Source organism: Ictidomys tridecemlineatus, chromosome 5 (assembly GCF_052094955.1).
Source record: "Ictidomys tridecemlineatus isolate mIctTri1 chromosome 5, mIctTri1.hap1, whole genome shotgun sequence".
NCBI lineage: Eukaryota > Metazoa > Chordata > Mammalia > Rodentia > Sciuridae > Ictidomys > Ictidomys tridecemlineatus.
The window spans coordinates 99,069,435-99,210,750 of NC_135481.1; the positions used below are offsets into that span (position 1 = coordinate 99,069,435).

General features: G+C 50.4%; 3 protein-coding genes and 1 long non-coding RNA gene across 6 annotated transcripts; 3 read left to right on the forward strand and 1 right to left on the reverse strand.

Moving 5' to 3' along the window:
• Nucleotides 1-19,328: 19,328 nt before the first annotated feature.
• On the forward strand, nucleotides 19,329-36,813 carry Vash1 (vasohibin 1). Of its 2 annotated transcripts, XM_040275486.2 has the most exons (8): nucleotides 19,329-21,005; nucleotides 27,486-27,574; nucleotides 28,669-28,725; nucleotides 29,899-29,994; nucleotides 30,224-30,298; nucleotides 33,360-33,741; nucleotides 35,534-35,646; nucleotides 36,538-36,813. In XM_040275486.2, exons 1-8 carry the CDS (start codon nucleotides 20,694-20,696, stop codon nucleotides 36,608-36,610), a joined length of 1,197 nt encoding a protein of 398 aa, XP_040131420.1. In that variant the 5' UTR covers nucleotides 19,329-20,693; the 3' UTR covers nucleotides 36,611-36,813. The 2 variants fall into 2 exon arrangements, with proteins under 2 accessions (XP_040131420.1, XP_005321322.1); XM_005321265.4 differs by lacking the exon at nucleotides 29,899-29,994 and having other exon boundaries at nucleotides 19,331-21,005.
• A 6,759-nt stretch (nucleotides 36,814-43,572) lies between these two features.
• On the reverse strand, nucleotides 43,573-65,615 carry Angel1 (angel homolog 1). Its single transcript, XM_078050582.1, has 10 exons — nucleotides 65,462-65,615; nucleotides 61,558-62,130; nucleotides 60,532-60,758; nucleotides 60,037-60,106; nucleotides 58,998-59,431; nucleotides 56,529-56,652; nucleotides 56,120-56,230; nucleotides 47,306-47,375; nucleotides 46,624-46,787; nucleotides 43,573-45,684 (listed from the first exon to the last, which is right to left on the reverse strand). The coding sequence occupies exons 1-10, from the start codon at nucleotides 65,523-65,525 to the stop codon at nucleotides 45,524-45,526; spliced, it is 1,998 nt and encodes a 665-aa protein (XP_077906708.1). The 5' UTR covers nucleotides 65,526-65,615; the 3' UTR covers nucleotides 43,573-45,523.
• A 4,551-nt stretch (nucleotides 65,616-70,166) lies between these two features.
• Nucleotides 70,167-97,431, forward strand: Lrrc74a (leucine rich repeat containing 74A). Of its 2 annotated transcripts, XM_040275483.2 has the most exons (13): nucleotides 70,167-70,329; nucleotides 71,663-71,791; nucleotides 73,977-74,149; nucleotides 77,828-77,935; nucleotides 79,670-79,766; nucleotides 82,987-83,036; nucleotides 83,382-83,463; nucleotides 88,187-88,272; nucleotides 88,678-88,872; nucleotides 92,023-92,118; nucleotides 93,962-94,108; nucleotides 96,319-96,426; nucleotides 97,179-97,431. In XM_040275483.2, the coding sequence occupies exons 1-13, from the start codon at nucleotides 70,290-70,292 to the stop codon at nucleotides 97,263-97,265; spliced, it is 1,398 nt and encodes a 465-aa protein (XP_040131417.2). In that variant the 5' UTR covers nucleotides 70,167-70,289; the 3' UTR covers nucleotides 97,266-97,431. The 2 variants fall into 2 exon arrangements, with proteins under 2 accessions (XP_040131417.2, XP_077906709.1); XM_078050583.1 differs by lacking the exons at nucleotides 82,987-83,036; nucleotides 83,382-83,463.
• An 8,432-nt stretch (nucleotides 97,432-105,863) lies between these two features.
• LOC144377893 (uncharacterized) lies at nucleotides 105,864-110,626 on the forward strand. Its single transcript, XR_013439150.1, has 2 exons — nucleotides 105,864-106,023; nucleotides 106,980-110,626. It is a non-coding gene; the product is annotated as an uncharacterized LOC144377893 (long non-coding RNA).
• Nucleotides 110,627-141,316: the final 30,690 nt, after the last annotated feature.

Sequence of the window (141,316 nt, forward strand, 5' to 3'; positions counted from 1 at the left end):
TGATGCGATGTCTCGCCACAGGCCCACAAGCAATAGGAACAATTGATTTTGCACCAGAACCTCCCAAACTGGGAGCCAAAAGAAAGCTTTTCTCCTTATTAGGTGATTAGCTCAAGTATTTGTTCAAATGATGGGAAGTTTACAAACAAAAGGCATCTACTAGAAAACACCAAGACTGCCACAGATGGAGCATAAAGGGTATTCTGATGGGAACTCAGAAGAGAAGAACTGCAGAGGGAGCCCAAATCTTCCTAGAGATCGTCTACGTGGTCCTGAGCAGAATGTTGGGAGAAATGTGGGCGCTAAAGGCAATTCTGAGGAGACCTGAGGCAGATACAAGGAGCAAGGTACAGGAAACTAGAGGAAAAACCATCCTTGTTACAAAGTAGCAAAGCGCTTGGCTAAATTGTATCTGTGTTCCGATGCTTTGTGGAAGGCAGAACCCACAAGCCTCCAACTAGGATGGATATCTGGTGGAGGAAAATCTCTAAACAAAGTGTAGAAGTAGGGGTCCAGCTTCTCTGACTGCTTAGAGCAAAACTGCAAAGGAAATGAACCAAAGACAGGATTATAATAAAAAGGGGAACAGAACTTAAATATTTGGAAAATTCTCAGCCTGTAAATACAGAGTAAAAAAAAAAAAATGTTTGGGAAAAAAATACCAAGAGGTGTGGCCACACAACTATTCAATAAAGGGCTTCCTATGGATGGAATGAAGCCAGATGTGGCTATCAGGAGAACAAATGACCCTTAGGCATTTTAGAGACCGATCCTGCTCCTGCCTCATCCCAGGCCCAGAGTGCAAAGGTCTTGAGGGTAGAACGGTTCCCAGAGAGGAGGGTTCCAGGGCATCCTGGGACCTCAGCACTCACTGCCTGGGCCACATCAAGTTTCTGCTATGCATATTGGGTGCAGGGCTCCTTGGCCATCCCAACAGTGGCTCAAGTGTGCTCAGGTGTGGCCCAGGCAATTGCTCTGTGGGCACAAGCAATAAACCCAGTGGTGCCAACCGTAGCCTGCAGAACCTACTAACTATGGAGGCAGGGCTACCTCCACCTATTCCCAGGGGATACCCAGGAGAGCCCCAGGGCCCCTGTGGCTCAAAGCCCCATGAGACCAGTGCCCAGCAGGGTTCTGGGGTTGGGGCCACCACAGGGAGTCCCCACCAGGAAAATGCAGTAGTGGAGCTGCAAAGCTGAGGCTGCACCCAAGACTCCAGAGCTGTGGAGCCACAGAATTATACACCAGCCTGGAAGAGCCACAGCCCCTGACTCCATGGCCGCAGCCAGAAGGGCTGTGGGAATGGGCACCTCAGGACCTCAGGAACCCAGCACTCCCAAAACACACAGAAGGTGGCATCGCAGGGTAGCCAGCACCTCGCCAGGGAATTCTTACCTGCTCAGAGGGATAAGCCTCCAAAAGAACTTAAGGTCTGAAATAATTAGTAAAGAACAAAAGACAGAGTCAGAATTTCAGTTTTAAAGGATGGAGCACCTGATAGGTCCAGTCCACACAGGAGCTGGAGCTGACAATTAGAAAATGGCTCCCGTGGTTTATTTAAGGGGGAACACCAAAGGCAGGGGTAAGATTTCAGGGGTGGAGTCTTGCTTCCTGAGGTCTTGCAGTCCCCAGGCTGATTGGCATCTTGGCAGGTCACACCCATCTCAGAGGGGCTGCACAGCTGCAGCAGGTCACCCCATCTCCTGTGCTGTGTGGGACCTTTGGCAGAGCTGAACAGGGCTCACAGTGTGTCTGGGTGGTCAGCCAGAGGAAATGTCCACCGGAAGTACCCAGACACCAGATTCTCCTATTCATTAGGCTGCAATGCACGACATAGTCCACACACAGCCCACGGATGGCTCTCGACACCTAATGTTCAACAGTATGGGTTGAACTGAGAGCCTACTTGTACAATAAAAATTTTGAAGTCAGTAAAGAAGGTGATGTTGGTACGTGTAATGATGGGAGTTCCCTGGATCATAATCAGAAAACAGGTTACCAACAGTGGATCCTATAAATCCTCTATTCTTTACTCCTTGTATTTGATACAACAAATACAAATTTCTTTCATAATAGTATAATCCAGAGTGTTTGAAAATGAGACTGATTATTAAGAATATATATTATGAAGATTATAGATATAAAGAACCAATCAAACATAAAGTAAGAGATGAGCAAAAGGAAGTAAAGTTGTGGTAGGAGAAGGGGAGGGAGAGGGAGAACAGGAGGGAAAAGAGGGAGGGAAAGGAGGATCGTGAGCTGAACTTGAATTCCATACATGTATCCGTTTGTCAGATACAAATTTGTTCAATCTACAAAGTCAGTAGATTGAACCCAACTACCATGTATAACTACAAAGCTCTAATAAAAAAATTATATATGCTGAGGCTGGGGATGTGGCTCAGTGGTGGTGTGCTCATCCAGCATGACTGAGGCCCCGGGATCAATCTCCAGCACCATAAAACATAAATAAATATAATATATGCTGATAGAGGACAGCAGATACTTTTTTTAAAAAATCTACCAAATAGCTTCATACCAGCTATTGCAGAACATTGGTGTGGAGTGGGGGCTTCTCTAAGGACAGTCCACGGCTTCAAAGAACCACATGTTTACTTGAGGAACAGAGACACACACATGTATAATAGCTCCATCTATTTCTATGAGCTCTAGAATATTTGTTTTATATCCTGTGCACCCCAGTGAAAATGACATATATTGAAGTAAACATTGTCAATATTTGGCTCATATGAAACAAATTGTAATCAAAAATTATTGCATGACATTTGTTATATGCAGATGTAAGTGGGCATTGTCAAGTGCTTCTGAGAAATGCTTTTAGGTCTTCAAGTTTTGCCTAGGAATTGTCTTCCACTCTGATGAGACACTGTTTATACCACAGGCACTTCCCTGGTTATACCACAGGCACTCCCCTGGTTTGCACAGAGACTGTTGCATTGGGGTGCACATGTGCTGAGGTTGCCAACAAAAATCTGTGCATGACCCTTATTGCCTCTTTCCTCTCGCCCCCCAACATCTCAATTCTTTATATCCAGCAACTATTTATTGAAGGCCTTCTCTGTGTCATGCACTGTGCTAGGTTCCAGGAGGAAATAAATACAAACCATCTTCTTGGGTCCTCAAATAGTAAATGTAATGACGATTGCTTCAATGTTGTTCTAGGCTAAGAAAAGCAGGAATGCTACCTAGTTAGCTGGAAAATATTTGGAAGCTGGGAAAGAGGATCATTGTCCTTAGCTTCAGAAAGCTTACATCTCCTGTCAAAGAATCACACAACCAAAAATAGTTCCTCTAGGGCTGGGGTTGTGGCTCAGCAGTAGGATTCTCGACTAGCACGTGTAAGGCCCTGGGTTCAATCCTCAGCACCACATAAAAATAAATAAATAAAATAAAGGTATTGTGTCCAACTACAACTAAATAATAAATATTAAAAAACAGTTCCTCCAAGTGCTCTTTAACTTTTGAAATAATTTTTGGAATGCCATAGTAAAACTAAGTTCCTGTATACCCTTTACTCAGCACCCTCCATTAACAACATAATACCTCATCATAGCACAACGGTCAGAACCAAGAAATTATATGGATATGATACTATTCACAGTCCTGATTATACCACAACCCTTATTAACATTTAGCCATCGCTAAGTGCTCTCTCAGACACTAATTAGCAATTATAACGATCATAGGAAGTCAAAAGTACTATCACCCCCGTTCTGTAGATGCAGAAGCTGAGACTCAGGACCCCCAGTTAACTCACTAATGATTCAGCTTGCATTAACAGAGTGAGGACTGCAAATCCAGACAGCTCGGCTGTGACGATCTGCCCCTCCTCGCTGCACCACCTTGACTGTAAACACTAGCCAAGGTAGCCCGAGCATCTTTCTTGATCAAACCCAAAACACCTAACCATCTGGTTTAGTCAGCTTTTTCGCTGCTGCAACTGAAAGACTGGACCAGAACAACTATGAAGAAAAAAAGGTTTATCTGAGGACTCACAGTTTCAGAGGTCTTAGTCCATTGAAGGCTGACTCCATTCCTTGGGGCTTGAGCTGAACATCATGGTGGAAAGGTGTAGCACAGAGAAGCAGCTCAAATGGAAGGAGAAAGACTCCACTCCCGATACAAATATATACCCCAAAGCTGTGCCCCAGTGAACCACCTCCTCCAGCCACACCCCACCTGCTTCCAGTTACCACTCAGTCAGCCTCATCAGGGATTAATTCACTGATTAGGTTAAGGCTGCATCACAATCATTTCTCCTCCAAACCTTCTTGCATGGTCTCACATGTGAGCTTTTGAAGGGACACCACACCTAAACCATAACACCATCATCACCCCACAGTAAGCCGGGCGTGGCAGTGATGGTGCATACTTATAATCCCAGCGATTCGGGAGGCTGAGGCAGGAGGATCGCAAGTGCAAAGCCAGCCTCAGCAACTTACTGAGGTCCTAAGCAACTCAGCAAGACTCTGTCTCTAAATAAAATATTTTAAAAGGCTAGAAATGTGGTCCAGTGGTTAAGCACCCCTGGGTTCAATCCCTGGTACCAAATAATAAATAAATAAGTAATCCTACAATAAATGTCTAGAGAACTGTTAGAAGAAGCCGTGGGGGCCTTCTTTAAAGCCAAAACATTTGCTTCCATAATCAAAGCAGGTTTCAATGACAAAGGTTTCCCTAAGGAAGTGACTATTTCCATTCACTGTAGATGAAACAATGTTTTGGGGGCTAACAAAGGCTGAGCTTTCAAACATTTCCCTCCGGCTCAAAACAACTTCAGTTGAAATATTTTGACTCTGGAAAGGAAGTTTCTTTGTAAGAAACTGCAAGAAATACAGGTGCAGTTAAGGCTGACCAGAGACAAAGGCTACAGAGAGCACAAGGTCAGTCTACAGAGAGCACAAGGTCAGTCTCAAGATCATGGTTTTCAATGGCCTCCTTCCTGCTGAAGGAACTAAGAACAGGACAGCCCCAAATCTGCCCCCCTGGTGTAGTGACTGAGTTAAAGGCACCTGCAGAACTGCCAGCCGGGGCAGGAAGAGCCCCCTGAACTTGGTTCTGATTCATAAGAGCCCCTACACTGGAAGGACAGTACCATTCTTATCAAGAATGGAAAGTTACGACAGGAATCTCTCCACACCTTGTTAACACAATTCTTAGATGCTTTTACTTTCCCCCCCCCCATGTAATTTAATAACTCTTGGGCAACTTACTATTCTTGGTTCAAGTCAGTATAAAAAAATGTTCAACTCCAAGCACGTCTTTGGTCTTATTTCTCTGTGAAGTCTCCATGACACTTAAAATTTGCATTATATACATCTGAAGGCTTTTCTCCTGTCGATGTCTCTTGTCAATTTAATTATCAGGCTGAGCTGAAAAGCTGTAAGAGGGGAAAGGTAAATTTTTGCCTCCCCTACGCCATGCACCTCTAAGCCAAGTAAAATCTGCTACATAGGCACATTAACCTACTTCACATCGGAAAACATCAATGCCAAAGGAGAGAGAAATAGGGAAGAAAGAAACAAAGAAAGAAAGAAAAAAGAATAACAACAACAACAAAAAAACATCTTTCTGCTTCACCACGCAGCTGGGCATTTGTACTTGTTACCAAAATGCAGAAGTGACTTAACCACAGAACCCACGTCTCCCTTCTCCATGGTCAAGATGTAGCCCTACTGAGTGCATCCAGAAGCCAGCTCAGTGAGTACCATGAGGGCTTTCTTTTCTAAAGTATTAGCACCACTCTACACATTTTCATTCTATTTGCAGTTGAATCGCTGGAGAATTTTATTTGGTCTTGAACTCCTCTGTGTTCACCCCTCCTTTAAGTTTAAGCTGGTCCTGAGGCATTTGGAATGGATTACCTGGTGGATTTTGTAGAGCAGAAAGCCAATGAATGAGCTTCCAGCCAAGACTATTTGCTGCTAAAGCAAAAACTGAAGAAATGTAGCCCTGCAGGAAGAGGTAAGAGTAGCCAGAGGCAGAAGACACAGTCCCCCACACTGCTGAGGGGAGCTGTGCGGTTCTTTCTGTTCTGATGGAACATGTCTCCATGCTGGCACAGCCACAGGCTTCAAGTCCTCCCAAGAGTCCTGTGCCTCAAATGTGGCATAGAGGCAGCATTGACAGGAGCCCAAGGGGCACACACAAGCTGAGATATAGCATGGTGAAGTATCCCAGAGGGGGCCTTCAGCGCTTTGCATGACTTTGGACAGGTGGAGCAAGACCCAGCCACCCCCAGAACTGAACTCCTGCCACTTTGACAGGTGAGATCAACACAAGTTGACTTAAGGAGCACAAAGAAATGTAAGACAAGGCTCCAGGACATCCTCAGGTAACATCACAAGTGGCCCATGTTGCACTCATACCCTTCCACTGTGAAATGAAGCATAATCTATTTTAGCTAATCCCTGTGACTCAGGAGGCGGAGGCCAGTCTCAACCATTTAGTGAGTTCCTGAGCAAAGGGCCGAGGATGTGGCTTAGAGGCTAAGCACTCCTGAGTTCAATCCCCAGTATTACCAAAAAAAAAAAAAAAAAGCCAAGAGTACAATCTACTTTAGAGGAGAAAAATTTTATCTCTCTGCTCTTTTAGGATTTTTGACCAGGCCTGAGAAATAAATTGACATAACAAGAGGAAATTGAAAGATGAAAAGTATGCAAGTTTACATGGCACAGAACCCTCATAAGGAAATGAAAACTCAAAGACAACAGTTAACATTGAACACTTAGATACTAAATTGGACAAAGAGTAGCCAATTATGAAAATGTAAGGAGGCAAAGGGACTTGGGCTTGAGTAGTTAATTAGCTACAGAAGTAACTAGAAAGATAAGAGGAGTTGACCTAAATTTTCCTGGCTTGCATCTGCCATTCTTCAAGTGCCTTTAACTCAAAATAGTCCATATGATCCCAGCAGTTCAGGAGGCTGAGGCAGGAGGATGGTGAGTTCAAAGCCAGCCTCAGCAACTTAGTGAGGCTCAAAGCAACTCAACAAGACCCTGCCTCTAAACAAAATATATAAAAGGGCTGGATATGTGGCTTTGTGACTTTGATCCCCCATACCAAAAAAAAAAAAAAACTCAATATGACAGAACAGGATAATATTTGGGGGAGGTATGTTCATAACTTCTTCAATATCATGCTTCAAAATTATACATCTAGAAACTTATTAAAGGAAACAATCATAGGTGAATGCACAGGTTTTGTTTGTTTGCTTTGTTATTGTTGTTGATAGACTTTTTATTTCATTTATTTATATGCAGTGCTGATTATTGAACCCAGTGCCTCACGCATTTTAGGCAAGTGCTCTACCGCTGAGCCACAACCCCAGCTCCTGAATGTACTGTTTTTGAGGGCACAGTGTTCATCGGAGTGTCATTCATAACTGAAAAAAATCCTGGAAACACCAGAGAGGTTAGCAAAAGACATTACAATATATCCACTCACTTGAACAATACGCGGGCGTTAAGAATGATATTGTATATGTTGCTTTCAGAATCAAACCATTAGAAATGGTTATTTCTGCCAGAGTCGCAGTGTGGCTCTATGGGCTTTGGACACATTTGCCTTCATGTGTCTCTTCCTCCATAAAAGATGTGGGAAATTATATTTCATGACTGCATTAGTACAAGATGAAGATAGGCTGGGGATTTAACAGGGTGGAACAGCACTTGCCTAGCATGCAGGAGGCCCGGGGTTCCCATCCTCAGTCCTGGGGGGGAAGGTTCATTAATGTAATGATGAGTATAATCCAGACTAGAGTTGTTATTATATATTCATTATTATTATTATTATATTTATCTTTCTTCTAATTTTAAGAGAATTTAAAATTAAAACATTTGTGGGGCCCTAGGCACAGTGCTTTCTCTACCTGTTAGATATGGTGGCCTTGATTCTGAGTAGCTGAGGGATTTTTATTTCCTTTTTTTTTTTATCAGCATTTTCTAAATTTTCAGTGCTAAAGATTCATTTATTCTTTTATTATAATGAAAAACTATTTGAACAAAGAAACTGGTTAACATAAGTGAATGACCCATTTCATGTAACCACACAAAACCGGGAGCAAATGCCTCCTCTGAGGCCAGCACCCCTTCCCCCCCACTCCTCTGGGGACTTTAAACCGTCCCGCTGGACACAAACTGCCACTCTCAGTGCTGCTGGTCTAGCCCTCAAGGTGACTTCTTGCAAGATCAACCAACAAGACAAAACCTTTGGCTCACCAAAGACAATGGGTATGTCCCATTTGTCACACTCAAAGATGACACCAGGCATCCGCCTTGGCCTCATTTCTCCCCAGGGGGAGAAGGCTGGCCAGTTCAGCCACACTCTCCCTCCCAGCCTGACAAGCATTTGGAGAAGGAGGACAGGTTTTGGTAACTCTGGAGAGACACTAACCCACCCTTCTAGAATTTCGGACATGGCACCAACGCATCATGGGGATTCTTTGCCAAAATGTGAAGATAGGCAAGACTTAATAGATTCAATTTTACAAAATCCGCCTTTCCAATGATTTTGAATTTGTACATTCACTCATTTATGTGGATAATGGATGTTGATGGAGCCCCTACTCTCTGTGCCAGGCACCAACCTAGGAGTAAGAGACGGTGGTGTGCGAGACAGACAGCCCCCGTTCCCGTGTGACTGGAAGGAGAGATCCTGAATAAGGGCACAGAGCATTATGGAAGGGGGAGCAATGGGTTGTCTAAGAGCTTGGGACAGGGGGTTGTCCTGTCTAAGGCGTCAGGGACCCCAGCCTTCCTAAGGTGTGGAAGTTTAAACTGGAAGGTAAGTAGGAACTCTTCAGGCAGGAAAGGGGTCGGGGAAGAAAGAACTAGGCAGAGGAATGCAGGTTGCCTACGACCTTAAACTAGAGTCAGTCCCTGAAGGAGCTGAAGATGTCTAGAAGGTTTGAAAGGGTGACAGTTGGTAAGGCTGGAGAGGCCAGGAGGGGCCACAGGTAAAGGGCTATTGAAGTCCAATGGAGGGGTTGGGCCTGCCTTCCTAGTGTTACAGGCGAGAGGCCTGCTGCAAACTAAGGCCCCCTCTTCACCCAGATTCTTATGAATTCACGGCTGTTACTCTGGGCAACATGTCTGAATCAGACCCTCCCTTTTCACAGAACTACCACACCCCCAGTGACCTAACTGCCTTTCACTAAGCCCCACCTCTTAAAAGTTTCCTCCGCCTCCCAATAGCGTGGGTGGTGGCCAAGCCTTTAACACATGAGACTTTGGGAGACCTCCAGATCCAGATTATAACAGAGTGACTAGTTGCCACGTGGAAAATGGATGGCCTAAAACTTGAGGGGTGGCCTTTGGATTACTGATCATGTCTGCCATGAACATAGACGTGTAAGACAGTCTCCAGGCAGCTTAGACAACTGAAAGAGGGCACAGATGTGTACTGAGGCCCTGAAAGTCCCCCATACTCCACAATCCAGTAGTGCCCAGAACCATACACACAAGTAAAACTTAGAGCAGGTCTGGGAGGAATACCACATTGTCCTAGGACTACGGAGTTATAATAAATCTTGATTATTCTTGTGCATTTTGTGTTGTTACATGAAATGGGTCATTTACTTATGTTTACCAGTTTCTTCGTTCAAATAATTTTTTCATTTTAATAATTCTTCAAAATCGTGTTTGCTATCCTTGGCCCTTTGAATTTTCATGAATTTTAGAAATCAGCTTGTCAATTTCCACAAATGAAACATTCCCAGTATTTTCATAAAGATCTGCACTCCCTCTAAAGATTAATTTGGAGACAACTGACATCTTTGCAATCCAGAGTCTTCCAATCCATGAATGTGGTCTACCCCTAGACTGACCTAGATTTTAGTTTCTTTCAATGATAGAACATTTTCAACGAAGAGGTCTTACACACGTTATCAGATTTCTGCCTAGATACGTGATATTTTAAGCTATTTTAAAAGGCAAAGATTAAAGATATCAAACTGAATGAGATTATGTCTGGGGGAAAATACTTTGCAAATGAAAAACTTTGTACAAATTTGAGATGCTCCTTTTCACTGACACCACTGAACATGCTTTGGAAAGGTTTTCTACTTATTCTTCCTGCTTCCCAATGGGTATTGATTGAACAAAATGCTTAGGCCACACAAGGAGAACAGCCAAAGAAGTGACATCAGAGGCCAAGAAGAGAATTACTGGCCAGGAATAAAGCCCAAGAATTAAAGAAGGAATTCTCACTGATTCAGAGTTCTATTCAACAGTCACTAAATGGCCTGGGGGGTAGGGGAACCCCAAAGAGCTTATCATTCCATCAAAATCCAGGGGCTTGATGCTCCTGTCACAAGGTCTTATTCAATAGATGAGCTAAAAATTCTTCTGCACTTTGGCCAACTCTTGGTGGGAGCTGAGGTCCCCTCTGCCTCCTTCCTGCCTCCCCAAGAATCCTTAACTGTAGAACCCTTAATGGTGAGGCCAGGCTGCTTCCTGGGAACAGTGGCTGGTGAGGAGACATGCTGGCTGTCGCCTGAGCCTGAGCTGGTGACTCACACCCCTGTCTCTGAGCCCAGCCTCCCAGCACCTCCTCCTCCTGCTCGGCCCTGCTGCCATGGACACCACCCAGTTCTCATCGCTGTCCTTGTTTCCATCCGTCTAGAGAAGAAAATGGCCAAGAATGAAGTCTTGGGACGTGAACATGACTTATGAAACACAAGAAGGAGAGCGACTTCACTGCGATCCACTCTGACGTCACTCCGTTCCGGTCTTTGGGTCACTCACGAAATGATCAAAAGCACCAATGACATTGGGATGGGACCATCAACCTGTGTTTTAACAAGTCCTCCAGATGATTTAGGGGCTCTCTGCTGACTACTCAATTCCACAGGGTGTACATTTACAACTGACTCCTTTATAACCCTCTAAGGATAGAAGCTTAGTTGTAGAAAACTAATAGTAAAAAGAATATGTATTACTGCCCATAGATATGTGTGTCAGCTTTCTGGCAATATTATGAAACACCTGAGATATTCAACTTATAAAGACAAAAGTATATTTTGGCTCACAGTTTTAGAGGTTCCAGTCCATGATCAGTTGGTTCCATTGCCTTTGGGCTTGTGGTGAGATAGCACCTCATGCACATAGCAAAGCAAAAGAGTTTACCTCATGGTCAGGAAACAAGGGAGAGCAACAGGGGCTCTGGGGTCCCACAATCCCATTCAAGGACATGCCCCCTCCCATGACCTAAGGACCTCCCACTAGGCCACACCTCTTAAAGGTTCCACTACCTCCAATTGCATAACCCTGGAGACCAAGCCTTTAAAACACCGGCCTTTGGGGAAATTCAAGATCCAAACTGTAGCAATATGCAAATGAATTTTGTCCACCAGAGATACATACATTTTTTTTTTTAAATAACACTCTATCTTAGAGAATATTAGCCAGGCTGGGCATGGTGGTGCATGCCTGAAATCTGGCTCAGGAGGCTGAGACAGGAGGATCACAAATTCAAAACCAGGCTCAGCAAAAAGCAAGGCACTAAGCAACTCAGTGAGACCCTCTCTCTAAATAAAATACAAAATAGGGCTGGGGATGTGGCTCAGTGGTTGAATGCCCCTGAGTTCAATCCCCAGTACAAAAAAAAAAAAAAAAAAGGAATATTAGCCAGTTTTATGTCCATTAGCAAGTTCATTTCAGCATTGCTAATTCTATTTGTCTCTTTAAATTTTCCCCTTAAGTGGTTTTAATAACTTTCTGGCTCACTTATTAACTAAGGCATTAAACAAATGTGATCTTTAACACGAATTCATTTCATACTCGTATAAAGTTCTACATTTTTTGAAAATTATACTTCCACACAGTTATTTTCAAAGGGAACATGTTAGAAATGCAGAATTGCAGCCTCACCCAGGCTGCTGGATGGGAAACTCTGGGGAAGGGACCAGCCAGCGTGTTGTAAGGAGCCCCAGGTTCTCCTGATGCACACTCAAGTTGGAGAAGCCCTGCGATAGCGCACCCACCAAACACTTAGCAAGACACCTATCGTAGTCAGCTTTTCATGGCTAAGAGAAAAATACCTGAGAAGAGCAACTTAGAGGAGAAATAGTTTATTTTGGTACTGGGGATTGAATCCAGGGGTGCTCTACCACAGCTACATCCCAGCCTTTATTCATTCATTCATTCACTCATTTATTCTTTTTTGGAGGCAGGGTCTTGCTAAGTTGCTGAAGCTGACCTAACTTGATCCTTCTGCCTCAGCCTTCAAGCCCCTGGTATTACAGGCATCTGCCACGGTGTCTGGTTGGGAAAGTTGATTTTTGTCCACAGTTTCGGAGGCTCAGTCCACGGTGGGATGACTCCTTTTCCAGGCCCAAGGTGAGGTAGAACATCACGGTGGAAGGTCATGGCAGAGGACGCTGCTTTGCTCAAGGCACCCAGAAAGCAGAGGGAGGAGGGGTCCACAGGGAAGATGCTCCCTTCCAGGACACACCCTAGTGATCCACCTCCTCCAGCCACACCATCCCTGCGACAGCCACCACCCCGTCCGCCCATCCAAACTAGGACGGCTGATTAGGTCTCAGCCCTCACAGCCAGTCATTGCACCCTCAGACATTCCTGCACTAACAGGGGCTTTCAGGGACACCTCACATCCAAACCATAACAAGGCCACTGTACTCTTGGCTGAGTTGGATCCTTGGAGCCTGGCTGTCGTGTGCTTCCTGACACAGCCTATCTATCTGTGACAGACGGGAACAGACCAGTGGCCAGCCCTTCTCTCTCATCTCCAGGGGCCAGCTCGGCAGTGCTGTCAATCACTCCCTGTCTCTTCCCGCGGCAGTCAGGAGGGAACAAGGGTCCTTTGTGAGCCAGACAGAGCAAGAATGTGAAGATTTCCTCCAAGGGGTCATCTAGGGCCTGTTTGCACCTGCCACAAGAGCTAACCCCCGACACATACTCAAGCTTCATAATTAATTTTCCCTAAGAGGCCATGACCCAAGAGAAGGGATGGGGATAGAGCAAAGCATGATCTCAGGACCCAGCCCCGAATACTGTGTCTATTCTCTGCCTCCTGCAATAACAGAGAATTATTATTTCACTGCAGGCAGACGCACAATCACAAGCCAGCTGTGTACTAGCCTGGGGCACACATGTTGCCCATTCGTCCTGCAGCCTGACTGGGCATTCTGCCCATGCACGGGAAGCCCTCCCTGAGTGTCCAATGCCAAGCGCACCAGAAAATCGCCCCTTGCCAGGAGAGGACCCACCAGAAGCACTGTCTTCCCTTCCTTGGCACAGCTGATGGACAGCAAGGGCATCCTAGCCACCTCCCACCCTGCCACCCACCACCCACTCCTGCTGGGGCTGATGGCTGCCCATCAGTCCCCTGGGGACATGGGCCATAAATCCCAATGGGTAGCGCACTGGAGGAGGGGCATCTTGGGGAGGCAGCAGAGTACTGTGACCAAGGAAGGGGACTCAGCAAGCCTGGGGTGCAAATTCTGCCTCTGCCTCACTTGGCAGGCTGTGGACTTGGGCATGTGGCCCCCTCTCTGAACCTCCATTTTCTCCAGTAGAAGGGGATGACAAGAGCCCCTTCCTCTGGGTGCAGGGAAGAGTACGGTCTCACAGTGACAGTCCTTATCACAGAGCCACTCCACAGACAAATGCTGGGCAAGTGACTGTACTGATGGAGGTGGCTGTTCACAGTGAAGTGCATTTCCTACAAAGTCCCCTGGGAGGTAGTGGAAGACTCTGCAGAGCCTTCAGGGGCTCACCTGTGACCCTGCTGGAGAATACATCAGGAAGGGCAGCCTGGGCCAGAAAGGAGGGAGCCCTAAGTTCACCTGTGATCTCTGTGGAATTCTAAGCAAGTCCTGTCACCTCCCTGAGCCTGTTTCCCATCTGTGAAATAAGAGCTGGACGGGATCTTTAAGGTTCTTTCCTCTGATATTCTGTGCTCTTTGTGTCATGGTGGTGGGTGACTTTGCTGCCACGTAGACCTGATGAATGGCACCCAGATGAGGCCCCACTCATTCTAAGTGTGGCCCTTGCTGCTGCCCAAGGCCTGGATCTCCTATGACTAGGAAAGCCACTATGAGGTGGTCCCCAGAGAACAGCAGGGGCGAGACTGCTCTGTTAGAGTTCTTTGGAATGGACACAATGCCTTCTGCCCCTTCCCAGCCCCTGGAGGCCAAGCCAGGCTGCCCAGGAAGTGTCAGGAAGGGATTCAGATTGCAAAGATACACGGCGACAGAGACTCTCTGCCAGCCCAAGGAATCCAGGCCAAGAATAGATAATACATACACCAAGTAGGCACCATAACTGCGAGGGGTCTGAGAGCTAACTGCTCCAGGGACATCCATGCCCTTGGCTGCCTCCAAATCCCTTAGCCAAAAGCTTCCTGGCACAACCATCAACTAAAAGAACCCCACTCAAATCCCCTCACCTGCCTAATCCCCAATCCCCTGCCCTCCAGGTTGTGAGTACTCTCACTAAACACAGGTATCTACTGTCCAGATTCTATCAGCTCCAGGGCTTCCGGCAACACCAGAGGACTGCATCCCACCTGCACAGAACTTCCCTCCCTACATGGATCCAGAGAAGAAGGAAGCTGTCTGCCAAGTGCCCCAGACTCCCAGCACTGGGGCAGACGCAGGGTAGTTTGCAGAAAATAATATGCACTCTGGGGCTGGGATGCCAGTGTGCAAACTCGGATGAGTTCTCTTTAACATCTTTGAATCTCAGTTTGCTCATCTGTAAGTGGGTATCAGCAATACTGGCCTTGCAAGATTGTCCTGGGGGTTAAGCAAAGCAGCCGCGGTGCATTTCATATAATCCCAGCAATACAGAAGGCTAAGGCAGGAGGTTGGCAAGTTCCAGGCCAGCCTCAGCAATTTAGCAAGTCCCTGTCTCAAAATAAAAATAAAAAGGGCTGGGGATGGAAGTTCAATCCCCAGTACCATAAATAAATAAATACTCCAAATCTGAGATTCTTTTGGCAATTTTTTCAAAATGGATTAGCTTATGTTTGGATGAAAGAAGAGGAGTCTTGTTCTCCTCTAAGAATTTTGCATTCAATTCAGACAGAGGACAAATCTACAGAGAACTCTGATTTTTGTCTTAAGAACCCTGGAGGGAAATTCAGACTTGGGCTGACTCAGGTTTTCAGGTCTATCTGAAGCTAATCACTCCACTGGCCAGACCGGATTCCATTGGTTCGCAAGCCCAGCTACACATTAGCATCACCTGGGAGCCTCCCTGAATTCTGGGTACCAAGCTTCTCTCTTGACCAGTTTCATCAGAAACTCTGTGGGGTGGAGCCCAGGTATCAAGAGTTCCCTGGGCGATTCTAAGGAACCGAAGATATCTGAGGCCCCTCCCAGTTATCCCTGAGGTGTACAACCATGCATGATTCAACACAGGTGCTTAGCATATGCCTGCTGAACAAAGGGCTGAAGATTATGACTCACCTTCTTTTTTTGCTTTTTCCATGTTCATAATTAATGAGATAAAACAGCAAAAGGGAAAGGTGAATCTTAATAAGAATCGTTGAGTAGCACTGTCCAACAGAAATTTCTGTGACGATGGGAAGATGCTATAATCTGTATAGCTCACTGCAGAGGTCATGAGCCAAATATGGCTACTGAGCTGTGTTTTTTTATTTTTGGGGGGGGGGTTCTTTTTTGTTTTTTTTGCGGGGTGAGGGGTACTGGGGCTTGAACTCAGAGGCACTCAACCACTGACCCACATCCCCAGTCCTATTTTGTATTTTATTCAGAGACAGGGTCTCACTGAGTTGCTGAGCACCTCGCTGTTGCTGAGACTGGCTTTGAACTCGAGATCCTCCTGCCTCAGCCTCCTGAACCGCTGGTATTACAGGTGTGCACCACCAGGCCAGGCGGCTACTGAGTTCTTGAAATGTGTCTAGTGACTGGGGAACTCCATGTTTAATTTTATTTAAGGTTGAATTTAAATTTAAATAGCCACAAATGACTTCTGGCTACCATACTGGACTGTGAGCATATGGAGTGTGTGCCCTTTACCTACACAGCTTGGCCCATGCTCCCCACACCCCTCCTTTACTAACAGCCCTCTGCCTCCATTTCCAGAAATCATGGCCAGGCAGCTAAGGAAGTTGCTCCTGGTCCTCCAGCCAAAGAGAGAGCCCAAGACCCAAGCTAAGTCCACCAGACTGTCCTCTCCGGGAATTTGACTCTAGCTTCAGTGCCACAAGAATAGAAGATGAGTCAGAGCAGATTGATATCAGTATTGATGCCCTAAGACATTGTGTGTTCATTTCTAGAACATTAGTCCAGAGCATGGTGATCACAATAGTGATACAGGATATGAGCTAAGAATCATTATCATCATCTTCGTCATCATCAAAGTCCCTGGTACCCAGCAGTTCTGATACACCAGCTCCTGGAACTAGGAACGCAATTTGCCTAGCTTCTTTTTAGCTGTAAAATGAGAATCATGCTAACCCTAACTTCTTCCTGATTTTGTGAAGACAGCAAAAGAGATGACAGTCATAAATCCTTTGAGCCGAATAAGGAGTTACTCAAGTGTCTGTTATAGGTATTCCCAGGACATAAGGGTTAGGGAGTCAAGGGAGGGTTTGACAAAGGACCCAGGACCTGGGACCAGTTCACAAGCTGTGCAACATCCAGTAAGACACTTGTGACTGAATTGAGTTAGACACATCCATTTTCAGTTTCACAATTTCTAATTTATTTGCTGACCCCTTTGCCTAACACATATTCCCTCCTACTTCTATGCACAAATGTCAGAAAATTCTCTAGACTAACTATGACAGTCTTTTACCCAAATTATTTCTTCTTGCCCTGGCTTCCTAACTCACTGGGAAAGTGCCCTGGGTGCACACTCTCATTGATTTCTGTACTAACTCTCTGGCAGAAGACAAAGGCATCACTTCTACCTCCTAGTGAGCCAAAAGCAAAGATCATATCCTCCTGGCTTACTATTGTATCCTCAATGCCTGCTACATAGCCAGACACATAGAAGGTGCTCCAGATGTATTTACTGTTTGAATGTTTGAATGAATACCCCAAGTCGATGTATTATTTATTCTGAATATTTCAGATCTATTTCAAGAAATCCACAGTACTAATTATCTAATGCTGCATTAGATTACTTGCCCCAAAATCAGATACATTACCTTCAAAACTTACCAGCTTAAAACAGCAATGATGACTTATATCTCAATTTCAGACAGAGCATGATGAGGTTGGCCTCTCTCTGCTCCATATCTGGAACCTCAGTCACAGAACTCAAAGGCTGGAGCTGGGATCCACTGAAGTCTCAGTCTACCACCTACCTGGAGATTGATTCTGGTTGTGGGTTGAGAGTCCAGCGGGTACTGTCAGCTAGGATACTCAGGTGGCCTCTCCATGCAGGGGGGCTTCCGCACAACATGGTTGCTGGTGTCTTCCGAGAAAGGGAGGATGCTGACTCGGTGACCTAGCCTCCAGAGTCACATAGCATCCACAGAGCATCCCTCCCACCACATTCTACTCATTAGACTCCCTGTGTTCAGCCCACATTCAAGGAGAGGGGAGCCAGGCTCCCTCTTTTGAAAGAAGGATAAGAACTTATAAGCATGCTCTAAAACCACCACAAGCACTTGGCTAACACAAAAGGCACAGTATGGGGTGGAAACTGAGCCTCTGAAGAAGGAAGGCTTCCATTCAAATTCTAGCTCTGCCACTTGTTATCTGGGTGAGTTTGGGAAAATTACTCTCTAAGACTTAGTTTTCCTATTCGTACAGTAAGAAGGTGGCAGGCGCTCTTTAGTGACAGAGACATGCTTGAAGTCTTAACTTCTTGACCCTCTTAAGAGAATCCAGGCTTAACTAATTTTCTTGGAGTTATGGAACCTTTCCCATGATTGCATACCTTTGGTTTCTGAACTTGGAAGCATCAAGAGGAGTCCAGGGGACCCAGAATGTTCTGATATTGGGCAGAACTTTTAAGTAGCAGATGGGGAACCACTGAGGGTCTGAGGAGTCTCTTAGACTCCCTGTCATACCACCAGTGTGAAAATCTCCGCATATCAAGAAATGCAACAACTGTAGATCTAAGGAATACAACTCAGCCTGATGGAGCTTAATGTATTAGTCAGTTTCCAGTTACTATAACAAAATGGCTGAGGCAAGTAACATAAAAAGAAAAGGTTTATTTTGGCTCATCATTTTGGAGGTTCCAATCCAAAATGCGTAGTGAATAATTTTGGGCCTCTGGCTAGGGTGGCATACTATAAGTGCATGGCACAGTAGAACCTTTATGATCACCAGTCAGGAAGCAGAAAGAGAAAGAGAGAGGAAAAGAAAGTCTCAAAATCCCTTACACAAGGCCCCACCTCCCAAAGATTCCTCCCTCTCAGAATAACACCCTGTGGACCAAAACCTAACCCGTGAACCTTGGGAAGACATTCAACATCCAGTCTATAGCATTCAGGAATCTGCATTTCCCCCAGAAGGCTGTTATTCTTACTAAATACCAGTAGGGGGGAGGCTGTGGACTTTAGCAAAGTTCTTAGCTCGAGCTCAGAGAGTTACTTCTCGGTGGGATGGGGGAGGAGGTGGGTGCATTGTGCCTCCAAAGTCCAGGAGCCCAGCACAACAATCAGCTGTATTTTCACCGTTTTCTGAACCGACTGGCTCTCCCCGGCCAGGACTCCCACTTCTATGTCGTGGTCCCACAACCCTAGGGAGAAGCATCCATCCTGCCATGTCCGCGGGACATGGGCATCCAAAGTTCAGTCCAGGGAGACTGACTAGTCACGTCCCTGGGCGTCCCACTCCCCCCGGGGCAGGAACCAGGGGAAACAGGATGACTTTTCACCCTTTCATTTCCTCTACTAGATGTCCCCCTTTAAGGAGCGGACGCGCCAGGAGGGAATTGGTGATCACCTCTGCCAATATGTGGAAGCTGAGGCCTAGAGAGGAAGTGATCTATTGAATGTCCCTGAGCAAAACAAGCGCTGACCCCGGGTCTCCCAGACCAGTGCTCTCGCAGCCCCACGCTGAGGTCCCCGACGTGGTACCCACTTTAGGAAATTCCCGACCGCAGGAATTCCTTTGGCGCCAGGAATCGTCCTAGAGTTTGCGCTCTGTTCGGTCCATTGTAAACTTCCTCCGCAACACCGCACGGTCTTCGCTGCGCCCTAAAAGAAAGGTGAGAAGGGAGCGAACGCCCACCGCGTGGTTGAGAGAACTAGGAGCAGAGGGACGTCTGCGGGAGGGGAGGACCCGGCGGGAATGCGCTGGCCCTTTAAGGGGGGGACGGAGCGCATGCGCGGCGCGGCCGGAGTCGAGCCGGGTGGGCGGCGGGAGGGCAGGGGACCCGGCGGGCAGCAGCCGGGCCGCAGCCGGGCCTTGGCGCGGCGGGGTTGGCAGCGGCGACCCCGGCCTTGCCGAATCGCCATCTGCCCGTGGGCTCGGGGTCCGCAGGCTGCTCCCCGGGGGCCAGCGCCGCCGGCGCCCGCCCGGGCTTTGTCACTCGCCTCCAGCTACATCCGCCGGCCGCTGCTGCGCGAGCCCGAGGCTGGCCCTCCCCGCCCCGCGGTCCTTCTTCCATCCCGCAGCCGGGCAGCGGGAGCCCGAGCCGACAGCCACGGAGCATCCTTCGCCCGCCCCGGCCGCGCCACGTCCATGCTGCAGCCGGCCTGGGGCAGCGACCCCGCGGCCGGAGCCCGCCGCTCGGTGACCGCAGACTGGCCCCTGTGCGCCGCCCGAGCCGGTCCCTCTGAGCTCCGGGCCCTGGCGCGGGAACCGCGCCCCGCGATGGCTTGGCTGGCGCCGCGCCGCGCCAGGTGCCCGCCGTCCGCCCGCTGAGACGCGCCCGGCCGGGGACCGGCTGGGGACCGGCTGGGGACCGGCGGGGCCTCGAGCTCCGGGTCTTCGACACCCACCCGCGCGCGCCTTGCCCCCTCTGCGGGCTCGGCTCCCGCAGGCGAGGAGGCGGGGGCGCAGACAAAGCCCACTTTGTGCGGGGAGTTGGCCGCGGGCGTGGAATGTGCGCGTCGCCGCGCGCCCCCTCCCCGCGCCCCGCCAGCTGCAAGTCTCGGCTCCCGGACTTGTCGCGTCCGAGAAATCGCTGCCCCGCGTCGCCCTCCCGCCCGGGGGTCCCCACTCGGAGCTCACCAGGCTCCCAGTGGCCGCGGTCCCTCCACCCCCAGGGGCGCGCACAGGTGTGAGCGAGCGGGGCTTTGTAGAGGAATTTTTGTTCACTTCCAAACTGGAACCCGGACGCCCGGGCGGCGTGGGCACTGTGCCTTTGACCCTCCCTTTCCGCGGCCGCAGATCCGAGTTGTCTGGCCTCAGTTTCCCTCGACTGCCCCACCCCCGGCTGCCCGTCATTGTTCTCGCTGCCCAATAAGGGTGCTTTGTGAAGGCTGCGGGATTGGGGTGTAGTCTCTTTATCCCGGTTTTCAAACAAAACAAGGCCCTTAAGGCTGACCCAGGACAACCCACCCCTGGGCCCCCACTTCAGGTTGATGCACTGATTTTTTTTTTCTTACTGAGTAGTATTTCATTGTACAAGAGCCACGCCCTGGTTTCTTAAAGGCGCCCTACCCTCTGTTTGGCCATGTGTTATTTCTGCAGCTAGTGTGTGGGAGGCCTCTGGTGAACCACCTATTTTTCCCGCCTCCTGATACCCCCTCCCACCCGCACCGAGGATTTAGGAATGCCAGGAGGGAAGAAGGTGATTGGGGGTGGCAGCAGCGGTGCTGCCCCAACTGCTGCCGCCACTGTCGCCGTCCCCACTGGGGTCAGGCGTTTGGAGACCAGCGAAGGGGCCTCTGCCCAGAGAGATGATGAGCCAGAAGAGGAAGGGGAAGAGGACCTGCGAGATGGAGGCGTCCCTTTCTTCGTCAACCGGGGTGGGCTGCCTGTGGACGAAGCCACCTGGGAAAGGATGTGGAAGCATGTAGCCAAGATCCACCCTGATGGAGAGAAAGTGGCGCAGCGGATCCGTGGAGCAACGGACCTGCCCAAGGTGAGGCATGGGGCATGGGATGGGGGTGGAAGGGATGCGCACAGGATGAGCTAGGGCAGTGACCTGGGGCTGAGAGCAAAGCCACACTCTTCCTCTGATGGCTAGGGCAGCAACCACAGGTGTGGTAAGAGTTAAAAACTAGACAGGTCATACTTGTCCAGAACTTTCTCTCCGTTGCTTTTGGGATCATTCTAGGAGGGAGGTTGTCCTTCATCACTTTTGGGGCAGGATTTAGATAACTAACAAGCAAACTAATGTGGCTTGACATCTGTTTGGCTAATGACACTTGCTAAGCCAGAGAACTTGGAGCAGACAGATAATAAATGACTAAGGAAATACAGGACTTCATATGCTGAGGAACTATTTTCAGGTGTTACCTCACTGAATTCTCCAACAGCCTTGCCAAGTAAGTGCACTTTGGGTCCCCATTTTACAGATAAGGAAGATCAAAGCACAAGTAGCAAATCAAGTCAAGCCAGTAAGTGTCAGAGTGGGGACTGAGCGCCAGGGCTTTGGAATCCAGTGTCTCTGCTCTGTTGAGCACTAGGTTCAGGGAAATTAAAAATAAAGGAGGAAAAAATATGGAGAAGAGTAAAGTTAAGTAAATTTTGTGTTGGCTGGAACTCCTCTATAGCTGCAATACTTCACTTGTTTTGCCAAGGAAGGCAGAGGCAGTATCTCATTCATCTTTGTCCTCCCAAGGTCTCCTGTGTGCCTGGCACAGAACAGGCACTGATGTGTGTCTGCTGAATGAAAGGGTATTTGAGACTTTCTGCCCTGTACAGTGCTATATGGAAATTCATGCCTGATATATTTTTTAAACATTATCAGTAAGTCAAAGGAAGCAGTGTTCCCAGTACAGAACCCTTTGGGCAGAGTTCAACCCACCCCTGGGCCCCCACAATGCCTAATCCTGCCTTCTCAGGTGAGAAGGGTGGGGGCTAGGGAGAATGGGATTAGAGGGGCTCATGCATGGGGAAAAGTGGCCTGTTTTGTTTTTACCAAGTTATTGGTAGAGCCATTTAAAAATGCCTGGGAAGGGGTTGGGGTTGTAGCTCAGTGACTGAGGGCTTGCCTTGCATGCGTGAGGCACTAGGTTTGATCCTCAGCACCACAAAAAATAATAATAATAATAAATAAATACATGCCTGGGAAAACAAGTCAGAGATTGAGGGCTGAGCTATTGTCTAATGTTTCCAGGAGAGAAAAACTAGGTTGATTTTGAATGGCTGCATCATGATCCTCTGTACTGACTTATAATTTATTTAGTTAATGTGTGGTTGGACATTGTTTCCAGGATTTTATTCTTAAAATGAACACTGTGTTGAACATTCTAAAACAAATATGGGATCCATCTATGATTTTTTTTTTTTTGCCTTTGGGATAAATTTGAGCACTTTGCTACCATAAGTGAGGCCCTGGGTTTGATCCCCAGTACCACAAACACACACACACACACACACACACACACACATACACACACACACACATACACACACACACACACACACACATACACACACACACACACACACACACAGAGTCAAAGGGTATATACATTGGTTTGGATCACCTGCCTGTCTCTATGACCTCAAGAAGGTCCCTTTGACCTATTTAAGCCACAGTTTTCTCATCTGTAAAATGGGGTTGATTGTGGGGAAAAGTGAATGAGTCACCAGGTGTTCAAGCATTTGACAAACTGGAAAATACCAAACCAATACTGGTTGTGGGTGCTCATTACCTGTTCTCCCTTTCTTCACGAGGAGGGGAGTAGATGTCACTCAGAGCATCTGTGCCAGTGAAACCAGAGTGGCACACTTGTCCCACATGAGCAGGATGGTGCCGAGCAGGCAGCTCTCCTCGCCGTTCTCCTGTGTCTAAATAGGGAGGCAGGAGAGTGTGAAGGGCTTCCTGTAGGGCTGTCACCACTTCTAGGGACTAAAAAAACACCCGTGAGCTCACTGGGAACTGCTCAGGGATAGCATTTTGTCATCTTCAATTCTGATGTGCAGGAAAGGGATGGGTGAGGGAAAGAAGCTACCCGGGAGGAAGGAGTTGAGGTGGCCAGGACTGTGATGGGGTGGGAGGAATTTTATTAAAGATTTGGAAAAATTGGAAAGTTCTCCTCCTTGAGCGGTGGGAAAGGTGTCTCAGAGAAGTCGCCTGTGTCTGCAGGAAGTTCCTCCCCTACCTTGGCCCCGAGTCCAAGTGGGTGTCATACCGCGAGCCTCGGAGAGCACTGTCCCCAGAGCACACCTTCCCTAGCAGCTGTGATGTTGGAGCTGGCATGGGGCATTTCTACAAAGTCTCTGTGGTGGGTCCAGGAAGTGTTGTCACCACTGCACTGTGTTTTAAAAGCCCACCTGAGCCAAAAGTGAAAATGGGGAGATTCTCCCAGAACAAAACACAGGTTTGGCATCCCTTCAGAAAAAGAGACAAATGAGAAACAGAGGCTGCAGTCCCACCTGGCAGCAGGGGCTGGGGAGGGGTTCCCCTCCCCCAGCTTGCCACAGCCCCCTCCCCCTGCCATTGTTTCCAGGATTTTATTCTTAAAATGAACACTATGTTGAACATTCTAAAACAAATATGGGATCCATCTCTGATTTTTTTTTTTTCTGTTACCTGCCCAGCCCAGACAGGCAGCTGTGTCTGGGCCCCTGCCAGGTAGTGTGATTAAAGGAGCGCCTCTGGAGTGAGCCACCATGTTCAAATCTCGTTCTCCTGCATGTACTTACGGGAGGAAGGTGTGCAACCCCCTTGCACTCGGTTTCCTCAGTTGTGAAATGGGCTTGATGGGCAAGGCCCACTTCAGAGGATGTTGGTGGAAAAGACGGAGGGCCTCATTAGGGGAGCATCCGGCAGGTGCTCCAAAATGCACAGAGCGGGCATGCAGCACCCCAGACACACACACACACACACACACACACACACACACACACACACACACAAGGGCTTTGGAGAAAGAGCTTCTGCCAGGATGGTGTCAGTAGGGCCAAGAGCAGCAGTATCTAGAAGGATCCCAAAGCCAGCAATGGTTGATGCTCCTTGATGACAATCTCCCATCGCCATTTCAAGCTGTCACCACCTTTACAAGCTTGTTGGCCGGCCGCTTATGACACCCAGCTGCTGAAGGTCTAATCGTGACTCTGGCCATTGAGCACCTGCAGAGTGAGAATCTGGACATCTCAAGCCATGCCCGGATAGGAGTGCTGGTGGACAGGCACTGAGCCTTCGCTACATGCCAGGCCCTGTTCTAAGGTGTCCGTAGGCAGCAACTCATTTGCACTGCAGATGGGTTCTCTGAGGGTTCCTGTCTTAAAACGGGGCTTTGAGACACAGAAGTTGAGGAGCATCACTGAAGTCACGGAGCTGGGCTTCAGTGGCATGTCTAGTTCTGGAGTGGGCTCTGTCATCTCCTGCCACCTGCGCTCCCCTCCTTCCCGAGGCCGCCTCATTGTGCTGGGCTGAGGGGCTGCACCAGTGCTAGTGTCCTGTGGGACTCAGGCCTTCAGGGACTCCTGGGACCAGGGGCACCCTTGCCTGGGGTCATGGAGGAGGAGCTGCCAGGGAGATCTGGGTAACAGATCTCACCAGCCCGCCCTGTGCCCTTGACCCCACCCCTCAACAGGGAGGAAGTTTTGCTGCCTCCTGTTTCGGAGGTAGAGGTTGAAGGTCAAATCCAGGAGACCAGTCCCCAAGTGGCCTGCTCACCTGGAGGTGCAGAGTTCTAACCAGCGAGCGGACGGGTCTGTGTTTGTCGTGGACACTGAGGAAGAAGGTGGAGCGCACTGGGGCAGCATGAGTCACGGAGCTGGCCAGACGCTTCCTTCCTCCTTGGCCGGGGTGATGGGGACTCTGAGGCCCTGTTGGGAAGCCCAGTCTCTTGGACTCTCTTCCTTCTTACAAAGCTGCTAGTCCCTGGGCTCTTTCTCTAGATGGCATGCTCGTGTGGGCGCTGCCTGGCCTTGGCCCCAGCCTGGTTCTGCATGGTTCTTGGGCTGCAGCTCCCCCATGGGAGGTGCACTTACCGGATCCCCCCTTAACTCCTTGCCTCACGGGGGGGGGGGGTGCCACCTGAGGTCGGGTGCCACCTGGGGTTGGGTGCCTGAATGGATGTGCAGTGCTGTTGACGGGAAAGGGCTCAGTGATTCCTGGAATACCACTTCCTTCCCCGCTCTGCCCCCATATTCTTGACCCAGAGGAGGCCATGGGCACAGGGTGGTCAGGCAGGGAGAGGGGGAGCCCTCACCCCTGGACTTTTATCCTACTAATGACTGTAAGTGGTGGCACCAGTCTGAGGAGGAGAGTAACGTGCCAAGGGAAATAGCTTTCTCCAGGCTGGGTTGTCAGCTGCGTGGGCGTGTGTGGTTGCCAGGGACAGGACTGCCGGGGCAGGAGGGAGAGGACCCGGCAGGGGGAGGGGACGTTTGTGCAAGACTCTCTGGACCAGGGGCCCTTCCCCTCCTGCATCTGTGCCCTGTGGAGGGAGGAGGCATCTGGTAGACACTGTCCTATGTCCCCTGCCATCAGCAGGCTCCATATGTGAGTGTGCGGTGATAAGTAGAATGTCCCTTCCTCCCTGTCAGAAATGATAAGAAGAATGTCCCTTCCTCCCCAGCCACCAAAACCACAGCATTTAAAAGGCTGTGCCATGTGGGCTCCATATCTCCTCCTCTGGGAAGCCTGCCAAGGAGAGGGCGGAAAGAGCTGGGTCCTGCCCTCCCCCCACAGGGCTCCCCTCTATGCATGCCCCCCATATACCTCCCACTTACCCCCCACAGACCCCCACAGACCCCCCCACTGCAGCCCCAGCCCCGTGGGGCAAGAGCTCGGTGTAACCTCAGAGGACCAGGTGGTGGCCTGGGGGAAGAGATGGGGCAAGGGTGGGACCTCCCTGTGCGGGGCCTAAGGCCATCTCACAGCCCCCTGTGCTGGTAGCCAAAGGGAAGCCCAGAGGGGTGGCTTTGCCCCTGGAGGTCTGGCTCTACCCAAAGAATCTGTTGTGAGTCCTCAGAGGACCCTCACTGATGCACTCCTGGTCCCCTGACCTCTCTGACGGTGGCAGCCAAATGCCAGGACTCAGGCTCCCGGGGCTGAAGCGGGGTCCAGGCCTGCACGTGGCCTCCTTCCTGGAGGCTGCCTGGCTGAGGGAAGACCAGGGTCTGCTTCTGCTGCCTGACTCCCAGCGTCCCAGCATCTCATCCCCGTCCCGCCTGGCCGGGCTGATGCTGGGGAGTCAGAACCGTCTGGCTTCTTGGTGGGAGCTGGTGGGAAAGGAGACCCCAAGGGCCCTGGGCCTTTGTCAGACCCTTCCAAGCAGCCAGCTTCTGGTGAGTAGAGCCACAAGAAGACATGTCCTAAAATAAGTCCTCTTACCCTGCTGCCACTGAGGTGTCCCCAACAATCCAGGCTGGCACTTTGGAAACCCTGCTAAATGTGCCTGTGCTACCGGGGTGGGTGATGTCCACTGTAAGATATCTTCATCTCTCCCGAGACATCCCCCTGGGCGGAAGGACTCTGGGAAAGCCAGTTATAGGTTTTTGTTTGGTTTGTTTGTTTTTTGATACTAGGGATGGGACCCAGGGGAGCTTTTCAACTAAGCCACATCCCCAGCCCTTTTTATTTTTTGAGACAGAGTCTCACTAAGATGCTGAGGGCTTTGCTAAGTTGCTGAGGCTGACCTTGAACTTGGAGTCCTGCCTCAGCCACCCACATTGCTGGGATTTCAGGCGTACATTAGGACGCCCAGCACCATTTTTTTGTTACTCTAATGAAATACCTGTGGCAAGATACTTATGAGAAAAAAAAAAAAAAAACAGTCTTTTTAGCTCACAAAGTTCAAGATTGGTGACCCCAATGCCATTAGTTCAGCCTCTGGTGAGGGCCCAATGGCGGTGCATGGCATCACGGTTAGAGAGCAGGTGAGAGAAGGATGGTCACGTTGCGGAAGCCAGAGAAAGGGCGAGGGGCCGGGCATGCTCCTTTTATGACAACCCTGAGATCCGCTTCAGGGTCCACAAGAAGAAAATTGCCTTCTTTCCTTCTGAGGGCAGGCCTCTGGTGACATAATGACCTCCCACTAGGACCCACCTCTTGACATCCCCACACTGAGGATCAAGTCTCCCACACCTCTGGGGGACAAACCACACTCACTAGCACAGAGTGAACCCCACACCCGATGAGCTTAACTCCAATACTGACATTCTCCCTCAGCCTTGAAGGGAACGAATATGAGAAAATCAGAACAGTTGCTGAATCAACCTATGTTTTGCTAAAATTATTAAAGAAGCATAAAATTGGAAAGTCCATGCAAGCTCTGTACAGAAATGCTGTCAAGGCAGGAAGGGAGGAAGGTTTGCCAAGCAAGGAGGCTGCCTCTCCCCGGGGTCTGACTTCTCGGGGGGCGAATGCTGGTGTCTGCAGGGCCGGAAGCTCACGGTGGGCCTGCCCTTGTGACCAGAGCTCTTTCTGTATCTCCAGATCCCCGTACCGAGTGTGCCTACTTTCCAGCCCTCCACTCCCGTCCCCGAGCGCCTGGAAGCCGTGCAGCGCTACATCAGGGAGCTGCAGTATCCTCTCTGGTCTGGGTCCCCATGACCACCGTCTCGTTACTCCACCAGAAGCCAAGTGGGCTTGCCTGAGAGGAGGCTAGAGAGGGTCCACAGAGCCACCTCGTCCCCATCTTCCAGGCTCCATTCCTCCGGGCATCTCTGTGCTACCTGGAGCTGGGGGGACTTCGTCTGAAGACCTGCTCCAGCCCCTCCCTCACCAGCTTTCCTGCTGTCTGTGTGTGACAGGGAGAGAGAGGGAAGTGGCCCTCGAGACCAGCTGCAGGAAGTGGGTGGTCCCTGTCATCCATCCAGCCCTAGAGGAAACAGCAAGAAGGTTCCCTGGGGGTACTGGAGAAAGGGTTTTAAAAGTGTGGGGAACGGGGAGGAAAAGGGACTTTAAGCTCCAGGAGGTCACTTACACATCCTGGAATTTTCTCCTGGTTCTTCAAGTTGTCTTCCCTGGCAAGAGGCCCTTTATTGCCCTGCCTGTAAAGAGGTGGGTGCCTGAGTCCTGTTGGAGGGCCCCTTAACACCTTCCCCCTGCCCCAGAGCAGTGTCCTGGGTCCTCTCCCTCAGCCCTCCCGACTGCCGAGGAGGGGGAACTAGACATGGGTCCCGAATAGAGAAAGGCCCGCTGAGGACTGCAGTCAGGCCCCGTCCCTCTGCTCTCCAGTGGGAATATTGAGGTGCGGAGGGAGAGGCTGGCTTGGGAGCACCTAGCAGCTGGAGGCTGAGCTGGACCCCACCCTCCAGCCTCCTCTGTCTGCAAAATTCAGTGCTTCAGGAAGCCGTTCCCAGCTGTGGCTTCTGGCCACCAGCTGTCTGCTCAAAGTCCCCGTCTGAGAAAGGGAGGCCAGGAAAGAATGAGTGAAAGCTGAAGAGGATGGGGGGGGGGGGCGAGGAAAGAGAAGGGGCTGTGAGGGGGAAGGAGAGGCACCCACCCACCCTGTGCCCTTCTCTCCCCTGCAGGAGAATCAGGTCTGAGCACCCTCCAAGGTGCTTTGAGGAGGCCCCTTGCTGTGTCCTTACCCAGCCTACACTCCTGGGGGATGGGCAGGGGAAAGGGACACCTTTTCAGATGAACCCAGCCGGTCCTTAACCAGCTCCCACAGGTACAATCACACAGGGACACAGTTCTTTGAAATTAAGAAGAGCAGACCTCTGACAGGGTAAGAATGGGACACCCAGCCCCCTGCCCCAGGCTCACCGTGCCCCCTGCCCGGGCTGAATCCCTAGGAGCCCCTGTGGTTTGCCTTTGGATGGAAGTTTAGATATTCTTGGGGGAAAGCCAGCCATTGGGCTGGTACCTGGGGTACCTGGGTCCTGAGGGTGTCATGATGTCAACGTTCACCTGAGATGAACAGCCAGGGCTATCTTAGTGAAAAGGAGCCCACCCCCACGAGTCCATGCTGAGCACGGAACATGACAGGCAGCAGCCCCCACCTGCCTTGATGATAGAGGGTGGTCCCAGGTCCATGGGCCACCTGGGCTTTTTCCAGTGGAGCAAGAGACAGCCCTTCTCCTTGTCTCCCACAGCGGCCCCTGCTCTCTGCCCACCTGCCTCGCAGGCCCCTGGGCATCCACCCATCGTGTCCTTCTGGACTCTTTTCTGGCCATGTAACTGAAGGTCCAGTATCAGTGTCTGAGCGTTAGGGACCCCTCTAGAAGGAAGGTGGCATCTCTCACTCCTCGACACCTGGCACTCGCTCTGGGCTCTAGAGAACTTCTGCCAGGGAAGCCCCAAGGGAAGAGTGGGGAAGAGGATGGTGGCTGAGGCTGGGGACATGGCCCAGAGATGCCCATAGGCTTAAAATTCTTCAATCCAGGAGTTTATAATTTTTAAAACCCAGATAAATTTTGCATCTTGCTCTACACATCATTTATGTTTGCTTTCTTATGGAAAAAAAAAAAAAGATTAAAGAAAGCTTTAAATGCTTTATTTACTGAATGACCGGCTCTTGAGGCCCCAGGGGGAACATCCACCTCCCTAAGCCCCTGGCTTTGTTCTCTGGCTGCTGCCCACTGGGGGCCCCTCCAGCCCCTGTAGATAGAGGAATCCAGGCACTCTTGTGGAAGGCCAGTGGCCAGGCCGAATCCTGGGCCCCAGGACAGACTCTCTTAAAATGGCCTGAGTTCCAAGTTCAGGAGCAGGCCGCGGGGTGGGGGTGGGGGGCACCAGGCAGCCATCTGCCTGAGACCCCACGTCTGGGCTTTGGGGAGCAGTTGCATCCATTAGCCGGCTCTTCAAAGGCACCTGGGTTAAGTCAGGAATGCCCACTGTGCTCCGGCAGGGAAGAGGTCAGTGCCAAGGTCCCCACCTCCTCCCACCACTGTCATTGCAGAGGCCCCAGCACAGTGGCCGTCACTATGTCATTGCAGAGGCCCCAGCACAGCGGCCGTCAAGGTCCTGTCCTCCGTGCTGCTCCCCTCCCCCAGAGGTCTTTAAAGGACAAGTGGGAGAGAAAATGAAAAGAAGGAAGGAACTGAGGGAGAGGGCCTCTTTCCACCCCGTCGTCATCTGCAGCGGGGGGGGGGGGGGGGGCTGAGGGCAGCTTGAGGGGTGGGGTCTGTCCTTCTAGCCTTCTGGTAACCCAGCCCCCTCCTTCTGACATCCCCCTCACGGGAAGGGCCAGAGGCCTTGTCCTCCGCTGTCTCCCTTTCCCACAGGCTGATGGACCTGGCCAAGGAAATGACCAAAGAGGCCCTGCCAATCAAATGCCTGGAAGCCGTGATCCTGGGAATGTATCCTTCCCCTGCCCTGGGAGGCCTGCGAGGGGACCCGCCTGTCCCGGCCTCAGCTTCCTGTTCCAGAAGTGGGGAGAGGGAAGGAGGCCCAGGGCTCTCCCAGCTCCCCTGTGCAGCCAGGAACTTGACCCTCGGTGAGGAGCCTCCCCGAGCTGGAGGAGCCTCGGGACTCAGCCCCCTGTGCCTCAGTTGCTTCCTCTTCAGGTTTGCTGGCAGCTCTTTTTTGAGTTCATGGACCCAGTGATCTCTCTCTGAATTCTGAATAGGGCACAGTGTCTCCTATGGGCTGCTGTACCACTGCCAGGCAAGGTGGTGCATGTCTGTAATCCAATTATTCAGGAGGCTGAGGCAGGAGGATTGCAAGTTTAAGGCCAGCCTAGGCAACTTAGTGAGACCCTGTCTCAAAAACAGGAAGAGTTGGGAGCATATCTCAATGGTAGAGCACCCCTGGGTTCAATCCCCAGTACCATAAAATAACTGGAAGAAGCAGACAAGCTCCCAGGAGCAGCTGCCCTCCCCCAGGGCCCCCAGTCAGAGCAAGGGGAGGTGAGGCAGGTGTTTGTGGTCAGTTATTTTCCTAATTGGTCAGCACCTCAGCGCCATGATTTTTTTTTTTTTTGGTACTTTTATGGGGGATTGAACCCAGAGATGCTAAACCATTGAGTCATGTCCCCAGCCTATTTTTATTTTTTGTTTTAAGACAAGTTCTTACTCAGTTGGTTAGAGCCTCACTATGTTGCTGCTGAGGCTGGTTTGAACTTGCAATCCTCCTGCCTCAGCCTCCAGAGCCACACCTGGCTCCTACCTTTCTTTTTTTTTTTAATGAGTCATTTTATTAGAAAATATATTAAAACTTGTACAAATATAGAATGATATAATGAATTCCCATGTATCCATTTCTCAGCTTTACCATTTCAGAGACAATTGTGTTTCGTCTCTTCCCACCCCTCCCATATTCCCTACCAGCTTTTCTTTCCTGGCTTCGATTGACTCCAGTGAGGCTCTACCACCAAGATACACCTCCAGCTCTTTTTACTTTTTATTTTGAGACAGTGTCTCACTAAGTTGCTTAGGGCCTTGCTAAGTTGCTGAGACTGGCCATGAACTTGAGTCTCAGACTCCAAGCCACTGGAATTATAGGTGTGCACCACCACGTGCTGGGTCCCTGCCAGCCTTGAATCATTTTGCCTATGGATGATCCCTGGGGCAGATAGCCCACCAGCTCAGTGCTGCAGAGAGTGCAGATTGGAGGTAGCCGGAAGGGTCAGGGAAGGACACCTAATGAACAGGAAGTGCATCTGCAGGACTAGGTCTCAGGAGAAGTCAAAAGTGAGAAGGATGCTCCCTCAGGGCTGTAACCGAGGTGACACTCTCCCATGGACATACCTGCCTCAAGTTTACACAAAAAGGCTGTGGTGCCCCCTGCCCCATCCCCGCAGAGGTCCTAAGAGCTAGCTCCACTGTGGCAGTCATTTGTGATAGGAAGGATAGACCCATTTCCAGGAGCCCAGCCAGCATCACCTTGTCTAGGGCTCTTTGTGACTTTAATCATGAGACCACTCAGGAAAGTCAGGCTGCTGCCAGCACCTCCTTGAAGACCCCTCGTCCCCTCTCCTTCAGAAGCCATGCACTAAAGCAGAGGCTCCATCCCTGCAGAGCAACCCGGATGCTGGGCCAGCCAAGATCATGTGGTCCCAAGGCCTTTCAAAGGTCATTTGGTGGCTTGTGGGCACAAGGAAAATGGGAACAGTATCTAGTCTGGTGAAGGGCCCCTCCCCGTGTCCCCACAGCTCCTCAGTGCAGTGGGCTCTGCACTGTTAGCTCCTGGGTCTCCTTCCCATGCACTTTGCCGAGCAGGGCTGTGCCTTTCTCATATACTCTAAGTCCCTGGTCACTGGCAAGGCATTGGGCTCAGTCAGCACTGGTAGACTGAGTAGTGCTAGAGGAAGCACGGTGTAGTATCTGACGCCACAGGCTTAATCCTGGCTCTGCTACGTACTACGTGACCCCCAAGCAAGTTCCCTAACATCTCGGAGTCCTGGAGTCCTCTCTTGCAAATGGGGGTAGTGGTAGTGCCTGTGGCACAGTCTCTAGGATGAGTGAACGAGTCGTTCATCTAGGGCACTGAGTGCAGCCTCTGTAGGTGGCATCTGCCCCCCACTGGCTCACTCATCCGTTTCTACCCATGTATTCAAGAAGAGTGTTCCTGAGTAACTGTGATTGGCTGGACTCGGGGACAGGCCCTAGAGAAAGAGCAAAGAGCATGGCAGCCAAGGTCCCTGTCCCCGGGAAGTTTCCTCTCTGGTGGAGGAGACAGAAACAGTAAGCAAACCAAGAAATAAGTGGAAAATGGATGGTGGTGGGTGCCATGGAGGAAAATCGGGGAGTTGACTTGCTTGAGGCCTGCAGAGGAGCTGGCCAGGCGGGCAGGGCAGGAGACCCTGCAGGAGCAGGGTGAGGGGCTGAGGAGAGAGGCCCAGGTGCCTGGAGGGGGTGAGCAAGTGGGACCAGTGGGCTGAGAGGCTTCAGTGTGCCTCCGACCCACTGTGGCCACAAGTTGATTCTATTTGAGAGTCGAGGGACAGTGTCTGTGTAGGGGGAGGGGGCGAGGGTGAGAAAAGGAGAGGCCAGCAGAATGTTCTGCATCTGTGAAGAGACGTATGTGTGAAAGAAAATGGAGAGAAGGTGTCTGGGGGGACCAGCAACTGCGAAGTGCGTGTGATCGACAGGAGTGGGGTGGGGAGCCGGGGGCACCCTACAGCTTTGGAAAGATCTGCAGTTTGGAGTAGGGGACCCCTGTTAGCTGTTATTCTGGGAGCTCTGATTGACATGGCAGCCTCAGTGTTCCCATGGAGGTCAGTTCAGGAGGCCCCCGGTACACCAGCTTGAGGCTAGAGGACAGGGGTTTGGAGATGAACAAGCTGTGGTGTCTGCCTTCAGAAGCTGGTGGCCTAGGGGTCCCTGAGCCACATGCAGGTGGGTGGCGGCTGCCCCAGCCCTGCCCCTCGTGCTGGTCCCACTCTGCTGGCCCTTTCCTTAGCGGGTGGTGACTGGCCAGTTACCTCACCAACAGCATGCCCGCCCTGGAACGCTTCCCCATCAGCTTCAAGACCTACTTCTCAGGGAACTACTTCCGCCACATCGTGCTGGGGGTGAACTTCGGGGGCCGCTACGGGGCCCTGGGCATGAGCAGGCGGGAGGACCTGATGTACAAGCCGCCGGCCTTCCGCACGCTCAGCGAGCTCGTGCTGGACTACGAGGCCGCCTACGGCCGCTGCTGGCACGTGCTCAAGAAGGTGAAGCTGGGCCAGTGCGTGTCCCACGACCCGCACAGCGTGGAGCAGATCGAGTGGAAGCACTCGGTCCTGGACGTGGAGAAGCTGGGCCGCGATGACTTCCGCAAGGAGCTGGAGCGCCACGCCCGCGACATGAGGCTCAAGGTCAGCCTCTGCCCGCGGGAGGCCAGGCTCTCCCACGGCGGCTTCCCTCCCTGCTGTCACCCCGATGCCCCACTCCAGCAGAGGTGGTGGGAGGATGAGGGAGGGGATGGTGTGTCCTGGCTGCGGAATTGCAGTGGTCTTATTGCCCAGGTTGTCCCCTGGGAGGGCAGGCCAAGGACAGCTCAGGAAAGCGGAAGCAGGGATTGAGTTGGCATGGTGGTGGGTCTTTGACCCAAGAAGGGCAGAGGCACGGATTCCAGACCAGCTAGGGGGAAATCCTGACCTAAATGAGGGGAGTGGTGTGGGGGACACAAGAGCCTCCCCTCTCTGTGTGTCCCCACACTTGAGCCTCAGCACCCAGCATTCACCAAACACTAGAGGAGAGTCGAAGACAGGAAATCCGGCCCCAGGGAAGACGATAAGGTGGTGATTTCTTCCCCCTCTTTGCCACCTACCAGGGGATGTCTGGGGACTTTGGGGGTCTGTTAACCCAGAAGAACTGGGCTTGAGCTACTGAGGAGTTGGTCCCTTTCTGCAGATAGAATTTGGGGCTCTTTCTGGGTCCAGCTGGACTAGAGGGACTTCCCCTGGGGCCTGATAGGGTCCCCTCCTGGGCTCAGCCACTCTGGTTGCTCAACCCCAGCCGCACTGTGACTGCGCCCCTCCAGATGACCTGGAGCCTCCAGCTCGGCTACCAGCCTAGGCACTGGCTCATGGCCCGTCCTTGTGTCAGCCCTGGGGTCAGCAGCCATGGAGCTGCCTTGACAAGATGGGAAGCCCAGAGTCTTGTGGACAGGCGGGTGGCCGTGAGAGGCAGATCCGACTGGAGCTCAGCCTGCTGAGAGAGGGTCTGAGCTTGTCACAGGCAGCTGTGAGAGTCCAAGCAGGGGACTCTCAGCCAGCCCCTAGCCTAAGACCCTGTGGACTGACAGTGCCTTCCCCCAAGGCAGAGGTGGGCTGCAGGGACCCTGCACTAGAGAGGGGCTGCTGTCTTCTGCCCTAGGTGGGCACCCTGTTCTGGGTCCGCCTGCACCCTTGTTTTTGCTGCAGGGAATATTATTGTGTCTCCAAGGCTGCAGGTTGGACCTAGAGGTGAAACTAACAGTTACTTGGTCATTAGTCCTGAGACTCCCCACTCATTCAGCACGAAGGCCTCTCTGGTATTTTTCCCTCTCCGGCTCCCCACAGTAGAGAGAACTCAAGTCAAGTGGAGTGTGTTGCCTAAGGAATGATTCATCTCATTTATTTATTGTGGGACTGGGAACTGAACCCAGGGACACTCTACCACTGAGCTGTATTCCCAACCCCTTTTCTTTTTTATTTTGAGACAGCGTCTCCCTAAGTAGTCAAGGCTGGTCTAGAACCATAATCCTCCTGCCTCAGCCACTTGAGTTGCATGTGCCACCATGCCCTGATTTTTTTTTCTTAATCAGACAGAGTTACTCATCTGACTTGTGGCTTGTTCAAGGTAACTAGTGCCACTCTTGGCTTTGATAGGCTCCCAGGCAAAGCTCAAACACAGGCCACCTCTCCATTTGGCACATGGGCCTGGTGTGAGTCAAGGGGCCTCTTCTAGAAGACTTTTTATAATGATGTGACAGCCCAGCAGCTTCCCTTGCTCCCGTGCCACCTTCGGGATGCAGGGACTGGGCAGCTGGGCAGGGTAGAGGGTTGCCTGGGGCTTCCCGGGCCCTGCTGGGGCAGCTTCCAGGACTTGTGCCCTTCTCTCCGTGGGGCAGGTCGGCTCTCGGGCAGCCCTGAAGGATGCTTTTGTTTCTCCCTCCCTACCTAGATTGGCAAAGGGACCGGCCCACCCTCTCCCACCAAGGACCGGAAGAAGGATGTGTCCTCCCCGCAGCGGGCCCAGTCCAGCCCACACCGCAGGAACAGCCGCAGCGAGAGACGGTGAGGGATGACATTGCCTGGGGACGGGGCCAACACAGCCTTCCCCTTTCCTCTTCTCCTCTGGGTCCCTCTCCTTCACATCCTTCTGTCTTCTGTGTCCCACCCATGGGAAGTGACCTGGGATGGGTGTGTTTAGGTGTTGGCATCTCCCACAGCAGCGTGGTGCCATTTCCCCAAAGCAAACACCCCTCCGAAGGCCCCTGGCCGCCCTGTGCTGGACCAATGTGGTCCAGACAGAAAGGTCTACGGCAGGCAGCAGAATGGGGGGGTGTGAGGGTGGGTGGCCACGGGGCTCCTGCCAGGCAAAGAGTGCCCCTGTCGTCTCCTGCAGCTCTGTGTAACCAGGGTAAGTAGCTTTGAACACAGCTGTGCCCCCAAGACTCCCAAAAGTCTGTGGGTTCTGTCTGTGTCTAGATGGCAAAAAAAAAAAAAAAAATGCCATTAAGATACCAAGTCTCCCGCTCTGATTCCCTCCCCTAACATTCTGGCTCTTGCTTTAAATATAATTGTCATATAGGAGCCACCCCTCTGGCATGAGTTAAGGGATACCAAGCAGATCTTTGGCACCAAAATGTCCATCACCGTTGACTTTGACCTAGGAAGCTTTTGTAAAGAACAGATTCCCCTGGGGAGATTTATGCTCTGAGGTATTACCCACCAGCTGCTAACCTCCAGATTAGCTAACCTCCAGCAGAGAACAAGCGCCCTGTGAGATGGGAATCCCGTTCGGGAGGCTCTGGCTGGCCAAGGTTCCAGAAACACGTCTCCACTGTGTCCTCCCATTCCAGGGCCCCTAGGAGAATGGAGGAGAGAAGCCAGCAGGGCAGCTCCCTCCTCCTCCAGCTCCCGATTACCACTCACGGCCCGCTGCTCTGCTCTGCCTCCCTGCAGGCCCTCGGGTGACAAGAAGCCTTCAGAGCCCAAAGCCATGCCAGACCTCAATGGGTACCAGATCCGAGTCTGAGGCACAAGCAGCACCCCAGCCCCTGCTTCTGGAGACCATGATCCACCTGCTGGAACTGGCCTTGCTCCAGGGAAGGGGTTGTGGGGGCAGGCTGCAGGCTGCAGGCTGCAGGAAGGGTGCCTTGTGGCTCCGCCCCACTCTGCTGCCCCTGCCACTGAGCCAAGTCCCTAACTTTGGGCCAAGAAGACAGTATTTTATTTGGAGTCTTTGGCTCTACGACTGATGTTTAAGGTATTTAGGGGAAAAAGACAATGGCAAATGGATATGCTGGTGGCTGGAAGGGCAGCGCTCAGGGGCCTGAGAGCCGCGGGGCTGGGGGAGGATGGCTTGCTGCTTCCCCAGTGACTCTACTCCCAGTGGCTCTCTGGGATTTGGGTGCATCCTGTAGATGGGAAGTTTCTCAGCCCCACCAGCCTGTGTGGGTTGAGAGGATGAGGTGTTCTGCAGTTGGGACCGTCCTGACCCAGGGAAAGGGAAGCAGGGTAGACGCATCCTGAGAAAGGTCTGTGCAGCCCATAAATCAGGAGCTGGGCGCAGACCGCATCTGCTAAGAGCAGGAGCTGGTGGCCCAGAAGAGCCCTTGGCCCTTGTGGCCCCATAGGCAGCACCATGTGGGCCTGAGCTAAAGCTAGCAGGGGTTGGGCTGGAGGAGAACCAGAAGAGGGCCCTGGGCGGAGGAGAGCCCCCGGGCCAGCAGCGGGGTCCACGTGCGCAGCCCCGTCTCGCCTGTTACTGCAGCCTGGGGGTTCCCGGCAGAGGGTGTGGACTTTGTGGAGGGCCCAGAATGACCCTGGGGTCCGCATGGCTGTGGGACTGAGCAGACCTGGGTGCCAGTCCTGGCTGAGGTGGGCATGGGGTGGGACTTCAGGCCTGGGTCCTTCCCCTGGCTCTTCTGGGAGTGGCCTCTGCTGTGTCCCCTTTCTAAAACTTCAGCCCTTGCTGGGGAAATCAAGACCAGACCAGCAGAGCTGTGCCCCAGGCCCACATCCCCTCCGTGAGCAGCCCCTTTAGGCTTGTGGGTTAGAGGGACAAAGGGGCCTGCCACAGTTCGTGATCCCTCGGGGCACTAGTAGAGAAGAAGCCAAGCACCTGGAGTCGTGCACATTCTGCCCATCCTCCATGAGACCCCTGGCAGGGAAGAGAAAGCATGTGTAAAAGTTGGCAGAGCTTGGAGAAGGTTCTGGAAGTTCAAACAAGAAGGTGTAGGGCAAAGGGCAGTTGGACCATAAGAAGGGACAGAGCCCGAGACCTGGGGGTGTAAGTGAGGAAGGGATGTGGCAGGAAGTTTAGGATCAGACTGCCTTGGGGAGGGGTGAGTTCCCCAGCACAGAGGGCTTCTTGTCAGGAAGCTGGAGAGAGGATGAGGTTATAGAAGGGCAACGTGATGTGGAGATCGTTAAGGTTTTACTGAGAGGCTGTGTCGACCTGGGGCAGCCTTCAGTGAGGCTGCAGAGGAGCTGTGAGCCTGGGCAGGGGAGCAGCAGAACTGGGGTTGTAAACTCAAATGTCCACAGGGCCAGCAAGTGACAAATGGGAGGGCGGCATGGGGACCGTGGCACACTGCGGGCTGCTGCTGCTCAGCTCTCCTCACAGTGCAGGCCCTGTGGGGCCAGATTGTGTTTGAGACCAGAACCCTGAATCTGGATGAGAAATCTGATTTTTAAAGGTTGGCAAATCAGGTCAAGAAATTTAAATGCCAGTTTACACAAAAGAGTACGTTTGCCCCCTCTGCAGTCAAGAGCTTGTGCTGGCTAGGAGTCCATGGGATGCTTTGGAGTGGGAAGGTCCGGGTTTTCCAGAGGAGATTCCTCCAGAGTCGAGTCTCAGCAGCAGAGACACCCACCCCCCCACACACACTCCCACCAGGGAGCCACCCTGAGCTCATCCTTGCTGTCCCTGCAGACAGGCTGGAGACCTGGGTAGGTGGCACCCAGCCTGCCAGGAGAAGGGCTGGTGCCTGGAAACAGAGAGAAGGAGAGGAGGGCAGAGCCCTGCAGGGAAGGCCCCAGAGGCTGCCGCTCATCCACCCTGCAGCTCAGGGCCCATAGCCAGGCCCGACGCACCCTAGGAGGCCAGCCGGTCACTCCCAGTTGGGAGCCTCACCAGGTTCTTCTTAGGGTCAGTGGGCCCTAGGGAGGTGCCCAGTTTGCCCCCAGGCCACATCCCTGGCCAGACCAGTGAGATGGTCATGGTGATCCCTGGCTCACTGGCCCATCTCAGCTCTCAGGGAGTGGGGATTGTGGTCCCCATGTTCCTCCCTTCCCCAACACAGAGATGGCTCACCTCAGGAAAGGTGAGGCTGAAACAAGGTCCTTTCTGGGTCTGGTTGTGGCTGCTCATCAGCAGGGAAGAAGCCCCAGATGCTTCTGGGAACTTCCCAGAAATGACAGGGTATAGGGCGAAGAGATGCAAGAGGGAGCTGGGAGCCAGAGTCAGGTAGACAGAGGAAACTGCTCCTAGTTCCTAGGACACTCTGACCCACAGGCTCTCTCCTGGGGAAGCCTGGGGAGGAGGAAGCAGAGTGGAACCCTTACCCTGCTTGCTCTCTGCTGACCCCCATCTACAATTCCTGGCACTCACCCCTCCTGAGCTGAGACCTCAGGCCTGTGGAGACCACCGCAGGACACAGTGGTGCTTTTGAATTTATTTTTAACTGTTTCCCATGTAGCAACCCCTCCTCCCCCCGGGCTGTTTACACAGGCTGTGCTCTCTGGGGCTGGCCTGGCTGTGAGGTTTCTGGGGAGACAGAGAGGCAGGGACTTTGGGGCCTTAGTCACCTTCCATGGTGTCACCTCATCTCACTGCCTGTGAGGGACAGGGGCCTGGCTGATGTGACCCCAGCTCCTCTGCCCTGGTGCAAACTGCTGGCTAAGGAGGGGTCATGGTGAGGTCAGAGAAAGCTGCTTGGTGGAGGAGGCCTGGGGTGGGGGCGATTACAGGGCCTCCCAAAGCCTGGCTCCTGGTGCCAGGTGCCAGGGCGGGAACACCAGGAAGCTGGCTTCAGAGCCTTCCCATCCACCGACTGCCAATCCTCTCCCTCTGTGGCCTCACCACATTCTCATACCCCTTGCCCGCCACTCCAGCAGCCCGTGCTCACGTGGGCTTGGCCGAGTGCAGAGAGCAGCAGCCCTGTGGCCCCAGGATGAGGTGATGCAGCCCAGGGCCAGGGCACTGATTTTCAGGAAGAGCCAAGACATCGACATGTCTGTTTCTAGCCTTTCTGTCCTCTGCCCCCACCTCCTAGAGCACGGTCTGGCTCTGGGAGTCAGTCTGACGCTGGCTGGTGAGTGCCCAGAGGTCCCTGTGCATGTGTGCCATGGCAGGCCACCACCTGCACTGTGTCCCTGGCCTTGGAGAGCAGGGGAGTGCCAGGCCCAACAGGCTGATGGGTGAAGGGCAGGAGGCCTCCTGTAGAGGACTGTGGGGGGAGCACACTCCTGCCAGGGACCAGCCTCCTACCAGGCTCTCGGGCCAGGCAGGGCTGCGTGGTGCTAGCTGCAAGTCCACTGGGGTGACCCTCTCGCTCCATGTTGGTGCTCCGTGGTCCCCCTTTTAGTTCAAGCCTGATAAAAAGGAGAGCTGGGCCTCCAGAGCTGGGCCTGGCCCATGGGCCCTGTGATGACCAGCTGCCCTCCCCAGGCTGTGACGTGTGGTCCTCATGTTGTCCTTCCTTTGCTCATATCAGTATTGCCCTTCCTTTCACCTTGACACTTCGTCTCATTCCTGTTCTCACTTTCCCCCTGAAACAAATAAAGTCTCCCCAGCTTGTTGTGTGGGCTGGGCAGAAATCACAACAAGGCCTCCTCGTCTCTTCCCCCTGGGAGCTGGAGCCCCAGCCCACCCGCCTCCCACCATCATCAGCCACTGGCTGCAAGAACCCAGAGGGGAGGGGAGCAGAATCTAAAACCAGGAAACTTCCCCGCCGTCATGATGGACGATGGACACAGGCCTTCAGAGGTCCCTTTTTTCTCAGCCTGCCAAAGCCACTCAGCTCTTGCTAACCTTATCTGGGAGCAGATAAGGTCCCTCTTACAGCTCCGGGGTTCACCCTCAGGTGTATCCCAGCCCTGCTCTCCCTGCTCAAGCCCACCATGCCCATCAGGACAAAGGAGAAAGGGAGGTTCTTCCAGGAGATGAGCTTACTTCAGGAAACCATAGCAACAGGGAACTGAAGTCCCTCCTCATCAGTCACCAGGCCACAGATTTGGAGAGCACCCCTGGGTCCACCCAACATGCCCTTTCTTCCCCTTCATTGTCCCTGTGTGTCAACTCTTTCCACACTGACAAACTCAATCAGTGGAGAAACACAGGATCTCAGGCATTTCCTTAACCCTTCCTTCTGTCCAGTGTCTCTGCTCTCCTTTCCTTCAGCTTAAGAGCAAAACCCAGACTTGTAAGCAAAGGAGATGTTTCCTACTTCTTACCCCAGTCCATCCCCACAAAGTCCTAACTAGACTGCAGTTTACCACAGGAAGCTGCCCTTGTTAGTAGTGTGGCACGCTCAGATTGGGGGAGAGGCAGCGGGCAGCTGGAGAGGCCACATCGGAACTGACGACATCTTGGACTGTGCACTGTTAAGTAGAAGCACTTTTATTGCAGGCTTATTTGAATCCACTGAAATGACACCCCAAAAGCCTTTCCACGAAGGTAACTGAATTAGCAATGTCTCACACTGCACAGCCTTCCACAGGCAGTGCCGACATCCACACACTGAAAGTTCAGCTAAAACAACACAGCACAGAAGCCTGGTGGGCAGGCACCAAGAAGACGGCTCTCCTGTGGAGGAGGCCTGCGGCAGGCCTGGGCCCCTTCCTTAGGATGCAGACTCCAGGGAGGGTAAGAACCCAACTTCCTGGGGAGACGGGCTGCCTCATTTCTTGCTCCCCTGGTTCTCTCAGGTGCACAGCATGTGCCTGCCTAACCTAAGCATGTGATTAAACAGAATTGGACCTTTGGAAGTGGGTGGCACGTCTCAGCCCTGAAGATGAAAAGGTTGACACTCTGCCCACCCCCCATCCGCCAGGACCTGGCACTGCTACTGAGGAGGGCAGTGGCCATGGGAAGCAGTTGTCACACTAAGCAGACTGGCCCAGACGCAGGTTGCCTGATAACCCTTAGCGTTTGCCAGTGGGCATGAAGGGACCAGCTGTTGAGGCCTGGCTTGTGGTGATGGGCCACCTCAGGTCAGCTGGAGGGCTAGCTGACCTAGCCCACATGACAATGTGCACAAATACATATTAATCCCTAGCCAGAAAGGACTTGGTCATGGGAAACAAAACTTCGAAGGATGTAAAAGTAGAGACTGTTCTCACCACAGCTGGCTGAGGTCCCAGGCACTAGGTGTAGGAGCAGACTAGGAATGGGACAGAGGGAAGTTCCCTTCAAAACACATGGAATCCACATCTTCTGACCCAGGCCAATCTGCACTCTACCAGGCTCTCAGCCAGCTGGCCCTCATCTGCAAGAGTTTTGGTTTTGCACATTTGTTCAGAAAGAGGCTGGGTGCACCAGGGTGTTGGGAGCCCAGAGCTGCAACAGATCCTCCTGATAGACACTAGGGAAAGGAGCCCCAGAGTCCACTCCCAAGATGCATCCCAGCCGTGCCCTCCCTGGTCCCTGCCCAAGCCCATGGTAGTCCATCTGGAACAAAGGAAGAAAGAGGGTGGGAAAAGCCATCACACAACTGACCAAAAAGCAATCCTCCAGTGAGTAGCTATGCCAGGGCAGGAACTGCAAAGGGAAAAAAAGCACCCTGGTTGATCATTTTCCTTCTCAGTCCTTGGTTTCAAGCTGCCTCTGAGCTCTCCTTCTCAGACTTTTGCTTCCAGAAAGGCTGTATTCCGAGGAACTTATGCCAGCAAGAAATGAAGCAGTAAGTCGAGGTTCTCAACTTCTCTCTCTGGGATTGTCTCATCAGAAGTAACGGCCCTCTCTGAACACCACCACGCTGTTTGGTGGCAGTGCTGTTTGACAGTGGACAAGCACCAGTGCTGTGCCACACCAAGTGACTGAGGTAGCCAGGACTCCTCTGTGCCAGAGCTCATCTACCCCAAACTCCTTAATTCTGTGCAATTCTGAGCCTTCTTTTCTTGCTGCAGCACAAAGCAGATCTGAAAATTGTCATAAGAGAAATTTCCATTTCACCAAGTGAATGTGAACTGAAATGAAATGTGAGGGCTAAGTAATTTACCTGCAGTCACCAACCAACCCAGCCAAGATGGGGAGTGGTGTTCTTAATCCCTGGCTCAGTTTTCTTTCTACCAAATCAGTGAACCCCAACCTAGGTAGTGCAACTGAAGCACCAGGTGGCTCTAAGTAACTCAGATGCTCAGAGTCTCTTGAGAGGTCGAGTCTGAGGTCTGGGAATCTATTCAGAGGAACACTACACCTGGCTCCTCATGCTCTTGGCAAGGCTTAAATGCATAGAGAGGATGGAGGACAAAAGTCCCAGAAGTGAGACCTGGCAAAGAAAAAAATGTTTCCAGCGACAGATGGCCCACAGCTCAGCCCTGGCTCCAGAATGCAAAAGAGATGATCAGAAATAGATGCTCGGCGAGAGGCATCTGCCACGTGCCTCATGCTTCCCGCAGCTGCCGCAGCTCTGACCAAGAAAACATGTCTTTCCTGCTTTGGGCACAGGCCCTCCTTTAAATGAGGTGTGACCCATGGGGAGGCAAGGGACGGGAGATGAGGTAAGCACAGAGCAGCCAAGATAGAGCTTTTTCTTCTCACAGGGAAGAAAGGCTGGTGGAGGGTTTGCTCAAGCCCTCTTCCTCCCAGGCCTGGGAAGTAGGAGGTTAACAAATGCAAATTACAAGAAATTCCTCTTTTGGGATTTGGTCTTGAAACCCCACCCCAGGATCAGAAGCTCCACAGTCTCTTCCTTTGTGTCCACCTCATCCTCCCATGACCTATCTCAAGACCCCAGACCCTTCAGGGTTCTAATAAAAAGACCAACAATAGGGAGGGGTAAAAGGTAAATCTTTATTTGGAAAAAGTTGCCCCAGTTCTGCAGACTGCAGAATGAAGTTTAAATGACCATTTAACCACCACCACCCCCCATTTCATCTCTAAAACAGAAACAAATAAGAAAACAAAGAAAGGATAACCTGTCAAACTCCGGCCTCTGCTGTCTTTAGCCATTTATAACCTGCATTTCCTGGCAGAAGAGAACACTGATGGGCTCTCATCCTAGGAACAAACAGGGAACTGTCTTGACACCACCTCAAGAGGTGCCCAAGGACAGACAGAGTGAATGATGGGCTGGCAGGCCTGGGGCTCAGACAGGCACATGCCTGGTACCCAGGAAACAAAGCTTTAAAATACACAAACATAAAAAAGGAAAAATTTCAGAACTTAGACATGAAAGCTTATAACCAGGAATGCAGTAGCAGAATTGGAGCTGGGTCTTTGGCTTTCAAAAAAGAAAAGAATATCAACTTCTGGCTCACCACTGTCCCTAACGCAAGCCTCTTGGCTAGTCCCTTCAGTCTCATTCTGGAGGCTGAGTGGAGCAACAGCAAGTCACAGTGACAAGGGCCAGCTATTGCTCTGGAGTTCAGGGAATTGGGAGGAGCTGGCCCAGGAACACCCTAGGACACACTCCAGACATGAAAAAGTAAGGCATGCAGGTGACACAGAGTGGGCTGGGGGTCCCTGGGTAGGCCAGGGTACCCTGTGCTACGGAAGGAAAAGCACAGACACTGTGCATTGAGGGATGCTGGACAGAGCAAATCCTCAAGCATGGCCACCCTGCGTTCTTGGACCAGGTTGGCCCAAAGCCATCTTTTTGCTGAGACAAATTGGCCTGTGCGAAACAACAGGCTTTTCTAGAGAGAAAGTGGAAGGGAATGGGAAAAGAGGAGGCAGCAAAAAGTAAAAACTGTGATGAAAAAAGCAGTAGACAACTGCTTGTGGGTGTGCAGAGGAGAGAACAAGCCCACTAGGTCTTGGGTGCTGGTTAAGGTGGCTGCAGAGCCCACCTACTCTCCCCAGCTGTGACTCCCAATTCTGTTGAGTACACTGAGCAGCAGTTTCCTAAAGGTTCTTTCTCCCCATTCTTAGAAAGTTTTAAACTTCACACCACACCCAGCCCACTGAACCCCACATAAGATTTCAAACTTCTGCCTGTCTCAGGGCAGCCTGGGAAAGGGACAAGCCCTAGAGCAATCATGGCCAGCCTGCTGGGACCTCTGGGCTGAAGGCTCAGAGCCCACTGGGTAGGTGGTACCATCCCCCTCCATCTGCTGCTGCAGGCTTTGGGGCCCATTTGTTCCCAGAGCCTAGACTGCAAGTAGGCCCTGGCTGGCAAGATAAAGAACTGACGAAACTCAAGAGGGTCATAAGAGGGAAAGCCCACAACCCTGCTGCCACCTGGCAGCACCCAGCTCTCAACCTGCCCTTGGGCATCCAGCCCCATGTGGAAAGTGGACCAGGCAGAGGCAGGCATGGCCGTGCTGGGCAGTCCCACCCCAAGGGGGCACATGCATCATATACACATCACATGTGTGCATGCCTTGCAAGAGGGTTAGGCCCAGGGGTCAGGAAGGCAGGGAGAAGGTCAGGTCAGAAGGTACCACCAAGAAACGGCCTAAAAGCAAATAACCAATGAGATCAATAGCTCCCACAACCCTGGTAATTAAAAATCAAGGGGGAGCGCTGGGTACATGGAAGGAAGGGGGACCCCCCCGCTTCTGCCTCTCCCAAGGCCACTGAGTATGTGGCAAAGGATTAGGAAGAGGTTGGGGCAGGGCAGGGACCACAGGCAGAAAACGTGGACAGGCCTGGAGAAAGTCTAACCACGGGTAGGAGGGAATGAGGGGGAGGGACATAAGTTTCCACAGCACAGGGCATTTCCACAGTCGCTGGTCACTGAGGTCTTCCGGAAAAGAAGCTCTCTTCCCCTGGGGGCCGTCACGGGGCGGTGACTTCCATGCCAAAGCTGGCCAGCAGGCAGAGATGATCTGAAGAGCAGAAGGGGTTGGGCAAGCCGTTGGCGGCCCACAGAATCTCTTCAGAGAGGAGGGAGAGGCGGCCCAGGAGCTTGAGAGTTCCATCTCGATCCAGCCTATCATCTGGGACACAAAGTAGAACTCAGTGGGTAGAGCAGCCACAGCCACTCCTGGGGAGCATGACAGGCCCTCCAGGAACCAAGCCTCTGTGGGCCACATCCCTATGGCTGTGTCCCACCTCCTATAGCTTCTGACTATGAGGCCTCATTTCCTCAGAGATGCCCGCCCTATGGTAATATCAATGAGAAGACAGGTGGGTGCCAGGGCCTATGGCAAACAGGACCATAGCCCAGGTACAGTTTTGCTTCCAAGAGAAGCAAAAAATCCAAACTTTTGCTAGATACTCTGACACATGCCTGTAATCCCAGTGGCTCGGGAGGCTGAGGCATGAGGGCCATGAGTTCAAAACCAGCCTCAGCAAAAGCAAGGCACTGGGCAACTCAGTGAGATCCTGTCTCTAAATAAAATACAAAATAGGGATGGGGATGTGACTCAGTAGTCAAGTGCCCCTGAGTTCAATCCCTGGTTCCTCCCCCCGCCAAAAATCCAGACTTCCTATATAAAATCTGACTTTTAAACATAAATGATCGATTCTAACACTCTAAAAACTACATTTTAAACAAAATAGGCATGACGTTGGTAAACTCTTCCCTGTGACTACTGGTATGAGATGAAGAGAGAAAACAGGGCCTCAGTTAGTTGTGTTCCCCACATTCCCACCCAAACAAGTCCAATCACTCCTAGTACTCTATTTTTACCCCTAAAATAGGGGTAGAGAGTGCCTGTTTCACTCACCTCTCTCTGATGCTGGAAGGATAAATGGAGAAGGCAGGGAGGGAGCCTACAGGAAGAATGAGGGCAGCAGCCAGCACCAAGGTTGGTACGGAACCTGCTCCTCTGCTAATCATGTCCCAGCAGCCTAAGTTATGCCACTAAATGCCTGGCTTCTTATCCCCAGGACCCTGGAGTAGCTTCTCAGAACCTTGGATCCCCCAGACTTACCAGTTCTGTTCCCATTCTCGCAGGACTCAGCTGAGAAAAAGATGTAATCCACTGTTGTTCCAAGACCTAAGGGCATCGTGGTGACCTCTGGACGGCCATGCTGGGGCAGGAAATGGGTATAGACTGAGGTCAGGTGGAGGCAGTGCTGGATGGTGCCTACAACCCTATAGGAATAGAGGGGAGATGTCAGTCAACAGAAACCATTAAAATTTCCCCAGATCACTTTCTCTCTGTGTTTGATAAAGCTTTTTTTTAAAGGGATAATCCTAATGATCCAATCTCACCAAATACCTTTCCATGCTAATACAAAATGGGCAGACTTAGCTAAAATTAGCCCAGAAACAGACACATTGATACTGAGGCCCTTAACCCTTAAAATCCGCATTTTCCACTTGCACCTGATAAAGTATACCCATAGTGCCCCTGTCCATGAGCCACCAAGCTCTCTAAGAGGCTTTACCCACCCAGGAAGGCATTCATGTGCTTTCTATCTGCAAAAATAAGAGTGGGCCCCTCTGAGTTCTGCATACCCATACACTCTCTCCATGATCTTCTTGGGAGAAGAGCAAGAGCTTAGTAAGAATTGCTTCCCAAATCAGCCTCAGGATAGCCAATGGGAATCCCTCTTCCACACCTAGGAAGGGGCTGAATAAAAGCTGAAGAGAGCTGGAGGGAAGTTTACCTGGGGAAGACAGGCTCAAGCTCAGATGTGTCTTCCTCAAGGACAGACTCGGCCCAACCAGCAGGTCGCTCTGTAGAAGACCAGAGAGAGAAAGCTTTTATCATTCACAGTCAGTGAAGTAGAGTCATAGCTTTTCACCTTGAAATCACTTTTTTTTTAATATTTATTTTTTTATTTTTCTTTTAAGTTTTAAGTGGACACAATGTCTTTATTTTATATTTATATGGTGCCTAGGATTGAACCCAGTGACTCACCAATGCTAGGCGAGCGCTATACCTGTGAGCCACACCCTAATCCCTTGAAATCACTCTTAGATCCTTGTCTAGATTGCTCTAGAAGGGGAAAGGGAAAGACAAATGATGAAGAGAGGAAGAAAATAATGAGCCGGGCTGGGGATGTGGCTCAAGCGGTAGCGGGCTCGCCTGGCATGCATGTGGCCCGGGTTCGATCCTCAGCACCACATACCAACAAAGATGTTGTGTCCACCGAGAACTAAAAAAAATAAATAAATAAATATTAAAAATTCTCTCTCTCTCTCTCCCCTCTCTCACTCTCTCTTTAAAAAAAAAAAAAAAAAGGAAATAATGAGCCAAGGTCAAGAACCTCAGGCCTCTAACAGAGACATTGCATTCCTTGGCTCAGCATTCTGAAAAAAAATTAATTCAATTTATAAAAAAGAATGGGTCATAGAGTCACATGGTACAAAAATCATCAGTGAGGCTTCCTCTTACTTCTTACCACTCAATTCCCCTCTCCAGAGGCGACCAAGGTTACCAAACTCATAATGTATTTTTCTAGAGATTTTCCATCACATAGCATTGTGTGTTATGTATATACATATGTAGATACGTATACATGCATAAATACACATATGTGTACATATACACCATACATGCATAAATACACATATGTGTACATATACACAATATATTCATTTAAAGAAAAAAGATATAAATTACCAATTATGAAGTAAGAAAGAGGGACATTATCACAGATCCTAATGCCATTAATAGATATCAAAGATCAACAATGACAAACCCTTACCAGGACAGCTGAGAAAAAAAAAACAAAAACTCAAATTACTATAATCAGGAATGAAAGAGGGGACATTATTACTAATGACACAGGACAAAAACAGAAAACAAAATTTTAAAAACTCCATAAGCAAATATTGTAAACAACTGTAAGCAAATAAATTAGATAAGTTAGATAAAGTGAGCAAATTCCTAGAAAGATGCAAACTATATAAACTGACTTAAAAAGAAACAAAATATCTCACTAGGCCTGTAATAAGTAGAGTTCGATCAGTAATTTTAAAACTTCCCACAAAGAAACCCTCAGTCTTGGATGGCTTTATTTATGAATTCTACCAAAAATTTAAAGAAGCATTTATACAAATCATCCACCAACCTTTCAGAACATAGGAGAAGGGAACCCTTGCCGAGTCTTTCCATGAGGTCAGTATTATTCCCATATCACAAAAAAAAATTACAGGCTAATATCCCTTATGAACACAGATATGATAGTATTCAATAAAATACTAACAAATCAAATTCAGCAAAATATAAAAACAATTTGTATAATACACTGTGACAATACAGGATTTATTCCAAGAATGTAAGGTCAATTAACATAATGCAAAAAAACATGATTATTTCAACAGACTCAGAAAAGACATTTAACAAAATACAACAACCTCTGATGATTTAAAAACACTCAACAAACTAGAAATAGAAGAGAACTTCCTCAACCTTAAGGGAATCTATTAAAAACCACAGCAAACATCATACTTGATGGTGACAGACTGAAAGTTTTACCTCTAAGATCAGGAACAAGACAAGGGTATCTGTTCTCACCACTTCTAGCCAACAGTGTAACCAGTGTAGTTTTTTTCTAAAAAAACTATTAGAACCAATAAATGAGTACAGCAAAATTGGAGAATACAAGATCAACATACAAAATACCATATTTCTATACGCTAGCAATGAACTAATCTAAACATGAAATTAAGAAAATAATTCAATTTATAATATCATTGAAAAGAATAAAGCAATTAAAATAAAATTTAACAGAAGTAAAATAAGACTTGCACAGCCAAAACCATAAAACATGGAAATTAAAGATCTAAATAAATGGAAATTTTTCTCAGGTTCATTGTTCATAAGACAACACTGTAAAATGGCAATACCTCCCAAACTGATACATGGATTTGTAGATCCCTATCAAATCCAAACTGGTTTTACAGAATTTTTAAAAAAATATTTTTTGTAGTTGTAGATGGGCACAATACCTTTATTTATTTATTGTATGTGGTGCCAGGAATCGAACCCAATGCCTCACACATGCTAAGCAAGCACTCTACCAAGTGAGCCACAACCACAGCCCGTTTTACAGAATTTGGTTAAGCTGATCCTAAAACTCATATGGAAATGCAGAGGGCAAAAGCAGTCAAAATAATCTTGAAAAACAACAAAAAGGACTTTCCCAGTTTGAAAGTATACAAAACTATAGTAATCAAAGATAGCATAATACCGAGATAAGGATACAAAACAGCGAATGGAATAGAATTGAGAGTCCAGAAACCCATATTGATGTTCACTTGATTTTTGACTTGGAGGGGGTGACTGAAGAGTGACTGCTAACTTGTCTTTGTGGATGTTGACAATGTTCTAAAATTAGATCGTGGTGATGGGTATACAACTCTGAATATACTAAGGGTCACTGAACTATGCTTTTTAAATGGGTAGATTTTATAAAATATAAATTTCATCTCAATAAAGCTGTTTTAACAAAAAGAATAAGGGAATGTTATGGACAACTTCATGCCAAAAAATTTGATAATTTAGATGAAAGGAAATGTTCCTTTTCATACATTACATTTTTCCTGTCAAATTCATTTCTATATATTTTTGTTGCTATTACAAATAGGGTCTTATTTCTTTATATTTTTTAATAAATCAATCAGCATTTTTACATGAAATACTACTGATTTCTACATATTAACTTTGCACCTACTTTCCAAAATCATCTTAATACTAATGGTGTTCTTAGCTGGTTTTCTTAGATCATCACTTGTATAATACATAATAATCTCCCAACGCACAGAATAATCTGCCCTCTCCTTTCCATTTTTACCTTTGTATTTTCTTCTATTTTTATATTCTATACTTCTAATTCTGTTATCTCCAAACACAAATAAATAATGATAGTGGATGTCCTTGTCTTGTTCCTAACTTTAACAGGAATACTATTTAAGCAAGATGCTGGTTTTTGGAGTTGAGATAACCTATCAACAGTATAAGGAATCATCCATTGTTTCCTTATTTAACAGGGTTCTTATTTTTTTAAATATGTAGAATTGATGTTGAATTTTGACAATTATTCTATGAGTTTTCAATAAACACTGTTTTAGGTATATCCCACAAATATATGGTATTTTCATTGTTATTTTCTTGATATCCTACAGTTTCACTTTAAATTTCCTCTTTAACCTTAAATTTTTTTTTTTGAATATTTTTTGGTTGAAGATGAACACACTACTTATTTGTTTATTTATTTACTATAGTAGTAGATAGACAGAATGCCTTTATTTTATTTGTTTATTTTTAAGTAGTGCTGAGGATCAAACCCAGGGCCTGGCACATGTGAGGCAACCACTTTCCCACAGAGCTACAGCCCCAGCTTCAACCTTAAAGTTTTTTAAATGTCCAGAGTATACTGTTTTCTTTCATGTTTTTAAATTCTATTTTTACTACATGTGCTTTGTTGTCAAAGTTATGGTCAATTCTAAGAAATTTCCCAGAGATTTTTTAAAGTCTTCTTTGCTTCAATGTTTAGAATTTGATATGAATCAATCAGGTTTAAAGAGAGAGAGAGAAAAAAAGAGAATTTTTTTTATTTTTTAGTTTTCAGTGGACACAACATCTTTATTTTATTTTTATGTGGGGCTAAGGTTCGAACCCAGCGCCCTGCGCATGCCAGGCGAGCACATTACCGCTTGAGCCACATCCCCAGCCCTCTTTTATATTCTTAGTTACCTTTTTTAAAAATTTTTTTTAGATGTTGATGGACCTTTATTTTATTCATTTATTTATGTGTGGTGCTGAGAATCGAACCCAGAGCCTCACACATGCTACGCAAGTGCTCTACCACTGAGCTACAATTCTAGCCCTCTTAACTCACTAGACCTACTGGAGACTGAGAGAGATGGATAAAACCTACTACTTATTTCCTATTTATTCCTTGTTATACCTACAGTTTCACTTTGTGATTGTTGATGTGATGTTATTTGGAACATCAACATTCATAACATTAATGTTTCCATTTTGAGCTACATCCTTTGCCATTACAATATGCAAGAAAAATCACAGTGACCATCAGAATCTTAAAGGTGGTTTCCCCTCAATACCAGGTTCTGCCTCTGCACACAGTACTGTGTACAAACAGCATTGTTCTTGCAGTGCCACAGAAATGAAGGCTCCCACCTGCTCCTCCAGGTCACATGAGGTATAGCTACCTCTACAAAAGCATCCTGTCTCAACATCTTGCCAGGGTCCATTCAGCATAGGCAGGAGTCAAGCAAGCAAGTTCTGCAAGTACTTGGGAAGAGGACCACATGGATGAGTGGAGAAGCTGGATTGAGAACTTTTCCTGCTTAGAAAGCTGACCAGATAGCCAGGTAGGTTTCTGTGTAACCTCTGGTCAACATGTTAACTACTGATTTACGAAAGTCACACTTATTAGCAATTATTCTTTCTACAATGCACAACTTGGGCACATACTTTCCTCTTACTTAGTTTAAAACCCAAAGCCTCAAGATTCAGTACAAAGATTAGAAAGAAAACAGTGATCCCTTTTCAGTATCTGCTATAGTGTTAGTGTGTCCTCCCCACACAAATTCATATGTTGAAAATCCTAGCCCCCTTGTAAGTGATGGTATGAGGCGGCGGCACCCCTGGGAGGTGATTAGGTCATGAGTACGGATAAGAGTAGGATTAATACCTTCACAAAAGATGCCCAAGAGAGAATCCTAGTCCCTTCTACTATGTAAGGACACAGTGAAAAGATGCCATAAATGAAGTGGGTCCTCACCAGACAACACATCTGCCAGTACCTTGATCTTGGAATTTCCAACCGCCAGAATTGTGAAAAATAAATTTCTGTTGTTTAAAAGCTACCCTGTTTACGATATTTTTTATAACAGCCTAAATGGACTAAGATTGTGTCTTTCAGAATCATACAGGAAAAAAGAAATCATTAATAATTGAAAATATTTTTAATATTTATTTTTAGTTGTAGTTGGGCACGATACCTTTATTTATTTATTTTTATGTGGAGCTGAGAATCGAACTGGGGCCCTGCACATGCTAGGCAAGTGCTCTACCACTGAACCACACTCCCAGTTCAATAATTGAAAATATTAACAAGAAGAATGTAAGTACCCTATTTATGAACTATTTTGTCACAAAGGGAGTTGGAAAGAGTGAGAATCACAATGTTTTGTATTACTCAACCTGAGTGATATGGAACACTCCAGTGCAATGCAATGTCAGCTTAGGGGAAAATCAGACCATTACTACCACCACTGCGTTTCCTTTAGCATTCAGAGGCTCCACTAAAGTCACAGTCAAGTGGGCACGTTTTGATATAAGGTGGGTTAGATAACTGGTACTGAACTGGAATAGTATTTGTTGGCATATCTAAACAGATTTTCCAGAAAAAAATGAACTGACACACCTATCTCCCTGTACTCCACTTAAATTTTCGCCCTCGAGGCCTAAAAATGGTGAGCTTTTTAGATTTGGAATGTGAAAGATTCATCAGCATCCTGTTCAGCCCTAGGTGGGAGCAATGAACAAATGGAAGGGCACATGGCAGATCCATGCATTTATCCAAATTTAATTTCAATTGTGAAAATACTATGTTATTTTGCACTGTTATTGAACTAGATATTTCCCTACTATTGAGTGATTCTTCTCTACTTACAAAGTGATTGTCAGTATGTAGTTTAAAGGTCCTTAGTTTAGCTTCGTTATTAAATTTAAATGCTATTTTATGCTTCTTGCAAGTACAGCACTGATTTTTTTAAACAACTTATTATAAAATTACCTATGTGGGATTCTGTTATTGTTCAACTATACAATTTTGAGGTCTAAACAGGAGAGCCACAGCTCTCCTCGCTGAGCCTGAGTGATACAAGCACTTATCTCATTTCCTGGTACATGCTGGTCATTCAATGCATGGTGGCAATCACTGTACTACTACTGCTCTTGCCACAGTTATAATAATACCAAAGCTTTGCAATTAAAACAACAACAAAAAAAAAAAAAAAAAAAAAACCTGAGCCACTGAAATGTTCAAAGCTCTGTGGAAAATGCCAATTCAAATTAACTACAAGAAAAACAAATTCATCACTCACCACTAGACCTTTCACTATAGTTCCCTAGTCCTTGTCTGGTTGTCTATACTTCTCTGCTAGTTTCTTCTTCAAGCACTGTTGGTGGTTATCAAATCTTGAGCTAAACCTTTTTTTCTTGAAGCCTAGTTTTCCAAAGTTGAATGTTGACATTAAGAAATCTGGAGCCAGGTGGCTGGGGTGTGGCTCAAGGTAAACCGCTTGCCTCTCACGTGTGAGGCACTGGGTTCGATCCTCAGCACCACACAAAAGTAAATGAACAAAATAAAGATCAGTTTAAAAAAAAAAAAAAGAAATCTAGAGTCAATCTGATTATGGTTACACATAATAATAGCACAATCTTTTGGTTCAACTGCCCAAAGGATTCTTTTGTCTTTTGACTTCTAATAACTTCACTATGATGTCTTAGTATTGACTCTCCTACATGATTTTTTACTGAAACATGATATGTCCTCTGAATCTGAAGAGTCATATCTTTTCATTTTTGGGAAAGACTTCCTAGAATAAATAGTACTCTGAGGTTATTATATTGGTTTCCTTCTTTGTGGACTCCAGTTATGCCTACATTGAATCTTATCTTTCACTACTGTCATTTTCTCTGTAAATCCTTTCTTGTAATTTTTTTTATTTGTTCTAATTAGTTATACATGATAGCGACTGAATACATGACAGTAGATACCATACATAAAAGTATTATAATGTCTCATTCTTCTGGTTGTACATGATGTAGAATTACAGAGGTCATGTAATCATATATGCACATAGAATATATAAATCCTTTTTATGCTTCCTTTTCCTTTTGCTAGTTTTGAGTTCCTGGCCTCTGTCTCTTGCTTCATTTTCAGAGTATCTATTCTTCCTTGTGCTTCATCCAACTTTGGCTTCATTCTATGTAATGTTTTGTTTTATTCTACTTCTTTTCCATGCTCCAAAACTTGTGTTTCATCTTCTGACATTTTGGGCTGGCTATGCAGTTCAGTGAATAAGCATTTGTTTTAATCCCCAGTGCCATAAAGAAAAAAAAAATCATCTGATATTTTGCCACGTGCTTGTATTGATTTCACAAAAGCAGTCACTTTCTCATGCACAAAGCCCTAAATTCAATCCCCCGTACCACACACACACACACACACACACACACACACACACACACACACACAGCAATTACTTGATTTTCTGGTCTTCTTATATAAAGGAGATTGCCTTATTTTTTTTAATTCATGGGAAAATATTATAATTTCCACATGCTTCATGGCAGCAATTTTTATTTTTGAAGTGTCCTCTTTTTTCCTTTTCTTTTATTTTTTCCTTTTTCTTTTTTTCCCTATTTTTTGAAGCATTTCCATTCCTTTTTTTTTCTTATAGTAATTTAGTGCAGATCCCACAGTGTTTTAGGCAAGCCGGGCTTGGAATTAGCGTAGATTCTTTTGCACTAGCTATTTGAGTGGAGTTTATACAAAGGAAGGACTGGTTATGTACTCCAACAGAAAGTTTCCTCATGATGCAGTATTGTGTGAGGACTTTAAATCTTTATGTCTCCCCAAAGAGATATGCAGCTCTGTAAGTATCTCATTACCCTTCCACACTTGAACAGACTGCTTAATGCAAATATGGTTTGGTTCTTTGATGGATCCTTCCTCCACTGCCTCTTAAACAGCCCAAGGATTTTCCTATCACACACTATCAATGCATTCTATTCTTGTTGCAAAAACGCAGGATTTTGGTTTTGTGCCTTAAGGTATATTCCTCACCTTGAGGAAATTTACTCTTCTGATTCTGTCTGAGTTCCATTCAGCCCCAAGCAACTTCCTGGAACAATGTTCAGGTATTTCTTGCAGCCATTCCACCTAAATCATGGCTCATGGTTTCAGATATCTTCAGATCTCCTACTTTTGTTAAATATGGAATTTGCATTTTTTTCCCATCCTCTTGTGCTTTGAAGTGGCTCCAGAGAAAAGAAGGCAAGAATGTCATGTATACTCTGCTACATTCAATCTGGAAGTTCTCCACAGGAGCAACTGTTTATTACAACCAGGTCCACCGTCACCTTATGATTTCTGAAGCCTCAACAGGTATGTCTTCTCCCCTAGAAACACTGTATACATGCTAGTTATTAGCAACTCAAGTCTCAAAAGATGATAAGGTTTACTTAGGCTCTTAGAACTAGTAAGAACCCACACCTCTTGATTCCTGGTCCAGTGCTCTTAACACACTACACTTCCACATATGCATACGACCAATGAACTCAACTCCATTTCCTTCTTGTAGACTTACTTCCAGAAGCTTATCTCTAAGAATCATATTTAGAAAAGACTAGAAAAGACTAGAAAACCACAGAACTGACAAGAAACAGGAGGGAGGGAGGAAGAGGACAAAGAAATCAGGGTTAGTTCCATTACCTGGCTTAGTGTCTGTCACTCCTTCCATGAGAACCAGTCCTACTGGTCGCTGACAAGCGATGTTGCAGAAGCGGAAACGTAACAAGAAGTCTCGGCCATATTTACGTCTCTCTGTAAACCAGGAAAAGCCATACAGTGAAAGAAAGGAAAAGGAGCAACATGCTGAGACCTCCTTTGAACCAAGAAGCTTCCAGCTTCCAGAGGAAGTCTGTGCTGAAGACCAGAAGACGTTCCACTAGCTCTGATTTCAAATTGTTCATTTCACTGGGTGGCCATATGGAGGACAGTGAGAAAAACACAGGAACTTGCTGAAAGAATTGAGACTATACTTTCTCATCATTGAGAAATAAGCTTTCTCCCAAAATGGTCACGGAGACAAAGCCAACCAAGAATGTGCCAATGTGCTTACCTGATCTCTTGGGGTGACAGGTGACATACTGACAGCAATCAGTGATGCCCAGGGAGCTGGGCCACAGTGGGACCTGCAGCTTCCTCTGGTAAAGCTGATGGGAGAAGTCTTCCTGTCCAGATACCTAGAAGGAAAGAGCAAGATGGGAATGAGGAAACCAAGACAGAAAAAGGAAATAACAGTCCATGTTTGGGACATGTGAACAAATACACACAATCACACACTACACACATGGAATAAGCAACCCACTTAAGTCTCAGGGAAAAGTTAAAAATAGTTTAAAATATTGCTTTTTCACTAGAAATACTGCTATGTCCATGAAACAGGAAGGGGAAGTGAGAGGGTGAGATATGTGAATTAAAGTTATGAGCATGTGGTTCTAAGTTTCATCTTAGAAAAATATATACAGTTCTACACAGGGAAGGCCAATTCTCAGGCGCTTTAACTTAAGTTGGGAAGAGATTTATCCTGACCTTTGGATCTTCTGGATCAAGGTCTAATATCTTGAGCCTACTACTGAGAAACCACAGGGTCAAACCAAATGGGAAATGCACCAAAGCACTTTACCGTATCTATGTCACCATCCTCGGTCAAAGCCATTGAGCAGCCTGGGAACGGACAGAACGTAGTGGGGGAAACATTCGGCAACATCAGTCATCTGTATATCTCCAACATGTATAGCAAAATGCCCTTTATTTCATTTAACAATAACAAATATTTGAATGCCAACTATGTGCAAGACACTAGCTAAATGCTCGGGATAAATGTGACAGATACAATCCTTCTGCCCTTAAAGGGCATAAACTTCAATAGGTCATCTGAAGTAAAACGTCATCTGAAATTTATCATCTGAAATTTAATGGCCATTAAATTTTGAACAAGTTAGTTATAATTCTCTTGGGTTCAACATCCTTTACTGTAAAATACCATGAACAATTAAAAATCTAATAAAATAACTACCAATTACTGACTGCTTCCCTTAAACCACAAACTGGAAAACACTTTACATGCATTATTTTATTTAATCTATTTTTAAAAAAAAATCCCACATCTCTGATGTAGGTCCCATTATATACCCAATATACAGATGAAAATAAGACTTAAGTGACCTGCTCAAGGAGGCAGAGCAGGGATTTGAACTCAAGATTGTCTGTCTTCAAAGCAAATCTACTACACCTCAGTGCCTGTCATGTGGTCAGCACTCAGCAAATTCTTTCTCCTGTTCCCTGAGCTCCTTGATTACAGCTTCTTTACAGAAAGATAATGGCCTTCTCTGGGCAACTAGAACATTGCTGGCACTTGAATAACCTTATTAAAATAAAAGCCCAAGTGCTCAGCAATAATCTAATCATTTTGTGTCTTTTCTCCACGGTGCTTTGCCAAAAGCTAACCAATAACAAAACAGGAACAAAGAGATTAACTGACAAAGAAATCAGCACAAGCTGAGAAAACTATGAACCATATAAGCTATCAATATCCAGCAGCTAAAAGGTATAAAGTCAAGTCAGGCACATGGCAAAAACCTGAAATCCCAGCTACTCAGGAGGCTGAGGCAAGAGAATCTCAAATTCAAGGCCAGCCAGGCCAATTTAGCTAGACCTTTTCTCGAAATAAAATAAAGGGCTGGGGATGTAGCTCAGTGGTAGAATGCTTAACTAGCATGTGCAAGAGCCTAGATTTGACCCCCAACACCAAGGAGTGCAGGGGGTGGAGTTATGAGAGAGATTCATATGCAAATTACTGACTGAAAACAAAAAACGAAGCTACAAATAAAACACACAATATTATATCATCAATTACGATATAACATATCACAGATGTGTATATCACACATTGGCTGTTACAAGCAATCACAGCAGAGTCATAGAGGGCCAGAGCTCCTTCAGTCCAAACCCTGGCTCTATCGCTGATTACCTGAATAACCAAAAACAAATTACTTCTCTTAGGCCTTAGTTTTCCTCATTTATAAAATGAAAGCAATGATAGAAATACTGAAAATTAATGAGTTAATGCATGTAAAGTGCTTAAAATAGCACAGGCTAAGTGCTTAATAAATGTAAGTTGTGATTATAATATTATAGAAACAGACATCAACATAAATAGATAGGAACCAATCTGAAAGACCACCACCAAATTTAGAACAGTCAGTATTTGAGGGAGGGTAGGGAATTTAGGTAATAAAGGGAGCTTTTGCCTTATGTTTGAATTCTTGCAAAAATGTACTTATGTATTACTTGTGAATTAAAAAATATATAAAAAAACTGAAAGGTTTTCAATATGCAAAGGTACTCGTGAGTTTCTAACTTCTAGTTTGAGCATAAGCTGATCAACGTAAGGAGAAAAGGCAGAAAGGAGCCAGAATAAGTGTAACCCTGTCCCTACCACAGAAGCAGCACTTGACACAAACACCCAAATCTCTCCCTAGACCATGTTCCCTCCCCCCTGCCCGAGTGGCCTCCCCCATTTCACCTTCCAGGCCGGCATCCCACTGTACTGGAGCTCTCCGTCCCTGATGAAGTTGTAGAGAGGTGAATCAGGGACAGAATTCAGGTCCCCACACAGGATGATAGGGCAGTGGCTGCCATCTGACAACCTGGCCACCTTGTCCACTTCAGCCAGGAGAATGGCCATCTGGGCCAGCTTGACATCACCCCGGCGTGGGTTGTACAGGACATGAGTATTTGCCACGCACAGAGGAGCCACTGAGACCTGCCCCAAGCCTTCTGGGACTAGTGGCTGTAGCAGCAACACTAAGCCCACATTGTCCCGATTGAGGAGCTCCAAGCCAGGCCGGAAGTACTCCACAGGGCTGGCACAGAGCAGACGGAATCTGGTGGGCTTGTAGCAGACAGCACAGCCATCCGTTTTACACCCGGTCCTCCTCTTGTAGAAGCAGGTAAAGCCTATAAGGAAAATCCCACCAAGGACATCGGTCAGGGTCCCTGAAGCCTGAACCCCTTCCAACCAGCGGCAGCAGATCAGGGGTGTGTCCCTAAGGCACTGTTCCTGCTGCTCAATAAGGGGAGTCCTTGTCCTTGACACCTCCTTGGTCCTGCAGAGATTCCCTTACAGCTGTAACCAGATGTCTGAAGGGCTAGAAAGGAAAGGAGGGAGGGAAGGGTATGAAGCAATAGAACATAATAGGAAGAACAAAGAATCTGGAGTCAGACAATTTGGAGTTCTAGCTCCACAACCTACTAACTTTGTAGTTTTGTGATTTTGAGCAAGTCACACAAAACTTTCAGAACCCCAGTTCCCTCAACTATAAAATGGGAATAAAAACACTCAGCCTCACAGGATTGGTTACTTCAAGGGTTAAATGGCAATATGTCAGAACTGCTTAAAAACTATAGAACTCTGCTTTCTTTCTCACCCACGTGTGGAAAGTGCTAGCTCACAGGTGAGACTGGGGGCTAACCAAGACACAAGAAAATGATGTGGGTTTCAGGAGAGAGTAGGTAGGGCTGGAGGAAGAAAAGCTGGCAAATATGACAGCAATCTGCAGTACCCATCATTCGCAGAGAGGGCTCCAGCTGCTCCCAGTAATGATCTTCCTGGACTTCCTGGAGACACAGGATCTGGGAAATTAACAAAGGAAACCAATCACTCCAGAGTTCTGGAATGTGACTCCCATTCCCTAGCAGGCTCCCAAACAGGAAACTACTATGGATCTCAGGTAGGGTCACAATGAAACTGCCCACAGGACTGAATTCCCAGTCACCATCAATAAGAACAGGTGCAGATTTAAACTGAGGAGTCCAGACAGGTACACTAGATTTTCCTGCTCCTTGAATTCCTGTTTCCCTCCCTGCATAAAGGTGCTGGAAAACATATACCTAGAGAGTGTCTTAGGATCTTCCAAAAACTCAAGACTCTAAGCGGGCAAGCTCTAGAGCTAGAGGGGACTGTAATCACTATGGATGTGAATTCATTCTCTAAGAGCATCGGGAAACAGTCCAAGTCTAGCACCAATGCAAAATGGCACTTTCCCCTTTTCACTCACATCAGGGTCCCAGTGCTGGAATTCCTGCATGAGGTTTGCAAAGCGATAGTTCCAATTGAGGATGTCCGGATGGCAATGCAGATACAGCTCTGAGCTCTGCTGCATGAGATCCTGGGCCAGAATGTTGTATGACATCAGAGTGAACTGGAACTGAGGGCCATCCCCTGCCTCCAGGCCCTGAGCATCTGGCTGGGTGGAGAAATCCTCCCATTCTCGCCACAAGATTTCTGCAGAGGGGTTGGTGAGAAGAGTTCACAACGAGTACAGGTTACCCTAGGCCCCGTCTCCTCCACTCCTGACCTGTAATATTATGCCTCAAGTTCTTTTTTCCATTGCTCTTGTCACTATCCCTCTCTGTTGTGATTTAGACAGCACTAAGGACATTCTTTAGACTAGAGGGCAAGCCCCACAAAGCCAAGAGCAATCTTGATCTGTTCACAACTGCATCCCCACTACCTAGCACCCAGTAGATGCTCAAAAAATATTTGGCTCTCATTTTGGCTACATTCAGGAGTCTCTGGAGAATCACTCAGCTGGTTGTAGTTTATAGTCACCTGAGATTAAAGACACTTCTGGAGTAATTCCAATCTTGGGGCTTTTTCAACCTCTGCTCCTTTGTAGCATGGGGCAGCTGGGAGATTTCAAAACTATTTGAGCCACAGAGCTTTTCTTCACATTTTAATGGACTCTCGCAAATGTATCTAGGCTAAGGCAAGGAGTGGAGGCCCTGAGACATCTCAGAAAGCCCCTAAGTCACCTCTGTAGAAAGAGTGGAAAACCAGAACTAGCATCAGTCCTCAGTTCTCCCACTAGCTGGCTGTGTGACATGACCCACTCCCTCTATGCACTGTGGTTATTTCATCAGTAAGTCCAGGGGGCTGGAAAAGATCATCTGCAAGACCTCTCTAGATCTGACACCAAAAAATTCTCAGAGACAGAAAGCGGCAGTGGTGGCGTTCCCACCAAGAACCTTCCCCAAGCCAAGCCACTCCCCTGGCTCACTCAATTTTAGTTTGCCCAACTCACCGTGATATGGTATTTCCATTGGAGGAGGCTGCAACTGCCCCAGGCCTTCAAAGGGCCAGATGGGATTCTCTTCCTGGGGCATAGGCTCTGGTGCTATGCTCCAGGCCACCATGGCAGGGTCCTCTTCCCACTGCTCTGCAGCCAGGGCACCCATTGGGAGAACAGCACAGTCTGCATACTGGGGGCCCGTCTGCACAGGGACAGCTGCCCACAAGGGGCCCTGGACCTCTGGCAGCGGCTCTTCTAGCACCTCAGGGAAAGGCTCATCCAGGTTCTCCGCTGCCCGCAGATCACTCAGCTGCCTGCTGGACCACTTGTCCTCTGAAGCAGCATCCTGTTCTCCAGGATTATCCATCAGGAGTGCCAGGCTGCTCTGGGCTAATCCCTTATCTGCAAGGGGACCCTCACTCGAAGTAGAGAGCACCTGGCTCGACCCTTCTTCTCGCCACTGCTGCAGCAGGCCCTCACACTCCTCCTGGTCAGGGCCCCGAGGGGCCATGGCAAAGTCACCCTCTACCTGGGGGGACGAGCTCTTCGCCAGGAGGGCATTTTTTCGACATGTAAAGAAAGCATCTAGGAGGAAAGCCAAAACATCAGGTTATAAGAGAGCATCACCCGTAACTAAGAACAGAGTAGGGATGAAGAGCATGAGAAGAAGATTAACATTAAATAGGGATGAGAGGTGGGAGGGAAAGGGAGAGAGAAGAGAAATTGCATGGAAATGGAAGGAGACCCTCAGGGTTATACAAAATTACATACAAGAGGAAGTGAGGGAAAAGGGAAAAATAATACAAGGGGGAGAAATGAATTACAGTAGAGGGGGTAGAGAGAGAAGAGGGGAGGGGAGGGGAGGGGGGATAGTAGAGGATAGGAAAGGCAGCAGAATACAACAGACACTAGTATGGCAATATGTAAATCAATGGAAGTGTAACTGAGGTGATTCTGCAATCTGTATACGGGGTAAAAATGGGAGTTCATAACCCACTTGAATCAAAGTGTGAAACATGATATATCAAGAACTATGTAATGTTTTGAACAACAATAAAAAAAAGGAAATCTCAAGAAAAAAAAAGAGAAAGAGAGAGAGAGCATCACCCAACCCACACTCTTCTCACAGTTGGAATGTAATCCCCATACTAGCAAAAATCATGGCCACCTTGCTCACCATTACACCATCATCAAGCCTGCCCATCCTAATTCCTGGAACACCATCACCAGAGCAAAGTGCTTACTATGCACCAGGTACTGTTATAAGTGCTTTAACATGACTTAATTTACATGGTAGGGATCTGATAAATTTCAGTGCATGAGTAAAAGAATATCTGTCCCACATAATCTAGGGCACAGATAGGTACATATAAGTATATCCCTTTTATCTGAAGGTTGATTGCTATTAATATAAACTCTCTGGTTCCAAAAACCACATTATATTAGAACTAATACATGACCATGAAACAGAACTGTGGGTTATAGTCTAGCACCAAAATTAACAAAACTAACTAAACTTGGACAATGCCCCTAGTCTAAGGACTTACTCATAACTATAAAATGGGGAACAAGAGAAGTTCAGATTATCTAATCTCCATGAAAATTTTTTTAGCTCTGTAAATCCCTAATCTATTAAGGCATTTCAAAAGAAAAAGCCCTAAAGCAAACAGTCTTAAAATCTATACAACTTCTTTCTTTACTAACACCCTTGGGCCTCTTCTCAAAGCTATTTATTCTACTCATAAAATTTTCACAAATTTCATTATCTGCTTTCCCATTCCACAACATATCAGAGGCTGCAAATTAAAAGGTGCTAACAACTGACAGTTAAGAGACAGCTGTCATCTCTCTGCTACAGCAGCTACAAATAACAGCCAACATATAAGAAAGCAGATAAGATGGGTCTGGAATTGTGGCTCAGTGAAAGAACACTTGCTTCATTTGGGTGAAGCACTGGGTTCGATTCTTAACACCACATATAAGTAAATAAAATAAAGGTCCAACAACTAAAAAAATATTAAAAAAAAAAAAGAAAGAAAAGAAAGCAGGTTAGAGAATCTTTAAAATTTGAGCTTCAAATCCCCCAGTGCAGTGTTCTGGTGATGACAAACACTCTCAATCCACCCTGAATCACTAATTTACAGCATAAGACAAGTACCATGCACAATGATGACTCACTGTCACTAAAGATTGACTTTATTGGCAATTTTTAAAAGAAAAACACCAACAGTTCCAATGTCTCACTTATATGAATTTATTAAACCACTCTAAACCAGTGTCTTTTAACCCCAGTAGGAGGTTGGAAAGGGGGATTTTGCACACAGGTGACATTTAGCAATATCCGGAGATACTGTGGTTGTCACATGGTGGTAGTGTTACTGGCAGCCAGTGCTAGAGGACAGGGATGTTGAATGTCCTACAATGCACTGACAGATTCACTCCAAATGCCAAGAGTGCTGAGAAATCTGCTCTAAATCTGTGACTGCATTGCTGGGCTTTATAATCTCAGAGACTTGCTAATTATCTGTCCCTTGAAACAACTCTGTGCATAGCAGATGGCAAAGGTTACTGGTTTATATGCATAAGGTTACTAGTTTTCAAATTGAGTAGATTCTGTTGTTTGAGGTTTCTTTCTAAGAAGCAGAATAATATTTTAAATCTCATCTAAAAACCAAATACACAAAGTTGTTATAAAGTGGAAGTTTAATGTGTGGGTGGGAGGGCCTCCTCTGAGATCCCTGTTCTGGAAACCTCTGGGCTAGCATATGTTACTAAAACTGCTCTCCTGGACATTGGACAAATTCCCAGACACTACAACAACATATGCTTAGTTCTCTGAAAACAATGGTTTCTGTAGAATTTCCCATTCCAGAGAAGTAAGGACACATAAGACAGGAAAATTCCTGAATTCACTGAATACCTACCATACACCAGGCAGGGTGTTAGCACTAGATATAATGAGCAAAATGGACACAGTCCTGCATCCTGAAATTTGTATTCCAGTGGCGGAGACCATAGAAATACACACACACACACACACACACACACACACACATTTATACATATTTTAACATGAAATGTATTATTACACACACATAAACATTGTGTAGAGCTCCAGAAACAAAAAGCACACAATGCAATTGGACTCATGACTTAATACTTCTTGGTCCTGTCGCCCCTACACTGCAGAAGAGTCTGGGAGTTCTATGTGATCTCAGAGAGGAAGTGAGGGTCGCATAAGTCTCTGGAATTTCAAAGACCAGGAATGGGGCGCAGAAGCAGATTATGAAAAAGTGAAGGAATAACCCTCCCTCTTCTCTCTAAAGCATCCATGGGGCATTGCCCCATCCCACCACATCTCTAAGTTCCCGGGAAGAATGCTCCAGAGCTGGGGTTTAAACGTGTCTCTGGCTTCTGGGTGTCCGTTTTTCCACCAGACTCCGCTGTGCGGAGCACAGGGTGCTGAGTGTCGGCGGTGAAGTGAGCAGGTGAAGACAGGTGCCTCCAGGATTCGAGCCCACCGAGCCCCGGGCCGCCCCGCCTCTACCGGCAGAGAATTCGGGCACTCGCCTGGGCCGGGCTGCCACCCTCCCGACCCCGGGGCAGCGGCTGAGCCGGCCCCAGAACCTCCACCCCACGGACAGCGAGGGCGGCCCTTTCCCCAGCCCGCGTCCACGTTAACTGTAGCCCGACGTCACCAGCCTCAGGCTGGAAGGGCAGCCCACGAGAGTCGCCGGCCGGGCCAGGCCAAGCCTCGTGGGGCCAGGTCGGGCCGGGGGCGGGTCAAGGACCGCCTCCCCACACCTTGGCGCTGCCGGGGGACCGTGGCCGGAGGCCCGGCGCTCCTCACGCCGCCCCGCGTCCCGCAGAGAAAGGCTGGGTCCAGGCTCCCGCCCGTCAGACGTGGGGCCGGTACCTGAGAGGGCGCGGAAGAGGCGCGCGGCCGGCAGCAGCAGGTAACACAGGCACGACGCGATCATGGCCGGCCCCCGCGCCGCCCTCCTTGCCGCCGCCCGCCGGGTCTTCCTCAGCTCAGCTCGCCCCGCCCCGCGCAGCCAGGCCCCGCCCCAGCCGGCCCACGTGTGCGCCGCCCGCATCAACAACTTTATTGGCAGCGCAGCCGCAGTGCGCCGTCAGGGGAGGGGCGGGGCGAAGGGGTGCGGGCTCCGTGGCGACGCGCCTGCGGGGCTGGGGGTTGGAATGAGTGCCTAGCTGGGACTATCTTTCAGAGGCCACACTTTCATTCCTACTTCTGCCTCTAATTAGGTGTCTACCTTGGAGCCACCATATGCCCTTTCTGCCCTTCAGTTCCCTCATCTGTGATACGGAGACCTGGATTTTCTTTGAGGCTCCTATAACCCCAATTTCTATAATCAGGCTCTCAGCCCAGAGAAGAGAGGGAGCCAGCTTTTCCCGTTTTCCCTCCACCCCTTCCTGCCTTTACTGTCTTCCCCAGTTGAGGTTTCTAAATAAAAATCAAGAGATTTTTATCTCCTTCCTGCCTGTTCCAAATGGACCTTCTTGTCCCTAATCTTGAAGAAAGGGGGAGGGGGATCCTCATTGATAAAGGTGGGTGGAAGAAGGGAGGGAGGAAGGAAAGAAAGGGATCCACAGGCCAGAGACCAAGTGTAACTGGTGCTTGCTTACCCAAGGTGCCTCTCTAGTGCCTAATACCATTCCAGGCACTTGGTGAAGACAGATGATGGAGCAAAGTGTACTCTCCCCACCCCCCACCCCCAAATGAAGGCCAGTTCTTCCATGGATTCTGTGCTACACAGAGCCCTGGGTGTTTCTTCCCAATCCCCCACCCTGAGTCTTCTGCCCCAACCACGCCCCGAAGAAGAAAGGATTATATGATACACGCACTTTCGGTACCCATTGTCTGAGCTGTGCGATTTCCAATTTGTGGTTGGAGCCTCGGTTGTTCAGGGAAGCCCTCTGGGGAGTCACCAGATCCTGGACCCGCTGGGTACATCATAACACTGAAGGGCTAAGAAAAGGAAGGAGGAGAGAGTCAGTAGCTTGGCCTTCCCCCACGCATACCCTTAGCTCCAGCTGTAGCAATGCCTACCTTCAGCTGGCACCCTTTGAGATGAACCAGAGGCCTCAATCTGAAGGCTGTAATCGCGGTGTCTCCAGGGTTTGAGGCAGGAGGATGGCAAGTTTAAGACCAGTCTCAGCAATTGAGTGAGACCCTCAGCAACTTAGCGGGAACTTGTCTCAAAAAGGACTGAGGATGTAGCTTAGCTGTAAAAGCACCCCTGGGTTCAATCCTCGCCCCCAAAATAAATAAATAAAAGCAACACACAAATGTGAGCTCTTCCTAAGGAACCCCCAGGTCATGACTTCCTTTCTCCTGGCTTTAAGTAAACCCTCTGTACCCTTCTTCCATTTTTGTACCAATAGTTACCAAGAAGTCCAATTTCCAAATCAGATCTTAACTCAAAAGTACTTACCTGGAAACTATGTGTATCATTTTGTGAATTAATGGTTCTAAATGGGAGATGTTCTAAAATGCAGATTTCTAGGCCCTCCTCCTAGAGTTCTGCTTTTACATGTCTGGGATGAAGCCCTTTAAAACACTGTCATTCTGTGGTACAGTCTGGGAACTTGTGCTAAAGTAGCTAGCCTCAGCGGGGCTGCTTGATGCATAGTAGGTATACCATAGCAAGCCACCTGATGACTTGTTCCGTAAGAGTCTTCTTTTATTTTTGTTTCCTGACCCTAATCAGTTATGTTGGAAAGTGTAGAGTGACATGAGAATCACAAGCTTCGGAATTAGAGCCCAGATCCTAGTTCTGCCACATTTTACCCAGGGACCTCTCAGATAACCTAACCTCTTAAGCCTCAGTTTCGTTATTATGGCTGAACCAGGGTAGCTCTCAGTGTTCAGTGTTATGTTGTTTGAACTTGGACAGAAACCAGCACTGGCCACTGTAAACGCAGGGTCTTCTACAATCCCTGGCTGAAATAAGGCTCCTGCCCTCCAAATTGCAATGTGGCATTGCTAAGCAAACTAGTAACTGAAGATTCCAAGGACTTGGCCCAGGGAAGTGCAGCCTCAGGCTTCCTCAGTCAAAGGAAAGTTACAAATATGATCTGCACTGTCGCTAGCTTCAACAGGTCAAAAAATAATCCAGAGAGGGAGGAGCCTCTGTGTTCATCCAGGAGTGATCTGCATTCATCATTAGCATGGTTGGGAGATACAGAACCTCCCTAATGGGACAAGGGGGAGCTTTTATAGTACTTCTGAGGGATTTAAAGTGTTCTTTTAAAGAGGAATTTCCTACATACAGGAAATGTAAGCCCTTGAGGGTTCAAATTGTGCTTATGACAAAAGGTAGCTAGGAAAATTCAACAAGGTGGCTGCCTGTATTAACTTATCAGCTGGACCTGTGCAATACTCAGGAGGCTACAGAATTCTTTCAGAATTTCAGATGCTACAGACCAAAGCCTGGGGGCAGTACTGTCCAAAATAAAAATAATGCGAACCACATATGTACTTTTTATTTATTATTTATTTATTTACTGGGGATTGAACCCAAGAGTGCTTTACCACTGAGCATCATCCTCAACCCTTTTTATTTTGAGTCAGGGTCTTAGTAAGTAGCCCAGGCTGGCCTCAAACTTGTGCTCCTCCTGCCTCAGCCTCCGGAGTCGCTGGGATTACAGGCATAAGCTACCACACCTGACTCCCATCACCTTCAGAGAAGTAGAAACACGAAATATAAACTCTCTATCGGCTGAGGTTGTGTTCAGCGGTAGAGCGCTCACCTAGCATGCGCGAGGCACTGGGTTTGATTCTCAGCACCACATACAAATAAATAAAATAAGGGTCTATCAACAACTAAAAAATGTTTTAAAAAAATCTCCAATGACTTCCTTCTGCTATTCAGTTGCATTTGAGTCTGTCCCTGAAATTACTCTGCCTCTCATGATCTCCCTTTCCCTATTCCTCTTGGCATCCTGCACTCCCAGAAATGCCCTATTCCCAGACTCTACTTATCAGAGCAAGCTTCCCAGCAGGGAAACTCCTCCCTTCCCCTGGGCTCCCAGGGCACTCACCTCATAAGACATTTCAATTTCCAGTGCTGCGATAAGACCCAGGCCAGCGGTCCTATGCACCCTGGCTGTGTGGAGTACCTTCCTCCAGATTTCCTAACTCACCTTTCAATGCCTGAGACTGGATGGTGCTGTCAAGTGAAGCCCAGACCAGGACCCCCATACTCCCTGGTCCCTTCCTTCTGCTCATTAATTCTGCTTTCCTGACCTCTACACCCTTGTGGGGCCAGTCAGAGGTGAGGAGCTCCAGGACTTATATCCTCCAGATCATCCTAGGAGCTGAGCACCCACTCGGCCTTCTTGGTATTACTCTCAAGGAACCGCGAGAGATTGGGATACCAGGGGGTACTCTCGTGCTGATATAGGGTGACTCAAATTATTTATATGAACAGGAATTCTTCCAGAAATATGTGTTCAGGACCCTCCCCTAGGGATGGTCTTGTTGACTACCTCATGTCACCCTTCTCTTAAAAGGTCCCCATCTGGATCACAACCTCATCCCACCCACCAGGGTGCTTATCTTAGTGCCTTGTAACATACAAGATGCTCCGCAAGTGTTTTTCAATATGAACGTCCAAAGGAAGGAGTCACACCTCGGGGGCACGTGTTTCTTTTGATCCGTGGTTCTAACTGTGTTTTTCCTATACACATTTCTAGATTGTCATCGTTCCTCCGAGTGGCACAAAGGGATTCTCACATCCCCCAAGCCCTCCACTCACTGACCTGACGGTTGATGTGCCGAAAGTTTATCAAGAAGGAACAAATGCGCCTCCAGATTCTCTTGACAGCAAACTGCAAGTGAACTTCAACTCCAGGGCATGTGAAAACCGCTGAGCCCCGGGCTGGTGGTTGCCTGGTCTCAAGTTAGGCAGCCCAGGGGTTGGGGATGAACAGTGCTTTGGCTGCAACAAACTGTAGTGATAGAACATATGTTTCTCGTGCTTTGCTTTTGATCTTCTGCTCCGAGGTCGAGGATGCTCTCCCAAGGGGGGAAGAAAAAAGGAAGAGGAACCGAGTGGGAGAAAACTGACTTCACCCATCACTGAAATACTTTGTACCCGAAGCACAGTCACCCTGAGAGAAGAACATGGTGGCAGCTCTTCACGGTCACCTGATTAAGAGCCTTGAGTTTGGTCCTGACTCAGAGGGAAACACACCGCCACTGAGAGGCCCCCCCACAGCACCCAAGCACTCACAGCCAAGCCTGGGCTTGGCCCCAGCGGACATATGAGAAAAAGATGACCTCTAGAGCCACCAGGCGGGCGGGAATCCTGCTGTTGCCAGGTCCTCCTTACGTGGATCACAATTACTGCATGAGGTCATGGAATGTTGAAGATGAAATGAAAGGTGGCTCCTAAGTCACAAAGTTGCAGGCGGGTGGGCGTCCTTTCCACAGGGCTCTCAGGAACAAAGCTGATGAGCAGGGGGAGTTGCTACCTCTCCCACACAGAGATGGGATCACACCCATGCATGTCCAAATCCTCCCAAAGCCCGCTCTCCCCGCTCTCCCCGATGCTTGCTGGGTTGGAAGGGTAACTGTAGGCCCCCCCACCCCAGGGTTTGCCTATGCAAAGGCAGGAGGCCCAGTTTGACACAGAGGTGAATGGACAGGTGCACTTCTTAGTGAAGCAGCGAAGAGGTGGCCAGAAGCTGGCAGCAGCCCTCAAGAGAGTCTTAGCAGCATGGACGATGATGAGGAGCCTCTCGAGTCCAATTCAAAAGGTGACACTCAGTGATCACAGGGACCTCAGAGCCCTCTCCCCTCTCTCTGCCTGGTTCCCCCCAGAATTGGCAGGATGCACTACACTGACTTGGGTTCAGGGCTTGGCAAAGAGTGAGATGGTTAGATGCTGTTCTGGGACTGCCTCATGCTAGCACAGGCCAAATTAATTTTCATTTTGTGGGCTGGTGGACGTCACCTTAATCGTTAGAAATCAGCTGTGCTGGGAATATTGACACCCCATGAATTGGCTAACACTGTAAATCAGGATATTTCTTTTTCTGGGAGAGCCTGTTGTTCAATATTTACGGGCATCCCACTGGTCCACTGGAATCCTAAAGTTGTTAGACTGATGAGCGTCGTGAGACTCAGAAACATATCGCATCTCTTTTCTCAGGGCTACAGTTGGACAGCTCAGCTGCTCTGTGTGTCTCAACCACCAGGCCACTGCTACTTGCACCCCATTTCACACAGGCCTTGTCACAGGTTGGGGGCCAGTCTTTGGGCCAGGACTAAAAAAGACACAAGCCTATGCAGGATCGTTAGGATCCCCAGCGTCCTAGAATCTGAGTGGTCAAAAGGTGGCACTCCGACACACGTGCTCAGCCACCCAGAGAGTAGACTGGCTGAGTTCTCCTGGGCAGTGTGGAGGGACAGCACAGCTTCCTAAACCCCAGAGCCCTGCAGATGCTGGAGGATTGAGCTCCATCCCTACAGTGGGCCCCAGATCAGGGGCCCAGTGGGAAGCCGTAGCAAGGCTGTGGGGGCCTGTGAGGGAGGCTCAGCTTTCCCCCAGCATCTCATCAACCCAAGGTGCATGTGTTCAATCACAGTGATGGATTTCAGCCCAAGGGAGAGTTTCAAGCCCCTTTTTCCTGGTCATAGGTACAATGTTGGGCTGGAAGGAGAAGAAGAGGGATCACAACTTGAGTCGAGTGTTCTCTCTTGCTCCCCCAAACTGCCCCTTGATCTTTTACTTTGTATTTGTCCCAAATCACCACCTACCATGCTCCTTCCCCCCAGCCCCTGCCCCCCCCCAACCATCTGCACCTGAAGGTGGGGAAGTCTGGACTCCAGGACACACCCTTTCAATCGGAAGAGGAACAGCAGACCCCAAAACCCACCCAAGCTAATGCGATGGGAAAAGTGAACTGGAGCCCACCTCTAAGACACGAGCCCAGAGACTGGGCTGTGTCTAGAAAGGAGGGCTTGTGGGACAGTCACCCTGGCAGGGCTGGCAGAGGAGGTGACAGAGACAAGGAGAGTCAGTGGCAGGCACCCTGACAGGCCAGCAGGCTTCCTTCCCTGAACCTAGCAGGTGGCTCTGTCTTCCAGATGAGGACGACACGGAGTTAACACCCAAGGGCAGCGATGACGCACTCTACTGTGAGGCCGAAGCCATCGGGACTGTGGAGAAAGAGAAACCCCCCAAGGAGGATTCGGAAACAGACTTGGAGATCGAAGGTGACATGGTGGGGGGGTGGCTGGTTCTGGGCCCCCTGGGCCCCTGGAGGAAACCCATCCACCCAGTGGGAGGTCCTGCAGGGGATGTCTGGAAACTCGGTTCTCCTCTAAGCTGGTTGGGGACAATGGCTGCCACAGCCCCGAGGCTTCCACACGAGCACACATCAGCTTGTTGAAAGCTGAACCAGCACACAAACAGGGGTTCCTGGTCTTAAATGTTTCCCTCGGTGGCATCTCATGTGATGTTCCTGTAGTCGCAGAAGAGAGACATTAGTACTCACCTTTAGCCCTACTCGAGGGCCCCAGGTGCGCCTTCAGCAAGTCTAAGCTGAAGTCATCAACCCAAGGTGCAGGTCTTCCTGGGTTTCAGGGCTGGCTGGGCGGGAGCAAAGACCTTTACTACAAACAACACCTCCACCCTCTTTTGCAGATTTCCCAGGCTGAGGCTAGCCCGACTCACCCCGGTGGGCAGTGGTCACAGTCTGCAGAGGCGGAGGGAAGGCTACTCAGCCATTAAAATTAAACTGTGCTGCTTATTTGCACAGTCAGCTTAGAACCCCTCCCCTCTGTCAGTCAGCAGACAGCGTCTACCCAGACCTCCTCTCTGCTGCCCCCAGCATCTCGTTGTTCTCTGTCTTCTTGTCCACCCAGAGGCTCTCACTAACACTGCTTCCAACATGGGATTTTGCAAACCTGGATGCTTTGCCAAGATCCCTGCTTCTGCGTCCTTCCCCGCCCCACCTGCTGCTCCCCACACCCGAAGCAAATGACGGTGCCGTTCCAAGCTGCTTCTTAAAATATGACAGCCAGAAAGGGTCGCCATCCAGGGTAAGGCAGAGCTAGTCCCAAAGACAAAACAGGAGGTTACCTTCCCTCTGGCCAACAAGAACTTCTAATGGCTGGATTTGGCACGGACAACTCTGTCCTGAGCAGAAACTCAGGGCTGAGCTGCTCTGGCTCCCGGGCACCTGCTGCAGGTGCTGAGGTGCTGAGGAAGGGCTGGAAGGACTTCCTGGGGAGTCTAGAGAAGAAGGGTTGGCCAGACTGTGGGCTCTTTCCCATGTAACAGTGGTTCTCCCCTGGATAACTGCACACCTCAGGGGACACTTGGGGTGGAGGCACCCTGTGGGTACAGGCCAAAGAATCCTACTGGATATCCTGCAGTACGGTCCCCCACCACAGAGCAGGACCTGAGTCAAAATACCAGAGACACGGAGGGTGAGAAACCTCGCCCAGTGAGCATTCTAAGGAGAGGGTCGGTCTGGAGCTGTGCTTGCAAAAACAGCTTCCCTCTGAATCGCCCTTTCACCCTCCGATCTCTCACTGTCTACCTTAGAAACTCGTGGTGTGGGTTGGCCAAAGGCCTGGGATCCGAATAGACAGCACACGAGTGTAGATGTCAGCTGGCCCTGGGAAGCCCTGCCGCCCACTGGACTTGCCTAAAGAGGACCCAGCCCTGGGGTCCCCAGGCCAGGCTGGAATGGTCCTAAAGCCTAAGGGTGGCAGTGGAGAGGTGGAACCCCTGCTTCTCTTTGCGGGTTTTTGGTTTTGTTTTTTGGTACTTACCGGCTGGACATTTAGGGGCTGGATTTGTCCCTGGAGAAGCAGGGATGACCAGCGGCTGTAAGGCCACCCAGATGCAGGTCTTTCTGTTTCTCACCATTTTGGAGGTCTCTCCCCCTTGAACTGATCGGCCATCTCGAGGTGACACAGAGTCTACTTCTCTGAGCCTTCTTCATGGCTCACGTTTTAATGGTGGCAGGGAAACTAAAATTGAAATGGAGACCCCTCCCCTCAACCATCAAAAGTCCCCAGCTCTGTGCCTTTTGTTTTCCCCTTCAGGGTTGTCCCAGGGTGGCAGGAGGGCTGGGCCTCTATATCTTCCTGGCGATTGGTCTCGGGATGCCTCCAGCCTGGGAAGGTGGGGTGGGGTACGCCGCTCATCTCTCCCAGGAAAGCCCAGGGCTGACACCCCGGCCCCTTCTCCTACACATCCATCTGGGGCAACCTGGAATTCGTGTCTGCCCCTCCCACCACTGGCTGACTTTGGGGTTGGAGTTGACTTCTGGAGCGCACACCCACAGGGGTGGATCCCTGGCAGAGCACAGCCCGGTCCGAAGCAAACCCTGCCCAAGGCCAGAGGGCAGAGAAGTCAAGCCCTATTGAGTCTTGTCTTTCTCCGCAGACACCGAGAAGTTCTTTACAATTGGACCAAAGGAGCTGTACCTGGAGGCCTGCAAACTGGTGGGTGTAGTGCCTGTCTCCTACTTCATCCGGAACATGGAGGAGCCTCACATGAACCTCAACTACCATGGGCTGGGCCCCAGGGGCACCAAGGCTATCGCTATAGCTATGGTGGTGAGCATGGCAAGGGGGACGTGGAACCAGGCGGAGGAGGAGGGTGGACAAGGTGGCAGGCCCAAGATCCAGAGGGCTCCTCCCTTGACCTTGAGGGACACCTGTCCTGGTCTCTGCTCCTCTGCCAGTTTCCCTGTCAACGTGTGGACTTCCCTTTAGCTCAGGAAGGACGTTTCTAGATACCTAGACCTTGAAGTCTGTGCTCTTTCACATTCAGGAAGCAAAGCACCAGCCCGTGGGACAAGGAAAAGGAGCTGGGCTGGAATTGGGCCCCAGAGTCAAGGCCAGAGCACAGTATAGAGTGCAGACCTGGGTCTCCAGGCCAAAGCTCACCTCTGCTAGAAACGGATCGGCCGCTGAGTCTTTCCATCCTCCGTCTGCCTTTTGCAGCATTATAATTTTTCAAGACCATTCTGTATAGTCAATCATGTTTTCCTACAGGAATAATTTTATCTCTTGGTTTGGCCTAATCAAGCAAGGACTCGACTTTGAATCCATCATAGCTTTATAGAATTCCAATTGATTATATATAAAACCGATTCTCATCCCAGAGATGTTAACAACTGTGTGTTAGCAACTCTGTTCACTTAGGGGAAGGTAAAAGGAAAGTTGGATGTTTAAAAAGCTCAGTAAGGTGAAGAGGCAGATGCTCTTGGGAGGCAATATTTAAAAATTGATAATAATTAAAAATTGATAACAATTAAATTGTCCATGGAGGGGCTGGGTTTGTAGCTCAGTGGTCGAGGGCTCACCTGGCATGTGAGAGGCACTGAGTTCAACCCTCAGCACCACATAAAAATAAAGGGAAAGGTATTGTGTCCAGCTACAACTAAAAAAATATACTTTTTTTAAAAAAATGTCCATGGAAAGAAAGAACAGAGATAAAGAAGATTGAGGAAGAATTCTGAAAACATGTTATTTATAAAGGGCCTGAATGGAGAAAAGAGGTCCATGAATTCAGTAGCAAATGAGTGGCCGAGAGCAGGGAGAAGCCAGCTACAGGTGCAAAAGAGAAGAGCCTTGGAGGGAGTGGCCAGGTTCAGGGATGCAGATGTGTAGGGCGATGAATGAGGGAGGCGAGTCCCCTCCTCGGCGTGTATCGAATCATGGGACACAAGGACACAAGGCAATGGCAATGCATGAAGCACTGTCCTTGCTCATTGCCAGAATGTGTTCCTATGTGAGTCCTCAGGACACACATGGCAAGCTGGTCATTTGGGATACTGGTCCTTGGTTGGCCTGGCACAACGCCTTTGAGGAGTAGAGGGTCTTATTTTCCACATCCTCTGCCCCACAAGCTCATGGCCATTGAGAAGTTACTTGAGAGCCAGGTGCCGTGGCACACACCTGTAATTCCTCCAGTGAGGAGGCTGAGGCAGGAGGATTGCAAGTTCAAAGCCAGCCTCAGCAACTCAGCGAGGTGCTAAGCAAATCATGAAAAAATCTGTATCTAGACAAAATACAAAAAAAAAAAAAATGGCTGGGAATGTGGCTCAGTTGTCCAGTGCCCCTGAGTTCCACCCCCAGTTGCACCCCCCAAGAAAGAGTTACATGAGAGCCAGGCCCAGTGGTGCACACCTATAATCCCAGCAGCTAGGGAGGCTGACGGAGGCAGGAGGATCAAAAGTTCAAGGCCAGCCTCATCCCTAAGCAACTTAGTGAGACCCTATCTCTAAATAAAAAGTAAAAAGGGCTGGGGATGTGGCTCAGTGGTTAAGCACCCCTGGGTTCAATCCCCAGTACCAAAAAAAAAAAAAAAAAAGGTGAGGGGAGGAAAAAACAGAGAAGGAACAAAGCCATCTTGAAATTCACTGAGGGTTGGAAGGCTGATTCATAAAGCATAGGAGTGGACCATCACTCCATGGACTTGATGGGAAAACTGCAGAACAGTAACATCCTCTCGGACTTGTATACTCAGTGGCCGCAGTTTCTGTTTGGGGAGGGTAGTTTTTTCCTCTCTGACTCTCAGGATTGTTCACTTGGCAGCCAATGGTGTGACACGCTGATGGCAGGAGCTTTGATTTGCTGTTTGTACTGCTGAATTTTTCACAGGTTCACCCGGCTGGCTTTAAGGGCATGTTCACAGGGATCCTGTTTCAGCCCTGGGAGTGCAGCTCACTCGCCCAACACCCTGTCCGGGCGGCGGTGAGAGTCAGGAGGTTCTCTCTTCACCCTTGTTCCCCTAGCAGAGAGCATAGAGAGTGACAAGCAGGTGCTGGCTTGGTGATAGGGCCTCCCCGTTTACCCTGCAAAGTGCTGGTCCCCAGCATGACTCTGGAGGTGACAATCAGCAGTGTCCAAACGCTGATCAACAGCACCTGGAAAGGAGACCCCAGGGCCATCTCCCTGGCCTTTGAACGGGTCTGAATTTTGCCCACTCCAGAGAGACCGCGGAGACCCGAGGACCCTCCAGTAAGCCCCAAGGGAACCACCCCGCGTTGTGGAAGCAGGAGCTATCCCTGTCTTTTTTCCCTGGAATGGAGAATCAGGCCCTCCTGAACACTTGGTGCTTCTCTCACTGTTTGGTGGACTTTGAAAATGGCCAAGTCCAAAGATACGACTCTTCTTTGCACCTGCTTGTACTGTGAATGAGGGGCAGAAGGGGAGAATAAAAGTTTTGGTTAGAGCTAACCCCAGTCCTTCATGCTGCAATGTTTCCTCTCATCTTGCTCCCATCGGGAATGTAGAATAGCCTGGACTTAGATACAAAGAGCTAAGCCCAGCACCTTCCAAACAGGCTTGAGGTGACCTCAGGTAAGAAGGCAAAATGGAAGAAACACTCTTGAAGAGAAGCAAAGCAAAGGAAAGCAAGATAAATGCCTCAGGGGACCTCCTTTCAAGGACCTTCAAGTTTAAGTTCCCTTGTTAAAGGTCTCAAGTGTCTCTTAATCTTATAGTAGGTGTAAGATTGGGCAATAGGGTTAAAACCTACTTAGCTCATTCTTGTGCCTCTCACTTTTCAGGCCTTTAACTTAATGATCCCCTTCTAAGTACTCCCAGAAAAGCATATTATTCTAGCAAAACTCAATGCGATGGCTCATCCTCTGTTTTTCTTCTTGTCCTCTCTTTCCTTTAGTATCCCTAATCTAACCTCCACACCCTCTGTGTTAGTTCATTTACCATAACTATAACAGAATATCTGAGGCTGGATAACTTTACAAAGAAAAGAGGTCTGTTTAGCTAACCAGGTTCAAGAGCATGGCACTGGTATCAGCTCAGCTCAGGTAAAGGGCTCATGGTGGGTGGCATCCCAATGGCAGGAGTACATGTAAGAGGGAAAGATCACATAATGACTGAACCCAGGGCATTCTATATCACCAGCTACATCACCTTTAAAATGTTGAGGCAGGTCTCACCAAGTTACCCAGGCTGGCCTTGAACTTGTAATCCTTCCGCCTCAGCCTCCCAAGTCACTGGGATTACAGGCTCCTCTGCCTTGTAACAACCTTTCATTAGGCCCCACCTCTTAAAGGTCCCTCTGTCTTTTAGCATCGACACTCTAGGGTCCAAGCCTTCAATGCACAAATCCCAGGAGGACAAACCACATCCAAACCACAGCACCCCTGATAGTCTGGGATGTTCAGGAGAAGGGCCCAGCTCTAGACCAGAGCGAGCCAGGTACTGGGGAGGTCACCAACCGTTTCTCTTTCTTCCCCCCCTCCCCTTGGGTGGTTGAAGTCTAACACAACCATCACCAAACTGGAGCTGGAAGACAACTGCATCATGGACACGGGCGTGATCTGCCTGGTGCAGATGCTGCAGGAGAACTACTACCTCCAGGAGCTGGTAGGTGCCCTGCTCTGCTGGCTCCTCCACCACACTGGGGGCCCAGAGCCCACGGGAGCCCAGGCAGAATCCCCTGTCACTCCAAGGGCAGCCCCGGGCTGTCTGAAACCCGTCAGCAGGCTCTTCCCCTCTAGATGGGACTACTCAGATGAGGGCCGCCCGTCAGAGGCTGGTGATGGACTGGATTCCCTGTGGCCATAAGAAACCCTAAGGAGCCATTTCTTTCTTTTTTCATTTTTTTTAAGTTTTACATGGACACAGTTTATTTTCTTTATTTTCAAGTGGTGCTGAAGATCAAACCCAGTGCCTCGCATGTGTGAGGCAAGCGCTCTGCCACTGAGCCATAACCCCAGTCTTTCTTTATTTTTGGGTCTTTTTTTAATTTGTTCTAATGAGTTACACATGAGAGAATGCATTTTGACACACCGGACATAAATGGAGTATAACTTCTCATTCTTCTGGCTGTACATGATGTACAGTTACACGGATTGTGTAATCATATACACACATACGGTAACAACGTCTGATTCATTCCACCATCATGCCAACCCCTGTGCCCCCTCCCTTCCTTTCACACCCCCCAATCTATAAAACCTCTTTTCTCCCCCGTCGATTGTGAACTAGCATCTGTATGTCATAGGAACCATATCAGAGAAAATGTTTGGCCTTTGGTTTTTTTGTGGAGGGATTGGCTTATTTGGTTTAGCATAATAGTCTCCAATTCCATCCACTGGCCAGCAAATGCCATATTTTCATTCTCCTTTAAGGCTGATTAATATTCCACTGTGTATCACAGTTTCTAAGGAGCCATTTCTCTCTGCACCTTATAATCCTGTGAGTGGATAAGTTTACCTCTTGCACCATTACCTTAAGGTGAACTTTCTTAAAGGAGATAAAGACATGAAATAATATCATAAAACCCAATGTGCCTGAAGATAGGTGGTGGTGATGGTTATACAACAATAGAAATATAGTTAATACCTCTGAACCTTATACCTAAAAAAGGTTACAATGGTAAATCTTATGTTAGGTTTTAATACCATAAAAATTTTGAAAAGAGCCGGGCATGGTGGCTCACATCCGTAATCCCAGCAACCCAGGAGACTAAGGCAGGAGGATCTTAAGTTCGAGGCCAGCCTGAGCAATTTAGTGATACCCGGTCTCAAAAAGAAAAAGTAAAAAGTGCTGGGGATGTAGCTCAGCAGTAGAGCACCCCTGGGTTCAATCCCCAGTTCCAAAATAATTTTTTTTTAAAGAAGGGGAGGAAATCAAGCAAGACACTGTTTCTATGGAGTCTCTCTCACTTCCTGAGAGGACTCTGTCCTCATGTATCCCCGGCTCTTTCTAGGGTAGCGAATCGTATTTTGTGAATCAATGAGTAGAATCTTATTTACTCTCAACTCATTTTCTTAGTTGTTTATGCCCAACTCAAGTCAAATGAAGCTGTTTGGATTTCCAAACAAACAAAATAATAATGATGATGATGATGATCATCATCATCATCAATAATGTGCTCATCAGAAGTGCGTGGGCTAAATTGGGGGAGCGGGGACTTAATGAAGCCAGCTTCAGAGAAACAGACCTCCCGCCTGGGTCAGGAAAGCCTCCCTCTCTGGCCTCCGGCCACTCCATCAGCCAGTCTCTCCTCCCCACCTTGAACCCTACCTGGATGCCCTTGTTAGTGAGGCCCCTTTGGTGGGATCTTACGTGCACAAGGGTGCTCTCGCCTTTTAGAATGTTTCGAAGAATGACATTGGTTTGGAGGGAGCCAGAGTCATCTCCGAGTTCCTCCAGAGGAACACATCTTCGCTCTGGAACCTCGGACTGTCAGGTGAGCCGGGCAAGGGGACCGGGAGGACATCGGGAATCCAAGGGGCAGGAGGGGGAGGGCAGAGAGAACCCGCATCTGGTCGACCTGACCAGAATGCTGTGTCTGCCCTGCCCCAGGGCTTCCCTCCCCCTGCACAGCCACGTGGCTCCCCACCCACCTGCTTGGCCTGCAGAGGTCTTGGTTGATGGGGCTTCCTCTCAGGTCTCAGCTCAAATGTCACCCGCCTTGGAGAGGAGGCTCTCCTAACTACCCTACCCAAACCGCAGCCCTCCACCACCACTCTGTCCTGTGTCCCCCATTGGCTTAACTGCATTTGTTACCACCCGAAGCCCTCCTGTTTTTAAATTAGCTTAGTAACACCTCCCACGGGGGAAAAAGTCGGGTGAGAATTCCAGTTCCCCCAGACCGCTCCTCATTCAGGTTTACAGATGTACACTGACTGCAGGATCCTGGAACCCCTAAGCCAAGCAATGCACATTAAAACATGATCCTGGTCTAGGGCTGTAGCTCAGCCGTAGAGGGCCTGCCTTGCACGTGTGGAGCACTGGGTTGGATCCCCAGCACCACATAAAAAATAAATAAATAAATAAGTAAATAAATAAATAAATAAATAAAGGTATTGTGTCCATCCATGAAAGTCCGGCACTATGGCACATGGCTTAATCCCAGTGACTCAGGAGGCTCAGGCCGGAGGATTGCAAGTCAAAGGTCCAGCCTCGGCAACTTAGTGAGGCCCTAAGCAACTTAGTGAGACTCTGTTTCAAAATAAAAATAAAAAGAGTTAGGGATGTAGCTCAGAGGTAGAATTCAGTCACTCCTGGGTTCAACCCCCTGAACAAAAAAAAAAAAAAAGATGAAAATAAAAATAAATGCTTAGATAAAAACAGAAGAGATTATTCTTTTTAAAAGAACTCTCCTCCCCACAAGAATATCAACAAGTGAAAAATATGTCCTCCTTGAAATTACAGATTCAATACATATGTCCCAAAAGTGCGGTGGACACAGGTCAATAAAATTAGCCAAAACACATTTATCTAAATATATTTACAGTGTAGAAAGAGAAAAATGGAGAGAAAATGAAAGATAAAAGAGTGTAGGATCATGAATAGACTCAATATAGCTACTAGGAGTTCCTGAAGGAGGAAAAAAACAAGTGAGCAAATAATAGTGGCCGTGTTTCTTGAATTTAAAGCATTCGGGGATCTGAATTTGAAGCATTTGGGGATCCAAGTAAGTTCTAAAAAAGGTAAACAAAAAGAAATTCACACTTGAATGTATCACTGAAAAAGCACTTGATACAGAGACCTTAAAAGTATCCAGGGGAAAAAATAGTTTCTCTTTTAATGTCAATGTTACTCTATGTGAGGTATTATTCTTGAATTTCTTGTTTCCCTCTAAATATAACTTGGATTTCTTTCCATGACAGAACAAATAGCTAATTCCCCTTCGCTGGGCAGTCTTCCTTGTCATGGCCACAGCACCATTTAGCATCCCTCTATTGGGGGATATGGGACTCATATCATTTCTAATTTTTCAATCATTCAACTAATGATTCAAAGGACTTTCCTGTTCATACATCTTTTGGGCACATGTCCTAGTATTCTAGATGGACACCCAGGAGTATAATTACCGAATATAAAGATATATCCACTTTTGTGAAGTAAAAAATTAATTTCCGAATTTCCCGTAAGGAGCCTGTACCAGATTAAAATTCTACCAATGGAAGGTTTCTCTGTGCTGTCCCCAAAGGGTTAATAGCAAGATGTTTGTGAATCAAATGGTTAAATGGGTGGGTGTTGAAGTCACTGTTCTTGGATCCAAATTCCAGCGTTGACACTGGGCAGGTTAGTTAACCCTTTTGTGACTCATTTTTCTTATGAATAGACTAAGGACAATGATATTACTTGAGATGGTGATTGGGAGGAGTAAGTGACTTAAAATCTAGAACACCTAGAATAGTATTTAGCATATAAATATTCAATAAGGGTTAGTCACTGCTATTAGCTTTATTTTTTTTCCACATTTTTTACTGGTGCATTATAGTTGTACATGCCGATGGGATTTGTTGTTACCTGCAAACAATGTAACAAGATAATTTGGCTAAGCTCACTCTCCAGCACCCCCCTCCCTCCCTGTCTCTCACCCCTTAGTCCCTTTCTTCTAGTGATCTCCCTTTCATTTTTAGGAGATCTACCCCAAACTTTTTTTTTCTATTTTTAATTTTTTTTATTGTTGGTTGTTCAAAACATTACATAGTTCTTGATATATCATATTTCACACTTTGATTCAAGTGGGTTATGAGCTCCCATTTTTACCCCGTATACAGATTGCAGAATCACCTCAGTTACACTTCCATTGATTTACATATTGCCATACTAGTGACTGTTGTATTCTGCTGCCTTTCCTATCCTCTACTGTCCCCTCTCCCCCTCCCCTCCCCTCTTCTCTCTCTACCCCCTCTACTGTAATTCATTTCTCCCCCTTGTATTATTTTTCCCTTTCCCCTCACTTTCTCTTGTATGTAATTTTGTATAACCCTGAGGGTCTCCTTCCATTTCCATGCAATTTCCCTTCTCTCTTCCTTTCCCTCCCACCTCTCACCCCTGTTTAATGTTAATCTTCTTCTCATGCTCTTCGTCCCTACTCTGTTCTTAGTTACCCTCCTTATATCAAAGAAGACATTTGGCATTTGTTTTTTAGGGATTGGCTTCACTTAAACATATGACCTGAACCATCTGAGTTTGACTTATTTCACTTAATTATGATGGGCTCCAGTTCCATCCATTCTTCTGCAAATGCCATTATTTCATTTTTATTTGTGGCTGAATAAAACTCCATTGTGTATTTGTACCACATTTCCTTTATCCATTCATCTGTTGATGGACACCTAGGCTGGTTCCATAGTTTGGCTAGGGTGAATTATATTATCATCTTTATTACATTCCCACATTATTATTATTTGAAAAGAACCTCTTTTAAGATGTTTGTTTCCATTTTTATTTCCTCTTCTTTGAAATGTCAATGGTCACAGAGAGAAGGACACATTAAAGGAGATGAGCATTCTCTCACGTTTTCTTGTGTCTGCACATTTGCGTTAAGTGCTTGTCAACTTTCCCACGTCGGGTTGTTCTGGAGTGCAGAGGACTGGCAGGGCTGTGATGTGGGTGGGCAAGAGGGCCACAGTGCAGAGTGCATTGCTAATGTAACCCCCTCACTTTAGGAAATAACTTCAATGAGGAAGCCATAGACCTCTTCTGCCAAGCCCTGTCGGTAAGGAGCAAGGGGTGCAGGTGAGCCACGCGGGCAGGTCCAGGGGATCTGGGTGACTCGGGCTGTGCTGGGCATGGTGGAGCAAGGCTACTTACATGGCCTGGAAGTGGATGAGTGTTTGGTCTCTTCCAACCCTGGTAAAAACCCAGTAAGCAGTGGGGCTTTCAGGGTGGCACTGCCTTGTCACAGTGACCATCAACAGTTCATGAAGCCTTCAGCCTAAGAGCCCCAGCCCACCTAGTTTTTAGTACCTGGGAGCTCTCCACCATGCTGCCCTGAGATAAGTAAGAGACTTTTCAGTCAGAAGACAAAAATAACCTCCTTTCTCACCATTTGTTCCTCTAGATCAATTACCTAATTAGGAACCTGGATCTCAGTCACAACCAAATCTCTGACACAGGAGGGGAACAACTGGGACAGATGCTGAGTACGTCCCCATGGAGGGAAAGTGACCAGCCAAGGGGAGGGATTGAGAGAAAGTTCATTTATCAGAGCTGAATCACCCTTTATTTTTAAATTGATTTTGAATGTTTGGACTATAAAAGTGATGTAAACCATGCCTCCCCCCAAAAAAACACTTTAAATGAAGCAAACACCGAGATGTGGGAAGTAAAACTTTCCACTGATTAGGAGACCATGGGGAGGAACAACCTGCTGAGAGACCTTAAGGAGACCAAGGACTATGACACGTGGTACAGTAAACACAAACTGTAACGAAAACAACCCATACATTAACAACAATGCACTCTAAACATGTATGATAAAAAAGACACCCTGGGCCAGGCAGGATGACATCCCCTCATAACCCAGCTACTCAGGAGGGTCGCAAGTTCTAGGCCAACCTCAGCATCTTAGCAAGATCCAGTCTCAAAAGAAAAAATAAAAAGGGCTGGGGGTGTAGGTCAGTGGTAGAGCACCCCTAGGTTCAATACCCAGTACCACAAGAAATACAAGAGCCACCATGGCCGACTCTTAAGAGATAAGCAACAGAGGGGACAGGGAGTGAATATTGGCAGCACTTGTATAAGATTAATGTTCAGACTATTGATAAAAGATTCTATATATCTCCTGGCATGGTAGCATGTGCCTATAGTCTCAGCTAAGTCTGGAGGCTGAGGTAGGAGGGTTGTGAGTTGGAGGCCAGTGTGGGCAACAGAGCAAGACTCTATCTCAAAACAATAATTAAAAAAAAAAAAAAAAAACAGGCACAGTGGTTCATGCCTGTAATCCCTGCAGCTCAGGAGGCTGAAGCAGGAGAATCGAGAGTTCAAAGCCAATGTCAGCAACAGCAAGATGCCAAGCCACTCAGTGAGACCCTGTCTCTAAATAAAATACAAAATAGGGCTGGGGATGTGGCTCAGTGGTTGAATGCCCCTGAGTTCAATCCCCAATAGCCCCCACCCCCCAAAAAAATCCTATATTAATAAGACCTATAGTTTAATAAATATGGGCAGCACTAGAGAAAAGTCCACTGCCCAACCCCTTTAGTAATTAGAGAAATGCAGCAACAAGAAGATGACCCTTTTCATCTATCCAAGCTATAAGAGTTTAAAGTCAGTGAATATCAAAACTACAGACAGTGGGGAGAAACAGGACCACTGACAGGCTGCTAAGGAAAGCCACTGTTCAGAGTGACAATGGGATTGAACAGCGACCCCCTCCTCCACACGCACAGACAGGTGTCCAAGGAGGTTACTGTAGCATTGCTATAAAACTTGGGACAGTACCTAAATGGCCATCCCTGGGCAAAGAATAGAAACAAGGAGGACAAGCAGCAGTGGACAGGGAGGGTTGGGGGCGGTGGGGGGGGGGAGCCAGGCCCACGGGGAGGGGAGCTCTTTGCTGAGATCTGAATATCAAAGATGACTGCACTGAGTTCTGGGGTTCAGGCAGCAAGGTCAGGGCATTGCGTGTTTGAGGAACATCGGAGGACAGGGTGGCAGGAATAGAGGGGACAGGGAGGAGACTGGAAGGAATGGAAGTCTTGGAGGTGGCCTATGGCGTGGACAACATCTGGATTTATTTCCACATCGGGGAAGGTCACAGTTTGATTTGCAATTTGGAAACTTCTGTCTGGCATGAAGAACAATGAAGAACACAAGCGGAGGGACAGCCATGAATTAGGAAGCTGTCCCTAGCCTGGGGAAGACAACGCAGCCATCTCGTGTGAGCGAGACAGAAGAGTGGATGGGTTCCGAATGCGTTTGGGGGTGAGGCGGAAAGGCCTTGCTGAGCTGAAGGAAAGTTAGGAATAAAGACGGACACCTGCTCATCTCGCCTCCTCTGCTGGCTGGACGAGGTGCCCTTTACCCGGGTGGGGAAAACTCAGGGGGCAACAGCCACATTTTGGTAGTCGAAGGCCACTCAGCACTTCTCAGTGGAGAAGTCGGGGAGGCGGTTTGTTGCGTGACCTTGGAGCTTGGTGATGAGATCAGCACTGGATGTAGCACCTGGGAGTCACAGGCAGGGCGACGTATTTAATCCACGAGACCAGATCAAGGCAAGAAGTGTAGAGGCTTGAGTTCTCTGGTACTGACGCCTGGGTCACTCCAACATGTGCAGGTGCTGCTGCAGAGGAGCAGGGATCTGAGGAGTGTCAATCAAACAGGAGGGTGACCAGGAAAATGAGGTCTCAAGAAAACAAGGGAGAGAGCTGTTGGGAGAGGAAGCGGTCAGCAGGGTCCACTTAAGTGTTGCTTAAGATCTAATGGTGAGGACGGAAAAGTGACCCCAAGTCTCAACAGCACCGAGATAGTCGGCCACTTGGTGAGAGTTTGGTGGACTGGGTGAGCACGGAAACCCAGCTGGAGGCACAAATGGGTGCAAAGAGGAGGCCAGGGCACCAGAGGCTGGGGAGGCTGGAGCTACTGAGGAGGCAGGAGCCCGAGGGAGACAAGAGGCCAGGAATGATTTTTAAGGCTGAAAAGTGCTGAAAGAAGTCAAAGAAACTGATGCTGCAGAAAGAAGGGAAGATGATTAAAGGAGGAGTTCGCAAGAGGAAGGGGCCTGGCCCTAGAGAGCCTTGAAGAGGCGGAGGCAGCAAGGCTGGCCGCTGAGGGGAGGGTTGGTGGGAGGATGAGCCCCACCTCCTCGTGCTGCTGCTCCAGGGCGGTGAGAAGCAAGACCCTCTGCTGACTGCAGAGAAAGCATTTGGGAGGAAGGAGAGGTGGAAAGGGACCACTCTTCAGCCTCCACTGAAAGCTGAGGTGGTGAATTTAAAGGAAACCAGAATGTGTTCTATCTTCCTGTGGTTATGATAGTCCTGTGGGTGAAGATCTTCAGAATGTTATTCTTAGCTGGGTCCGGTGGCGCACACTTGTAATCCCAGCGGCTGAGGAGGCTGAAGCAGGAAGATCACAAGTTCAAAGCCAGCCTCCGCCACTTAGCAAGGCCCTAAACAACTTAGCAAGACTCTGTCTCAAAGTAGAAAAAAATTTTAAAAGGCTGGGGATGTGGCTTAGTGATAAAGTGCCCCTGGATTAAATCCTCAGCACAACAAAAAAATTAGTAGTAGTAAAGCTCTCAAACAGTAAGTGATTACTGAGTGCGGGGCATCAGAGTCCCATGTCACATCAATCCTCACAAAATCCCTACACAGGTTAATACTCCGTCTTACAGACGAGGAAGCTCATGAGGAACAGATCGGTGACCTGGCCAAGGTGGCACAACTGTTAGATGAGGTGAGCCTCTGGGTTCAATTATGTGGCCACTTAAGGGATGCAGATGTGCTCCAAGAATCTTCAATGAGGGAGTTGGCAGAGGAGAGGAGAAGAAAGTGAGGGAAAGAGGCGTAGGAAAGAGAATGGAGGCAGGAGACTATCGTTATCACGACAATGTAAGGTGTGAGTTACTAACAGTACATCCTGGTGATTGACACAGAGAGACAGACAGGCGTGAGAGGTCCCCGCTGTACCTACAGAGAAAAAGGAAGGGCTGGGGGTCGTGGCAGAAGCACTTGCCTAGTGTGCACAAGGCCCTGAGTTCCATTCCCAGTACACACACACACACACACACACACACACACACACACACACACACGACATAGAAAAGAGAGAGACTCCCTTCTGATCCTGAAGACAATGCTCTCCTTTGATGGTGCCCTCTGCAGAACCACTTTCCCCAAATAAAAAGCACAACGTGGTTGAACAGGAAGTTTTGCCAACCCTGTGGAGTATAGGAGCAAAAGCATGTTCTTCTTTGAGACTAGCACTCTACACCTTCAGCCCCAAAAAAGCATCTTTCGTTTTTTTTTTAAGTGTGATCTCTGTGCAAACTCAGATCCTGGCACCTCCCACCTCCAGCTGCTCGTGTCTCTGGGGCTCTCCTAAGAGCAGCCCCAGAGCCAGCGCTGTTCCCATGGCACTCCAAGAAACAGACACCTCGTGACCTAACACGCCAGGCCCATCCCCGCCTCCTGTGTGCAGCCTGGCACGGTTGTTTGTCCACACTGCCTCCCTCGATTTTTGTGGCAGAGGGATGGGGATACTGAGGATTGAAACCTAAGGGCGCTTAACCCCTGAGCCACATCCCCAGCCCTGTTTATTTTTTTATTTCAAGACAGGGTCTCACTAGGTTGCTTTTACAGCCTTGCTAAGTTGCTGAGGCTGGCGACTTAGTGAACTTGCGATCCTCCAGCTTCAGCCTCCCAGGCTGCTGGGACTACAGGTGTGCACCACCACACCCAGCTTTCCATCCACTTCTTAATGGCTTTTTTAATATTCCACTACATGGATATTTACGATATTCTTTACCCTTTTCCCCTGAGTAACAAATTTCACCTTTATTATTGATGCCATTGCAAACATCTACCTACAGGTACAGGGCCCTTCCCACTTTCCGTACTGTCTTCTTAGAACAAGTCTCAGAGTTCTGGGATAAGGTATGCATGCACATCTTAGTGGGAAAATAGCTACGATCATGTAATATTTGCCAAACAGACTATACTCACTTACTTGCCACCTGCTATAGAAGGGTAAGATTATTTTCCTTCATCTTTCTCAGCATTGAGGACAGTCTGAAAATTATGTGTTTAAATGAATAACTGAAAAAAAAATCATTGCCTGGGTGTTTCTCTTTGCATGCCATGTGAACCCTGAGGCCGGGTTCTTGGGGATGCGGGGGATGCTAAGCTGACTCCCTCTCCCTCCCAGACTTCAATGTAGGGATCCAGGTGCTGAATCTGAGCTGGAATCACTTCCACACACAGGGAGCAGTGGCCTTGTGCAACGGTCTCCGGGTAAGGTGCCCTGAGAGTGGTGCGGCGAGCCCAGGTGGGGACAGCCAGGTCATCCCTCCTGCCCTCCTGCACCTCTTCCTTGAAGGAGGGTTTACTGAGCTCCACAAGTGCTCTCCCAGTCACTGGTCTCTCTCCCACAACTCCTGGAGGGGTTACTTTTTAATAAATCCCAGCCGCTAAGGCCTGGGGGCGGGGGCATCCTTAGGCCCTTCAAGAGTCCAGTGCAATTAAGAGTTAGGGTCCTGTCCAAGTCCCAGAGGTCCCTGAGACCGAGCTGGGAGGGAGTGAGAGGGATGGGGCAGGTCCGGGGACCCCCGAGTGCTAGGTGTCCACGCAGCCGCAGGTAGAGGCTGCCTGGGTGAGTCACCCATAAACTTGAGGCTGGTGTTGTCCCTCTGCCACCAGGGTAATGTGACCCTGATGAAACTGGATGTCTCCATGAATGGCTTTGGGAACGAAGGGGCTCTGGCCCTGGGGGAGGTGCTCAGACTCAACAACCACCTGACCCACCTGGATGTCAGTGGCAATGACATTGGCAACGAAGGGGTCTCCAGGCTCAGCAGAGGACTGGAATCCAACGAGGGCCTCCAAGTCCTGAAGGTAGTCTGCCCTAAGCTGGGAATGGCTGTGGTGTGTGTGTGTCTGTCTGTCTGTCTGTGGGTATGTGGGTGTGTCTGTCTGTCTGTGCTGGGGTGGGAGCGGCTGGGGGACAGGGCTGGAGAGAATCACAGGGAACACCCACCTTGTCCTTTCTCTCTCTGTCCCCCATGTCACCTCAGCTGTCCCTGGGGCACCCCAGCCGTCCCCTAACGGGTCCTCCCTCCCCTCCAGCTGGGCCTCCCTCAGGCAGCCTGGGCTTTGGGAACACAAACCTGACTTTTGGCCCCTCCACCAGCCCCTCAGGCTGCTGGCTTCCACTGGCGACCCCTGGTGGCTTCCTGCCCTAGAGCCAGCCCTCGGGCCCCTGTGTGCCTCCTGGTCCCCTCTGCTTTCCTCCCACCACAGGGTCTTGGCCGGCCGCTCCACTCACTCAAACTTCTAGAAAACCGTCCCGTGGGAGGTGGTCTTCGCCCAGCACCCTGCCGACCCCCGACCCCCCGCAGAACTTGCTGCTCGTTCTAATGACACACTGGTTTGAGCAGCTGTTTGAGCGTCTGTCACCCAGCAGTGTGGAAGCTTCCTGTTTCAGTCAGCTTTCTCACTGCTGTGATAAAAAGATCCAGGCACAACAATTGCGGAGGAGGAAAAGTTGATTTAGGGGCCCACAGTTTGAGAGGCCTCTTCCACAGCAGGCTGGCTCCATTCCTCAGGGCTGGAGGGGAGCAGGACATCGTGGTGGAGGAGCGTGGCGGAGGGAAGCAGCTCACGGGGTGATCAGGAGGCAGAGAGAGACTCCACTCACCAGAGACAAAATACGTACCCCAAAGGCACAGTCCCAGTGACCCCACCCCTCCCTTAAGCCCACCTGCCTTCAGTACCACTCAGGTAATCCCTCCTAGGGGATTAATCCACTGATTGGGTTCAGACTCTCACTACCCCACCCTCTCTCCTCTGGGCCTTCTTGCATTGTCTCACACATGAGCTTTCTGGGGGGCACCTCACACCAAAACCATGACACATCCTGAGAACAAAGACTATTTGGTTGGGTCCCATTATTACATACCTCATTCCTAGCCTAGTGCTGGCCATAGGGTAAGTGCCCAAGGAACAGGTTTTGAGGGAATGGATGAATGAATTCTTCTTTCATTTTAAATGGACTGACTTGTAGACACTAATTCATGACATTGAGTCCACTGGGCAGTTGGAAAGCAGATGAAAGAGGACTTCTGCTGCTAGTTCCCCTCTCTGGGGCTCCTCCCAGGAGCCACAGCATGTCAGGCGATTGGCCCATCATCCCCTGGCCCAGCCTGATGAAGCAGGCCCCCTCAGCTCCCTCGTCGGCTGAGAAGACCCAGGCTGCGTGGATCATGCAGGCCACACAACCAGCAGAGGCAGAGGGCAGCCAGCTCTGCCTGGCTTTCATGGCAACCCTACCGCCCTCAAGATGTAGGGGTGTTGTGGGGACCACAGACATGAGGGTCCTCGTGCCAGAGGATCAGGCATGAGGAAAGCGAGGATGAGCCTGGGATCCCAGAGGACAGCCAGCCAGAGCTATTAAAGGGACAGGAGGAGGCTGGGTTCTAACTGGGAAAAGGGAGCGTGATGGCTGAGGGGACGAGGAGAGCTGGGGCTGGCTGGGTGGAGTGGCACTTACTAGGCGTCACTCAGAGAGGCAGAGCCAGGCTGGGAGAGAGTCAGCCCGATGAAGGCTGAGAGAGTTCTGAGAACCTGAATTTCAAAAGAGTAAGTCGTTGCCTCAGAAAAATGGCACCGGGGGTTGCCTCTGTTGGTGGAGCGCAGGTGATTTGAAACATTTTTTCCTAATTCTTTTCTAATTTATCCACAGTGACCAGAGGTAATAAATACATTTAAGTACTTTTTTCTAAAAAAAAAAAAAAGTGAAACAGAAAAATAGAAAATGAACCTCTTAGCTTGGTCACACCAACTTTGCAACAGGAAGCGTTGGTGGTTCCCACCTCCAGCCCTCGCCACACCCCATTTCTAATCTTGGGAAACTAAGAAAAGGAGACCCACAAAGGCTGGATACGAAGCACCTTGAGGGCAGGGCTCAAGTCAGCATGTTCTCACCAGAATCCATCAGATTCTGGGAAACACATGAAACATAGTAAATGCTCAATAAAACACTTAACTCCTCTTCATGAAACCACTCAGTGAAAGCCCCCAGTGATAATAACTACCATTCTCAGACTATGTACCACTCTTTTTGAATGTTTTGCCTGATTTGCTAAGTCACTGCTTTTATCACAAATCTAATGCCATTTGCTTGTGTGCCTGTGTCTCCCCCAAGTAGAACTGAGATACCTGAAGGGCAAAAACCTTGTCATGTCTGCTGTGCATCCCGCAGGGCTTAGCCCAGTGGCTGGCACATAGTCAGCCTCCAGAAAATACTTGTTGGATGGATGGATGGATGGATGGATGGTTGGATTAATGGATGGACAGATGAATGGTTGAATGGATGGTTGGATGGATGGATGGATGGTTGGATGGATGGTTGGATTGATGGATGGATGGTTGGATGGATGGACAGATGAATGGTTGAATGGATGGTTGGATGGATGGATGGATGGATGGATGGATGGATGGATGGATCAATGGATGGATGGATGGTTGGATAGATGGTTGGATTGATGGATGGATGGTTGGATGGATGGACAAATGAATAGTTGAATGGATGGTTGGATGGATGGATGGATGGATCAATGGATGGATGGATGGTTGGATTGATGGATGGATGGTTGGATGGATGGATGGATGGATGGTTGGATGGATGGTTGGATGGATGGATGGATGGATGGATGGATGGATGGTTGGATGGATGGTTGAATGGATGGTTGGATGGATGGATGGATGGTTGGATGGATGGTTGGATGGATGGTTGGATGGATGGTTGGATGGATGGTTGGATGGATGGACAGATGGATGGTTGAATGGATGGTTGGATGGATGGATGGATCGATGGATGGATGGCTGGATGGATAAGCAGTGAGGTGGACAGGTGGGTGAACAGATGGACAGAGAAGTCTGGGAAGACAAAGGATGTAGTGCAACGGGAGGAAGTGCAAGTCAGCTTGGAGCCAGCCTCTCCTGCTCTGGTCTCAGTCTCATCCTGCCTTGCTCTTCTTCCTACAGCTTTTCCTGAACCCTATGAACATGGAGGGGGCTGTTTTGCTTGTCCAAGCCATCAAAAGGAACCCCAAATCCAAGATGGAAGAACTTGACATTTCTGTAAGTGATCGAATGGTCATCATTTGTCCCAGGGCGTGAGCCAGTTCCCATGCCCCCTCTGTGCCCACAGTGCCACCAGCTCCTCCCCCATGGGCCCTCTCACTCCATGAAAAGGGCCCTCCTTTGGTACAGCTGGGGCATCTCTGGTAGATCAGGAGTAGCCATTCAACCAACAGCACCACAGTGTGAAGTATTTAGCAGATCCCAGGAACCGGGGCACTAACACCAGAGAGTAGAGGTAGACAAACACCCAAAGGAAAAGCCAGAAGACCCAACAACAGAATTTGTTTACTGTCGGCTTTGATGGAAAATGGCCCAGATCTCAGAACATTCCAGAATCACAGGATCTTTTATGACCTGGGTGTTAAAACACGCAGAAACTTGTATGTTCATGTCATGACTTGGCCTCTTTGCACTCGGAGTCTATCTCCTGCCCCTTGATGGAGGGGGAAAGCCTACCCAGGTGACTTCAGATTCCTGCGGGACTCCTGCCGAATCAGCACGCAGGGGGCAGCTGGTAATGACAACATCCCGTCCTGCCGAGCATCGGACACTCTTTTCCTGAAGAGATTCTATTAACCCAGCTCCTTTGATCCTGCTCGGGGAGGTACACTGAGTGCTGTGGCCGTTTCCCGGGACGGCTTTATCACAAACCCGTGGCTTAAGGAACAGAACTGGATTGTCTCACAGTCCGGGGCACCAGAGGTCCAGGATCAAGGCGACAGCAGTTTGGGTCCTTCTGAGGCCTGTGAGGGTGAATCTGCTCCAGACCCCTCTCCTTACTTCTGGGGTCTGTTCTCCCTCTCTTGCGTTCCTCGGCCTGTAGACACAGCGCCCCGATCTCCACCTTCCTGTTCTCCTGGTGTCTCCTGTAGATATGTCTGTCTCCGTAGCCCATGCCTGTAATCCCAGCAGCTCGGGAGGCTGAGACAGGAGGATCATGAGTTCAAAGGCAGCCTCAGCAAAAAGCGAGGCGCTAAGCAACTCAGTGAGACCCTGTCTCTAAATCAAATACAAAGTAGGGCTGGGGATGTGGCTCAGGGGTTGAGTGCCCCTGGGTGCAATCCCCGGTACCAAAAAGGAAAAAACTTACTCCACGTCACTACCCTGGGAACCAACACAGGAACCCCAACCACAGCACAGCCCTTTCCTTCCCCTTTGTCAACTAAGCCACCATAACCAAAGGGTATCGAAGGCCCTGCTTTGTACACGCTCCTAGGACTTTGTCCAGAATATACCTACAAAGTCCTCAGACCTTAAGCAGAAGTTTGATTTGAAAAGGTAAAAGATACTGAACCACAGCCGAGGAACACACAGGTTGATCAAATTGTAGAGGCCAAGTGTGACGCGTTTTCTCCCATGTCCTATACACCAGCTCCAAGGGCACTTCCAACAGGGGGAGCTCCCGATTCCATTTGAGCCATGACGGGGTGGCTTGACTAGGGATGCTCTCCGGGGCACCAGGTCTGAAGAACAACGCTCACGTGGATGTGTGTATCTGGGGTATTGGTGTGAGGACTAGTTACTCAACTCCAGAGTTGTCTCTTGTCCATCAAATGTGGTCACGTCCGTCCACTTGCCATCTGAGAGCAGAGCTGAGCTGGCAGCCTGTGACACACCACCAGAACTCCATGCAGACAGCTGGCTGAACACCATCACCTAGGAGACTTATGAGTCAGACCACAAGCTCTAAAACTCCAGAACCATCCCCGTCCTGGAGCAGCACCGCAGAACAAACTGGGAAAGACCCAAGTTCCTGATTCCGGCTTGGGTGGAAGGGGAGGGCCTGCTGCTGGGCGGGAGAGAGCGCAGCCATAGCACCGGTCCCTTTCTCCCCCTGCAGAATGTGCTGGTAACCGAGCAATTCGTGAGGATGTTGGATGGGGTCTGTGCCGTCCACCCCCAGCTGGACGTGATCCACAAGTCAGTTCAGGGTTTCTCTGCCAAGAAGAGCACCTTCCTGATGGCAAACCCCATGAAACTGATCCAGGTGAGCTCCTGCCTTCCTCTCGGAGCCTCCAGGGAGGCCTGGAGAGAGGCAGCCTTTGACCCCCATCAGCTGCCCAGCGTCTCTCCTCCCCAAAGCGTCTGTACTATTTTATTTTTATTTTTTTATTTTTTTGGTCCCAGAGATTGAACCCAGGGGTACTTCACCACCAACACACATCCCCAGTTCTTTTTATATTTTATTAGTGACGGGGTCTGACTGAGTTGCTTAGCGCCTCGCTAAGTTGCTGAGGCTGGCTTTGAACTTGTGATCTTCCGGCCTCAGCCTCCCAAGTCAACTGGCATTACAGGCGTGCACCACCACTCCTGGCAGTACAGTCCTTTATTAACAAGGAATGTCTCAGCCCCTTAGACTACAGACTGGACTGTCCCCACAGATGCTGGGTCCCTGAGTGCATCCTACCTCCCAGAGGAGGGAAGGTCTGAGATGGGGCTGGGGGCGGGAAGTGGGGTGGCACAGGATGGATTCCACCACCCAAGCTCTCCATGTAAAGCAAGTCACCAAGGCTCTCTGTGACTTGTACAGTGGGCACCCACCCCCGAGGGTCGCTGTGAAGATTAACCTAGTTAATACGTATGAGGCGCCTACAGCAAGGCCTGCCACATGACAACGCCCCCAAATGCAGGCTCTTTCCACAGGATGCCGAGACTCCCTGTGGTTGGGATGGCTGTTGGCTGGTTTCCGCTAAAAAGGGACAGCCAAAGCCTTATTTGTAGTGGCTTGCATCTGGCTTTCTTTCCTTAGATGGTTTCTAGGAAATCACAGGAAGTGGATATGACCTGAAGATGTTTAAATGGGAGAACATTCGAGCCGAAAGGGGGTATGAACTGCTTACCTGGCAGAGCCAGGGCCAGACCCAGGTCTGGGGTTTCCTGGCAGTGGGGGAGCTCGGGAGCCCACTGCTGCCTGCAGGTGCCTGCCCCAGGTTGGTCTGCTCTGTGCCTCAGTTTCCAGGGATAAGTAATTTTTAAAAATTGCATAGCCAGGCACAGTGGCACACATCTGTAATCCTAGTTCTCGGGAGACTGAGGCAGGAGGATTATGAGTTCAAAGCTAGCTTCAGGAACTTAGCACCACGTGGCTCACAGAGGAGCCTCCCAGCTGGTGTGGGAGACTGGACTCCATGACGTGTGCTCAGATTTCAGGCTTCAAGTTAGGGTTTGATTCCATGGGAAGCAGGGCACCAGCAAGAGCTGTTGAGCTGTAGATGTGACGTGAACCCAGCAGGGCAGGGGGATTATTTCTGTGGCTTTGGGAAGTGACATGAACTGAAGGGGATAAAGTAGGAGTTGAGAAAACCCAATACCACTGTAGGCTCCTGGATGTGGAATGATAACTTCCTGAAGATGACGATGGAAATGAAGGACGGGTAAGAGGGTCATTATGGAACCATCTCCCAGACCTGGTGAATGGTTGGCAATGTGGTCTGAGAGTGTAGAGTGTGAGGTGTGGGTCTGTGTCCTTGGTGCTGGGCATGGAACTCAGGGTCTCTTTTTGTCCATTTAAAGATGCCTTACAGGGGCTGGGGCTGTAGCTCAGTGGCAGAGCACTCGCCTAGCACATGCAAGGCTCTGGGTTCGATCCTCAGCACCACATAAAAATAAATAAATAAATAAAAATATTATGTCCAACTGCAACTAAATAATAAATAAACAAAGTTGCCTTACAATGCAATTAATATCTTTGAGAGGGGAAACAATTAAAAAATATTTTTCAAATTTTCTAACCAAGTACTTCTCCTTATGTGCATTTGTGCAAAACGGAGAATCCTAGAAATTCCTGGAGTCTTGCCCCCACCTCCCCAAAATCAAATAACGCAGATATGATCACCGACCCTACTCCTTTGGCGCTGTGGCCTCTTGACAGTATTGATGTCCATCTCTTAAGGATGGAGGAAATGGATGGAGCTTCTGCTCAGTGGGGCAGGGGGGGGGGGAGAAGACCTGCAAGAAACTGGGCCAACCCAAGACCTGGCCTACAGTCCTGCCCTCCTGCCCGCCTCCACCTGTGCAAGGCCCTTCCTCTTCAACCACCTCTAAAGTCTGGGGGGCTCAGGCTGCTGAGTTGCCCTCTGCCCTCCCCAGCCTCCTGGGTCTGGAAGCTTGGGCCTCCTCTTTGGGGGAGTGGAGGGAGAGTAGTGACAGCCGTGACAAGACCCATTATTCACTCCTGGGATCTCCTGCTTCATTCAGAGCTATGCAGACCAGAACAAAATCCCAGTCGTGGACTTCTTCCAGAGACTGAACCCTGCTGGGACAGTAAAGATGCCCGTGGGCGAGTTCCGCAAGGTGATGGTGCAGGTGCGTTGAGGTTCTTCGTGGCGCTGAACCCTCGCTCACTTATCTAGACCCAGAGAAAACCCAAGGCCTCCCTCAGCCTCCTGCCCAAGTCATTCTCTGCCATGTGGACTGATGCCACTGATCCCCCAACATGCCCCACATTCTTCATCGTATAGGTCTTTGTCCCCAGTGCATGTGGCTGCTGGGAAGATGGAAAGAACAGTGAGAGAAACCACCACATCCCAGACCCCCAGTGTTTCCACCTCGGCCCCGCCATCTTGCCTGAAATCCCAATTCCCCTTGCCCTCCAATGAATTGAAGGTGTTGAAGACCCCCTGAAATGCAAACATGAATTAGCCCATCATTAGCACATCCTGAGTGGCCCTGGGCCCAAGGCAGGGGGCTCCGGGAGGCCCAGGCAGGGATGGGTAAGACCCAGTGTCCAGGTGCAGGGTGAAGAGGGCTGGCCAGGACTCAGCAGCTGGGAGCAAGAGTGGCCCTTCCTTGCTGCAAAGGACTGTCCTTGTTCACTCCAGGGCCACCTACTGCATCCAGATCCTGATCTCCTTCTCCCTTACTTCTCCCCCAAAAGGGGGGCCTCTGGAGTCTGAGCCCTGACCTGTGGCTTGGGGTGGGGGTCTTCTAGCCCTTCCTCGTGTTGGACCCAGTTTCCTCTTTGCTCTCAGTTGCTAACTGTGGTCCCAAGAGGGGTGAGGCATGGGGGGTGCTGGAGATGGGGTGCGAAGGATAACATGTTCCATTGACCTTCTCAGCAAAACAAGGTCCCCCTAAACCGGTACCAAGTCCGGGAGCTGATCAGGAGACTGGAAGAGGAGGCAGGCATGGTGAACTTCAGGTGAGGCCAGGTGGCCCTCCCAGGGCTCTCCTCGGGGCCCTGGCTGGGTGGACATGAGCTCCCGGGGCACTCATCCTCTGCCTAGTTCTAGAGCCCACCCCCTGCAGCAACTGGCTGCCCTTCCCCCGCATTCCCAGCCCGAGCTCACCTTCTTCCCCTCTTCAGTTTAATTGCCGAGCATGGCTGGACCCTCCACCATGTGCTGCTGGATGTTGGGCCAGATGCTGGGACCAGGCAAAGGAGCTTCAGCCCAGACTCACGGGGGGGTGGGGGGGTGCATCAGGGGGGGTTCACGTGGGTGGGGGGAGATGAGGGTCACCTGCTTAGGCCCCACAGAAGTAAGAGAAAGGGCAGGTGTGCAGGGCACCTCCGTGGCCCACAGGGGAGGCATCAGTCTGGTGGGAGGTGGTGGTGGTGTTTCAGTTGAGTTTAGGCAAGACAGAGAGACAAGGGCAGGAGGACAGAGGGACAGCAAGTGCCCCACGCCATCCCATCCCTGATGCATTAAGGGATCCACAGGTCATCCAACTCTGCCCCAGCGTAGGGGACCAGGCAGGTTGTGACTCAGGCCAAGTTCCTTGGACAGAAAGGACTGTGACAAAGTTAAGAATAGTAATCAACCCTCGCCGAGCCCTGACCACATGCCACGCACTCTGCCCTCACCACACAGGTGCTGACCTGAATTCCCACAGCACCCAACTGCCACCAAGCTACTATTATCTCGTTTGGCAAATGATGAAACTGCAGTTAGAGAGGGAAGTTCAATTCTCACAGCTGGAAAGGGACAGCTACTGCCCTTGACCTCAGGTCCCTGTGGTTCTAGAACCTGTTGGCTCACCCACCACTCTTGATCATCTCACAGAGGTGCAGGTGGACACTGCCCTGCCAGGCAGGGGTCTGCAGATGGGCTCCCTAGGGATCCTTGCCTGTGTCCTCCAGGACCCCAGAAGGGGCCCCCATCTGGTCCTGCAACACAGGCTCCTCCCAGCACCTCTGCCCTGGTCCCGGCTCAGCACCTTCCATATGGAGAAACCCAACACAGATGGGAAGGGCAGGCTGACTGGCTACAAAGGGTGAGGCTGTGCACGGGGTTCTCAGGCTCCCTCATCTTAAAACTGGGTGATAACACAGTAATCCAGCAAAAAGGAGCCTCATAGATGGCTCAGGTTTGCACACCCCAAGGGCTCCCAACTCTTACCCTGCTCGCTGGCCTCTGTCCTGACCTCCTCCTCCTGCCTTCCCTCGGGAATCTGGCAGGAAGTACCCAGGTATAGCTCAGGTTCCAGAAGGTCCCAAGTTGGGCAAACACCTCAGGTGAGCAGATGAGGTCACACTGTCATCGAGAGGCAGAACTGGGACCTAAGTCCCCAAGTCTCCAGTTGGGGGCTTTTGGGGCCACCTCTAATTGCCCCTTGAAATCGTACATCACTGTTCTACTAGTTCTACTGAAGTGCAGAGTTGTAATTGTTATCATTGCATGAATCTTTTTTTTTTTGTCACAATTAATATCTCCTTGTGGGCTGGGGTTGTGGCTCAGTGGTAGCTCACTTGCCTAGCGCCTAGTGAGGCACTAGGTTCGATTCTCAGCACCACATACAAATAAAATAAATAAATAACGGTCCATCAACAAGTAAAAAGCATTTAAAAAAAACAGGGCTGGGGATATAGCAAAGAAGAAATGAAGGCCCTCTTTAATCTCCTCTCCCAGTTTACTCTGCTCCCCAAAGGACTCTCAGAGCAAATTCAAGTGCTTGTAATCCAGTATGTGTATGCACGTGTGCGCGAGGGTGAGCGTGAGACCAGTAATGGTTAAAAACATGGGCTCTAGGGCCAGAGCACCTGGGTCCAGTCCCAGATCACTCCCGGGCAACCTTGGACACATTCCCATTCTCCCTGTGCCTCGGTTTCCTCACCCGTATTACGGAGTCAATAATAGTAGGCACAGCATTGGAGCTTTTGAGGAGGAAATGAGTTAATGCCTGCAAAGCATTTAGGACAATACTTGACACATGGTAGGTAGACGCACAGCCCATATGTGTTTTTATTAAATTTTATTTTACAAACACAGACATGCTGGCACACAGGTTTTGATCATAAATAGAGGCAGACTTTCATTTTCTCTGAACTTGCTTTGCCCTATCATTACATCTTGGTGGCCTTTCCACGTTGGAACGGTATTAACACCACATAGTGTTTCATGACATAGCAGCCTCGTGATCTAATCTCATTTTCATACACACTTAAACTATTTCCAATATTTTGCTACTGCAAATAGCAGTCACAAACACCCTTGCGTAGACAGTGTCTGTACACATGTGTTCTTCTAAGGTAGGTTTGGTGGGGTGCACAGCATTGACTGGGCTCAAGGTTGGGTGCATTCTGAAATTTAAATCTGCCCCACCCTTGCCAATCTTGCAAACCAGTGCTCTGAGACAGCCCCCTGCCAACACGGAACAGAACCCACCATCAGTGTCCTGCCAACCCAAGAGAGACCTTTCTGGATGGTCCTGTCTGAATTTGAGGCAGTCTTAAGGTTCTCGCCCATCAGCCACGAGCTTCTCGTCCTGACCCTCCGTCATCCTCATTCCCTAACTTTCATACCAGTTTTTTCAAAAGGCAGAAGTCAGAGCAACAACACTGATCTGGAAAGAAGTTCCGCTGCGCGAGAAGTCTTGGCAAGTCAGATGGCGGCAGTGAAGACCAGTGAGGGGACCAGAAGCTCAGGGGACAAATGCCATAGCCAGGACTATGCACAAGCAAATAAAGTCTGGCTCGGTTCTGGGTGTGTCTCTGGGCTGCTGGCAGCGTGCCCTTCTGTAGGGGCACCTTCTGGTTTGAGTGACCACCAGCGGACATGTTCTGGGTGGTCTCGTGAAGAGCCACAAAGACACACTGGGTCTGGAACAGAGTTTCTAGGCAGAAGGAAAAGAGCCGGCCAGGGACAGGTCAGAGGACAAAAGCAGTTGTCATGGTCCTTATGAACCATGTGTCACGGGGAAGGATTTTTTCTTTTTCTTTTTTGATCCTGAGGATTGAACCTAGGGGCACTTAGCCACTGAGCTACATCCCCAGCCATTTTTATTTATTTTTTTAAGACACCCTCGCTAAGTTGCCCAGGGTGGCCTTGAACTTGCAATCCTCCTGCCTCAGCCTCCTGAGTCACTGGAATTACAGACATGCACCCAGCGTCCAGCTAAGGGGAAGGATTTCTGAAATGAGAGGCAGTGGCAGAGGGAACCGATGCGGAGGAGGTGGGGGAGAGCCCTTTAGAAGCAAATCTCAACAGGTCCCAAGCAGGGAGCCTGGGGTGGAAGACCAAGAGACCTGGCATCGAGTCGAGGCCGGCACGACCTGGCTGTGCAACCTTGGAACCTCAGTGGTTCCACTCCAAAAATGGAACTGCTAAAGACAGGCTTCCCAGCCCATCCCAGGAGCCCGGGGTTCTGCATTTTGTTTTAAAATTCCCTGGGAAGCAGGAAGAGCTTAGCAAGAAAACAGGAGCCAACTCAGCTCAGGTGGGTGGAACGGGCACCCTGGAGGGTTAACCTTAGTAGTCCCCATTGTGGACCACCAAGGGTGGGAACTGTCCCCTGTACACTATGATCAGTGTGGACAGATAACCAGGGCTTTCCTGACAGGTAAGGCTCAACCCCCATGGTCCTGAAGTTGAGTTTCCACCAACTGTGGTGAAATAGGGGTTTAGAGGCCAAATTAGGTTGATGAAAAAATAAAGCAACCAGGAGCTTCCAGGCTGAAACATCTACAAGACACCTCAGGGTGCTCTGTGGACATGTCCCCAGAAGAAAGGCAAGCTTCCAAAGTCAGGGCTTTGAGGTTTTTTTTTTTTTTAAGAGAGAAAGAGAATTTTTTAAATATTTTTTAGTTTTTGGTGAACACAACATCTTTATTTTATTTTTATGTGGTGCTGAGGATCGAACCCAGCGCCCCGTGCATGCCAGGCGAGCCGGCTACTGCTTGAGCCACATCCCCAGCCCCAGGGGCTTTGAGCTCTTAAATCTTTATAGCCCATGAAATTCTCAGAGTTCTCCATGATGGAGCATCCAATAACTGTTGGGATCGGGGTGGAACCCTAAGGAGGGTGTGCAGCCCGGAAGGAGCAGCCTTTGTATTGGACAAATCCCAAATCTGTAATGTCTGTGGATCAATAAAAATTGCATTTTTCCCCAAGATGCTTCTGTTCTTTCTCAGAATTGAAAAAGGCCGCCACTGTTGGTTTGATCGAATGATTTGGGGGAATGATGGAGATTATGGGAAACCACTACCCACCCAGCCGGCCACCCTCGGCCCTCCAGGCCATGCAGTGACACAGGCCCCCACAGGTGGGTGAGGGATGGATGGCTGAGCCCCAGAGCCCCCGAAGGTGGAGTCATGCCTTCTTCTGGCCACTAGATGTCAGCTCAACTCCAAAAGTCCTCGGAGGGCGATGCTTTGGACTCAGAGAGGGTTTCCTCTCCAACTTCTGCCCCAGGAGCCCAGCCTGAAACCTAAACCCCAAGGGTCAGCAGCCTATGCCTGGGCAGACCTCCCCAGACCCCAAGTTCTCATCGTGAATCATGTTTACTGGTGACTACCTCGCGCCCAGGAAGAGAATGGGCCCCCAGGCCCAGCTCTTAACTAGTCCCTGCCCCAGCCTGCCCACCCTGGAGAAGGCTCTGCTACCGTATGACTGCACAAGCGCGCAAGTTGGTACTGACCGCTGTGGAGGCGGAGGGGCCTCGCAAGAGCAGCAGAGAGCGGCAGAGTCAGGTGTGGAAGGCCTCGGGCTGAGCCTCCTTCCTTACACGACTCAGGTCAACTTTTTGCACCAATGCTGCATCCTACCAGTGGCTGTGTGGTAAGCGCTTCTAATAAACCATTTTACATTTAGAGAAATAGAGGCATGGAGACGTTAAGCACCCTGCCCAAGTTCCCCCCAGCTAGTAATGAGCAGTGCTGAGATTCAGACCCTGGCCCTGTGGCCCTGGCTCCCTGAGGTCTTTGAGATGATGCTTACTGGCCCCATGCAGCTGTGGTTGAGCTGGGGAGGGGGCAGTTAGCTGCATGTTCTGTTGACCTCCTTTCTGCACCAGAATGAATAAGTAAACTAATAAGCAGAGGAGCTCTGGCCAGACCCGACTGGCTAGTGGGTGTGCCCCGCGACCAGCACACTAGCTTCATACTAGAGGTCCTTAAGCACATTAGTTAACTAGTGAGATCACAATAAAGATACATAACTCAATTTACCTTTTTCTTGCCCAGTTCAGAGTCGGCCCTTCCTGGCTCCTACCTCGGAGCCACCTGGTGGGGTAGTGAGGTTTACATAAGAGACCAGCAGGAGAGAGGAAGGAGCTCGCCAGAGTGGCCTTTTATTGGGGAACAAGAAATTCAGGGAAAAATTCCATCCAATGAAGGTCGAGGGGGACAGCATTCCCAGGTCAGTGTCAGTGATTGGTCTCAGGGCCAATGGTCAGTCACACCCCCACACAGATGGGCTCTCGCACCTTAGAAGGGTGGGGATAAGTTCTGACCCAGCTTGGCCGGAACGCCTCACACCCAGTCAGGGAGGTGCCCAATCATGTGTAAGAAAGGCTTCCCACAAGTGAGAGAGACCCGAAATCAGAGACGGGAGGCTCTGCTGTGGCCAGATTCTCAAGGGCTGGTTGCTGCCCCCACTGGCCCCACTCCCCAGCTCCCTGGGCCTGGCTCGGATACCATGGGAGATGGCAGGTAGGGAGACAGACATTGCGTGGAATATCTGTCTGTCAGAACCATAAAGTGGCTGCACATGTGAAGTCTGGCATTTAAACAGTTCCGGGCCTGAATTCTGTCTGGCTTTACCAATGACCAGCTCTGTGACTGGGCAGTGCCTTCTCTCTGAATCTAATGATACCTAGCATGTGAGAGGCCCTGAGCCCCATCACCAGCACCAAAAAAAGAAAAATTATTTATTGGAATGATGCACATGGAATGTTAAGCTGCAGGCCTGGCATACCATCGGGGCCTAATATAAGCATGACCTCTGTACTGTAGACTTCTGCTGTAAGAGGCGGGGCTGCAGCCGCTATAGGTCCAGCAGAGGCCTGTTAGGGGCCAAACAGAGCAGCCATCCCCAAAATGTCCTTGGCAGTACTTCGGGAGGTGTTCCAGGCTTGGGCTGTGGCCCAGGGTTTAAGTAAACCCAGAGATCTGCCCAGATTCTTAAGAAGAATCATGAGGGAGGTGGGAGGGCACTGCTGGGGTGGGGGCATACCTGTAATCCAGTGACTCAGGAGGCTGAGGCAGGAGGATTGCAAATTCAAGGCCAGTCTCAGCAATTTAGCAAACGAAGTGAAACCTTGTCTTCAAATAAAAATAAAAAGGGCTGGGCATGTGGCTCAGTGGTTCAGCGCCCCTGGGTTCAATCCTCAGTACCACATATATACATTCCTTTGCTCAGGGAAGGCATTGTGACAGGGGCTCATACCTACACCAAGCACCCACTCCGGATTCAGGAACTGGTATCCAAGGAACCAGGAGCCACCCAGGAGTCCCTCTGGTGGCTGGGGCATCACATCCCAGTGGAGTTCTTGGGGGCAGTGGTGGCCACGATGCTGGTGGGTTAGTCAGGGTCCAGGGCCTGCAGGTCAGGGGTGCAGGCTGCAGCCTCTGGTGTCTGTCCTAGTGGCAGCTATAGTGTCCTCAGAGGACCAGGCCTGCCTTGCCAAGTGGAGGTGTGGGGTTTGTTTTGCTTTAAACAAAAGAAAACAGTGTCTGGCAAGACCAGTCTGTATCCTGAGCGCTGGCTTCTGGCCAGTGACCTTGAACCAGAGAAAGGAACCATCTCCCTCAGGAGGGTGGGCAAGGCTGCCCAGGGGCCCAGGGGTGCCCATTATGGGAGGACAGCAGCACGACCCTTGAATGGCCTTGGTCGGTGTTTTCACCACTGCCCCCCGGAAGTCCGAGAACGAAGCTGGGCAGGGATGAGTGATTGGCTGCTGTGGGTTCCAAGACACCTGGGCCACAATCAGGGTTGTGTGTGGTTGTCAAGGTAGAATAGAAGAATATAGCAGGATGTTTTCCCAGTTCTTGGCACAGAGCTTCAAAAATCCTTGGAGCCCAGCACAGTGGTACACACCTGGGATCCCAGCGACTCAGGAGGCTGAGGCAGGAGGATCACAAGTTCCAGGTCAGTCTCAGCAACTTAGGGAGGCCCTAAGAAACTTAGGGACAGCCTTCCTCAAAATAAATTTTTTAAAAAATATTTTAAAAGGCTGCAGGACGTGGTGGCACGTGCCTGTAAATTCCATGGATGATAGAGTTCAAAGCCAGCCTCAGCAACTTAGTGAGGCACTAACAACTCACTGAGACCCTGTCTCTAAATAAAATATTTTAAAATATTTTTAATATTTTATTAAAATATTAATAATATTTATTATTAATTATTATTTATTATTATTTATTATTAATAATATTTATTAATAATATTTTAATAAAATATTAAAAATATTTTTGTTAAGCACCCCTGAGTTTAATTCCCAGTACCCAAAAAAAAGGGGGGAGGGGGAGGGGAAGAAGTTCACAGCTGTCCCATCAGAAGTGAGGCACCCTGGGAACCTCACTGGCACCTGGCATCTGAAGTTGGGCAGTCTGGTGCGGGATGGGCCCCTAAACCAGCAGAGTCTGATGCCAAGTGTGGGGAAGTGCAGGAACTGAATCACAGCACACCCAGGGTTTTACCCCAAGTTGGGTGGAAAGGGAACATGTGAACATATAAGCACATTTGAGTGTGTGTATGCTCCAGTGTATCCATGCCCTGAAAGAGGGGATTTGAGGGATATGAGGCTCAGACCACTAGCCTTCTGGGGAAACCTAACAGCCGGGCCAGCATGCTGTCACCCGGGCTGTACTGCAGGCCTGCCAGCAGAGGGCGCTCCAACTCCACAAGTCCGTCTCTGCACAACTTTTCCAGTTCTCTGAGGTCTGATGCTGAAAGCCCAGAAAGAGGAAATCGAACCCACGCAAGTTCTGGAAAATCAAATTCTTATTAGGTACCCACAAGAGGCAGCCAAGCCTCTTGTTTCAGCCACAGACCCCACATCACCAGAACACTCGGCCTACTTGGGAAGCAGGCTTCTCCACCCTGGGCAGACTCCGGTTGTGGGACCTGAGCTTATGCAGTTTTGGAGTCCTCTTTTTAACAACTATGAATTAGTAAATAAAATGGTAGAGATGGAGCTGAGCACAGTGGTGCACACCTGTATTCTCAGCATCTCAGGAGTCTGAGGCAGGAGGATCACAAATTCAAAGCTAGCCTCAGCAACTTACCGAGGCCCTAAGCAACTTAGTGAGACCCTGTCTCTAAAAAAAAAAAAAAAAACAGGTAAAGGGGATGTGACTCAATGGTTAAGTGTCCCTGGGTTCAATCCATGGTACAAAAAAAAAAAAGGTAGAGGTAGAAAGTAGATATTTATAAGGATTAGGGGAGATCACAACAAATGTTGAATTTTTAAAAAGCTCCACTGTTATAAACACCAAATCCGCAGGGGCCTTGAAAGAGGCCTTGGTGAAGCAAGGGCCCTGCAGCCCCACCCCCACCCCACCAAACATGCTACTTGCTGCAAAAGTTGGTGACTCCCTCCCAATGCAGAAGCCAGTGTGCTTCCTGAGCCTGCCTTGCTGAGAAGGTGCTGGAAGGACCGGGCCTCCAAGGTTCTGCAGCCTGTGAGCAACTTGTCCAGTTCTCCACGGCTCCCTCCTCATCGAAGTCCTTGGAGCAGCCAATCGTAAGCACACCTTGGACACGTGGTGGGGGTGGGGGCTGTCCTTTCCCCCTCGGTCACCCCTGACAGGCTGCCACTCCTACCCCCTCGGCTCTGAGGCATCTCAGGGTCTCTCCTTCCTTGAGTCCTGGCTCCACACAGGGGCTCCATCCACCCGGTGTTGTTTCAAGACTGTAAAACCAACCAGGGCCGTGGTGGTGCCCACCTGTCATCCCAGTGCCTCAGGAGGCTGAGGCAGGACGATTGTGGGTTCAAAGCCAGGCTCAGCAATTTAAGTGAGGCCCTAAGGAACTCAGTGAGACCTTGTCTCTCAATAAAATATTAAACGGGCTGGGGATGTGGCTCAGTGGTCCAGCGCCCCTGGGTTCAATCCCTGAGCCAGGGGGAAAAAAAAAAAGACTGTAAAACTGTAAAACCCGCTGGGGGTAGCGCGCACCTGAATTTCAGTGATTTGGAGGTTGTGGCAGGAGGAGCACAAGTTCAAAGCCAGCTTCAGCAACTTACAAGCAACGTATCGAGACCCTGTCTCAAAAATAAAAATAAAAAACGGCTGGGGATATGGCTCGGGGATTAAGTGCCCTTGGGTTCAATCCCCAGTGCAGAAAAACAAAAAACCTGTAAAACCCACAGCCCTCAAAATGCGGTTCCCAGGCATACTGTGAAACAAGAAACAACCCCTTTATTATGGTTTAGGTGTGAGGTGTCCCCCAAAAACTTACAAGTGGGCTGAGGTTGTGGTTCAGTGGTAAAGCGCTTGCTGGGTTCAATTCTCAGCACCACGAAGAAAACAAATTAAATAAACAAAAAAAAAGTTATTGTGTCCATCTACAGCTAAAAAAAAATTCAAATTCAAATTTAAAAAAGCTTACAGGTGAGATGAGTGATTAGATTATGAGATCCTAACCCTAATGGCTGCATTAGCCACTTGAATGGATTAACTGAATGGCAACTGTATGCAGGCAGGGTGCAGCTGGAGTGACAGTTGCATTTGTCACTGGTAAGCAGAGCTCTCTGTGCTTCTGGATGACCAAGTCCTAAATTGTCTTCCTCCTTGGTGATGCTCTGTCTCATCTTGTGCCCAGAGCCATGGAGTCAGCCGACCAGACTGAACCTCTGAAACCGTGAGTCCCAAGTAAACTTTTCCTCCTCTAACAGTTCTCTCATCAGGTCTTTCCATCACAGCAGTGAAAAAGGCTGACCAAACGCCCCTCTTACAATTAGCAGGGGGTCAACCTACAATGTAGACCCTCTGAGAAAGAGTGGAGAGGGTGCATTTGTTTACATGAAAGTGTGACTTTAATGAAATTCAGGACACACTTATTAAGTGTCCGTGCCGTTGTGGGTGTTTGGGATACATCAGTGAATAAATAAGACCAAACCCGTCCCTTAAATAGAGTTTACATTCTAGCAAGAGGAGACTGCTGGTAAATAGTCCCCTACCAGCGGGTCTACAGTCCATGTACAGGGGGGTAGCACAGAGCCAAGAAAGCAGGTTCCAGAGAGCTGGGGTGGCGGAGGGCTGGGAGGGTCTCCAGGTGGGAGAGTCCTGTGGATCCCTGGAGGAAGAGCCAGAAGCTGGAGTGTGTGGGCCATCTGAGGGCAGTAAATCAGCTGCATGGCTGGCCTCCAGGAGGGGGGCCTTGGGAGAAGAGAGGCCACATAGGGTGGGCGCTGAGGGCCATTGTGAAAATCCACATCTGAGTGAGATGGCATACTCCAGCACCTCTCCAAAGGCCCACCTGTTAAGAACAGATCTAGGGAGCCAAGGTAGATCAGGAAAATGGATTAGAAGGTGATTGCAATGACCCAGGCAGGAGATGACGGTGGAAGGAGAAGCAGTGGGAACAAGGAAAGGAACCAAGTCTTTTTCTTTCTTTTCTTTCTGTGCTGAGGATCAAATGTAGGATCTCGCTCATGCTAGGCACACACTATGCCACGGAACTAGGGCCCAGCCCAGAACCCGGTCTTTAAACCCAGCGTGCTGTCCACTGGCCACACGGAGAGCCTCTGACTTCTCTGAGCCTCCCTTTCCTTATCTGTCTGCGGGGTGTTAGCACCTACGTCTCAGGACTGGGGTCCAGGATAAAGCAGGTGATGCAAGCTGTATGAGAACTCGGGGGAGTTTCAATGCATATTTGTTGAAAGAGAGTAGGAAGGAAAAGGGGATGTCCTCTTTCACCTCCCCCAGCTAAATGACTCTTCATTCTTCAAATCTCAGTCCTGGGTAAACCTTCTATGGTTTGGGGATGATTCCTGTCCCCACAGGTTCGTGTTCTGGAAGCTGGGTCCCCAGTGGGGTGATGCTGAGAGGTGGTGGGCCTTTAAGAGGGGGGCCTAGGTCATTGGGGAAGCCGCCCTCAGGCGGGATTAATGGTCTCATGAAATGAGTTATTTCTCACAAGAGTAGGTAGATGGGGCTGGGAATGTGGCTCAGGGGTAGAGCACTTGCCTAGCATGAGAAGTCCAGGGTTTGATCCATAGCACATTCTGGCTTCCCGTCATCTCAAAATGTATCTCAAAATGTAATCCACGTTGTGATGCAGCCACAGGGGCCCTCACCAGAAGCCAAACAGATAGGGCCACTCAATCTTGGGACTTTTGACCCTCCAAACTGTGATCTAAACAAATTTCTTTTCAGCCAGGTATAGTGGTGCATGCCAGTCATCCCAGCTACTCAGGAGGTTGAGGCAGGAGAATCACAAGTTTGAGGCCGGTCATGGAAACTTAGGTCACCCTGACATCTAAAGGCGGGGCATGTAGCTCAGGGATACATTGCCACTGGGTTCTATCTCCAGTACTGGGGGATAGAAAAATCAATTAATAAACTTCTTTATGAGTTATGCAGCATCAGGTATTTTGTTATAATTCAGAAGATGAATTAAGACAGCTTCCCTGACTCCTCCTAGTGGCTTAGATCCAGATCAGTGGTTCTCAATGGGAGGGGTGATTTTGCTCCCTTCTCTCCCTACTCCCCTCAAGAGGACATGTGGCAATATCTGGACATGTTTGTTGTTGTCATGTCTTGGGGAAGGGTGCCACTATTTGGTGGAGGTCAAGTTGCTGTGGCAAATCCTGCAGTTCACAGAGGAGCCTTCACAGTGACCATCCGGGCCAGAGCATTGACCGTGCCACGGTGGAGACACCCTGCTCTCGATGGAGCAGGGGGCAGGTGACCTCTTTCCCACTCAGTGGCCACTGTTCCTCTCCTGGCTTCTACTGAAACAGAACCCAGAACTCCGGGTGCTCAATTTCCCAGCTTTCCTTGCCGCTCGTCATCCCTGTGTGACCCAGTGGGGCCAATGACATGGGAAAAATCCACTGGGCGCTTCTGGGACATATTGTTCTTCTTGATAAAAGGAAATCAATGCAGGCGGAGGCCCTGTCCTTCCACTCTGATTTTGGACACAATCGTGTGAGGATGTGATGCTTGCAACTGTGACATGCATCCTGCCACAGGCAGTGTCACCAAAAATATAGAGGATGACAGAGGAAAAAGATGACTAGCTTCAACGTGTCTTCGAAAGATCACTAAGTTGCTAGGCAACCCTACCCCAAGCCCTTCCTACCAAGCAAGGCAATGCATATTGTGCATGTAGGTTACTTTGAGTTGATTCCACTGTTTCTTTCCGCCAAAGCATCCTTGGAAATATGGACCCTCCTCCCCACGCTCTGTGTGACAGGCATCGTCCTGTGTGTTGGAGTTCCGGTCACCCCCTCGCTGGACCATGAGCCCCTTGAGTGCAGGGCTCTGCTTCCCTTCCTGGACCTTTGCGCCTAGCAGCGTACCTGACACAGAGTAGGAGCTCAGAGAGAAAGCGAGGGACACATTTCAAGGATGGAGGAAACATGAATGGATTCTGCCATTGGCATCCCTGCCCTGGGGTTTCCCAAGAGCTGCTCCAGCAGACGCCCCACCCAGCAGCCTGCAGGCCTGGGTCGAAACATGCCTGGGGTGAGCGCCTCAGATGCTCAGGCTAACAGAAGGGTTGGCCCCGAGGCCGGGGCTCCGGCACAGCTGTAGGAGCAGATTTTCCAGCTGCACTGTGAGGTGGAGGGCCCTGTTGCTCAGACTGGGAACCTGCTCTAAGTTAACCTCCTCCCTGTTAACGCCCGACTGCCACCAGCCCTTGCAGGGGCAGAATCTTCCAGATGTCCAAGACCCCTATATTACAGGGCCGGGAAGGCAGTAAGTCACCCAGGAACAGCAGACACGGGGGCCTCCCATGAAGGAGACCTCCCATGAAGGACACTTCTCCCCAAGCTCCTTCCATGAAGCCAAGGCTGGTCCTGCCCACTCTCCAGCCAGCCTGTGTGCAGGGCTCCACTTGAGTTTGTCCCTGGGGCCTTCACCAGCCTCTCAGACGTGTGTCAAGGGTTCCCTAGGGCGGCCACGAGATGCGCAGCCCAGTGGTCAGGACCCAGGCTTGCGGGCAGGCTGACCTATGCTGGATTCCTGCCCCCCTCAGTGGACTCTTTCCTTTCTTCCCTTATTATTCACAGAAGAATTATTACGTGCCAAGGTTTTCATGTGGCACCAACCAGGGTGACAGCCTGGAACATTAGATCACATGACAACTGTAAATTAAAATGGCAGCTCTAAACCAGGCTCAGTGGTGCACACCTGTGATCCCAGTGACTCGGGAGGCTGAGGCAGGAGCATCACAAGTTCAAAGCCAGCCTCAGCAACTTAGTGAGACCCTCTCTCAAAATTTAAAAAAGGGGGGGGGGGGCTGAGGGTGTGGCTCAGTAGTAAAGCACCCCTGGGTTCAATCTCCAGGAACACCCTTCCCCCAAAAAGAAAATGGCAGCTCTACTCTGGGACATGCATGGAGCCCTAGCCAGGGAGACACCCAGACATTCCCATCGTAAGGACTTCCGAAAAGGAGGAATACAGCCCAGGGGACCCTATGGCAGCTGAACTGAGTCGTATTACAGTAACAGGACCACCTCTTGGGACTTTTGAGAACCAGTGGAATAATGTGCACAGACCACTCCCGGCCTCAGGCCTTGGCTAAGCATCTCCTAATGACAGGGGCTGGAGCCTTGGTGGCAGGGCTGGAGGGCTGGGGAGGCTTCAGAAGCAGCCCTGGCTGTGGCCTGGGCAGCCTGCCTCCTGGGCCTGGCGTCTCCCTGCCCTGGAGTGGCAGTGTCTAGGCTCTGGGCACAGCTTGCCTGCTCTCCTGGACCTTGGCCCAGGGGTCTCTGCCAGAGTCCAGCAAACCTCCCAAATCAGACCCTCCTGGACTGTGACCCCCGCCTCTGCCCTCCCGCTGGCTCAGGGGACTGGACAGCCCCAGGGTCATCTCCCTGCTGGGTCAGGCTGAGCCAGCTACTGTGCTGCAAAGTAGCACAGGTGGCATGGCGCTGGCCGGGTCTGGAGCTGGCAATGCTGTGCTCCTGGGTGCCAGCTCTGGGGACCATGACACCACTGGGACCAGAGGCCCAGCCCACCATGGAGAGCCCCGGGCCCAGAGCCATCACCATCGTCCTCTGGTCAACTGGGACTGCAAGGTATCAGGAGGCCCAGGGCCTCTCTGCTGCCTCAGTTTCCCTAGAGGGAAGGCGGGGGTAGGGCATGAGAGCCTTCCACTGAGAATTGGAGGTGAGGAGCAGAGGGCGCAGGAGTCTGCTAGACAAGCCTTCCCTCCAAGATCCCAAAGCCATTACAGACCAGAAGAGACAGGGTGGGCGAAGGCAGAGTGGCAAGTGAGTGGGGGCTATAAGGTCAGTTGCACTGACCTCAGTGGGTGGCAGGTGGGGAAGAAAGCAGGCAGGGCCTGGAGGGGACAGGCTCTGCCCCTTCAGGCCCTGGGTGGTCTCCCCCACCACCGGGGCAGTGGGCGGGCCAGCTGGTGATCGCCTGGGGCTGGAGCCGCCATTGGAGCAGGCTGACATCTGAGGTGGGAAGGCAGGCAGTGAGTGGGTGGGAAGGAGGCCCAGCCGTGGGGAAGGCTCCTGGTGCCTCAGCCAGCCGGGCCAGCCCAGGCCCGCTCCGCCTTCTGGTCTCCAGCCAGTCGGTAATTCAGAAATTCCTCCAGATCGCTGCCGGGGCCTGCTGGGCCAGCAGACGCCTGGCTTCTGCCTCCCAGATGCGCTTGGCCTCCCTTGGCACTCACAGCTGGGCCGAGGTCAGGCGGTGCCGGGAAGGGAGCTGGTGGGAGAGGAGCGGGCCTGGGTCCCCGGCCAGGGCTGGGAAGGATCCAGGCTCCACAGAAGAGGGTGGGAAGGGACCCCACCCAGTGTGTGTCCGGGCGGAGGCCATGGAGACTTAACCTCAAGAGCTGCCTGAAGGCCGGCCTGGACCCCAGCCCGGCTCTCGGAAGCCAGGCCAGCAGAGCCTGCCCGCCCTGGCAGAGACCGGCCGTCGGAGAGCCAGGGCCCCGGGCCGCAGGCCTCCACACCCCACCTCCTGCCCCAGCGGCTGAGAACTGGGCCGGGAGACTCCTTCCCAGGCATCTCCCAGGATCTGGGCCACTAATCCCCTCTCCATTAAAATGCAAATGTCCCCCGGCCTGGAGTGGGTGAGCAGGCTCCAGGCTTTCAAGCCTCCCAGTCTCAGGGGTCCGAGGCCAGACAACCTCCAGTGAGGCCCCCAGGGCAGGGAGGGCAGGGTCCAGCAACCCGGGCTGCAGCGACTTGCTGGTGTCAGGGGGGAACCCGAGGAGCCAAGGAGCAGACGGGCTTCCCAACTTCAAAGCCGTGCCGGGCAGGCCTCCCGCCCACCGGCCCACAAAGCTGGTTTCTTTTTGCATATTTGTCCCAGGCAGGGAAAGTGACGGCTTGGAATGTTATGTGGAGTCCACAGGCGAGGCCCTGTGGCCCATCCCTGAGGCCCTCCCGGACAGCACAGCAGTGGCCTGGTGCACACAGCTCCAGCCCGTACCCGCCACGTGACCTTGAAACCCACGTGACCTTGAAACGCAGCTGCACCTTCCCATCCTGTAATGGGGAAAGAGCCCCCTCCCAGGGTCACTGTGAACCTGACACTGGTTTTGGAAATCAGGTTGAAGATTCAACACCTGAGAAAAGCCTAGGCGAGTGCAGCAAACAAGTTTTACTTAAAGGATAGAACAGAGACAGACTTCTAGGGGTGGGGGCAGAAGGAGATCCAGAGCTGGCATCCCGTCTGCCTGACCTAAAGGCGGGAAGGGAGCCGCCCAGGGGGTACTCATTAACAACCCCTGGCTCCGAGGAGGCAGGTGACCCTGGCAGCAGGTGAGGCAGACAGGGAGGTGTCCTGGAGGTAGTAGCATTCCACCTCCTTTCCCACCAGCCCCCATCTTCCCGACCCATCTACACTGGCTGCCAGTCCTTTTGCTCCTGCCTCAAACACAGGCTTCAGGAAGGGTCATGGGGGGCAGGGGCCTATGAGCCATGCCCGATGGCAGGAAGCCCCCAGTGAACTGACCTCGCCTCCTTCCACCAGCTGCATCCCCCACATAGCCACCACCTAGTGGCAGTCCCAGAGCCATTTCTCAGACTAGAGGTGTTCCCAGGCCAGAAGGAACTGGAAGCCTGTCCTTGGAAGAGCTCCGCAGGCCCCAACTGGAGCTCTGGGCCCTTGTCTTTCCTGGGGCAAAGTTGAGTCCTTTCTAGTTGCCTTCCACTGTTGAAGAATTTTTAAAGTACTTGACTCCTGGGGTGTGGTGCCCCCCCCCACCGCCAAGGATATGGAAAATAAGTCCAAGGGTATTTGTAAAGGAATACCAAGGAACTCACACCTGACTCCTAATGGGTCAGCTGACCCCAGTACAGTTAGTCCCAGGAAACTCCACATTCACATTCTGGTTCTACCTTAAAGAATCAGCTGACCCTAATACACTGAACCCCAAAACTACCCTCCTGTCCCACCCTTAACGAAACCTATATATATATTTAAACCAGACTCTTGCTTTAGCCCACTACCATTTTCTGCCCTGAAGATGAGCCATGCCAGGTGCCCGGCTGATCCGCTGATTGACCCTGCGGCTCGCTGCATACTGAACAGGATCGCTGCCTGCTGATCCGGGGTTTGCTACCCCCTCGGCCTTCACCACGGTACATACCGGCCATTTGTGCTAACAGCGCACACCAGGAGGATCTCTGAATTTACAATGGGCTTCAGCAATTTAGTGAGGCCCTGTCCCAAAATTTAAAAAATACAAAGGACTGGAGATGTAATTCGGCAGGAGCCCTAAGTTCAGTCCCCCAGTACCAAAAATAGGTTAATTAATTAATTAATTAATTAAAGTACTCGACTCACCTCCAGGTGTATCAAATCTACAAAAGCAGCAGAGCCTAATCTTCCTTCCTCGGTCCCTGTAAGAGCCAGGGGGGTGCCCTGGAGGCCTACAGCTTCTGCACCTGCAGGGCCCTTGGCATTCAAAAGCCAAGCCCAGCCCTCTCTGTCTGCCCTGGAAGACAACCCGGCCAGCTGCTTCTGCCAGGCCACAGAGCTGGAGGAGCTTCTGCTAACATGGTCCCCACCTCCGGCTGCTGCGGGCTTCTCAAAACCCCAGCTCTCTCCGCTCATCAGTTTCCCTCTAAGCAGAGCAGTCCCTAATTTTGTTCTACTGTTTTCAATCAGTTCAGCATGAAGCCCCACCCTCAGCCCAGACCTCTAGCCAGGAGCGCATCTGGCTTCCTAGGGACCCATCGACCACTCCCACCTGCTTCCCTGCTACCTGACACTGCAGTCACTAAGGGCCCAAGGCCTCTGCAAAGTGCCTCCCAGGCCTTATGGAGAACTTCTAGGCCTGGAGAGGTGGTAGGAGTCTATAATCCCCAATAACTCAGGAGGCTGAGGCAGGAGGGTGGCAGGTTCAAGCTAGACTGGGCAATTTAGCAAGATTGTCTCAAAATCGAATGAAAAGGGGCTAGGGTGTAGCTCAGGCCAGAGCTCTTGCCTCCCAGGTGTGAGGTCCCGGGTCCAATCTCCAGTACTGAAAAAAGCAAAACCTAACTCCTGGGAAACTTGAGGGCATCTCACATGTGCTTAAGGACGAGCCCAGCTTATCCCCATTTTGGTGCCTGGGGTCCACTCTTCAGCCCCGTGCTGTGGGCACCATCCACACCCTATCCCACTCCAGTGGACCCTCCCCAGCAGGATAGGATCATGTTAATGTCCACACATCCTGTGGCAGGGGTGACTGTCTCTCTCCCCTTGCTGGGTCTCTCTTTGGTAAAGGACCCCAAAGCTGGGTAGCTTGTCACCGTCCCCCACACCAAGTCACAGACAATTTTTAATGAGAGAGTTCTTCCTCTTTTTTAATTGACCACACCCCTTCATTTCTTCCCATATTTTCCACAGGGCTCAAATGTGCACCTCAGGAGCTGAGCCAAGTCTAGTAGGCCCCATGGGCAGTACCTACATCACCTAGATCACCCTCCCTCCAATGCCACAAGGCCCTGGGCCCAGCCCATTTCCCTGGAAATGAGTCACCCCCAAGTGCTCCTCCACCGCTCCAGCAAACAGGTTTCTAGAAGGACTGCCCTTCCTGCACACAGACACGCCCTGGACCTCAGCTGGGACCTCACACACACTCATCAGACCTCCCTGGCCAGGTGTCCTCATGCCACAGATAAAGAACCTGCAGCCCAGGTAGGACTGGTCTCCGGGCTCACACACTGGGTGGTGCCAGCTCAAATCCAGAGCTTCTAACTGTCCCCCAAGTGGTCTTTCTTCAACTCAGAGGCCCTGGGCCCACCAGGAATGGCACGAAGGCATTGGAACCACCCGCACAGCCCAGCTGCAGCAATCAAAATGAACCTGGTACTGAGTCAGGGTCCACTTCATGGGGGGGGGGGGCCTTCTAGTTGGTAGATCTGGGGTAGGTCCTGGAGATCCTAGAGAGAGCAAGCTGGGGCAGTCAGGGAGCATTTGGGCTGTTTTAGGAGCAGCTGTTTGCCAACTGGAATCAAAGTGTTTTAACAGGGATGAGCGCGGTGGCTCCCGCCTATAGTCCCAGCCTCTAGGGAGGCTGAGGCAGGAGGATGGCAAGTTCAAAGCCAGCCTCAGCAACAGCAAGGCGCTAAGCAACTGATATGAGACCCTGTGTCTAAATAAAATACAAAGTAGGCCTGGGGATGTGGCTCAGTGGTTGAGGGCCCCTGAGATCAATCCCAGATATCAAAAAAAAAAAAAAAAAGTATTTTAACACATTAACTTACTATACTGGAGACCAGGAATACCCCAGGCAGCAGAGCCTCTGGTAAGAGGCCCCTCCTACCTCTTTAGAGCAGGCTTCTTGGGAGATCAGAACCCTCCTCCCTCCCTCTCTGACCTGGGGAGATGTGGGAGGAGGAAAGAAGGCAGTGAGAACCAAAGGACAGGGACCAGACTTCAGGCTCTGGACTAGGCTGAGTCACCAAATAAAGAAAATGCACAGGCCAGCCCGCCCTTCCCTGTGGCCAGCAGGCCCCAAGAGCACAATCTGCTGCTGCGCAGGATATTCTCCAGGTCAGCTGTCCTCCCAGGGCCACTGCCAGGAAGCAGGGTGCAGGCCCTTCTCTGGGCCATCCACACATAACTGGACTGTCTAGTGTGGTCCCTGCAGGGATCCAGCCCGGCCTGGAGGCTCCAGGTAGAGTTCCTCATCCTCCGTCCACCCAGAAGTCGGCTCCCTCCCTTGGGCACCTGTCCTCCTCCTCAACACCTCTTGGGGACAGGTTGGGAAAGGGGCCATTCTATTGCCTGATGGAATCGCTCAGTTCTGTCCATATTTAAGCTTAAAAAAAAATCTGAAAGTCAAGTTTGCTGTCTTTATCCACACTCTTGCAGCTCTCAGTGGCAGAGGGAATGCTGAGGTCCCATGTCAGCCAGCACCTACCTTCTCACAACCCCAGGGAAGGGGACTGAGGGTGCAGCCACCTGCGGGGACCAGTACTGAGCACTCAGAACCTGCAGTGTCCCCGGCTATGAGCTCAGCCCGGAGCTGCATTGTGACTTGCAGAGGGGCATGGGAAAGACACAGCCTCTCCCTGCTGCACCCCATACCCCGAGAGACCAGAAGGAGCCCCCCTGCTGCCCTGAAGCCCAGCTTCCTCCACTCCCCTTGGGCCAGCTCCTTTCAGAGAAACACATCTGGACCCGGCTCTGGCTCTCCCTCCCGCCAGGCTCTGCCCTGGCTCAGAATGGGAGCTGAGTCAGATGGTTCTCCTTGCCTCCACCGCAGACCACCTGTGTCACTTCCTGAAGAACTGAGCCAGTGTTTGCTCATCTGTAAAATGGGAACAATGGCCACACTTCCCTCCATGTGTGAGCATTAGACAAGACAGCCAGGCGTGGTGGCGCCCTCCTGTCATCCCAGCAGATTGGGAGCCTGAGGCAGAGGACCCTGGGTTCAAAGCCAGCCTCAGCAAAAGCTAAGCAGCTCAGTGAGACCCTGTGTCTCTAAATGAAATACGAAATAGGGCTGGGAATGCGGCTTAGGGGTCAAGTGCTCCTGAGTTCAATCCCAGAATAAAAAAAAAAAAAAAAAAAAAGAACTGGTCTCGGGCTGGGGATATAGCTCAGTTGGTAGAGGGCCTGCCTCACATGCACAAAGCCCTAGGTTCAATCCCCAGCACCACCAAAAAAGAAAAGAAAAAAAAAAAAAGAACCGCTCTATATTAAATTAGAAATTAGCAAACAATTGGCCCTTGACACTCTGAATTGGAGCAGCTCTGTTCCAGATGTCCTCTCATCTTGTTCTTACCAACCTTTACGTCAACACGTCCCACTAAAATGTGCCACTTGAGAGGAGAGGGCTGGGGGGTATGGCCACTGACCCAGCAGTGCTCCTGACCCCGCCAGCTCTCCCACCTTGGCAGTCCAGCTCAGAGCTGACCTTCTCCACCAGCCCTTCCTGTCACCCACTTGCCAGCCTAGTCTCCTCCAGGACTTTCTGTCGTCCCCTCCCCTCACCATACTCATTTGGCAATCTGCCTAATTAAAAAAATAATAATAGCCGAGGGCAAGGCTTTGTTCTGTGGAATCCAGCAGAACTTCCTGGAACTCAGCCCCTCGCTGTCCCCCCTGGCCACTTCCCAGGCCCCTCTTTTTGTGTGTGGAGGCCTCGCCTACTGGCTTGGAGGCACGGGCACGGTGCCACTGTCCACAGTTCTTGCCCCTGCCCCTGCTGGGCACCAGACCCTGCAGGTGGTAGAGGTGGGACAGACAGATCCAGCCACGGGCTGCCCTAGGGGTTTGCGGCAGATGGGGAAGAAAGGAGCTGAGGACTTCTCTCTTTTCTTTGGTTTTGTCTCTAAGCCCTGCAACCCTGCTGCTTTTTGCTTGAAAACATATTGATTTAAATACATATGTGCATGAGGCAAACAATTCAAAACCTAGGGAAAGCAGACAAGGAAAACGGAGAGTGCAGCCCGTAGGCCCAGACCCTCCAATCCCACCCTGCACAGCCAGCCGCCCCTGCCCGCCCACCACTGTCCTCTGCAGCTCCAGGGACTCTGAGCCAGCCGTCCCAGTCTCCGGCACTCACCCAGGCTCTTCTCTGCCTCTCTGTTTAACAGTAGGTCTTGCAGCCTGGGCCCAGCCATTGTTATGTGCTCTACTCAGGATCTCTGTCAGGGATCTAGAGCTAGAAGGTTCCTCAGAAACCTGGCCTTCCTCTGATGACCCGCGGAGGCCCCAGGTGGGAAGCTTGCCTGGCTAGGTCAGAATCACCCAAGAGGACGCAGCTAAGCATAGGGATCTGGGTCACGCCCCCGTCCAGGGGTTCACAGAGGGTGCCTGGGAATCTGTATTTTAAAAAGCATTCCCCACATACAACTCTCAGTGGGTCTCCCACCCTGCCACATTTTGGACTGGCAGATGAGGAAACTGAGGGTCAGAGAGGATGTGTTAGACAGCTTTTTGTTGCCGTGATGAAATGCCCAAGAGAGTTACCTTTTTTTTTTTTTTTTTTAAGAGAGAGTGAGAGAGGAGAGAGAGAGTGAGAGAGAGAGAATTTTTTAACATTTATTTTTTAGTTTTCGGTGGACACAACATCTTTGTTGGTATGTGGTGCTGAGGATCGAACCCGGGCCGCACGCATGCCAGGCGAGCGTGCTACCGCTTGAGCCACATCCCCAGCCCCAGAGAGTTACCTTTTAAAAGAGAAAAGTTTGGGGCTGGCCATGTGGCTCAAGCGGTAGCGCTCTCGCCTGGCATGCGTGCGGCCTGGGTTCGATCCTCAGCACCACAAACAAAGATGTTGTGTCCACCGAAAACTAAAAAATAAAATTAAAAAAAAAAACCTGTCTCAAAATTTATAAAAGAGAAAAGTTTCATCTTGGCTTACAATTTTGGAGTCTCCGGCCCAAGGTTGGGAGGACCCTTTGTTTGGGTACCAGGGTGGGGGGCAGAATGTCAACGGCAGGCAGTGTTCTCCTCCCAGGGCTCACCTGGGTCTGGAACTTACTTTATCAAGGAAGGCTAATTCCAAAAGGTTACTGCACAATCCTGCAAAGACCTCTCCTTAGAAAGGATGTGTGATGACATTCCCAAGTCACTTGCCTGTCCAGCTGTATGGCTCAGCCCTTAACTGGTGCAAATGCTGTCTCTTCATCCAGCCCCACCGAGGGTCATCTAATCACTGCTCCAACTCTCCCACCAGTGGGCCCTGCCCCGGGTCCACTCTCTTAGCAAGCCAAGAACCCAGAGCATAGTGAGAAGTTATTTTTTCCATCTGACCCAGTTTCTGTTTTCTAGCATCTTCCGAAGTCCCTAGGTCTGCCCTCCAGAGCAACAAAGGAGAAGTCCAAACCCACTCCCCAAAGCAATCCTGTATTGGGGAAGAAATGTCCTGTTCCTTTTTCCTAATAGAGATTGGGTTCAGCTGTATCCAACAGAAGCCAGATTCGGGGACTTGACCAAGTGCAGAGCTGATTGCTTCTTCACCTTCAAGGCTGGGCTGGGCAGGCAGGGCAGGGCAGGGCAGGTGTAACAGCTCTGTGAGGTTCTTGGTGTCCCTGTTCCTTTCTATCTTTCTGCCCCACCAAATAGGAAGCTTTTAGCTTCGTGATTACCTCCCACTTACAAGGTAGCTGCTGTGCCTCCAGATTCCAATCAACTCTCCAGGCAGAAATTTAAAGAGCAAAGCAAGAAGGAAATAAAAACTTTCCCCCCAAATACCCAGCACGCTTCTGGCTATCTCACATAAGTTAGAATCGGTCACGTGGCCCTCTCAAGTTGCAAAGGAGCATGGGTTATCTTTTATATTTTCATGTTGTTGTTTTTTTTTAATTTGTTCAGATTTGGATACATTGCTGTCTCAAATAAACCCACGGTGCTATTGGAAAAGAAAGGGTGCATGGCGCTGGTCAGCCCTGACAGTTGGGCAGCCTCTCCTCCACACCCATGGGACTTCAGGAGTTTGGGCACATGTCTGATGAAGTTGCAATTCCTGAGGGTCTGTGGGAGCCCAGAGCCCCTCGGTGCCCTGACATTTTAGACACTCAGCAAATGCTAATTCTTCTCTAGCTTCCAGTGAGTCCTCCTGTAGCTCCTGTGCTCCCAGAATCTGCCGCAATCCCTTTTTAAATGCAGCCCCAGGACAGAGCACAGAACCCCATTGTGTCTCTGCAGTGTGGGAGACAATGGGCCCTTTGCCTCTCTGCTCTGGGCACTGGGCTTCCTTCTTGCAGCCTAGATATCCGGCTTGGGGGATCTTGGGAGCCCATAATTGTAGCAGGTAAGGGGACTCTGCCCTTGACCCTCCTGCCCTTAGGAGAACAGATGGAAGAGGCTAAGGGGGAGGGGCGCGGTGCTCACTGGTCAACTTCCTGAAGGCAGCATCAATACCAAACTGGCCAGGCCTCCAACTTCCTTCCTCAGTTCAAGGCCCTTGCAGGAGCCTGAGGAATCCTTCCATCACAGGGAGAGAGCACCTGGCCTTCCGACCCTCATACAGATGAGGAAACCCAGGAACAGAGAGGTCAAGGAATCAAGATCACACAGTGCACTGTAAAACTGTCTTCCAAGTGCAGCAGTCCGAATCCAGCAGGCCTGCTTGGGTCCGTTTCGTCCAGGGCAACCAAAAGCGAAGCCCCAGCTGTATAGAGCACCTGCTTCACCTCTGCAGTTCCCAGGGAATGTCATGCTGTCCCCAGGCTATCCCATCAGATAGATAGGTGACTTTGTCTCCAGCTTCTTGCTGGAGAGTGAGAGGGTGATGAGACCAGTGTTTTCAGGCCATGAAGTATCTGTAACCTTGTCCCCAGAACCTGTCACTAGTTTACCTTTGGGAGGCTGAGGCAGGCAGATCATAAGTTCAAGACCAGCCGAGCAACTTAGCGAGTCCCTGTCTCCAGATAAAAAGAACTGGGGATGCAGCTCAGTGGTAGAGTACCCCCGGTTCCATCCCTGGCAAAGCAAAATAAAACCACAACAGAAGCCAGCCGCTCTCCCCCTACATCTCTGACAAGCTATTTTTCTGTGTCCTCTCTTGGCCAGCAAAACAAACGTCACTATGGATACCCAGTGCTTTGTTTGAATGTTACAATTTCAGTCCTTCCCCAGGAATTTTGAATCGGAACCAGTAGCTTCCAGCCCTTGAATGGAGGAGGCGTGAACCCCCCTGCTCTTGTCTTACTGCATGTTGTCTAACCCAAGTCCTGCACATCCTAGAGAGCAGGCTATTGATGGGGGGAAAGGTGGGAAGCAGAGCACAGCGAGGAGGGAAGCTATGTCTGTGCCCTGACATTGCCCCTCCCTGGCTGCAGTTCAGCCAATGACAGTCCTGCCCTGGAATTCTTGACATACCTCTGGGGTCTTTCCAATAGACTTCCTGTTTTGCTGAGCCTGGCCCGAGTGGCTTTCTAGCACTCACAACCAAAGGAGTCCTAAAAACTTTGGAACAGGCCAGCTGGAGCCAAGAACAGGGGGCAGGCCCATCATTGAACAACGGACGGTACATTCCCAAGCCAAATATGGTAAGCCTGGCTTGGCCAGAGGTCCCGGCTCGACCTCCTGTCCATGCAGAGAGGCCAGAAGGAGGAAAGAAGCCCATTGTTCTGAGTGCCTGGCTGCAGGGTGGGAGCCAGGAGGCCCAGGGGGACAAAGTCAAAATCCAAGGCAAGTCCCAGGCTGGAGTGGCATGAGGGGCATGGCTGGGAACGGGAACCCAGGGGAGCAGAAGCCAAAGATGCCTGGATGTCATGGCCAAATAGAAGGGGCAGAAAGCCCAGGAGTGGCCCAGGGTCCAGCCAGCAGGGAAGAAGACAGCCTTGGGACACCAGAGAGCCCTGATGACTGTCCCAGGGAAGGCTCTGTTCTGTGTCTTTGCATGTGGACGCACCTCTTAAAGGCCCAGCACCCCTGTCGCCGGCATCTCCCTGCCAGGTAGGGCCACTGAGATGGAGATCCAGTGCCTGAGCCCTAATCAAGCCTAAGTCAGAGCCGGGCCTGGTGGCACCTGTCATCCCAGCTACTCAGGCAGGAGGATCACAAGTTCAAGGCCAGCCTGGAGGACTTAGTGAGAACTTGTCTCAAAATTTAAAAAAGAGCGCTGGGGATGTGGCTCAAGCGGTATCGCGCTCGCCTGGCATGCATGTGGCCTGGGTTCGATCCTCAGCACCACATACCAACAAAGATGTTGTGTCCGCCGAGAACTGAAAAATAAATGTTAAAAAAAAAAAATTCTCTTTCTCTCTCTCTCTCTCTCTCTCTACCCTCTCACTCTTTCTTTAAAAAAAAAATTTAAAAAAGAAAAGGGCTGGAGGTGTAGCTCCATGGTAAAGCGCCCCCTGGGTTCAACCCCCAGTACCCCCACCCCCACCAAAAAAAAAAAAAAAAAAGATCAGGATCCCAAGGCTCATCTCAAGAGCCCTCCCTGAGGCTGGATTCTACACCTCTTTACTTCTGTTTTCAGACCGGTCATAGCAAGCTTGCTTATCTACAGCCGGGCTCCTCAGCCTCTGGATAATGACACTCAGGGCAGTTTGTTCTCTGCCAGGGGAGGTGCCTCCTATACTGCAGGATGCTTAGCAGCCTCCCTGGCCTCTACCCACCGGGTGCCAGTGGCACCCACCCTCCCATGTGTCAACCAAAATGTCTCCAGACATTGCCTCATGATACAGATCATCTCAGGTGAGATCCACTATGCTGCAGCGACAGATTGAGAACCAGCCAAGAAATCAGAAAAGGCCACAGCCCAGGCCAGCCAGCTGAGCAGCGAAGCACGGCGCAGGACAATGGCCCTTAAGGACAGGTGGCCTATGGCGGAGCGAGCAATCCCACTTTGTGCTCATCGGAGACCTAGGGCTTCCCTGCCCAGAATGCCATCTGTGGCTGCCTGCCTTTTGGTGAGGAGGCAGGACAAAGTCTGTTATCCTCATCTTCTTCTTTCACTTAAATTAACAAATAGAGGAGTGAAGAGGTTCATTGAGTTAGTCTTGGGACCAAGGTCCTCCATCCCAGCTCAGCTCTCTGGCCCCTCGACCTCCCTGATGGATGTTCCCAGGGAGCCGCAGCGAGGTGTGACCAGGCCTGTGTGAGAAAGTGGGGGGGGTGTACCCACAGAGTGACAGCGCTTCCCTGGGGAAAACAGGACTACAGGGTCTTTGGTCCTTCTCTTGAGCAGTGCTGAACAGTGTCTGGCACCTAGTAGGCTCCCACTCAGTATTTGTTAAATTAAATGAGATTTAGGTTTTGATCTAAATCCAATTAAAATATAAATAATCTAAACAAAATTATGGTTTAAAGATTTCTACATTAATTCTGCACTGCTTTGGGACCTGGAGAGTGACTCAGTCTGTTGTGGGCTGCTATAACAGAATACCTGAGATGGGAGAGTTTATAAAGAATAGCGAGTGGGGCACAGGGTGCATGTCTGTAATCCCAACAGCTCAGGAGGCTGAGGCAGGAGGATTGTGAGCTGAAAGCCAGCCTCAGCAATTTAGCAAGGCCCTAAGCAACTCAGTGAGACCCTGTCTCTAAATAAAATACAAAAAGTGTTGGGGATGTGGCTCAGTGGTTAAGCACCTCTGAGTTCAATCCCTGGTACCAGAAAGAAAACAAGAGAGATCTATTTCCTATAGTTCTAGAGGCTGAGAAGTGAGACTCTGGGCTGACTCTGGTGAGGACTTCTTTGCTGCGTTCTAGGATGACAGATGGCATCACCTGGCCAAAGAGCAAGAGGGGGTCCATCTTGAGAAAACTGACCGGCTGCAGCCATGTGGACATTAATCCACTCCCTGGAGCCAAGCCCTCGTGACCTAAACACCTCTTCGTAGGCTTCCATTTCTCAACACCGTGGCATTGCCGGTTCAGTTACCAACACATGAAATCAGGGAGACATACTCAAGCCACAGCGGAGGGTGATGGGTGTTCACGTCTTTCTTTCTTTTTCTGCTTTTTATTGTGTTGTGGTTTTCCCAGGGCTGGGGATGGAACCTAAGGCCTTGTGCATGCCAGGCCAGTGCTCTACCACTGAGCTGCACCCCCAATTCTATTTTAGCTTTTTTTTTTTGGCAGGGAGGTACCAAGGATTGAACTCAGGGGCATTCAACCACTGACCCACATCCCCTTCCCTATTCTGTATTTTATTTAGAGACAAGGTCTTGCTGAGTTGCTTAGCACCTCGGTTTTGCTGAGGCTGGCTTTGAACTCCCGGTCCTCCTGCCTCAGCCTCCTGAGCCCAAGGAATCACAGGCGTGAGCCACTGCACCCAACAAGGCTTTTTTGATGAGATCTTCTCAGCACTTCAGGGCCCATCTCCAAACCTGCTTCTGTCCCATGACCTCCCCTCGTCTTGCCAGTACCTTGACATGCTACAGTTATCATGTAGGTCAGAAGAGTTAAGACTCTCTGTACCCACTCGGAGCCAGGTGCATGGGGCAGACAAGCAGATGCCTGCAGGCTGGAGGTGTCTCTCTCATTTCTTGTTTGCAGCAGGCACTGTCCTCACCCCTCAAGGGGAAGGGAAGATGGAGAGCTTCCCTATGGGGTCACCATTGCAAAAGAAGTACTGTAGCTGGCACCTGAAATCTCTTAAACCATATTCTCCTCATTTTTCTCAGAACATCATGACCAAAACATGAGCTGAGTTAGATGGTCTGGCTGTCTGGCACATGCACAGGAAGCTTGCATGCATGCACACAAGTGTGTGTGGATGTGGGCGTGCGTGGGGCTGTGGGCGTGCTTGAATGCATAAGTGCGTGTGGGAGGATATGGTGTGCTGTGTGCACATGCGCTCTCAGGTCCTCCACATGCATGTTCTACTTGGGGTCATTTGGGGTCTGCATTCCTGTTGTTGGAAACAGAAACTGAGCCAAGAGGCCTCTTTGGAGATCAGGGATCTGAGCCTCGGTCCTTCCTCCTGCAGTAGAAACACTGTGGCAGCCAGGCAGGCTCCGTGGCTCACACCTGTTGTAAGGGTCCGGCGGAGAAAGAGACCACACAAGAGACTGGCTCCATGCAATTGGCAAAAGGGGATTTTATTGGGGATCCATTCCAGCGCGCTGGGGCTCCGTGCTCACTCAAGAAGGGAGAGCAGCCCAGAGCCCGGAGCTGAGGTCAAGCAGAGCTTAAGTACACTTTCTGGAGAGGTCGGTGGGCTTTGCATACATCAGAACAAATCATCATGAGGCGCAGGAAAATTGAACAACAACTCTGAGACGTGATTGGCACATTCATTGGTGGGAACAGGTTGGGCAGGGGTGATTGGTCATTCCTAAGTGGGTTACACATTCAAACTGATTGGTTCGGGCCCTGTGACAAACTGCCCAGGGCCCTAGGCTAAATGGCCAGTAGGGCGTTGTCTTAACTATCTCAGGAATCTGGGTGTAACAGAGGAATTTAATAATACCTAATCTTTTACATTCAAGCTTTCCAGTTTAGAAACTTTACCCTTTCACTGTAATCCCAGCAGCTTGGGAGGCTGAAGCAGGAGGATCACAAGTTCAAAGCCAGCCTCAGCAACTCAGCGAGGCCCTCAGCAACTCAGTGAGACCCTGTCTCTACATAAAATACAAAAAGGGCTGGGGATGTGGCTCAGTGGTTAAGTTCCCCTGGGTTCAATCCCTGGTACCAAAAAAAAAAAAAAAAATGGATGCTGTGGTGAATCACACTGTTGGCTGGACAGCGGGGACTCCTGGCTGGGATACATAGTTCCCAAGCTGCCTAAGTGATGTCACCATCAGACCTTCCTATAGGGAAAGCTCCAGGAAGATGGCCCCTAGCACTGTGTGAGGCTCTGGAGCTGGTCACTGACCTGAAGGATCACATCTCAGGATGTCAAGGTCGGGGCACACAGTTTGGCATGTGCTCAGAGACTTGAGGATCCTTCACCCTCTCTTTGGTTTTTGTTTGTTTGCTTGCTTGTTTGTTTTTGTACTAGGGATTGAACCCAGGGTGCTTAACCACTGAGCCACATCCCCAGCCCTTTTTGTATTTTATTTAGAGACAGGGTCTCACTGAGTTGCTTAGGGCCTTGCTGAGTTACCGAGGCTGGCTTTGAACCTGCAATCCTCCTGCCTCAGCCTCCCACATGTTGCTAGAATTGCAAGTGCATGCCACCGCGCCCAGCCCTTTACCCCCTCCTTGAAGAGGTGAGCTGGGAGCCATTCCATTCCTCCTGGTCCAGGAGATTCACATCCTGGGAATTCCCAAGGCTCTGCCCATAAAGATCTAATTTGAAATCCAAATTCAGCTGTGGGAGAAGCCCACCTCCTCATCAGATTCTAGTTCTTAGTCCAGGGTACAAGAGGAGCTCTCACGCCTGCTCTGCTGGTGGGAATTTGGCATGAGACTTGTGCCCTGAGAACAGCAATCATGGAAAGACCCTGGGGCTCCCTTTCAGGGAGGCCAAGATGAACCAGGAACTGCTGGGCCAGCGGGAGAGGCACAGCAGAGAAGCCGCTCAAGGTCACCTTAAGAAGACACTTTGGGGGACATGGCCCAGGCACCATGCCAAGTGCTGCGTCAAACGCCGGCCGGCTCAGGGATCTTCAAAGCAATGCCCAAGGGCACCAGGGCCCAAAGCTGCTCAGCAGACAGAGCAGCAAACCCAGGCTCAGAAATCGGAAGTGACTTTCTTGTTATCACACAGCTATCGAGTGGCAGAGCCAGGATTCAAACAAGGTCAGGAATGAAGTACAAAATGTCCAGCAATCAATAGGGCAGCTGGATAAACAATGGTTTATTTATGGAATACTGGGCAGCCGCTGACATTTCTTGGTAGAAAAATATTGAATGGCCTGGAAAGATGTTCAAGATATGTAGCGAAGTAGAGGGAAAGAGAGGCCACAAAGCAGCGTGGGCTGCAGATGGGTTGTTAAAAAGTAAAATAAATGTGGCAAGACCCTGACTCAAAAAGAAAAATAAAAAGGATGTAGCTCAGTGGTAGAACATCCTTGAGGTCAATCTCTAATGCTGAAAAATAAATAGATAGATAAACAGATAATAAGCTTAAGCGCAGTGGCTCACGCCTGTAATCCCAGTGGCTCAGGAGGCTGAGGCAGGAGGATTGCAAGTTCAAAGCCAGCCTTGGCAATGTAGTGAGGCCCTAAGCAATTCAGTGAGACCCTGTCTCAACAAAAAATATAAAAAGGGGCTAAGGATGTGGCTCAGTGGTTGAGTGCCCCTGGGTTCATTTCCCAGTGCCAAATCATAATAATAATATGAAAACCAGAAAAGTAAATACAGAGGTATTATTTCCCCAAAGAAAATCAAAACACCAGCTGTGGCGTTCTCTGGATAACAGGAGTGGGTAAGATTTCTACCCTTGCTTTGTCCTGTTTTCTTACGACATTCATTTTTGTAACAAGAACAAATCTGATATGGAAGCACCCTGGCTGTGTTGCTCTGGGGAGGGCAGAGGACAGAGGGCATGGGTGGCACTTGTTGGTGAGGGTTGAGCAAAAGCGGGAGGGTGTGGCGGGAAGCAATGCCCTTCCTAGGAAGGCAACTTGGCTCAGGCTGAGGATCCTGGGTTGATCAGAATTCACTGGACTTTTCAAAGTCCATTTCCTGCCCCGAGGTTAGCCTGCCTTTCAGCCCCTCTGATGAATCACACGGACCACACGTGGAGACCCGCCTCCTGTTTTGTAATCCTCCCGGCATTCTTAGCCAATCCGCCAGCCAGAGCCAGCCTCAGGTCCTGAGAGTCATCGCGGTGTCCTTGGTCTCAGCAGACCCAGGAGGGGTGAGCGGACTCCTGGCTCAGACCCCGAGGTGGGCAAGAAGTGGCTGGGTCAAATGCCTGGTGCCGTCAGTAAGAAGCATTCTGCGATCCCCCAACCCTCCCCTGCTCTCTGCTGAGGCTCTCTGGGGAAGAGGGGATTCTCAGACAACCCTTTGGCCCCTGCACTTGGCTCTTGCCTGGAATAATTAGAGACGGAGCCAGGAATGATGTCATGCCTCTGCAGGAGACGGAGGATGACTTTGAGCAAGGCCTTGGCCTCGGCCCTCTCGTTTGTCAAGCAAGTTGGGGTGGACTTGACAAGTTCTAGCACTCCTGCCCCAGCATCCTGATGTGAAGACAGCCATCCCCCCCTCAAATCACACTCGAAGAGAGTGGAGGCCCAGGCTTTGCACACTCAAGTCCCTTCTCACCCTCTTTCTCCAAATTCCCCAGGGAACCCTGCTTCCTCTCCTGGTTCTGCCCACATGGCTGTCAATCAAGGTGCCCCACCTCCTTCCAGGCAGTGGTGCCCACTACAGAGGCTGAGGCAGGAGGATCACAAATTCAAGGCCAGCCTCAACAATGTAGGTGGGTCCTAAGCAACTGCAGGGAGACCCTGTCTCCAAATTTAAAAATAAAAAGCTCTGGGATGTGGCTTGGTGGTTAAGTGCCCCTGGGTTCCATCCCTGATGCCCAGAACAAAAAGGAATGGAGGGTGGTCAGCATAAGGCTTGGGCTCCATCCTCAGAACCAAAAAGAAAGAGCAAGGTTTACCTGACTCACAGTTTTGAAGGCTTCAGCCTTAGACAATTGGCCCCCTTGGTTTGTTGGTTTTTTGTTTTGTTTTGTTTTGTTTTGGGTACCAGGGATTGAACCCAGGGGCACTCAACCACTGAGCCACATCCCCAGCCCTGTTTTGCATTTTATTTAGAGACAGGTTCTCACTGAGTTGCTTAGTGCCTCACTCCCCCCCCACCCCCCACCCCCAGGCTGGCTTTGAACTCACGATCCTCCTGCCTCAGCCTCCCGAGCCGCCAGGATTACAGGTGTGCACCACCACGTCAGGCAGTCCCCCTTGTTCTTGGACCTCTGGAGAGACAGCACATTATGGGGGCAGGGAGTGGCAAAATTCTCACCACAAAACAGAGAGGAAGAGGAAGAAACTGAGGTCTCCCAACATCCCTTTCAAGATCTCTCCCCAGTGACTGGAAGGACCAAGCCTTTAACACACAGATCTATGGGGGACAGTTATCCAAACCCCAGCATCTGGGATAGGAAACACAGAAGCTACGTTTGGACTGGACACGGGATCTGTGATGCTCACCCTGCAGCAAACTGTCCCCAGGAGCTGGGAGTGCACGGGGCCTCTGGAGGCAGGGCACACCAGCGTGCGCTCCACAATCAATGCTCACCCTGTCACGGGAGGCTGGCACCCTCTGGCACTGGGAATGCAGGGACCTGGAGTAGAATTAGCCCGTCAGGCCCTGCTGGTACGTGGCACTTGGAATCATCCCCCACTGCCTCAAGCTGACACAGGACGCTGCCCCAGCCACGAGGCCAAGGAAGATCTGGGTCTTCACGTCATGGGGGGTATGTCGGCGGCACCTGGGTGCTGATCAGTGTTCCTGAATGGATTCCAGTGCTGAATCCTTATCCCACTGTGACTGTGGTGGAGATGGGGCCTCTGGGAGGTGACTAAGGTTGAACAAGGTCCCCCAGGTGGGGGTCTTATCCCAAAGAATTGTTGGCCTTCCGAGAAGAGGAAGAGACTGCTGGCTCTCCCTGATGCCACACATCTGCGTGCTCTTTCCCTCCCACCTCCCAGGGACATGCCACGTGGGCACAGTGGAAGGCCGCCATCTATAAGCCAGGAAGAGGACCCTCACCTGAACCTTGCTGTGCTGGCTCCCAGTCTTGAACTTCCAGCTCCCAGAAGGGAGAAAACAAAGACCTGTTGTGTAAACTACCCAGTCTGTGGTACTTTGTTATGGCAACCCACACTAAGACACACTGCCACCCCCACCAGAAAGGACACCTCCAGGTCCTTCCTTCTGATGTGGGCGGGGGCGGGGGGGGGGTTTGATTCTTAGCCAACAGCAGCGACCATGGAGGAGCATTGTTCTAAGCACTTCCCACGTGCTATTGAATCTTCCTAAAATAACCCCGAGACTTAGGTAGCATGATAACTTCAGACAAATGGGAAATAGACACAGAGAGGTTAGGGAACCAAGTCTTACTATGCTCAGCAAGACTGCAGAACAGGGTGCAAACCTTAGCCATCTCATTCTCAATACTGAGAAACTGAGCCAAGGGTTCATGAAGACCGCCTTCCCTCGTCCAAAGACCAGGTGGGACTGGGCCTGGGGACAGTCCAGCCCCACACCTGTCAGTGCTCTGTTGTGGAATGAACTCAGGTTCTTCAGCTTATCACAAGCCACAAGGAAGTGACCTGTCACCATGTCTCCTCTGGGCAGATGGCCCCTAAATGAGGTAGTTGTGTGGCCTTATCCAAGTCATGTCAGATGACATGCTGCTCAAGGCCTTCATTGCTGTCAGGGGTATTGTGCGCAAACAGATGACCTAGAGTGTCCCCTGGGAAGGGTGTCAATCCAGGCGAGGGCCCTGTATAGGTTCCAATTTGGTTCTGAGGAGGGCAGCAAAATCTGCTTTGTGTGTTTGCAACCCTGGGTCCGGAAACTGAGGCTCACCCCCAGGCCCAGGCCCTTCCAGATCTTTCTGGAAGCCTCATCCAACCCTAGTGGCCAAGCACCATGACTTCATGATCTGCACAGGCCCCCCAGAGCCCTTGTCTGGCAGGGGAAATGAATCCTTCCAAGGCTCAGCTCCTTGCTCAGAGGTCCCCAGTGCCTGGGACTCCGGGCTTTGAGGTAAACGGCAGGATTTCAGCTACCTGTGAGAGTAGCTGAGCTGCAGCCCAGGGGCCTGGGGGAAGCTCCGATTCTGGAAGGCAGGGTTTAGCCTTGCGGCGGGCAGGGATTCTGAGGTCTTCATGTGATGGCGCCCGGGATCCACCAGGTGTCACTGTGTGGCCGTGGAGGTGAAGGGCGGTGGCTTATTTTCTCCACCATCCTCCCTCAAGGCTGGGGAAGCAAAGGCAGGGGACCTAGGTGTGCAGGGCCGCACCAGACTGTCCCCCAGTCTCCAGGCTAGCAGAAGTGCCCTGAGAAGGCACATGTCATGGTCTACAAATCTGGGGACAGTCTCTATCAAAGGCCTGAAATGAGTTCAGGGTGTCAGAGAAGGACAGTTGCCCACCCATCTGCTGGACCAGAACTTCTGACCCCAGCAAGCGACGGGGTGGGACTGGAGACTCCCCACCCTGGACACGCACACCACACCCCTCTCCTGGAGCTCCGCCCAGCTCCCTGGGCCCTCTCCTGGAGCTCCGCCCAGCTCCCTGTCCCCAAGGCCCATGCAGCAGAAGGTGTCAGTGGGCCTAGCCCACCGCACTGCCCCCCAGGGGCCTTTTGGGTCTTATCAGCAACAGACAATGGAATCTGGGCCCTCACCCCCCAGCAAAGCAGACTCCAGATCTGGCAGGACCAGGAGGTTCAGATGGGCCAATTCCAGCCTAATCTAAGGACACATCACCCAGAAGGCAGCAGAACCCCCCAAGGCTGTTGGCTTCCTTCCCTTCATCCTCAGCCTGGGAGGCAGCATGAAGGAACCCACTGTCTTGCCCTCCTGTTCCAGCCTCCGGACCCTGAGTCACCACAGCACAGAGAAGCTGAGCAGAGCAGGGGAAGAACTTCCTGGGCTCAAGCCACCTGCCCAGGCCACACGGGGAGGGCCAGCAAGACTAGGACTGCGAGGCCCACCCACAGGTTCCCTGCAGATCCCAGGGACCCAGTGACAGTGACAGGGGACTCAGCAAGGACAGGTCTGCAGGAGAAGGGGACTGGAGGTGAGTCAGGGTGGGGCCTACCTTCTCTCCCTGAGGTCCCCTCGGGCTAGGAGCCCTCCTCCAGCCCCAAGTCCTTTTCTCTCCAGCAGTCTCTTGGAAGCCTTTGTCTGATTCTCCTCTGGAGAAGGAAACCCAAAGGTGGGGATAGAAAAGGTCACAGTTCAGGGAGTCGGCCAGAGCCTGGCGCCTGAGGTTGAAAAGGGACGGGGCTGGCAGAGACACCAGAAAAGCACAGCTACCGGGGCAGCCTTGGCACCAACACACCTGAGTGAATGAGGTGCTGTTTCGGGTGTTGAGGAGATAGGTCCAGAAGGTGGCTAAGGAAGGTGAGTGTATCTAACAAACAAACAAAAAGATTAGTATAAATCACCCCTGGGTTTTCCTTCCCCATCAATGCACAAGTACAAATTGATCACCTATTTAAGGCTGTGCTATGTGAGGCAATTTAAGGGAGGTGCTATAAAACATCCTGTTTTTAAAGAGGTTCCAGCCCAGGACCAGGTAGGGAGACAAGGCTTGTGAATAAGAAAACATATGTGGTTATCTCACACGACACAGACTGCCAAAGTCCTTTGACAGCTCTTCCAGTCTGAAAAATCCTATGAAATGTTCCCTATCATAAAAAATGCAGCTGGGTGGGGCAGGGCATGCCTATAATCTCAGTGATTCTGGAGGCTGAGGCAAGAGGATTGCAAGTTCAAGGTTAGCCCAGGCAACCTAGCAAGACCCTATCCCAAAATAAAATATTATAAAAATAAAAAGGGTTGGAGACGCAGCTCAGTGGTCGAGTGCCTGGGTTCCATCCCCAGGACCACAAATGAAAAAAAGAAAAAAATCAACCAAAATACAAAACTTTCCAACGCCCTGCCCAGTTCCGTTGTAGATCTGTGTGCCTGTTGGACATTCCACACTGTACGTGCGTGCGGACGTGACCAGGCCTGATCAGCATCTGTAACCTTGGGCTTGGGAGTCCTGGAAGAAGACAGTTTCTTAAGAATTGTTGCAAGTCCGAGCAGCAAAGAAACTGAAGTTTTTCCTAGACCCCTTAATGCACAGAAGGGAGAAGATAAGGACCAAGAGATTGAATCTTAAGCCTCTGGTCACTCAGAGAGTGCACAACTTAATAAAATTCACCACAGGGCTTGTCTTGGCTGATATGCAAGGTCCCACGGGTCAGAGGCAGAAGCATCATTGGAAATGGAATTTCAAAACGTTTGTTTTCTCTTCTACCAATGGCAGCCCTAGGGAAGGAGAGGCCTCTGGTGTAGGCTGTGCCAATCCCAAGCGATGACAATCGACAGGAGGGAACAAGGGAAAGTGCTTAGAGGCTCAGCTCTGGAGACCAGCTCCTCTGGTTGAAATCTTGGCCCTATTACCATCTCTGCACCTTGGTCTCTGTGCCTTGGTTTTCCCAGCAATGCAGCTATCTCCCCTTCAGGTCTGTTGTGAGGATGAGACAGAAAGATAAATGCAACAATTTAGGTCCCTGGCATGCGGTCAAAGCTCAGTAAGACTGTGTCGTTTTGGTCTTTTCCTGTTTGTTCCGCACCAACAGACTCCAGCAAGCCACCTCAGTCCGTCCAGACACACTGCTAGGGTGCAGAGCACACCCCTTCAGGCTTCCCAGCTCTGACCATGTGATTTTTACTGATTTACTTCTTAATTCCCAAACCTGACCTGTGGGCAACTCATATAGAAGCTTTCGCCACCTTCTGGTAGAAACAAGTACTGCAGACAGATTGCTTAGTTGGAAAAAGAATAGACCAAGAGTTTCCACAACAGGTTGATGCATCCTAAATGGGGACAGCAGTGTCCTCAAGGCATGATACTGGGACATTGTACATTCCCTTTCTCTGTGATGGTTTACTATGTGCCCGAGGCTTATGACACTTTTGAAAAGATGTATCCAGTAAAGAGTTCCTTCCATAGGAATTGGCATTAGGCTGTTGACATTCTCACATCTCTTTGAGACACTTATTGTTACTTTTGTCACTTAAAATTTTTAAATTTAATTTTATTTAATCTTATTGTAGTAGTGGGGATTGAACCCAGGGGCATGCTCCCATTGAGCTACATCTTAGTCACTGAGGCTGGCCTCAAATTTGTGATCCTCCTACCTCAGCCTCTGAGTCTGGGATTACAGGCATAATCCAGTTGGTGGAGCCGCCTGTCATTTGCTTTACTCTTAATTTCCACACCCCCACCCCTGCCTCTGCTGCCAGTATCATTGCACATCAGTCGGAGGGCTGGGGACGTGGTTCCTTGGTAGAGTATTTGCTTCACATGCTTAAGGTCCTGGGTTCTATCCCCAGCACTCTAAAAGAAGAGAGAGAGAGACACAGAGAGAGAGAGAGAGAGAGAGAGAGAGAGAGAGAGGCAGTAACTGTGTAGTCAGCCTTGATTTCATTTTAGGATGAGAACCCTGAGCACACACAGATACTTTTCTTGTGGCTGATGTGAGCTATGCCCAGCCAGCTGATCCAGGCCATCCAAAGCTCAGCCCTGGAGGCCAGGTACCCGGCCTTCCCTAGCAACAGCTGCAGATCACAGGGAGGAGTGCTCCTGGGATCTGGCCCCTGGGGTGGATCCATTTAAAGAAGCCACACTGAGCCTGAGCCCAGCAGAGCTGGAAAGAAGTGTGGGCCCCATGCTGGCCCAGAGCCTGGCTGTCCCTCCGCCCCTTGGAGAACCCGTGACAAACAACCTTGCCCGGTGCCTGAGCGCCTGCCAAGCCCTATGCCATTACAGCCCTGGAAGGCTCAGCACGGAGTCCGATTTCAGCAGGTGGGGAAATCAAGGCAGCAAGAGCCCACTGTGACCAAGGTCACACACAGTGCTGGCAGCCAGGCCCTGGAGGCTGGGCTTGCAGGGCTGCGTGCTAAGTATGAGCTCTCAGATTCACCCCACACCAGGGCCCGGGCCCAGCACAGAGGAACAAACATTTCCCAAATCATGTCAATGACAGAGCCCAAGAGAAAGGTTCATGAATCCTCACAGTCGCCCCCTCTCTTCTGGGGAAACAGGTGCCCTGAGACTCCCCGGGAGGGAGACCCTTTGGTAAGTCAGGTCCAAGCCAGGCCACGGGCTCTCAGCATTGCAACTCCCGGCCAAGGGCATGAACCACCAGACCAGACATCAGAAACCTGCAGCCTAGGCGGGCTGGGTATAGCTTCATGGTAGAGCATTTGCTTCGCATGCACGAGGCCCTGGGTTTCATCCCTCCCATTGCAAAACGAAAAAGCTGACAGGCCTCTGGATCTGAAGAAGGGAAGATTAGATCATTCCGGCAGAATAAAGGAAACCCAGGAAGCTGGGGAGGGGAGGAGCGACAGAGGCCAAGCAAAACTGCATATTGGAGCCGGCCTGTGCACTAGCCTTTGCTCCACAGCTGGCCAGAAGGCCTTGCCAGCTCAGCTCCTTTGGTCCAGGGATGCTCTGGTCTACATGTGTAATGCGATCCCTCACATAGGAGTATGTTAACTCCCACGAAGGCGGCGGCGGGAACGTAAGCGTGTCCAGATGCTCCGTGCGCGCGCACGTACTCAGGTACGCAAACATGTGTGCAGGTGTCCAGGCCTGCCGGGGGTGCCCCGGGAGTGCATGTGTGTTTGCGTGCAGTCTACAAACATGTTTTCACAAAGCTCAGGGAGAAGCAATCAGTCATCTCCGAAGAATCTTAGCAACACCATCCCCAGTCAAGGCGTCTGCCAGCTGGAGCAGGGATGAGTCAGCACAGGGCAGTGGGGGAGGCGAGACTCTCCCTTCTCCCGGGAAGGTCTCCAGGCCAGGCCTGGCCGGGCTGCCTGGCCTGGGTCACTGCTCTGGCACTCGTGTCCAAGAACACATTCCTGGAACTGGCCAGCACAGGCAGCTGGAGGGTTTTTCCCTCCTCCTCCCTCTCCCCCTCCTGTCCCGCCCCACACCCGCCCTTTTATTTTTCCTTCTTGCTGCAAAACCAAAACACCGCGTTCAGGAGTTCAGGAGCTGCAGCCAGATGGCAGGAGCTTGTGGCTGAGGGGTTGGACCCTGAGCTGCCTTAGGCCCAAGCAGGCCAGAGAATGGAGACACCTCCCTCCAGCAGCTCTCCCTCAGGCTGACAGGGCAAAGTGTCATTGCCCTAGGTTTCAGGGAACAAGAGTTCAAGATGGTGGCTCCCAGGGACATGGACTGTGTCTTTCTGCCCCAGCAGCAGAGCCCAAGGTTGTTTACACAACAGTGGGGGGGGGGGCAGGGGAAGTGACCAAAAGAGATTAATCATGACCCAGGGCACCCTCGTGGTCTTTCACAAACTGGGAGATGTAACAAGGGACGGGGATTTGGGCCAAGGTCACACAGCTTTTAACCAGAGAGCAACTGAAACCAGGTTCCAACCACTTTGGGGGCTTTCACAAGTGGGTCAAATTTGGGAGGCACCCACCCTGCGTGTGCCAGGATCACAGCACCCACAAAAATAAACCAATCGCAACAAAAAAAAAAAAAAGGGGTAAGTTCTGTCCCTGATCCTTCTCCTCCTCAGCCTAGAGAGCAAACAGATCCCGGGGAAGCGCCATCTGCAATCTCAGCAGCGGGTGACGGCCATCATGGGCAGGGGCAGCCACAGCCTGGCCCAGCCCGAATCCCTGGCCTCTTTACTGGAGGCAGGAAATGAATAAAAGCTAAATGAGTTTGGAAATGCCAGGAGGCAGTGTTTATCCCCTTCCCCCACCCCCTCCCCCTGGCAAGGACCGCGTATAGTTACAGTTTAATCTTGGAAATGCCAGACAGCTGTTCCCCGTTGCTAAGAGACTGGCCCACATTATGCAGATGTCAGGGACCTCAAATGTCTGCCGGAAATTACAGATCATGTTGGAGGAGCAGAGGGGCCTTCTCTCGGCTGGGGAAGCGCAGCAGGAGACCCCCCTGGGGGGATGGCAGAAATAAGGGGCCCAACCCTCTCGTCTCCTCCTCCAGTCTCTGGATCCCCGGCTGCTGGGCGGGCTCCCTCCTCTCCGGCTCCCACCCCCTCCAGGCTCCAGCCCTCTGCCGCAGTGAATCCCGACGCCCACCTCCACCGCCCCCTCCAGTTTTCCTTCTTCAGCGAGTGTCCCACTCTCTGTCTTTGAGTCTTCCCACTGCAGGGAGGCCCCTAGCTGGCCAGGGCTCAGTTCCAGGCACCGCTGGAGGAGGGTGGGACCCCTCTGGAGCCCTCCTCACCAGGAGCCTCACCAGGAGGTGGAAGTGGCCACACACACACACACACACTTTCCCGACACCCCCACCCCACCCCACAGAAACCCAAAGGAGGGCCATTGCCATGGCAACCGCCAGCTACCAGAGCTGCTGCTTCACTGGGCTCTGAGGAAGAGGACCTGTCTTCTGGATAGGGGGGGTGGGGAGGAGCAGGGGGACCCCCTGGGTCCTGAGGGGGGGCGGGCGGGAGCCAGCTGGAAGGTGGCACAGAGCGAGCCGCTGCAGGACAGCACCAAGGGGAGCCAGGGCATCCGCAGGGTCTTCAGGAAGAACTCCAGGTGGGGGCAGGGAGGGGGACAGGGCCTGGGCCAGAGAGGTACCCAGCGCCTGATGTTTCCCAGGAAGTGCCTGAGGGCACGAGTCTTATCTCCCTGTCCCTGCATCCAGGTGGCTGGCGTTTGTTCTCTCTGTTGCCAGCTCTGTGGCCTTGGCCCTCCTCCAGCTGAGGAGCACCAGCCCTATAAAATCAGGCCAGCATACTTTATGTGCCATGGAAGGTGGCTTTGAAGATAAGAATATGTGTGTGTGTGTGTGCGTGTATTTACCCACATATGAAAGTGCTTGGGACAGAGGGTCTCAGAAGCCCCAGGAAAGCAGGGCTTATTACCAACCATCTGGCCTCCCACAAGATGCTGATGAGGCTGCCGGAGGGGGGCACTCTTGACCCTCTTTCTTTCCAGGTCTGGGGTCTCCTCCGTCCCTCCAGAATGGCCTTCCTAACCTGGGCCCTGGCTCCCCTGATCAGCTCCTCCTCCTGCACATTCCCAGAGCTATCGCCAAGGTGGGGGGAAGTGAGGCACCCCAGCACAAAGCACCAGCCAATCCCGCCTCAGCCCTGCTCAGGGTTCAGACCCCAGGAGGGCCTGGCCTTGACCTTTCTCCCTGGGAGGTAGGAGACATCTCCTCTCAGCTCTGTGAGCTTGGTCAAACAACCCAACCTCCTTAGCTCTCATCTCTGCATCTGCAGAACGGCGTGCCACAGACATCTTAGGGTTGCTGTGAGGATTATTGAGATGAAACGCATAACAGTTCTCCACTCCTGCTAAGCTCGCAATACATTTGAGTTCTTTCATTAAGGTGCAGCCGGTTCCTGGAGGCGCCAGGCTTCAGTAGCGGAAGGAGGGGAATTCCTCAGGCTGCATCTGCACACCTACTCCCCCCTCCTCCCAGTTTCTGCCTCTTTGGAAGGTTCTAGAAGGGCTGTCCAGGACAGGGCCCCTGGGAGAACTCTGAGGGCAGGTACCAATCGTGGGAACCTAGGAGGTGGGAGTGGGGCCGCAGGGGAGATGCCCAGGCAGCCAAGGGGGAGCGTGCACCCCCAGACCAAGCAGAAAGTGCTGAGGCAGGAAGGACTCCTGGGGGCGGGGCGGGAGGCCCCGGGCTGAGTCACGGCTGGCTCCCAGTTCACTCAGCCCCTGCGCCCTCTGCGGCCTTGGCTTGGCGGGAGGGAGGAGCACAGCTGCTCAGCCTCAGTCCTGTCTTTGTTCCTCTCTCTTCCCCTCGGCCTCTCCTCCTGCTTTCATCTCCAGCGCCCAGCTCCTGGCTCCCTCCCTCCCTCCCTCCTCCTCTTCTCAGCTCCGTCAGTCCCCGTCCCCCCTCCATCCTTCCCTTGAAGCTGATTTCTTGCTTTCTCATCCTTTCTTCTTCCTCGCAGCTCACAATCACGCTTGGCCGGCTTCCCTCCCTCCCTCCCTCCCTCCCTCCGTGTCCTTCCCACCCCCCAGTCTCTTTCCCTCCCCGTCTCCATTTCCTTCCTGATCCTTTTTTCCTCCTGTCTCTCCTCCCCACCCGTCATCTCCCCCACCTTTCCACTCTCCCCTTCCATGTCTTTCTCCTCTTCACCTAAAGGAGACACTTCAAGTCCCCAAACACACAAAACCAGGTCAAGATCATCCGCCCAGTCCTCACCCGCCCTGGGCTGGGAGGTTGGGGTCTGGAAACCAAGGTCAGGGCTGAGCAGAAAATCCGAGTCTGGCCAAGCCCCAGCAGCACCTGGAACCCTCCTCCCCAGCCCCGCCCCCCAGGGACTCCTATGCTGGGTCACCTGCTTCCTACAAACACCCGCCCGCGCTGGCTTCCAGCTTCTGCAGCAGAAACTCCCAGTAAACCAGGGCATGTCGGAGTCGCTGACCCTCCCTGCCTAGCTCTGCTCAGCTCCTGCCTCTTTGCCCTGGTGCCGGGAATCAGGACAAGCAGAAGGCAAGAAAGATGTCAGGAGCCATGGGGACCCTGCGTGAACAGGAACAGGACGGGGAATGGCTGAGGGGGACTGTACCACAGTGAGGTGCACGTTGGCAGTAAAGACCTGGCTTAGAAACCACAGGCCGAATTTGCATCTTGACCCTGTGTCTTACTGGCCAATGACCTGAGCAGCATGCTCACTGCATCTCAGTGACCACTTCTGTAAAATGGGGTTACAACCGGGTGCCATCCTCCCAGGGGTGTTGTGGGGACATAATAAAAAAATGTAAGAGAAGCACTTTGGCATGTGGTGGCTGCTCCTAGCACCAGAGGGAGAAAGAAAGGCTTCTTGGAGGAGATGGGGCTTGTTCTGAGCGTTGAAGGATGGATAATAATAGTAATCATACTTCTATTTTTGTTGATACAGGGTGCAATGCTCAGCACTTTGAATACATTGTCTCGTTTAAGTCCCCCAGCAACCCTAGGAAGCAATGTTTTAAAAAAATATTTCTGCTTCATGGAGGAAACCGTTCAGACTCAGAAAGACTAGGCAATTTGCCCAAAGTCACACAGCAAAACAGAAGCAAAAATTCTTAACTCTGCTGCTGTCCCTTGGGCTGGGGGTGGGGGACATGGGCCAGAGAGAGAGAGCAGGACCTAAATCAGGCACACGCAGTGGACAGAAAGGTGTGACCGTGGGGGAGTCTAACTGAGGCCCTTGCAAACTCTCCCCTCACCTTGGGTCAGACCCCGCTTTCCTGTGTCCTGTGAGCCTGGGTCCTGGCCAGGGCAGCCAGCATTCCTGATGGAGGACCTCAAAGAGGAGGGGAGGAGGGAGGGATCCTGGCTTCCTGTCTCTGGAGCCCAGGTCCCTGACACTGCCCCTCCTTCCCACATAGCCCCCTCCCCTGTAATCCAGATAATCCCTGAGGTTCCACCGGTCTCCAGTGGCCTCTGGTTTTTTGCCACCCTGGTTATGTAACAGGGATAAACTCTCCTTCCCGGGGACCAGGTCAGGGCCTGGGAGATTATTGCCTGAGTTACACACTGGGTTGGAGGGAAGTGCCTGGTGGTGGGACTGTGGGAGGAGGGTATCTTGGGGCACTGAAGGGCGGCGAGGCCCCCACAGTTTCTGGTGGAAAGAGGTGAGCTGGGAGGACCTTAGGCAAACAGGTGCAGCCACCCCACCCACCCCCAGCCCTGCGCCACTGGCCATCTCGGATTACACCAGGGACTGCTTGCTTTCAAAAGGAACTCCGCAGTTTCCATGGCAACTCGCCCACGTGGTGGCAGTCTGGGGGGGGGCTGTGTTCGTAAAGGGCAGTTGACAAGAGGCACAGGTGCCTCTGGAAGGCGAGGGCAGAGTGGAGGCGGCCTGGCCACCCCGTGGCCCCTCCTGCCTCTTGGAGGTTCTGCCCGAGCCCCACAGGAAAGAGGAGATGAAGCTCAAAGACAAAGAGACACCGGGAGTTCTCTGCCCCATGATGTGCCCTTGACCTGTGCCAATCTGTGCCCTGGGCCCGGTCTCCCCATGCCTCTGCGCTTTTAGGGAGGAGACCGAGGGGGAGATCCTGAGCAGGAAATGCACCCTGGCTTCCCCACTTTGAGATGGAGTGTCGGGGTGGTGTTGGGATTCTTGCTGGGCTGCTCTCCTGCTCTGTGACCTCCTGCAAGCGGCTTAACCTCTCTGGAACTGCATCCTCCTCTTTGCAATGGAGATGGGCACATCTCCGGTCACGGGTCGGTCGCTGAGAGAAGAAATGAGGCGACATTTGGGGAAGCGCTTTGTGAAAGAAACATGGAGGAGATGGAAGCAGAGATGCCCTGGTGAGGCTGGCACTGGCTGGCCCTCTGCCTGGCCGTCTGCTTGGGCCCCGCA

Bases quoted from the DNA above. Each gene is read 5' to 3' on its own strand.
- Vash1 (XM_040275486.2), top strand. From the start codon at position 20,694: ATGCCAGGAGGGAAGAAGGTGATTGGGGGTGGCAGCAGCGGTGCTGCC. The intron at 28,726-29,898 runs GTAAGAATGGGA...CTGTCATTGCAG, and splicing joins AAGAGCAGACCTCTGACAGG to AGGCCCCAGCACAGTGGCCG. The intron at 29,995-30,223 runs GTCTTTAAAGGA...CCTTTCCCACAG, and splicing joins GCTGCTCCCCTCCCCCAGAG to GCTGATGGACCTGGCCAAGG.
- Angel1 (XM_078050582.1), bottom strand. From the start codon at position 65,525: ATGATCGCGTCGTGCCTGTGTTACCTGCTGCTGCCGGCCGCGCGCCTC. The intron at 59,432-60,036 runs GTACTGCAGATT...TTTTCCTTATAG, and splicing joins GCCCTCTCTGCGAATGATGG to GCTTTACCTGCTTCTACAAG. The intron at 56,231-56,528 runs GTAAGCACATTG...CCTGGTTTACAG, and splicing joins CTGTCACCCCAAGAGATCAG to AGAGACGTAAATATGGCCGA.
- Lrrc74a (XM_040275483.2), top strand. From the start codon at position 70,290: ATGGACGATGATGAGGAGCCTCTCGAGTCCAATTCAAAAG. The intron at 83,464-88,186 runs GTACGTCCCCAT...TCTCCCTCCCAG, and splicing joins ACAACTGGGACAGATGCTGA to ACTTCAATGTAGGGATCCAG. The intron at 88,273-88,677 runs GTAAGGTGCCCT...CTCTGCCACCAG, and splicing joins CCTTGTGCAACGGTCTCCGG to GGTAATGTGACCCTGATGAA.